The 144,179-nt window shown below is 38.6% G+C and overlaps 3 protein-coding genes across 4 annotated transcripts; all 3 read left to right on the top strand.

Moving 5' to 3' along the window:
• Positions 1–19,693: 19,693 nt before the first annotated feature.
• On the top strand, positions 19,694–21,916 carry LOC123287411 (disintegrin and metalloproteinase domain-containing protein 20-like). Its single transcript, XM_044774888.2, has one exon. It carries the CDS (start codon positions 19,694–19,696, stop codon positions 21,914–21,916), a length of 2,223 nt encoding a protein of 740 aa, XP_044630823.2.
• Positions 21,917–68,011: 46,095 nt separating this feature from the next.
• On the top strand, positions 68,012–110,553 carry SYNJ2BP (synaptojanin 2 binding protein). The gene is made up of 4 exons (XM_014867203.3): positions 68,012–68,209; positions 91,396–91,532; positions 101,919–102,014; positions 104,058–110,553. Exons 1-4 carry the CDS (start codon positions 68,146–68,148, stop codon positions 104,196–104,198), a joined length of 438 nt encoding a protein of 145 aa, XP_014722689.1. The 5' UTR covers positions 68,012–68,145; the 3' UTR covers positions 104,199–110,553.
• A 9,856-nt stretch (positions 110,554–120,409) lies between these two features.
• COX16 (cytochrome c oxidase assembly factor COX16) lies at positions 120,410–142,573 on the top strand. 2 transcript variants are annotated; one of them, XM_014867204.3, is made up of 4 exons: positions 120,410–120,684; positions 124,145–124,216; positions 140,430–140,492; positions 142,188–142,573. In XM_014867204.3, the coding sequence occupies exons 1-4, from the start codon at positions 120,613–120,615 to the stop codon at positions 142,302–142,304; spliced, it is 324 nt and encodes a 107-aa protein (XP_014722690.1). In that variant the 5' UTR covers positions 120,410–120,612; the 3' UTR covers positions 142,305–142,573. The 2 variants fall into 2 exon arrangements, with proteins under 2 accessions (XP_014722690.1, XP_014722691.1); XM_014867205.3 differs by having other exon boundaries at positions 120,605–120,860.
• The last annotated feature ends 1,606 nt before the right edge of the window (positions 142,574–144,179 follow it).

The raw sequence follows: 144,179 nt of genomic DNA, 5'->3' as shown, positions 1-144,179 counted from the left end.
CTCTTGGGTTTATCTGGTAATGGAAAGAGAGGAAGAAATGAATTCTTGTTAAAGTGTAAGCAAATTGTTGTTTGTTTAATAAACTCTCCTGACCCTGTTCCTACTGTGCTTCCTGGCTAAGCTTGTCTGCTCTAACTCTTCACCTTAGTTTGGCAGTATGGGTATCCTCTTGGAGGATTTGCTTTGAATACCAGAATATAATCTCCATGAAGGCAGGGTTCCTTTTATCTGTTTTGCTCACTGTTGTATTCCAACACCTAGAACAGTGCCTAAAGCACAATAAATATCTGATTGAAGTAATTAATTTGAATAGATTACTAATTGCATAAAATTAATTAGGAAAAGTAAAAATAAGACTTTGGTCCTCTTTTTGAAACTGCTGCAGCTCTTGCTCAAAATTGAACTTTGAATATTTAAAATATGTGTATTGTAATGCTCCCTTTGGTACTTGCCCTTCACCAGTGTCTTTGTCCCCAGTTTGTCTTCTCCTCAGTCTATTCTCAGCGTTTGGGGTAATCCTGTCTCTTGTAAACACATATCTAATCAGATATCCCCTATATATTTTCCCAATAACTTCTGAATGCCACTCTTTGTACGCTGTGTCAAATGACCTTTTTGATATCATTTTCCATTATGCTTTGCACACTTTGCATCCTCTGGCTATTTTCTGTTTTGAATATACTTGACTGTGTCTTGTCTCTGTACATCTGTACATGCAATTCCCATCCCCCAAATGCTATTTACCACCTTCCCTCACCCCCTTGCCCTAGAAAACTCCAATTTTTTTCTCTCAATGAAGATTAAACATCAAATCTTTGGAAAGGCATTTCCTTGTGAAATGTTAGGTGTTCCACTTGTGTGCTCCTGTCACTTTGTGGTCATCCCTTTGATGCACTCTAGGAATAGATGAAGAGAGAGGTGAACAATGTACCAGCCAGGGATAGAAAGAAGAAAGGCCATCTAGTGGAGCCAATGAAACATGGAAGCATGAACCAAGACAATCTGATTAAACTTGGTTTTAAAAGACAAATCAGAGAAAGAGTCACATGTTTTAAGTATACACGTCCATATGGAGACAAAAGGCAACTGCTCCAAGTTATTCTCTTTTGAATATGCTTTTTGTAAAAAGAAAAAACAAGTTAAATTTGACTATAGTCAAATTTATCAATCAATTCTTCATATTTACTGGGTTTTATATTTTTCTTTGAGATTACTTTGAGAGAATCCTTTTTATTTTCTGGGATTGTGTTGGCTTAAATCTGGATTTATTTTGCTGTAAGGAATGAAATGGGAATCCAACCATGTTTTTTCAAATGGCTAGCCAGTTGTCCCAATACTCTTTATTGAATAAGCCATTGTTCGCTGCTTTACTGGTAAATTCAGATTTTGTATTATATTTTAAAGCTAACTTGTTAGAGTCACATTATTTTACTTGTAAATTTTTACAAGAAGCTGTACTTTTTGCAATATTTCTGATTGTAGGAAAAGCTGCATTGTTATTTTATGTTGGTTGAGTTAATTAGGGCTGGATCAGTCAAATACAGTAGTCCTCCCCTTGTCCGAGGGTGTACGTTCCAAGACCCCCAGTGGTACATTCCAAGACCCCCATCCTGAAACCCTGGACAGCACAGAACCCTATAGACTACATTTTTTTCTATACATACATATCCATGATAAAGTTTAATTTATAAATTCGGCATAGTGATATCGACCCTGATATCAGTTTCCCCACATTAAACCCAGCATATATGAGGTTAAAACCAAAACGCTCATTCCCTGCTTACTCTCTGGCTTCCTGGCTCCAGAATCCACTCTCCTCCATGGAGAAAGACACCATCAAGGACAAGCACCTGGATCATCTCCTCCCCGCAAAGAGATACAGGTTGGTGGGAAAGCTGCTGACCAGCAAGGTCACGGGCTCCCTCCTCTCTGCGAGTGTCTCAAGACCAAAGACAGGCTGGTGGGAAAGCTCCAACCAGCAAGCCCATATGCTCCCCCTCCTCTACCTAAAACCCCAAATAAAAACCCTTCCTTTTAGCTTTTTGGGAAATTTGGGATTTCAGTGTTAGCTGCCCTCTCTCCTTGCTCAGTGCTGTGCAAAAATAAAATTCCTACTTTCTTCCACCACACCCAGTGTCAGAGGTTGGCTTGCTGTGCAACGGGTGAGCAAACTCACTTCAGGTTCGGTAACAATTTGGCGACGCAGACGGGACAATGTCCTAGGTGGACGTCTCACCTGTGGCACACTGGCCTCTGGCTAAAGGCCTCTCTTGGAAGCTGTCCTGCAGGTGCCTGAGCCCCTTGTCTCAGGGACAGCCCCAAGCGACTGGCTGCTAACCAGACGTCGTTGGCCCACAGCACTTTTGCGTTGGTGGTGGAAGAAACTAGGTTTAGGACTTAGGAAGACGTCTCTTGTAAGTAGCTGGTAGTTTTTGTTTTTGTCTTTGTGTTAACCTTTTCCAACAGGAAAGGCTGAAAATAATGGGTACCTTGGCAGCCCTCTGGGCTCCATTTGTTTTGAAGTCACCGCGATGCCCTGGCCAAATTTTGGTAAGTCCCCCAGGTGTGCACAACCAAGGTCTCTTGTCCTTGCTCATTTGGGAAGATTTGCATAGCGGATCTTCATTTGTTGGGCGCACACCGAGTGTTGGACATGGACTAAGCTGGGACTAGAAGCACTTTGGTTTTCGGTTTTGGTCTTTGTTTTGGCTTCTGTTTGTGGCCGAGGATTTTTGGGAATGCGCACTTGTTTGGTATTTGTTGTTGTCTGTCTGTTTATCTGTCCTTTTAAAAGTGTTAACATGGGAGGTGCTGCATTTATTCCACCTAAGAGCCCCTTGGGAAAAACTTTGGCTGATGGTCAACCTATAGCTATAAGGCAATGTCTAAAGAGGGATGCTTTTCTTTTGTAACACCACGTGGCCACAATATTCTTTAGACTCTGGAGAGACAAAAATGGCCAAACGATGGATCCTCAAGTTGGGAAACTTTTTAGAGAGCTCTTATGGTAAACAACTATTTTATTGGTACCTATGGAAAGACCAAATTAAGAGGAAACTACAATGACTAGTCTTAAGAACTTAATCAAACTTGGGGTCTCAGCTTCTCGTAGTCTTACAGATGCTAATAAAAATGTTAAGTTAACAAAGAGAAATCAGAAAGGGAAGAGTCACAGGACTCATCCCAATGGGATGAATGGATCAGATATAAATGAAGTTAAAACAAAGGTTGTAACAAAACACTGCTTAAGGTTGGATGGGCTAAAGGGACCCCCCCATTTGCTCCCCAACATTAAAGGACATCAGACAAATCTGTTCTATTTACCCCAGTTGGAAAAATTTAAAAGGTCAGGAGGCAAAAATCAGAGTGAGAAACCTGACCAACAATTGTTTGGGGCCACAGTTAGGCTACTAAGATTAATAAGACTATAAAGATTAAAGTATTTAAGCTAATAATATATGAAGAGGTTATGTCAACATTGCCTGGATGTTTTCTTTGGGAATAAATGTTATGTCTAACTGGGAATGCTTCCGCTGAACAATATTGTAATACCAAAACTTATTAATAAAATTCTAATGTAAAGTATAATTAAAAGTATAAGCATTAGTAAAACTAAGATAAAGTTTTGTAAAAATTGATATATTTAAACAGGCGAATTTCAGTTCACCCAAACTGATGTATGCAATTGGAAAAGCCAGCGCAAAAACTGGGAGCCTGTTTTAATCTTTTGAGGCTTCTAAATAAAATTAGAAATGCTTTACTGCCTCTTTAAGAGAAAATAATTAAATAATTAAACATGCCAGCAGCCAACCCAAATCCGCCTCTTTTGTCTACTCTCCTGCTGAGCTTCCCAGCAAGGTGAGCTTTGCTTCAACTGCCCCAAAATTCCTGATCTAAAATTGAACAAGTGAAAATAAGTAAACTTCTGAGATAATTTGGAATTGTAATGGCCATTCTGAAAACCTGTTTCAGAAGAGGATTCAAAATCTCTCATAATGGAATGCAGTCTTTAATGAATATGCAAAAACTTCTAAGAGACAAAGTTATTTAACATGATACAAAATGATCTTTGATGAATGAAAGCCTGTTTAAGTTTACTGTTTTCATTTCAAATGAACATGTCCTCAAAGTTATCAGCATTGGCTATAATGCAGACATACAGCCTGGGTTTACTGTTCAAATGAGTTCATGTCATGTCTGTTACAAAATTTATCAGCAAAACTTGTAACTCAGTATAATAGCTAATTTTATTTAATGTCTCATGGAGTTTTTGTAGACGATCTAAATATGATTGTTAAGAACAGGTAAACTAAATAAATGTAAAAAAATAAAAGTTTTTGGAAAAACTTTTTAACAATAATTATATGTATAATAATTATATTATAATATACATACTTAAAACAGCTGAGGATGGTAGTTAACTGCTGTAATGTCACATGAAGTTTTTAAGAGTAATTATTAAAACTGGGTAAGAGTTTTAAGTACAATAATTATGTTTTATAGTCTGCATACTTAAAAAACAGCTTCCAAAATCTTTTTGGAAACAAATTTTATAGCTTTACTAAGTTAAATTAAATAATAACAGTTTATTGGGTATCTAGATCATTTCCACATAAGATAAAATATTAAAAAAATTAAAGGTTAAATACTAAGCATATATTTATCTGCCTCTGGTTTCTTATATCAAATAGACTGAAAAGTGCTTAGGTTTACTGATAAACAGGTTTTATATATGCTGAGAAATTTTCTATGAGAAAACATATATTTCTAAAAGGTCTATATACAGGGAAAGTAAAATATATGTTTTCAGTAAAAAGATATAAAGAATGGAAATATTTTTGTTTCTTGAGTTGAGAAAGATAAATTTGTCCTAAAGTGCTGGACAAATTCTGAATGTAAAAAAGTAACCAAAGGTTTGTAAAAATAAAGCCCTAAAGAGATTCATGTATGGTCAAGTTGGCCAGGATTAAAGTAAATCCAATTAAGTAAATAAAGTTATATGTCAAAAGTAACCAGGTACAAAATTAAAACTTGGTTTCCTCTTTCTTAAAAGGTTAATTTTCCTAAATTTTTAATCTGCTCTTGATAAAAAAATTAGAAAAAGGCTTTTTTTTTTACTATTTTAACTCTGTTTCCCTTGACTATTTCTGTTGTCGCTTTGAATAGATACCTGAGCATGGTTTTGCAGCGAGCTTTGTTTCCTATCTGAACAAATGTTTTAAAACTTTTAATATTTTTGACAAGCTTCCCCCCACACACAAATATTCAAGTCTTAAATAAAAGCTTTCTTTTGACCTGGAAGAGGAGGGAGAGTTTCTCTGGGGATTTTCAGAGGGCCCCTGGGACTTCTCGGAGAAATTTGCTCTCTTCCTATAAGAAAAGAATGCTAAACTAATAGGGCTTATTTTTCATGTTAAATTACATGAGAAGCATTGTCAAATAAGTAATGATAAACTTTCTTAAATGGTATTATATAAATGAGTATTATTGATATAAATATTTTAAAAATTATCTGATCTGTTCTGATTGTCAGCTATAATCCTGGTTATTATCTCAAAATGTTACATATCACAGACATGGTCAAATGTCTTTGTCAGTTACCATTTTTAAATGTTTTGTTATTTATAAACAGTGGCTGTTTCACTTTGATGTTTTTAAAAATATGTTTCATCTTCAGAGAAATTCATGCAAATGACTCTGACACTCTAAAATACAGGTTTTGAATAAGCGTTCAGATTGTAAAACTAAACTAGGTAAAAATTACAGAACTCCAACAGAGAAACTGATGACCTCACAAACTGCTGACAGAAGATTAAGATCAAGAACCAGTTACACAGGACAGAATAAACTGATAGGGATGATTACAATTTTTTATGACTTTTTCATTGAGATATTGCTGATTTTTGATGTTTTGCTTTTTTTTGGAGTTAAGAAAATTTTTTCTCTATTCTCTTAAAGAACTATGACTTACAGCAATTCATAAACAAAATCGAAGCATTTGTCTTTTCCTCCCTATCTGAGCCCTCCAAAACGGAAAAACCCCTGATGAGTAAGTATTCTTCTTCTCATGGCAATATAATTGTTTGCATAAGTTCCATAAGAATCTGTTCTTTTAACAGGACACAATTGGAAAGACTGGTTATATTACCAAGGCTTTGACTGGAACATCATATTTAAAAAAACATACGGGCTTGGATATATAACAAGACAGCTTTTGAGGAATGAAGGTTGACATTCTGGACTAAAACCACTTGGAAATATTGGCCTGGTACTGTGCTTATGGATTCTGTAACCTGGTAAGGTTGAGCAAAGAATGTCGCTCCCTCTGGCAGGTACAAGGAACCTCAGTATTTTGGGGAACCTCACGAAGAGAGGAATTCACCCAAATCTGTAGGTACTGCAGACAGAATCTGATAACAGGTCCTTTGCTTGGCTTTCCTCGAGAGGCCTTTAAAGTTCAACCTGAGATTCCTTATAAGGTTCCAGCAAAGCAGATTTAAAAGAGCCTATATGATCAGTGATTATTCTTGCTGTACTTATGTAAATAATTATGCCAAATTTATTAAAACTAGACATTGTACAAACCAATTAGTCTTAATTTGGCTATGTCTAGTGAAGTTGAGAGTGATTTTAGGGAGGAAGATTATGTTTCAATAGAAACTGTAATACACGTTTATAGATATTGGATTTCAGTTTTTTCAATTCTCTTTGAAATTTTTGTTTTACTTCTGCTAACTGGACTGGATCTTGAATTCTTCTAGTCTCCTGAAATATCTGGCTAAAAATCTCCAAACTAACATTTTCAGGGTTTTTTTTCCCCATTATTTTCATATAGAGTCATTGAAAACTAAATCTGCCCTTTTTCCTAAAGCCTTACAAACTGAAGCTGGAGGACCTAATATAAACTTAAGAGAGATTCATGTCTACTGCTGTGTAAGCCACTCAAAAAGCTACCTGAATGCCCAATGACACCATCAGAGACATTTCAAACTGCAAAAGATGCTTCGACCCTGACTTCTAGGAATCTTGATTGGCTGCCCCCTGGGCTCAGAAACTGGTTTGTAATTTGCTCCAACCATTAACCTTGTTTTCCTCTTTTTGTTTCTCTAGAAAAACTTCTTATTAAATACCTGGTTACTAACTTACATGATACAGGCCCACCTTCAGGAGCCCACCAGCATCACTGCCTTATTAAAAGACTGGTTCAATGAGATGAAATGACCTATGCCCCATTTCAGCAGGAATTAGCTAGATCGATCACTGCCCCAAATCCCTCAAGATTGAGGGATGGACATAAAATAGGGAGGAGTTGATATCGACCCTGATATCAGTTTTCCCACATTAAACCCAGCATATATGAGGTTAAAACCAAAATATTCATTCCCTGCTTACTCTCTGGCTTCCTGGCTCCAGAATCCACTATCCTCCATGGAAACAGACACCATCAAGGACAAGCACCTGGATCATCTCCTCCCCGCAAAGAGATACAGGTTGGTGGGAAAGCTGCTGACCAGCAAGGTCACGGGCTCCCTCCTCTCTGCGAGTGTCTCAAGGCCAAAGACAGACTGGTGGGAAAGTTCCAACCAGCAAGCCCATATGCCCCCCCCCACCTAAAACCCCAAATAAAAACCCTTCTTTTTAGCTTTTTGAGGAGTTTGGGATTGCAGCATTAGCTGCCCTCTCTCCTTGCTCAGTGCTGTGCAAAAATAAAATTCCTACTTTCGTCCACCACACCCAGTGTCAGACATTGGCTTGCTGTGCAATGGGTGAGTGAACTCACTTCAGGTTTGGTAACAAAAGTAAGAGATTAACAACAATAACTAATAATAAAATAGAACAATTATAACAATACACTATAATAAAAGTTACTGTAGATCTTAGCAACCTCAGCATATGATTTTTTTCTTTTCTTATTGAGGACTTTTACCTTTTCACTGAAAGAAAGCACTTTATGGTTTCTCTTTGGTATAACCGAATTGCCAGCATCATTACTCTTGCGCTTTGGGGCCATTATTAAGTAAAGTAAGGATTACTTGAGCACAAGCACCGTGATTACCGCAACAGTTGCTCAGATAATGAAGAGTGCTACTAACGCGCGGGTAGCATATACAACATGGATACACCAGACAAAGGGACGATTCACGTCCCAGGCGGGACAGAGCAGGGAGGTGTGAGATTTCACCACGCTAATCAGAATGGCATGCAATTTAAAACTTATGAATTGCTTATTTCTGGAATTTTCCATTTAACATTTTCTGGATGGGAGTTGACCATGGTCAACTGAAACCATGGTAAGTGAAAAAACAGATAAGCGGAGACTACTGTATATCAAGATTAGGAGATAGAACTAACTTCCTTATACGAAACATAGAGTCTTACCTACTGTTTTAATTTGGGCTCCTCAAAAAGCAGACACTGAGACCAGGATTTAGGTGGAGTTAGTTTTTTGGAAAGTACAAAAAAGAGTATATTAATGAGGAAGTCTCCATTGTGGGCTACTGGGGTCATCCCCTGTGGACTCTCTAAGAAGTCATGTGAAACACGCCTCAGAATATTTCTCCTTGGTACAGGAGAAAGTTGCCAGGAAGAGAAGTGAGATACAACACTTGAAGCAGAAATCTGTCAGAGCACGGAAATTGTCTACTGCAGCTGCCAGTGAACTCAGGTGGGACAAGGGGATGGAGGGTGGGCCATCAGCATCTACTGTACCCAGTTTCCCTAGAAAACAGAGCTTGAGGCAAAGATTAAATGCAAAGGTACCTTCTGCATACTGGTCACAATTCCTATAGACACTAATGGCTTTCTACTTCATAGGAGTGTGCTTGGCTCATTCATGGAGCAGGCTGGCAGCAAGAAGAAGTTACTACATCTGGAAACAACTCTTAAACAATGAGAGATGTTTTGTGAATAAACCTCACAGCTTCCACAATCCTCATGGGACAATTCAGAGGTGTCTGACAGTGTGTCTCAGAGAGTCCACAATAGAACTGTGTCCTGGTTGTTGCTCACATGGTCACACAGCCATTAATGTATGCTTGATTTGCTTTTACCCCTTTCTTGTCACAGTTTTCCACTCCTTCGCCGTGCACTCACATCTTGGGATTACATCCCAAATAAACTGCTCAGACTCAAATCCTTGTCTCAGGGTGTGTGTCTGACAGTTGGTAACAGAAGTGTTCCTTAAAAGGCAGATCCATGGGATGTGAGATTTTAGAACTGGATCAGTCACTTGTTCAATGGCAACTAGGACTCCCAGTTACAGACAGAGAATTTGTGACAACTGGTGTGCTGCAACATCACCAACTAAGACTCTCACTTGTGGTATGTTAGGATGAGGTATAGATGGAAGTGGCGCCCTGGCTTATACAATAGCTCTAGTGTTTGAATTAGAGATATGAGAATTATGAAGTTAGTTAACTGCTGAAGAAGCCGTGAAGAGAGAAAATGACAGACTCAGGTCAAATAACTTGGGCATGGTGTGAAAGTCATAAGACATCCATGACAAGGTTTCAAAAGAATCTCATCTCACAGACTGTGCTGCAAATAAGACAAGATTTGTCATAAATGTGAAGAATTATAAAGATACTGAATTTAGAGCTCTGGTATGTTTCCTGTGTAAAAATCAGAGGTTCATTAGGGAAGAAGTATTATCCTGAGATTCTGCATGAGGACATTTGAGTGGATGCATTTGAAAACTTGAATCCTGAGATTCTCATGGACACTCTGGGCCAGCAGAACTCACTTGTTACCCCTTGTTAGAAGAGAGCAGCCTCTCATTGTCTGGTGACCATGCTTCATGAAAGATTATGCTTATCTTCCTGAAGATCTGTTCTTAATTTCCCCACATTGCATCTAGACCAATAACTAGGCTCAGTCTTCAAAATGGCCCAAAGGGGGATAATGCTGACCTTAGTATGAGAGGAACTGGATCATTGATCAAGAAAGCTTTGGAAGCTAATATGTGCCATCAGGAGCCAGGAGAATAGATATAGGAATAGATTCTGAGGCTACCAGGTTAGGGGAAATAGAATATATGATTATACAGGGAAAAGCCTTTTAATAAGGTGGTGGTCAGGATTTAACATTCTTTCAAAAATGCCCAGTGCTTATCCTACGATGCTGCTGGAATTATTGCATCTTTGAGGCTTGGAAATGTTGATAGACGACAATAATTGAGGTGGAAATGTTAGCACCACTTTGACAGAGAAGTGAATTAGGGGGTGAGAATATACAGGGAAGGCATGTTAGAATGGATTTATTAGAAAAGATCAGACAAACCACCGCTGACCCTGTTTCTCTGGAGATCCTAGAGGACACCGTCTTTACTCAAGCCGTAAGAAGTGCACTAGTCAGAGCAAAGCAGACATCACTGGAGCCTCAATGGTGGCTGTGTTTGTAGGCCAGGGTTGATGGCAGGACATGGTGCTTTAGAACCGGGCTCCCTAGTATCAGCAAAAGTGATAATATTCCAGAACAGTAGAAAAAAGTTGGTCCTTGACTGTTACAAACAAAGTTGGCATAATTACCATAATGGACAATAAGACTGGAATGGCAAACACTGGGCCCTGATCTAAGTGTATTTGCAGCCATGTCTCATAGAGTTGGGTCCTCCTAGGGATGAGATAGGTGAGCAGGCAATTAGGGCATTTATTAACTTAAACAAGCAAAAGCTGGTCACCCATTGACTGATGCCAACTTCTGCGGTGGGTATCTCTTATCCATTTCAGACCTGAGACAGCTCAATCACTGACCTATTGCCAATTGAAGGAGAGACCAGATATGTTTCAGGAAGTACCCTGCAATGTCATCACAAATATATACGATAAATATTCCCCTGCATAGAGATCTCATGAAGATGGCGGCTTAGGCAGACTCTGAACTCACCTCCTCCCACAAACACAACGAGGTTACAACTATTATTGGAAAATTACCCTGGAGAGAAAACTGAAAACTGGATATAAAGAACCCCCACAAGGGACAGTACTGACTGAGGCAGAAATTCCTTCTGGAGAGAAAGAAAGCAACCTTGAAGAGCTGCACGGCTTCACAGCCAGCCAGGCAGGAGCCACCCTAACATATGCAGACTTCTCTGGGGAAGTGGGGAGCCTAGAGGGAACATCTTACCACTATAACCATCCTTGATACTCAGCACAACTGAGACGACTGTCCTACTATCTGGCTTCATGGGCTAGTAACTGCAACAGGGGAATACCCCCAGAAAAGCTATCGGGCAAAAGCCAAAAACGCAGCTCTTAAAGGGCCCAAACACGAATTCACCCATCTCAGAGAACAACGTAAAATCACCAAAAAGAAAGCTGCACAGTCCTTTGGTGAAAAGAGACTCACCTGGTAGGCTCTAGGTGCATCTCAAGAAAGGTGAGGCCTCTCTAGAGACTGAGACATTGGTGGTGGCCATTGGTGTGACCTAGTACAGGCATGCTGACACAGACCCTGGCAGACGCCATTGAAGTTGTTCCCATGGCCTGTTAGCCCAGGGGTCTGCCACACCCACTAGAGTGCAGATTTAATCCACTTCATCCAGAGCAGACAGCTGGCCCTAGGGACTAGCTCCGCCCAACAGCAAGCCCTCAGGCTACTTGTTAGCCCGCATAGATGGGTGCCTTGATTCTCTACAAGCAGGTGAGTGTGTCCACCTCTGTGGGGCAGGGCCTGTGTGAGGACGAGGTGAACTTGGAATGTGTTGGTGGAGAGGTGGGGGCCTCTGCAGTGGGGCAACTAGGTATGTTCTAGGGAGTCAGGACGTGTGCATGGACCAGGGCTATGTTGACAGTGTGTGTGGACCTGTGGGAGTGGGGCTTATTGGTGGCAGAAGACCTGTGCTTCACAAACAGCCACAAAGAGGATTGGTCCCACCTTCCAAAGCCTGAAACAACTGGGTGCTCCTGTACCTGGGGCCAGCCTCACTGAGCTGCAATCCTAAGAGAGCTGACAACAGCTTTGCCAGTCTGAGGCCTAGAGCAACTGTAAGCCCCTGAGCCTAGCAACCAGCCTTAGGGTACCTCCTCAATTAACAGGAAAACTGCAACAGGAGTGTGCAATTAGACCTTGTAGCCAATGGTGTTGGGGCTCCCCAAATCTGATTTGCAGACAGCCAGCCAGCCAGGGAAGGAAAGACTAGGCTCCCTGGGTACTTGAAGTAACAGCAACCCTGCCACAGCATAACGACACAAGTAGCCTACAGAGGGGTCACTCCTGGATCATTTTTCTGGTGAGGAGAGGCAAGCACACTGCTGGGTCTCCAAAGGCATGTCTTACGCAAGACCACTTTTCCAAGATCAGGAGACATAGCCGACTCACCTAATACATAGATTTAAGCACAGAGAAAGAGGTAAAATGAGAAGGCCAAGGAATAGATTCCAAGCAAGGGAACAGGGCAAAACCCCAGACAAATAACTAAATGAAACAGAAATAAGCAATCTACCAGACAAAGAGTTCAAACAGAAACTCATATGGAAGCTCACTGATATTGGGATGAGACTGGAGGAACACAGTGAGAACATCAACAAAGTATTGGAAAATGTAAAACAGAGCCAATCAGAATTGAAGAATACAATACTGTAAATGAAAAATTCACTAGAGGGACTCAATAGCAGAGTAGAGGGTACAGAAGTACAGAGCAGTGGGCTGGAAGAAAGACTAGAGGAAATCACCAAGCTGAACAGATAAAAGAAAAGAGAACTAAACAGAATGAGAACAGTCTAAGGGAACTCTACGACAATATCAAGCACACTAACATTCATATCATAGGTGTCCCAGATGGAGAAGAGAGAGATATAAAGGGGCAGAGGATCAATTTAAAGAAATACCAGCTGAAAACTTTCCTCACCTAAGGAAGGAAACAGACATCCAAGTACAGGAAGCACAGAAAGCATCAAACAAGATGAACACCAAGATGCCCACACCAAGACACATTACAATTAAAATGTCCAAAATTAAAGGGAGAGTCCTAAATGCAGAAAGAGAAAAGCAACAAGTGACCTACAGAGGAAAGCCCATAAGGCTATCAGCAGACTTCTTGGCTGAAACCCTACAGGCTAGAAGAGAGTGGCATGACATATTTAAGGTGTTGAAAGGAAAAAACCTACAGCCAAGAATACTTGATCCAGCAAGATCCAGCAAGGTTATCATTCAGAATGGAAGAAGAGATAAGGAGCTTCCTGGACAAGCCAAAATTAAAGGAGTTTATCACCGAGAACCCAGTTCTACAACAAATGTTGAAGGGGATTATTTAAGTGGGAAAGAGAAGGCCACAAATAGGGATAAGAAAATTATCAAACCAAAAAAACACAACCAGGCCCTAAAATCACTAGTAAGGGCAAAAATACAGTAAAGGTAGCAGATCAACCACCTAGGAAGATAATATGAAGGTCAAAGACAAAAGTACTAAAATTACTTATTTCAATGAAAAGATAGCAATGGATAGACACACACACAGGAAGCAAGAGATTAGATAGGATTTCAAAAACATAAAATGTGGGAGGAGGAGAGTAAAGGAGTTGAGCTTTTGGAAAGAGGTTATGCTAAAGAGACTATCAATTCAATAGAGATTGCTATGAACATAGAATATTATATAGGAACCTCATGGTAATCACAAACCAGAAACCTATAATAAGTAAAAAAACAAGTAACAGGAAAGAAGTCAAACGTATTACTAAAGAAACCCATCAAACCACAAGGGAAGAGAGCAAGAGAAGAAGAAAGGAACAGAGAAGAACAACTAAAACACCCAGGAAAAAAAGTAACAAAATGGCAATAAATAAATATTTATCAATAGCTACTTTAAATGTCAATGGACTAAATGCTCCAATAAAAAGACATAGGGTGGCCAATTGGATTAAAAAAAACAAGACCCATGTATATGCTGCATACAAGAGACACAGTTCAGACCTAAAGACACTTACAAACTGAAAGTGAAAGGATGGAAAAAGATACTCTATGAAAACGGCAAAGAAAAGAAAGTTGGGGTAACAATACTTAGACAAAATAGACTTGAAAACAAAAAGTATAACAAGAGACAATGAAGGGCACTACATACTGATAAAGGGAACAATCCAACAAGAGGATATAACACTTGTAAACGTCTATGCACCCAACATAGGATCACCTAAATATATAAAGCAATTATTAACAGACATACAGGGAGAAATACACAGGACCACAAAAACTGTAGGGGACTTTAACACTCCACTTGCACCAATTGGATAGACCATCCAAACAGAAGATCTATAAATTGGCCTTAAATGACACATTAGACCCCATGAACTTCATAGATATATAGAGAACATTCCATCCAAAAACCACAGAATACACATTCTTTTCAAATGGACATGGAACATTTTCCAAGATTGATCACATATTAGGCCACAAAACAAGTCTCAATAAATTTAAGAAGATCCAAACAATACCAAACATCTTTTCTGAATACAATGGTCTGAAACTAGAAATCAACAGCAGGAAGAAAATCAAAAAAGCCAGAAAGTGTGGAAATTAAACAAAATGCTACTGGACAACAATTGGGTCAATGAATAAATCAAAGGAGAAATCAAAAAATACCTGGAGACAAATGAAAATAAAAATATGGCATGCCAAAATCTGAAGGATACAGCCAAAGTGGTTCTAAGAGGGAAATCTATAGCAATTCAAGCCTACCTCAACAAACAAGGAAAATCCCAAATAAACAATCGAACAGTGCATCTAAAGGAACTGGAAAAAGAAGAACAAACAAAGCCCCAAATCAGCAGAAGGAAGGAAATAATAAAAATCAAAGCAGATATGAACGAAATAGACACTAAAAAAATAGAAAAATGCAATGCAACCAAGAGTTTGTTCTTTCAAAAGCTAAACAAAATTGACAAATCTTTAGCTAGACTCACCAAGAAAAAAGAGAGAATGCTCAAATAAATAAAATCAGAAATGAAAGAGGAGAAATTACAATGGACACCTCAGAAATACAAAAGATTATAAGAGAATACTATGAAAAGGTATATGACAACAAATTGGATAATCTAGAAGAAATGGATAAATTCTTAGAGACATACAACCTTCCAAAACTGGACCAAGAAGAAGTAGAAATGTGAATAGACCGATCACCAGCAAGGAGATCAAAACAGTAATCAAAAACTGTCCAAAAAGTAAAAGTCCAGGACCAGATGGCTTCCCTGGTGAATTCTACCAAATCTTCAAAGAAGACTTAATACTTACCCTTCTCAAACTTTCAAAAACTTGAAGAGGAGAGGAGGCTTCCTAACTCATTCTACAAAGCCAACGTTATCCTAATACCACAACCAGACAAGGACAACACAAAAAAAGAAAATTACAGGACAATATCACTGATGAACACTGATGCAAAAATCCTCAACAGAATACTAGCAAACTGGGGCTGGCCTGGTGGCACAGCAGTTAAGTTTTCATGTTCTGCTTCTCTGTGGCCCAGGTTTTGCCGGTTCGGATCCCGGGTGTGGACATGGCACTGCTTGGCACGCCATGCTGTGGTAGGCGTCCCACATATAAAGTGGAGGAAGATGGGAACATATGTTATCTCAGGGCCAGGCTTCCTCAGCAAAAAGGAGGAAGACTGGCAGTAGTTAGCTCAGGGCCAATCTTCCTCAAAAAAAAAAAAAACTAGCAAATTGAATACAACAATACATTAAAAAGATCATACATCATGATCAAGTGCGTTTTATTCCAGGGATGCAGGGATGGGTCAACAACCACAAATCAATCAACGAAATACACCACATTAACAAAGTGAAGAAAAAAAATCACATGATCATCTCAATAGATGCAGAGAAAACATTTGACAAGATACCGCATCTGTTTATGATTTAAAACTTCTTAATAAAATGGGTATAGAACGAAAGTACATCAACATAATAAAGGCCGTATATGACAAACCCACAGCCTACATCATACTCAATGGAGAAAAACTGAAAGTTATTTCTCTAAGAACAGTAACCAGACAAAGATACCCACTCTCACCACTCTTATTTACCATGGTATTGGGAGCCATAGCCAGAGCAATCAGGCAAGAAAAAGAAATAAAATGGATTCAAATTGGAAAAGAAGAAGTGAAAGTGTAATTATTTGCAGATGACATGACTTTATCTATATAAAAGCCTAAAAATTCCACAAAAAAACTGTTAGAAATAATAAACAAATACAGTAGAGTTGCAGGGTACAAAATCAACATACAACAATCAGTTGCACTTCTTCACATTAACAATGAAATAGCAGAAAAAAAGTTAAGAATACAATCCTATTTACAATAGCAACAAAAAGAATAAAATACCTAGGAATAAAGTTAACCAAGGAAGTAAAAGACATGTACACTGAAAACTACAAAACACTGTTGGAAGAAATCAAAGAAAACACAAAGAAATGGAAAGATATTCCATGCTAATGGACTGGAAGAAATAATGTAGTTTAAATGTCCATACATCCTAAAGCAATCTACAGATTCATTTCAATCCCTATCAAAATCCCAATGACATTTTTCACAGAAATAGGACAAGGAATCATATACATAAAATTTGTGTGGAATAACAAAAGACCCAAATATCCAAAGCAACCCTGAGAAAGAAGAACAAACCTGGAAGTATCACACTCCCTGACTTCAAAACATACTACAAAGATATAGTAATCAAACAGCACAGTCCTGGCACAAAAACAGACACACAGATCAATGGAACAGAAGTGAGAGCCCAGAAATAAATTACACATCCATGGACGGCTAATTTTCTGACAAAGGAGCCTAAAGCACATGATGGAGAAAGGAAACACTCTTCAGTAAATGGTGTTGGGAAAACTGGACGGCCACATGCAAAAGAATGAAACTGGATCATTATCCTGCACCGTGCACAAAAATTAACTCAAAATGGATTAAAGATGCAAATGTATGACCTGAAACCATAAAACCCCTAGAAGCAAACAGAGTCAGTGTACTCTTTGACATTGGTCTTAGCACTGTCTTTTTGAATACCGTGTCTCCTCAGGCAAGGGAAACAAAAGAAAAAATAAAGAGATGGGAATGTGTCAAACTAAAAGGCTTCTGCACAGCAAAGGAAACCATCAACAAAAGACAAACCTAACAATTGAGAGAAGATATTTGCAAATCATTGATCTAATAAAGGGTTAGTATCCAAAATATATAAAGAACTCATACAACTGAGCAACAACAACAACAAAAAACAAAATGCCCAATTAAAAATGGGAAGAGGATATGAACAGGCATTTTTCCAGAGAAGATATACGGATGGCCAACAGACACATGAAAAGATGTCCAACATCACTAATTACTAGGGAAATGCCAATCAAAACCACAATGAGATATCACCTCATTCCTCTCAGAATGCCGATTATTACAAAGACAAGAAATGACAAGTGTTGGAGAGGATGTGGAGAAAAGGGAACCCTCATACACTGCTGTAAACTGGTGGAGCCTCTAAGGAAAATAGTATAGTGATTCCTCAAAAGATTAAGAATAGAACTACTATATGATCCAGCTCTTCCACTTCTGGGTATTTATCCAAAGAACACAAAAAAACTAATGCTAAAGGATATTTGCACCCCTATGTTCATTGCAGCATTATTCACAATAGTCAAGACTTGGAAACAGCCTAAGTGCCGATCAACAGATGAACGGATAAAGAAGATGTGGCCTCTCTCTATATATATTTATATACAATGGAATACTACTCACTTATTAAAAACAATGAAATCTTGGTATTTGCGACAACATGGATGGACCTTGAGCGTATTAAGGTAAGCGAAATAAGTCAGATTGAGAAAGTCAAGTACCATATGATTTCACTCCTAAGTGGCAAATAAAGACAACAGCAACAAACCAACACATAGATATAGGAACTAGATCCGTGGTTACCAGAGGGGAAGCAGGGAGGGAGGAGGGTGAAAGAGGAGATAGGGCAGATGTGTATGGTGACAGATGGAAATTAGTCTTTGAGTGGTGAACATGATTGAGTCTAGACAGAAATTAAAATATAATCAAGTACACCTGAAACTTATATAATGTTACAAACCAATGTTACCTCAATAAAAAATTACTAAATTAAAATATTTTTTAAAAAGAGAAGAGGGGCCTGCCCGATCGCGCAGCGGTTAAGCGCGCACGTTTGGCTTCAGCAGCCTGCAGTTCGCCGGTTGGGATCCCGCGTACGGACATGACACCACTTGGCAAGCCATGCCGTGGCAGGAGTCCCACATATAAAGTAGAGGAAGATGGGCCCGGATGTTAGCTCAGGGCCAGCCTACCTCAGCAAAAAGAGGATTGGCAGCAGTTAGCTCAAGGCTAATCTTCCTCAGGAAAAAATAAAAACTAAAAATGAATAAAAATAAAAAGAGAAGAAATAACAACTGTTGAAGAGGGTATTATGCTAAGTGAAATAAGTCACATGGAGGAAGACAAATACTGTGTGGTTTCATTCATATGTGGAATATGAAAATAACAAAATAAATGAACAAACAAAACAAAAACAAAAACAAACATAGATACAGAAAACAGATTGGTGATTACCAAAGAAGAAGGGGATGGGAGGAAGGTGAAATGGGTAAAGGGGGTCAATTGTACGGTGACGAATGGAAACTAGATTTTGGTGCTGAGCATGCCGTAGTGTGTACAGAAGTCAAATTATAATGTTGTACACGTGAAACTTATATAATGTTATAACCCAATGTTGGCTCAACAAAAACAAAAAAGATACAGAAGTTTCCCATCACTCCAGAAAGTTCCCTCTATTCCTCCATTCCCCCACGTCAGGAACTACTGATATGAATTCTATTCCCAGGAATTAGTTTGGAGTATAATGGACCTTCATACAAATTAAATCATATCTTCGTTTCTGTGCTTTACATCCACGTTCTTACATGTGTCAGAAATTTGTTCAGATTTACTGAGTTTCATTCCACTGGATGAATGTACCAGTTTATTTATCCATTCACGTACTGATTGCTGTTGGTTTGTTTCAGGTTGTGGAATAAATTCATGAATGACGCTGCTATGAACATTCATATACAAGTGTTTGTGCGTAGTTTCCTAGGCCTAGAATTGCTGGGACATATGGTAGGTATAAGTTTCCCTTTATAAGAAACTACTATTATGCACTCTAATTTGTCTTCTCATGACCTCTGTTTACTCTTTCTTTCCATCAACCACCCCCTACAGCATTCAAGTTTTACCATTTATGAATCTAAGTCTCTCCTCAAAATTCTTATAAAGAGAAGCTTTAACTCTCCTCTCCATTCTCTATTTTAGTTAAATGTTGATCCCTTATCTTATTAAGGTGTGAGGGGGAAAAAGTCATTAGTGTCTTAAAATTGCAACAAACCCACTTATTCTTCCCCTGTGACTTCTCCAAGAGTCCGTGGCACTTTTGAGCCCAGGTATACACCCTACTTCTCCTAATTCCTCCCATTTTCTTTCCTTCTCTAAGTCCCCTGAGCTAGGATCCCCAGATGCCTGAGCACAGCCTCCCCTAATAAACACACATTGTTATGTCATAGCTCCCCCCTCCCTCCTCAACCTCCCCAGGGTGCCAAGCCTTCAGCCTGTCTCTGCTCTCCTCATGACTACACTGCTAGAGAAGTTGCTGTTTCAGGAATAGTCTTGCCTGCCTCCCACCTGACTGCACTGTTTTTTGAGTCACAGGCTCCCTCACTCATGGGGCCTTCCTGGGCCCAGGCCCACAAGACGGGCGATCTCTGGCTGCCTCTGCTCTGGCTGTTCCTGTCCCCGGTCTGCTGCTCCCATGCCCGATCAGGATGGCGCTTCACTTCCTCTGAAGTTGTGATCCCCAGGAAGGTCTCCCATAGGGTAAGTGGAGCTGAGATACAAGGCCAGCTTTCCTACAAGATTCACTTCAGGGGCCAAAGACATGTGGTTCACCTGAAAGTCAAGAAGAGCTTGCTGCCCAGACATTTTCCTGTTATCACCGATGACGACCAAGGTGCCATGCAGGAGGACTACCCTTATGTCCCCCGGGACTGTTACTACTACAGCTACCTGGAAGGGGTTCCTGGGTCTATGGGCACCCTGGACACCTGCTATGGGGGTCTCCATGGCATGCTGCAGGTGGATGACTTCACTTATGAGATCAAACCACTGGAGTCTTCTTCCAAATTTGAGCATGTGATTTCTCTGCTTGTGTCAGAAGAAAGATCAGAGGTGGAAAGGTGTACGATTGAGGAGGAAGATAAAGATCACGCATATGAAGAGGCAACACTTGCTGAAACTCCTAGAGCAGCCCCTGTGTATTTGTGGTGGCCACATAGGAAATACTTAAAACTTCACTACACGGTTACTAACTCAATATATGTTCTGGATAGAAACCAGACACGTATAGTAGAGAATGTAGTGCTTATAAACAACATATTGGATACCATTTTCAACCAAGCTCATTACCATGTTCACGTACGTGCTATATGCATATGGAATGAATCAGATAAGGTGAACTTATATAATTTGCCAACTGCTTGGTCAGCTTTAGATCGTTTTGGGCTGTGGAAATGGTATGGATGGTTTCCCTCACTTCCTCATGATAGTTCATTGATTCTTACAGCACGGAAAATCAATCAGGTCTCACATTATGCTTTCCAAAATGGAATATGCAACCCCAATTGGGGAGTAGCATACGCATTTGTAGGAAATTATCACATATTTTTAGCTTCATCTATTGCAGCGCATTCACTATGTCATTTATTTGGTGTTAATCATGACACAGCTGGTTGTCATTGTTTTCGGAGAGCCAGCTGTGTCATGTCTGCTGAGCCTGGTCTTCTAGATATGATGAGCAATTGTACATATGGCAGAATGCATGATCGGGCTTCTATGTGGGATCCTTGTGGGAGTGTTCGAAATAACCCATACACAAATTTTCCGTATGTAGCTCCTCGTTGTGGTGACAAGATCATAAATATGGATGAAGAATGTGACTGTGGCTCCCTTAAAGCTTGTAGTGACGATAAATGTTGTGAGACCCATTGTGCCCTCAGCACCGGCAGTGTTTGTAGTATAGGACCTTGTTGCCTTGGCTGTAGGTATGCTCAGCCTGGAAAGGTTTGCAGAGACACGCTTGGTATTTGTGATCTACCAGAATACTGTAACGGGAAAACACATGTTTGTCCAGATGACCTTTATATCCAGGATGGAACCCCATGTTCACCATTAGCTGTTTGTGTGAGTGGAAACTGTACTGACCGTGATATGCAGTGTCAAGCCCTTTTTGGCCACCAAATAAAAGATGCTGCAGCGATATGCTATGAAAAATTGAATCTAATTGGTGACCGATTTGGAAACTGTGGGGTGAGGGTGACACGAGGAGGAGGAAAACCTGTGACATGTGAAGGTGATGACGTTTTTTGTGGGATGCTACACTGTAGTGCAGTTGGCCAGATTCCTGGTGGAGGTGACCATACTACATTTCGTCATATACTAGCAGATAATGAAAAATGCTTTGGATACGATGCACACGATGGGACAGAACTGCCAGAATTTGGGCTTGTAGTGGATGGTGCAACATGTGGGCCAGGAAGATATTGTTTAAATCAGAACTGTACTTTTTATCAAGACATTGATTTTGACTGTGATATCCAGACATGCAATTTCAAAGGGGTGTGCAACAACAGGAGACAATGCCACTGTATGGACGGTTGGAAACCACCATCATGCGAGGAGAGAGGACCAGGTGGTAGCCTAGACAGTGGCCCTCCACCTGACAAAACACTACGTCTTCAAACCAAAATAATATTTTCTCTCAACAAGGGAATATTTCTACTGCTTATACGTTTCATTCTTTTTGGGATTGCAATTCTTGGTGGTGTCTGTTCAAAATTAGAAGGAACTCTAGAAAAGAGAATGGAGGAAGAAAGTGTTGAAGAAGGCTAACAGCCTCAATCCAAGTACATACTAACTGGAATGCACAAAATGGCAAAACTCACATTGGCCCTTGATGGAAGAAATGGTCAATAATCACTCTGATAATCACATAATCCTATAACTATTCTGAGGTTGTCATCTTGAAATAAAATGACTTGGCAGGTAAAAATGGATCTGTGTGTTTAAATCCACTTAACATTTCATGTCTGGTCATGGTATTACTATTCCTGTAGATAATGGAGGGAACTCTTGGATTCACCAACAAGAGGATCTGTGTTTATTTAAAACGTGGATTCTAATGTTTTATAGGCATGCCTGTAGCGAATCTTCTTTGTATTGGTATGCACTTGTTTAACAGTTCATTGGACTTTTTCCCAATGGGTTATGTACTAGATTTTTGTGATTTGTTCATTTTTTTCCTCGTGTTAAATAAGCATAAGAAGAAACCTTGACAGATCCAGTAGGAAGATACAAAACTTTGGTGTCACAGGCACGTGAATGTCAACAGTAGTTCAACCACCTGGTAAGTATGTGATCTTGACCAAAGTATTAGGCTTTCAGAGATTCAAAGTTACATGTTACATTGACAGACGAAATGTACTTTTCCAGAGTTTTGTGATCATCAGTGGAAAGAAACTAAGAAGAGCCCAGAACATCTTAGGCACTTAATACATGCTAATGCTATCATGCTCATTATTGTCCTGGGTTGTGCTACACCTGGGGTATTCCAAATATACTGCCTTGGCATTGTATCTTGCAAAACCATCACATGAGGAGCCATTGATCACTGATATATCACTTCTTAAGGCCTCTAGTTATTAATGTCGTAGTATTCACAGTCAAAATCTCAGGAATTGTCTAAGCACGGCTGTATATAAAGTACAGGATGGAACTTACTGGTAGATGGACAGAGAGAAAAATTTAGGTAGAAACAGGACACGACCGTTTCAAAAAGAGTGCAGTAGAACAGGGTCTGATAGACGATAAGTGTTACATTCATGCTGTTTAAATGCCTCAGGTCTTAGATCAAATCTCTTTCTGAAAATATGGAGTCCAATATTTCAGATGAGGGTAGCTACCAAAGGGGAGGGGAGAGACGCATGAGTAGAGGATCAATAGGATGGCCACTCTACGATGTTGTAATTTGTCCATCTCGTACAGAGCTCTCTTGACCAGCATTTCTTGTCCAGGTGGCTTATCTGGTAGAGTGATCTGGATCTTCATCTGTGAAGAACCTGAGTCCCCATTTGCTATGCCCTTGTCAAACATGCGTTGCTGCATTTGCACTTGGCACCGGTATCTACTCACAAGGAGGTTGAATAACCATTTACTAACTGATCCAAATAACCATTTACTAACTGGTTATTTCTTGCTGGTCCAAAGGCAGTGTTGAAACTAGAGTGTGTCTTCTGGGAGGGGAGTCATTTTGTTTTGATTTGAGTAGTCCATTCGTCAAAGTATGATAACTGTGGACCCTGTAACCCTTTTTCTCTCTTTATTTCCATTTTCCCAATATGTGCTCATATTCTTATTGATCTGTTTTGCATTTGTGAAGGATCTTTTGTTTCCCTCAAGCTGTTTAATTTTGGGTACCATAAATTTGAGCATGGGCAGTTTTTCTCTTTCGTTATCCTGTTACCTCCAAAATGGCAAACTCAGTGTTTTAACCTGAGGATGGATGTGGTCTGCTAGTCTATTTAGTGTTTCTAAATAGCATTTGATATCTCAGGTTATAGGCCATAATTTTTAGAAAGGTGGCTGTGTCATGTCAAGGACTAATATGAGTTTTCCTTAAAAGTGCTTTCTAACTGGTGCTAGACATTTGAGACAGATTCACTACACTCTAGTCAACAAGGTTGGATGCTTCAGAAATGCAGAATCACTCAGGGTTAGCCTTCAAAAGACTTTTTTCCCTATTTCTAGAGCTTTGTCATATCAAGAAGGGATGAATTTCCAGGACCACGATAAGAGGGAGCTGGAGAAGGTGAGGAAGAAGAGCAAGAGGGGCTGATAGGAAGATAGGGATCAGGGTAGGAGGGAGGTGAGAATGGAGTGGAGTTAGGAGAGACCAGAACAGGGGTAGACAGAAGGGACAAGGACTTTGGGAGGGGAAGAAGGTGGAAGTTGTTTAAAAGAGGCCTGAAAAGATTAGAATCTGTTCAAAGTATTTCTTTCCTTGGCTTCTTTGTAGCAACTGATGTAAGCTGCCCATGGTGTGACAACTATGCTAATACGCTCTCTTCTAAGATACCACAATACACAAGTTTGACAATGCCCACGAAATCAAAGGCCACTGCAGCCCAAGATTGTACTTACTGAAATCATGCCACGTTGAGAGGAAATTAATAGCAGTAGGACCTTGTGGCAGACCATATATCTAGAGCAAATCTGGCCAGGGGTTTGGGTAGACCAGGAGTTTCCTCTAGTGAAAGAATTCTGAGCTAGAAGGAGGGACCTGCTCTACCTTAGGAAAAATGCCCAATTCTCTGCTCATCCAAAGAACTCCAAAAAACTGAAGGAGAAATACTGACAGCAGTCTGACAAGAGGTTGACCTACAAAACAATGACAGCCTGCAACCTCCATGCTATGAAAAATGCAGAGAACAGGAGGAGGACTTACCTCCCCAGCCAAGGGAATTAGGGTTCTTTGATATATGCTGGTCTTGACCCAAACAGGCAGTGTTGGGGGTTTGTCCAACCTCTCTCAGGCAATGGCACCAAAGTATACAAACAAAAACAAAAACAAAGATTTATGTGACTCAAGTAGAGGTTAAAGGCTTCATTCAGTTGTGGTGGATCAGGGAATACCCGAAAACCAGGTGAATACACAACTGAAACAGAGTCAAGGTTTTTATAAGATAGGAAGAATTTGAATAACCGTCCTGTATTTTAACCTTAGGGCCAGTTCACCTTTTGCCAAAACTTGTAGCTTGGGGTTGGTCCTGTTTTCATGCCCCTCATTGGGAGTTCCTATAACCAATAGAACAGTATTTCTCAGAACTGTTTTTGCAAGCCTCGTGGTATTTTGAGATAGTCGTTGGGTGTGGGAGGTATAAAGACAAAAATGGAAATGGGCAGAGCAGAAGATAAGGGGAAACACGAGACTGTATATATCGTTTGTTTGAAAACTTTTGCACCTTTATCCTCAAGGAGTCTGAGACTTTCTTGGTCAAGATTGCTGCACAAGTCCATTCACAGTTACCATTGCCCAAGGGAGTTCCACGTGGCTCCCAAATGAAACACCTAGGTTCCATATATCACCCTCCATGCTCCTACTGAGGCTTAGCAGCCTTACCTCCCCTTTCTACTCAGGGTCAATTACTGCGTCCAAAATAGCGACTTCTCTTCTCCACTGGCTGGTCCTTGAACACAAGATATCTGAAGTGCCTTGACGGCAGCTGTAGCTTGCAGTTCTGTGGGACTCATGCTGTGTTCCTGGCAAAAGTGCACTCCCTGTGGACCAAGACCTACAACGCTGGAGAACACACAGTTGCAGGGAGGGCAAGCAGAAAAACCACCAGTGGATCATTAAGAGTGATGGTAAGTAGGGCCACCCAACTTCTGCTCCTTGGTTCCTGGTCCCATATGTTCTTTGTAATGGATAAACAGTACTGTGCAGCAGTCTTTGATTTAAAATACACACTGTTCCATGAAGGATGGCACTCTATCCTTCTGGAGTATTGTTTCTGAGCTGGCATTTTTTTGTGTCTTCAGTAGGCTGTTGCAGCACAGTGTGAGGGTAGTTGTTACTGAATATTTGATATGTGATGCAAACAATGGATTCCATTGGGATAGACCCATCCCTGTACCTCATTCACTGAAGAATTAGTTATCGGTTCATATGCTAAGTCATGTGGGATTCCATGGTTAAACATCATGTGCTTCATAAGTAAGCCCCCAAGAGTGGTGCTGGCTGTGTCTACACAGGCAGAAAAGGCAATTTGTCACAACTAGAATAGGTATCTATTCTTATGAGGACTAATTGCTGATCCTTCCAGGACGGAAGGGGCCTGATGTAGTCAACTCCCCACCAATTAGCTGCTAGGTTTCCTTGGGGAAGAGTGACTTGGCAGCTTTGGTCTTTGTTGTTGGCAAGTTGGCTATTTGGAGACAGCAGTACTTCACTTGACTCCTTGGCAAGTGGGAGTCCATGCTATTGAGCCCAGTGTAGCCGCTACCTCTGCCACCATGGCCACTCTGTTCATGTGCCCATTGGGCCAGTTCCAGGGTGGTCAGTGCTGAAGTTTGTCTAAGGTTGACTGGCCAAGCCATTTTCCCTGCTTGGTTTTCCAGGGCATCTTTCAGGGTGCATGCTTCTTCGTAGGCATGAACCTGTGCTACAAAAACCTTCACACTTGCTGACTACTGCTCTATCTGAAGCCATGTATCTCTACCCTACACCACCTTTTCTCTGACTCTCTAGTCCTTCTTATTCCAGGCCCCTGACCAGTTGGTAAGAACCTTAGCTGCCTGAGGTGGTTTCATTTGAGGCCCACCTTGGGCCACTTACCCTTCCACATAGGGTAGATGAACATGCGCACTAGCCATAACTCTGCCAAATACAATGATTTTGTTCACTTTACTGTCTTTAGTCATCTCTGAAGAGGAATGTTGTGTGGCCATCTTCCATGTTGGGTTTGAACCCACATACCACGCCTACCCTTCCATGTACCAATTTCAGGCGTTTTAGTCCTCCTTCAGCTGGCTTAACAAAACCCCCACGTGGGCATATATGCAAGCTGAGTGCAGTGTGCTCGTGAAACCATCGCAAATGATATGGTGATTCCAACTACCTGTTCATACAGCTTTACACAAGTCTTCTCCTCTTGTATGTGCTTCACATTAGATGTTCTCTTTGGATCTTACCATGAATTGCTGCCAGATCCGTCTCACTTTATGGCTTCAAAGAACCAAAAGGACCTAGTTTATACTGTATGATTCAAGGCACATGCTCATTTGGAGCCTCACAGTCAAAAAGCCATGTTGCCCAGAGCCCCAGAACACACCAAGAGCTGTTTCTCGATGGGCAGATGGCATGACCTTGTTTCAAACCCCCAGGGCTTGGACTGTGGTTCTCCTTCTGGGACTTCCCGCAAGCTCCACACTGCATCTTTTCCCATCACCAGTAACCCCCACAGGGTCAGAGAGCTCAGGTGTGCCAGACTTTACAGCCCAAATGATGGCTTCTGCTTGCTCCACGGTCTAGGTCTACAGCAAGGCCCTTTCTTGCCTGGGTCCCACTCAAGGATGACCGACTTCATTATCATCCAGTATGTGGGCCAACATAGTATTCATAGGTGTGAAATATTTGCTTCAACTACCCAAAGAGGAATATGTCGGGCACCACCTTCCTTGTGGTAGGAAATACAAGATGAAACAATTTGCCTTTACTCCGAGGGTAGGTCCCAACATGACCTTAACCCACTGTACCCCTAAATACTCTATAATGTGATGTGTCCCTGAATCTTTGTAGGGTTTATCTCCCACTCTCGGAGTGTATGTCTCTTAGTAAGACCACAAATAAACCAACTCATGTTTGCCATGTCCCATTAGCATGATACCGTTGATATCATGAATCAGTACGATGTTTTCTGGAAGTTAGGACCGTCTAGATCTATTCAGATAATATTATGCCAGAGGCAGGAGAGTAAATGTAACCCTAGGAACAAAGCTATAAATATGATTGTCCACGCCTTATGGATGCTAACCTTTTTTTAATCACTTTTGGATCAAGCTAGAAATTAACACATTTACCAGATCAATTGCTGCATGCCATGTACCTGAGGCCATATTAATTTGCTCTAGCAATGATAGCACATCTTTCCCAGCAGTGGCAATTAGAGATTCTACGTGGGAGAGCTTGTGGTTGCCTACAATCATTCATTAGGATCCATACGGTTTCTGCAGGGGCCAGATTGGTGATTTAAATGGAGATCTGACAGGGACAATCACTGCTGCATCTTGTAGTCTCTAATGCTGGCACGATGTCCACCTTCCCACCCAGAACACAGTGTTGCCTTTGATTGACTACACTGGCCGGGGGTAGAGGGACATTGAAGAAGCTTCCACTGGTTGTGTGATGAGGATAGCTCTTATTCCACATGCAAGGACTCTATAGGGATGTTATTCTAACTGCCAAAGATATCAATCCCAATTACATACCTGGGACTTGGAAAAGGGACCACTGTGTTGGACTGCAGACCACTGAACCCACTGTAAACTGAACATCAGCTAGGACTCCACTTCTTGCCCACTGTCCATAACTTCCCACTATAACAGGGTCCATGATGATGCTTTGGAGCCCTGAGTATCAATGTCAATGCAGACACTGTCCAATAATCCTCTCGACGCCAGGTATCTCTCTTTCCCCTGCATAGAGACTCCCAAGGAAATGGTTGTAGGTTCCTTGGGGAAAGGACTCGGAGAATCATTACATTATATATTTCTCATGATGTTGATGTTCTTCCTCCTAGGAACCCAGTGATCTCTTTAGTCAAGAGACACTGTATCTGAACATCGACTTCACTCCGATAACTGAACAGGGATCGTAGCGTTTTATTGGCGCCACCCTTTCCAACCTCCTACTCCTCCATTTTTGCCTTATTCTGATTGTAGATATTAAGCAACACTCTCCTTGGCTACTTGTCTATTTGCCACTAGAGATATGTTGCACCTTTACCACCTCAAAAGTCCCTACAGGTAAATCCCTTTAGCTGCCTCTCCAACCTGCACAATTTTTATGTTAACTGTGGTCCCCTAGTTTCAAGTGCAGCCACCTGGCCTCTGTTACTTCAAGAGACCTCATTATCCCCATAGCCGTTAACAAACACTGATCTGTGACAACCTGTCCTATTACTGAACTGGCCTACAGAGGAGAGACACAACTGAACCCCTCAGAGATGATGATGCCCCTTACACCAGCACATTTTTTTTATTGAGTTATTGATAGGTTACAATCTTGTGAAATTTCAGTTGTACATTAATGTTTCTCAGTCATGTTGTAGGTGCACCACTTCACCCTTTGTGCCCACCCCCCACCCCACCTTTCCCCTGGTATCCACTAAACTGTTCTTAGTCCATAATTTTAAATTCCTCATATGAGTGGAGTCATACACAGATTATCCTTCTCTCGCTGGCTTATTTCACTTAACATAATTCTCTCAAGGTCCATCCATGTTATTGCAAATGGAATGATTTTGTTCTGTTTTGCAGCTGAGTAGTATTCCATTGTATATATGTACCACATCTTCTTTATCCATTCGTCTGTTGCTGGACACTTAGGTTGCTTCCATGTCTTGGCTATTGTAAACAGTGCTGCAATAAACATTGGGGTGCATAGGACTTTTGGGATTGCTGACTTCAAGCTCTTTGGATAAATACCCAGTAGTGGGATGGCTGGATCGTATGGTAGTTCTATTTTTAATTTTTTGAGGAATCTCCATACTGTTTTCCATAGTAGCTTCACCAGTTTGCATTCCCACCAGCAGTGTATGAGGGTTCCTTTTTCTCCGCAACCTCTCCAACATTTGTTGCTATTAGTTTTAGATATTTTTGTCATTCTGATGGGCTTAAGGTGATATCTTAGTGTAGTTTTGATTTGCATTTCCCTGATGATCAGCGATGATGAGCATCTTTTCATGTGCCTATTGGCCATCAGTATATCTTCTTTGGAGAAATGTCTGTTCATGTCTCCAGCCCATTTTTTGATTGGGTTGTTTGATGTTTTGTTGTTGAGTTGTGAGAGTTCTTTATATATTATGGATATTAAGCCTTTGTCAGATATATGACTTGCAAATATTTTTTTCCCAGTTAGTGGGTTGTTTTTTTGTTTCAATCCTGTTTTCATTTGCCTTGAAGAAGCTCTTTAATCTGATGGAGTCCCATTTGTTTATTCTTTCTATTGTTTCCCTTCTCTGAGAAGGCATGGTGTCCAAAAAGATCCTTTTAATACTGATGCCAAAGAGTGTACTGCCTACGTTTTCTTCCAGAAGCCGTATGGTTTCAGGTCTCACCTTTAGGTCTTTGATCCATTTTGAGTTTATTTTGGTGAATGGTGAAAAAGAATGGTCAATTTTCATTCTTTTACATGTGGCTTTCCAGTTTTCCCAGCACCATTTGTTGAAAAGACTTTCTTTTCTCCATTGTATGCCCTCAGCTCCTTTGTCAAAGATAAGCTGTCCATAGATGTGTGGTTTTATTTCTGGGCTTTCAATTCGGTTCCATTGATCTGTGCACCTGTTTTTGTACCAGTACCATGCTGTTTTGATTACTGTAGCTTTGTAGTATGTTTTGAAGTCAGGGGTTGTGATGCCTCCCGTTTTGTTCTTTTTTCTCAGGATTGCTTTAGAAATTCGGGGTCTTTTGTTGCCCCATATGAATTTTAGGATTCTTTGTTCTAATTCTGTAAAGAATGTCATTGGGATTCTGATTGGGATGGCATTGAATCTGTAGATTGCTTTAGGTAGAACAGACATTTTAACTATGTTTATTCTTCCAATCCACGTACATGGAATGTCTTTCCATCTCCTTATGTCGTCATCCAATTCTCTCAGAAAGGCCTTGTAATTTTCATTATATAGGTCCTTCACTTCCTTAGTTAAATTTACCCCAAGGTATTTTATTCTTTTTGTTGCGATTGTGAATGGTATTGTATTCTTGAGTTCTTTTTCTGTTGGTTCATTACTGGAGTATAGAAATGCTACTGATTTATGCAAATTGATTTTATACCCTGCAACTTTGCTGTAGTTGTTGATTACTTCTAACCGTTTTCCAATGGATTCTTTGGGGTTTTCTATATATAAGATGATGTCGTCTGCAAACAACGAGAGTTTCACTTCTTCCCTCCCTATTTGGATTCCTTTTATTCCTTTTTCTTGCCTGATTGCTCTGGCCAGGACCTCCAGTACTATGTTAAATAAGAATGGTGATAGAGGGCTCCTTGTCTCATTCCTGTTTTCAGGGGGATGGGGTTCAGTTTTTGCCCATTGAGTATGATGTTGGCTATGGGTTTGTCTTATATGGCCTTTATTATGTTGAGGTAGTTTCCTTCTATGCCCATTTTGTTCAGAGTTTTTATCATAAATGGCTGTTGGATCTTGTCAAATGCCTTCTCTGCATCTATTGAGATGATCATGTGGTTTTTATTCCTCAGTTTGTTGATGTGGTGTATCACGTTGATTGATTTGCGGATGTTGAACCATCCCTGATACACCAGCGCATTTTTAAAAATTTTTATTGCGGTATGGCTGATATTATACTAGCTCCAGGTGTATAACATGATGATTCAATATTTGTATATATTGCATGTGATCACCACTGTAAGTCTAGTTAACATCTGTTACCATACATAGTTATAAAAATTCTTTTTCTTGTGATGAAAATTTTTAATATCTACTGTCTTAGCAACTATCAAATATACAACACAGTATCATTAACTATAGTCACCATGCTGTATATTACATCCCTATGGCTTATTTATTTTATAATTGGAAATTTGTACCTTTTGACCCTCTTCACCATTTTGCCCACCCCTCACCTCCCACCTCTGGCAACCAACAATCTGTTCTCTATATCAAGGCCAGGGCATTCTTGATGGTTCCACAGCCTCACATGATATATGCAGTACAGCATGCCTACTTCTCCTGGCCTTGTTCTACCAACTCCCATGGAAAATTAAGCATTTCCACTGTGCCCAGGATGGGCTACTGCTCTCTCCCTGCTTCTAAGTGTCACCCTAGCAATGAGTATGCCCCATCTCCTAGGGTGGTGCCCTTGCCAGGATGGTTCTTGCAGCTACTTCAGTGTGTAATCTCATTCCTCTCATATCAGGGCATATATGTCTTCAGCCAGGTTATGCTCACACAGCAGCCCAGATATGAGGTAGGGCAGCCAGGAAGAACAGCAGGGACAGTTCCTCATGGGAAACAAGCTGTGAGCATTCATATGGATCTGCAAAGCCAATATCTTCAGGGGCATCTACCCAGATGTCACCATCTCATGCTTAAAGGTCCTGGGTTTTCCCAGGATAACAGACTTGCTCTGGATGACCCTGTAAAAGTCTCTGGCACTCTTGGACTCCACCTAATCCTGTGACTGCTCCTCAGCTATGATTTCACATCCACCCAGGAGTTTCGGGCCCTTTGGTAAGCAACCAGAGAAGCCTTCTGGAATTCACTTATAGCCTTTGCCTTTGAGTAAACTAGGGTAGTTACCCTAGTTCTCATGACCTTTTACAGCAATACAACTTAGCGATAATCACACAACTCTGCCAAGCACATAGACATTGCTGCTTCCATATCTTTCAAACGTGTAAATCATTGCACGTGAAATAAAGTTCCCTCCACCAGGACCTTTTCCTGGGTCACCACTGGTAAATGCTTCAGCAGTGGGCTACCACTTTTTGATAGGGATAATCTTTTTCTCACGTTCCTCTTAGGATAGAGTCCTCCCTGCCAGCGGAGTGTTGATTGAGCAGCTCCCAAACCCCATCCTGCTGTTTTGTCAGGCCACTCACAGCACCACTTGCATCATTTCATGTCCTTCGAGAAGCAGATGGCAAGACAGAATTATACATAAAGGAGGTTTATTGAGGGAAACATCTATAAGGATAAAGGGAGAGAAGAGAAGAAAGAGAGAGCCTTCAGGCCACGATGCATTTCCTGTGAAAGGAAGGGAAAAGAGAACTGCACAGAAGAGCCTCAGCCACAGAGTAGGTCTGAATCAGGTTCATCTAGGCCAGTGGGGAGCCCTTGAGCCAGAGGGACTCACAATTTCCTATGTTGGGCAGCAATGGCCTTATTCAAGTCTTACCATGCCCATACATTGGTTCAAGAGAAACATGGCCTGGAGCGAATGTCTCCATAGATTCAAAGGAGCCTATTGGTCTGCGATGCTCCCTGCAGTGGATTCTGCCAAAGGGTGACCTGAGCAGGGCACCTCTGTGGCCCACAGAACAAGCAATTGCCATAATCAATAAGGTTTTTGTCAGGGGCCACACAAGAATCTTAAATGGAAATATAAGATGGACCACTATTCTTAAGTCCTTGAGGTAAACATTATCTCTGCAAGTGCCTTACTTACATAGTCCTCCTGTGTTGGGAGAGGAGGCAGCTTAAAGAGCTTCCACTCGGCCTTGGCTGCTATAGAGACCCTTACTCTTTATGCCAGGGAACCCATGGGATCATTCTGCCAGCCGCTGAGAATATCCATAAATTTTTTGGTGAAGTACAAGGAAAATGACAGCAGGCACGTCTGTCAACACTTTGCATAGGATATGAAAGGACTTGTGCCAGCAATCTGTTTGTTACCTTACCTCCATATGCCCCCACACTAATGGAGGATAAATGGTAGCATTTTGTTTCCCTTGTTATCAATGTCAGCTCAGACCCTGTGTCTGACAACACTGGTAAAATCTGAACATCTCCCTTTCTCCAAGATCTGAGCATCATTTGAGCAAGGGGTTAGGGAATGGACTCTATAAACGCATTTACTGTTGCCTTCAGAATCTTCCTTTGAGAGGATCCTGCTTCCACTCCAATAAATGAGTCTGGGTCTGAGAACTGGCTCAGGTCTGGCCATTGGGTGAGGGACTACGATTTTCCATTATGGGTACTAACATCATCTTTTAGATCTTTTTGCGAGCGTAAGTTATGCTATACCCTCACGGACTCCCCATCTATCTCTATCATAGGAATATCATGTTCTACTAGACATCATCATAGACCCCTCTGGGTCAAAGTTCACAGGGTTGACATTCCAACCTTCCTTAATGTTACATGAATTACACTTTGCCTTGCTTGGTTAAATGTTGCCACCTGGCCCCTGCCATTCTGGAATCCTGTCATCTTCAATGAGCCTAAGGGGCCCAGTTCCATAGCAGCATCAACCTAGGTCTACAGAAGATAACCACTACTGACCTTCTCATGGGTGCCAGTGCCCCTTTCACCAGTGCATTCCTTGCACATGTAGTGAAGAGATGCCTCTGAGCCCTTCCAGGCAACATGTCCAGCTGGTGGATTTTCTAGTCTTACATGTTAAATTCATTCTAGCATGCCCACCTCTCTGAGCATTAGGCCTGATTTTCATCACACTCTGCCTTTCAGTTTCAGGAGAAGAGTACCTCTTTAAATGGAACCTTTCTGGGTTTTATAAGGTACTCCAACTTGAGAGCTGGCTGATCTGAACATTCAGGGATTCTATAGAAATTTAAAACTGCCATACAATTTCACAATTATAGTTACCATTGCTCCAGGACTTTCAAGAACTAGAGCTCTTACCTAAGCCATTGCATCTCCTTGTTTTACAAGATTTAAATTTCTATCTATAGTATAATATTTCTCATTAAAAGTGCTCCTAATCTTTCATAATTGATGTTGCTATTGTAAATGGGAATTTCTCTTCCATTGAACCTTGTAAATAGTAATAGTTTATATATGTGAAAGCCATATGTTTTAGAGTTGTTTTCTCTTGTGTTTAATAACTGAATTCATTGCTGTTTGAGTTTACTTTTAATCATCAATTTAATCATTAATTCACCTGGGGTTTCCATGTATATTTTGACATCAATTGTCAATAAGACAATTTTTATTTCTCACTTCCTAGTTCTTCTGCTGTTCACTATATTATCTTGCCTGATTGCTTTGGAAAATAGTTTTTAAATGTTAAGTCATGTTGGAGATAATGAGCATCTAAGTCCTTTTCCTGTCTTTAGTGGGAATACCTCCCCTGTTTCCTCCACTGTTTCCACCTTCAGTAACATACTGACTTTAGAGCTAAGAAAATATTGACTTTATTGTATTAAGAAGGCATTAACCAATCGCAATTATGTGGAGGGATTTCACTTCTAAATCAGGAATGGGTACTGAATCTTGTCAAAAACATTTCCAATGTTCCTGAGAGTAATCATATTTTTTTTATTTTTAGACATTTTAATGTATTGAATTTTACTGTTTCTCATAATCATGGGGGTTGGTGAGCCGAGGAGTCGAAAGAAACATTTCTTGGACTCTCAAGGTCTGGCAGTAGTGCTCTTTCATTTAGAGAATAGTGTGGAATAGCATGGGGACAGGACCCATGGGCAATCAGAGCTGCTGCTGTATGGGGACAGGACCCATGGGCAGTCAGAGCTGCTGCCATAGGGACAGGACCCATGGGCAGTCAGAGCTGCTGCTGCAAACATGGGTTGAGGGTAGGGCTAAATTTAAGGCATAGGTATGTGAGTTATCTCTTTACAAGACCAAGGAAAGAATATGTTAAAAAGTCATTAAAATGGTATCAGTGCAGGTGGGGTCTGGTTATTGGTTGGTCCTATAACTTTAGATAAGAATCACACTGGATTAAGTCAGGATGTCCTATGCTTCCTGGAGGATGTTGGTGGTGGGGGAGTCAGCTACGTGAGGTTACCAGACAAGCGCAATAAACAAGACTTAAGTCCTTGCCGTCCCCATTAAGAGTTTCTAGAGATAAGGCCATCCCCACTTCCTCCTGGTGCAGAGAGGGAGACACCCCCACAGATGGAGACTTCCTTCACAAATGCAAATGTCTCTAATCAAAGGGCAAGCAAATTCCACTCCTCAGAGCCTCCTTCCCATCCGCAGTTTTTAAAAGTAACTAGCCTAAAATAATCCTCATCAATAATATCTATCCATCTTTACATATTCAGAATGAAAACTATTTGATCATTCTGTATTATATTTTGATAAGAAATTGGTTTCTGATTTTTCACTTTATATGATTTTTGCATCACTATTCATAGATTGGACTATATTTCATTTTGTGAAAATTTCAGCAGGTTTAGCTACCAATGTTATATTAACTGTTATTTCCTCAAATAAATTGATGTATAATGTACATAAAATAAAAAAGAGATTTCAGTATATAGTTCTGTCAGTTTTGAAAAAAGTGTATATCCATATAATAACCAATCCAGCTGAGATAAAGAATATGTCCATCACCCCAGAAAATTCTCATACTTATTTTCAAGCAATCTCCCCATCCCTGATCCACATAACCACTGATCTGATTTCTTTCATAAAAGATTGGTTTAGCTGTTCTAGAAGTTCATATAAAAGTAGTCATACCATACCATATGTAATCATGATGTCTGGTTTCTTGCATACAACATAATGCTGTGAGATTCATCCATGTTGTTGTGTGTCTCCACATTTGTTCATTGTTATTGCTGTATAATATTCCATTTTATGGATATACAACATTTTGTTTAGCATTCCACTTGTTAATGAACATTGGAGTTGATTCCACTTTTTGTCTATTCTGAACAAAGCTGTAATGAACATTCTCGCACAAGATGTATTTGGATGTAAGTTCCAAGGAGAGGAACTGCTGAGTCATAGGGTAGGTACAAGTTTAACTTTAAAAAACTACCAAACTCTTTATAAAGTGGTTGTACCATACTACAGTCCACCAGAAGGGTGCATGAGTTTCAGTTGCTCTACAGCCTCACCCAAACCAACTAATCTTAGGCATGCTAAGGGATGGGAAGCAATATCTCAATCTGGTTGCAATGTCCATTTCCCTGATAACTAATGATATTATGCATCCTTATTATGTTTACTGAACAGCTCTATATTTCCCTTTATGAAGTGACAGTTCAAGTCTTTTTGCCCATTCTTGTGTTGGGCTATTTGTCTTAGTGTTACTGAATTGTGAGAGCTCTTCATATATTTCGGATACATATTTCTTTGCTCTTATGTGTATTGCAAATATTTTCTCCAAATTTGTGGCTTGTCTATCCATTTTGTGAATGAAATCTTCTGAAGAGCTGACATTTTTCATTTTGATGAATCTCAACTTATCATTTTATCATTAATGTCTATTACATCCTAAGAAATCTTTGCCTATCCAAAGTTAGCAAGAATATTTGCTTTATTAAAATTCCTAGAAATGTAAGCCTTTTAGCCTTTATCTTTAGTTGTAAGATCCTCCCAAGTTAATTTTTGTGTATGGTAGGTGTAAGAGTCCAGGTTAACTTTTTTCACATAAACATCCAGTTTTCCCACCACTGTGTGTGAGAGACTGTGCTTTCCTCATTAAACTATCTTGGTGCCTGTGTTAGTTTTCCATTGGTCCTGTAAAAATTACCACATATTTAGAGGCTTAAAATAATGGAAATTTATTATCTTACAGTTCGGTAGGGCTGTATTCCTGTATGGAGGCACCAGGGGGCATTTGTTTCCTTGCCTTATTCAGCTTCTAGAGACAATCCACATTCTTTGGTGCGTGGCCCCCTTCCTCCATCATCAAAGCCAGCAGCACAGCATCTCTCTGACCATTCCTTTGAAGTCAGCCTCTGACTACAGCCTAGAATAGTTCTCCTCTTCTAAGAACTCAAGTGTTTAGATTGGGCTTACCTGCATAATCCAGGCTAATCACCCCATCTCAAGGCCCCTAACCTTAATCATATCTGCAAAGTCCCTTTTGCCATGAAAGATTACATAGTCACATGATCAGGAAATTAGGACACTAACATCCTTGTGGTTTGGGGAGCATTATTCTGCTTGCTTTTTCAAAAATAAATTGATTTTTTTTGATTCTTTAAAATATGTTTTTCCAATTGTGAAAGAAATACATGCAAATTGAAAACTTTTTTGAAAAAGAAAACATAGAAATATGTAAAGACTCGCATAAACCCCCCTAAAACTCTTAAGATAATGCTGTTAAGACTTTTGTGCATTTTCTTCTAGCGTACAGCCTTAAATTTTGTGTTTTTTTTCATATAAAGTTATGTAATGAACATTTTCCCATAATTCTTGAGGGCAACAACTGTGTTTATCATTTTTCAAAAAATTATTTTATTGAGGTCACAGTTTATAATATTGTGTACATTTCAGATGTACATCATTACATTTCAGCTTCTGTTTAGACTGCATCGTGTTCACCACCAAATGTCTAGTTGCCATTCATCACTATACGTACATACCTCTTCACCCCTTCTGCCCTCCCTCTACCCCCTTGCCCTCTGGTAACCACTAATCTGTTCTCCTTATCTATGTGTTTCTTTGTTTATTTATCTTCCACATATGAGTGAAACCATGGTACTCGTCTTTCTTTGTCTGACTTATTTCACTTCACATAATAGCCTCAAGGTCCATCCATGTTGTTGCGAATGGCATGATTTCATCTTTTTATGGCTGAGTAGTATTCCATTATATGTATATACCACATCTTCTTTATCCATTCATCAATTGATGGGCACTTAAGTTGCTTCCAAGCCTTGGCTATTGTGAATAATGCTGTAATGAACATAAGGGCGCATATATCTTTTTGAATTAGTGTTTTCATGTTCTTTGGATAATACCCAGAAGTGGAATAGCTGGATCATATGGTATTTCTACTTTTAGTTTTTTGAAAAATCGCCATACTGTTTTTCATAGTGGCTGTACTAGTTTACATTCCCACCAGCAGCATATGAGGGTTCCTTTTTCTCCACATCCTCCCCAACATTTGTTATTTCTTGTCTTTTTGATAATAGCCATTCTGATACTTGTGAGGTAATATCTCACTGTAGCTTTGACTTGCGTTTCCCTAATAATTAGTGATGTTGAACATCTTTTCATGTGCCTGTTGGCCATCTGTATATCTTCTTTGGAAAAATGTTTGTTCATATCTTCTGTCCGTTTTTTGATCACGTTGTTCGTTCTTTTGTTGCTGAGTAGTATGAGTTATTTATATATTTTGGAAATTAATCCCTTATTGGATATATGATTTGCAAATATTTTTCAATGTTGTTCAGAAGGCTTTTAGTTTGATGTAGTGCCATTTGTTTATTTTTGCTTTGGTTTCCCTTGCCTGAGGAGACACTGTATTCGAAAAGATACTGCTAAGACCAATGTCAAAGACCATACTGCCTAAGTTTTCTTCCAAGGGTTTTATGGTTTCAGGTCATACATTCAAGTCTTTTATTCTTTTTGAGTTAATTTTTGTGCATGGTGCAAGATAATAGTCTACTTTCATACTTTTGCATGTGACTGCCCAGTTTTCCCAACACCATTTACTGAAGAGACTTTCCTTTCTCCGTTGTATGTTCTTGGCTCCTTTGTCAAAAGTTAGCTGTCCATAGATGTCTGCATTTATGTCTGGTCTTTAAATTCTGTTCCACTGATCTGTGTGTCTGTTTTTGTCCCAGTATTATGTGGTTTTGATTACTATAGCTTTGTAGTATATTTTGAAATCAGAGTGTGATACCTCCAGGTTTGTTCTTTTTTCTCAGGATTGCTTTGGCTATTCAGGGTCTTTTGTTGTTCCATATAAATTAGGATTTTTTTGTTCTATTTCCATGAAAAATGTTATTGGGATTCTGATTGGAATTGCATTGAGTCTATAGGTTGTTTGGGTAATAAGGTCATTTTAACTATGTTTACTCTTCCAATCCATGAGCCTGGAATATCTTCCCATTTCTTTACGTCTTCTTCAATTTCTTTTAATAACGTCTTACAGTTTTCATTGTATAGATCTTTCACTTCCTTGGTTAAAATTATTCCTATGTATTTTATTCTTTTTTTGTGATTGTAAATGGGATTGTATTCTTGATTTCTCTGTCTGCTAGTTTGTTTTAAGTGTATAGAAATGCAACAGATTTTTGTATGTTGATTTTCTACCCTGCAACTCTACTGTATTTGTTTATTATTTCTAATAGTTGTTTTGTGGATTCTTTGGGTTTTCTATCTATAGAATCATGTCATCTGCAAATAGGACAGTTTTACTTCTTCCTTCCCAATTTGGATGCTTTTTATTTCTTTTTCTTGCCTAATTGCTCTGGCTTGGATTTCCAATACTATGTTAAACAAGTGTGACAAGAGTAGGCATCCTTGTCTTGTTCTTTTTCTTAGAGGAATAGCTTTCAGTTTCACCACTGAGTACGATGTTAGCTGTGGGCTTTTCGTAAATGGTCTTTTTTATCTTGAGGTACTTTTCTTTTATACCCATTTTATTCAGAGTTTTTATCACAAACGTATGTTGGATCTCATCAAATGTTTCCTCTGCATCTATTGAGATGATTATGTGATTTTTATTCTTCACTTTGTTAATGTTCTGTATCACATTGACTGAAGTTGAAGCATCCCTGCAAGCCTGGAATAAATCCCACTTGATTGTGGTGTGTGATCCTTTTAATGTATTGTTGTATTCAATTTGCTAGTATTTTGTTGGAGATTTTTGCATCTATGTTCATCAGTGATATTGGCCTATAATTTTCCTTTTTTGTGTTGTCCTTGTCTGGTTTGGGGATCAGGGTAATGCTGGCCGTGTAGAATGAGTTAGGAAGTGTCCCCTCCTCTTCAATTTTTTGGAAGAGTTTGAGAAGGATCAGCAGTAAGTCTTTGAATGTTTGCTGGAATTCACTGGGGAAGCTGTCTGGTCCTGGGAGGTCCTTTGTTTTATGGGAGGTTTTTGATTATTGTTTTGATCTTCTTCCTAGTGATCGGTCTACAGATTCTCTATTTCTTCTTGATTCAGTTTTGGAAGGTGATATGATTCTAAGAATCTATCCATTTCTTCTAGATTGTCCAATTTTTTGGCATACAGGTTTTCATGGTATTCTCTTATAATCCTTTGTATTTCTGTAGTGTCCACTGTAATTTCTCCTCTTTAATTTCAGATTTTATTTATTTGCGCCTTCTCTCTTTTTTTCTTGGTGAGTATAGACAAAGATTTGTCAATTTTGTTTATCTTTTTAAGGAACTGACTCTTAGTTTCACTGATTTTTTCCTTTTTTTTAGCCTCTGTTTCATTTATTTCTCCTCTGATTTTTATTATTTCCTCCCTTCTACTGATTTGGGGCTTTGTTTGTTCTTCTCTAGTTCCTTTGGGTGGATTGCTAGATTATTTATTTGAAATTTTTCTTGTTTCTTGAGGTAGGTCTATATTGCTCTACATGTCCCTTCTTAGTACTGCTTTTGCTGCAACCCATAAGTTTTGGTATGTTGTATTTTCATTTTCATCTTTCTCCGGGCATTTTTTTCAATTTCTCTTTTGATTTCTTCATTGATCCAATAGTTGTTCTGTAGCATGTTGTTTAGTTTCCACATATTTGTGACTTTTGCCACTTTCTTCTTGTAGTTGATTTCTAGTTTCATACCATTGTGGTCAGAAAAGATGCTTGATATAATTTCAATCTTCTTAAATTTACTGAGATTTTTTTTGTTTCCCAAGATATCATCTGTCTTTGATAATGTTCCATGTGCACTTGAGGAGAATGAGTATTCCACTGTTTTTGGATGAAATGTTCTATATATATCTATTAAGTCTATCTGGTCTAGTGTTTCACTTAAAACCACTGTTTCCTAGCTGACTTTCTGTCTGGATGATCTACCCATTGATGTAAGTGGAGTGTTAAAGTCCCCTACTATTATTTTGTTATTTTGTTACTGTCAACTTCTCAATAGAGGTCCGTTAATAGTTGCTTTATATACTTCAGTGCTCCTATGTTAGGTTCGTATATATTAATAAGTGCTATGTCTTCTTGATGGGATGTCTCTTTTATCATTATATAACATCCATCTTTTTCTCTTGGTATCTTTTTTGACTTGAAGTCTGTTTTTTCTGATATAAGTATGGCTATACCCACTTTCTTTTGGTTGCCATTTGCTTGGAGTTTCATCTTCCATCCCTTCACTCCGAGCCTATGTTTGTCTTTATAGCTGAGATGGACCTCTTGGAGGCAGCATATTTTTAGGTCTTGTTTTTCAGTCCATCCCACAACTCTGTGTTTTTGATTGGTGAATTCAATCCATTTACATTTAGAGCAATTATTGATATATGAGGGCTTTATAAAGTCTCATATATCACATAAATACTGCCATTTTACTTTTGTTTTCTCATTGTTCTCTCTATTTCCATTGTTTCTTTTTCCTTTCATTCATTTCTGCCATTTGTTTGTTGGTTTTCTGTGATGTTTTTCTCAGTTTTCTCTTTATTTATGGTTTGTGACTCTGCCCTGATTTTTTATTTTGTAGTTACTGTGACGTTTGTATAAAAGATCTCATAGATGAGATAGTCCATTTTCTGCTGATAGAAATCTTATCTCCATTAGCCTATGCAGTTTCTGTCCTATTCTTCTTCCCCTTCTTTGTTTTTGTTGTCACAAATCATCTTTTTATTGTGCTGTGCTTTTGTGATTGATGTGGCTTTAGTTATTTTTTATGCTTTCTTTCCTTTTAGCCTTTATGTTATAATTAATTGTTTACTGATCTAGTCTGATAAAGAGTTCCAATTTTCAGATTCCATCTGTCTGCCTGTCCCCTTGCCAGAAGCTTTGTAAACCTTTGCCTTTTTGTTTCATGCATGAGGGTTCCTTTCAACATTTCTTGTAAGGCAGGTCTAGTGATGATGAACTCCCTCAGCTTTTGTTTGTCTGGGAAAGCTTTTATTTTTTCTTCATATCTGAAGCATAACTTTGCTACATAGAGTAGTCTTGGCTGATAGTTTTTGTCTTTCAGTATTTTGAATATATCATTCCACTCTCCCCTAGCCTGTAGAGTTTCTGCTGAAAAATCCACTGATAGTTTGATGGGTGTTCCTTTGTAAGTCATTTTCTTCTCACTGGCTGCCCTTAATATTCTTTCCTTGTCATTGATTTTTGACAGTTTTAATATAATATGCCAGAAGAAGGTCTTTTTGTGTTGAGATAATTAGGAATTCTATTATCTTCATGTACTTGTATATCCAGTTCCTTCCCCAGGTTTGGGAAGTTCTCAGTTATTATTTCTTCGAATAAGCTGTTTGCTCTTTTCTCCTTCTCTTCTCTTTCTGGGATACCTATTATCCTTATGTTGCTTTTTCTAATTGAGTTTGATATTTCTTGTAGAATATCTTCATTTTTTAAAAAATCTTAGTTCTCTCTCCTCCTCCACCTGAATCTTTTCTAGATTTCTATCTTCGAGCTTGCTAATTCTCTCTTCCATATTGTCAGCACTACTTTCAATGCTTTCTATTTTATTTTTCATCTCATTAATTGTGTTCTTCCTCTCCAGAATTTCTGTTTGGTGTTTTTTTAGAGTTTCAATCTTTCTGATAAAGTACTCCTTCTGTTCATTAATTTTACTCCTTAGCCCATTGAACTGTCTGTCTGAGTTTTCTTGTAATTCAATGAGTTTCTTCATGACAGCTATTTTGAATTCTCTGTCAATTAGATAACAATCTTCTGAGACTTCAAGTTTGGATTTTGGAGAGTTGTCATTTTCTTTCTGTTCTGCCATGTTATTGTATTTCTTCATGGTACTTGATGAGTTGATCTTCTGCTGGCACATTTGTGGTAGTAAACACCTTTCTTATCTGGGTAGGGCTTTGGTTACTTTGGTTCAGAGCTGCTTCTGGTTGTATTTGAGAGCCTGTACTTTCCACCATCCACTGCATCTGCTAGAGGCATTGTCACTGCCCTCCTTGTGCTGTTTGTGCCTCTGAGGTTGCTGGTTCTTTGCTGCTTATGATGTTGCTGTAGTCTCAAGTATCACTATTAAGGTCACCAGGCTGTGAGCACTTCTACTGCTTCCAGAATTGCCTGGGTCTTATGTTCTTCCACTGGCTCTCCATGGGCTCTCCACAGGCTCGGGTGCTGCTGCCCCATATCCCCCCTCACTGATGTTCCTGGGTTGCCTGGGGGTGCTGGCAGCAGGTGACAGAGATGCTTGTTTTATGGGTGCTGCTGTTGCTGCCAAGGGCCTGAGGTCTTATATGGAGCCTCTGATGCTGGTAGAGGCAGTGTCAGTGGTGCCACCACTGGGGGCCGGGTTAGGGGTTCTGATTTGGTTTCTGTGGCCTCAGGTCACAGGTGCCACCCACCTCTCCTGGGGGGTGAGGCAGGAGTTAAGCTGAAAGTGAATGTCATTGCTGTTCCTGCAGGCTTCAGTCCCTGGCACACACTGGTTTGCTTGCAAACCTCAGGTCAGGGCATCCCTCTCCAGCCAGGAAAATCCACATTTTGGAAAGTGTTCCTACTGCTGAAAAGACTGGCACCAAGCTGAGGGAGGGAGGTGGCTGAGTCACCAGCTCCACTGTGTCCTGAAGCCTCAGGACATGTGCACCACCTGCCACTGCTGGGGGGGCAGAGGCCAAGCTGTGAGTGAGTTTCATTGCTGCTGTGCAGCCTCTGGTCCCTGGCACACACTGCCAATGTGAGGGTCCCTGTTTTGGATTACTGCTGTAGGGGAAGGTGTAGAGGGCTATTCCTTTAGCTCCATTGCCTCCCAGATGTCCAGTCCACTCACCTTCAGGTGTATAGATGCAAGGATCTCTCTAGCATTCTGGAACTCCATGCAGGGAGTCCTTTGTTGATCAATGGATGTTCAACTGGCTGTAACTTAGAGGGGAGAGACAAAGGGAACTCACTCCATCATGATGCTGACATCGCTCCTCTTCAATTTTGTATATTCGTTTATCACTGGATGCTATTTTTTTCAGTTACCTATTTGACCATTCTTATGACAATATACATTATGTTGATTACTGTAACTTCATAATAACTCTTGATATCAGCAATATGTATGCGAGGGATTACTGTGAGCATCTTTGCAAACAATCTACCACAGTGATAATGTAAAGATACTGTTTATTGCATTTAGTTTTCCAAATGTTAATTGTGAGGATGTGGAGATGCAATAGAGTTTCTATATTATACTCACAACTTGGGCAAAATTTACTTATCAATTCAATAAATTCTGCATAAATATCTTAGGGTTTCCTAAATAAACAATCACGTTGTCAGTGAACAGCAACAAAAACAGCAGTTTTACATCTTCTTTCCAAACTCAACATTATGTTTATTTATTTTTCTTGTCATCCTATATTAGCAATTGTTCCAGTAAAATGTTCAATAGATGTGGTCAAAGATGGTACCCTTTATTTTTCCCAATCTTAGAGAGGAAGCATTCAATACATCTCCATTCACTATGAAAATAGCTGTTTATTTGCTTACTTTTGGTGTATGCTGTAGGGGAGAAAGACATTTCCTCTTCCCAAATGGGGGTTCGTCTGGCCGGAGAATGAATTAAATTCACATGAGACAGACTAGCAAGAGAAAATTAAACAAAGCTTTAATGAGGAACCATGGCCCAGGGCCTTTCTTCCCGAAGGAAGAAAGGGCACCGAAGAAGTGGGGTGCACGTAGTGGTTATATACCCCCAAACAGGGTGTTTCACATGTGATTGAAATGTCCCTCCCACAATAGTCACAAGATTGCCCTGTCGGCGCAGTGCTTGATGGACACAGCAGGTAGTGGTCTGCTATCTCGGTGGGCATAGCAGGAGGCAAGTCTATGTCCGGAGTTGGGCGGTCACAGGTGAGCGCAGCAGCAATCGGTTCCTAGCCTAAGGAAAGATGCTTAATCCTTAAGGAATGCCAACATTGGGAGGGGGAAGGAAGTCAGTTACAGGAGGTTACCAGACTAGCACAATAAAATGCAGATTTTAAGTCCTTGCCTTTGGTATTGATTAAGAGTTTTTAGAGAGAAGGTCATCTCCTTTCTTCTTCCTGGTACAGAGAGGGAGGCACCTTTTACAGATAGATTTACCTTAGAAATGTAAACGTGTCCTAACAAAGGGCAAGTTCCATTCCTCAGAGCCTCCTTCCCTGTCCCAGTTTATCAAAAGCAATCAGCCTCAAATAATCCTGATGCCAAAGAGACATATCTTGGGGTGGCCAATTCCAGGTCCCCACAATGCTCTTCATCAAATTGAGAAAGCACTCTTCTAGAGTTTGTCAAGTCCTTTTTAAACCATGAATGGTGCTAAAATTTATCAAACACTTTTAATGCATTTAAAAATTTCATATGACTTTTTCATGTATCTTTTCACAGAATACTTAGAATTAACATTGTATCACTGCATGCCAATATGCTTTATTTTAACCACTCCCAGCATTTGTGTGATTGTGACCTTATATTTTACTTCTTCATATTTTGTGAACACTGCAATATGTTATTAATATTTCTTGGAATAATTCAATGTTTTCAAAGAATATTAAAACACAAAATAGTCCTGTATATTTACCCTTGTGATACACTATTTATTCCTAGTATCATTTCACTTGTTGCTGAAAAAATTCTTTTAGCATATCTTGTAGTATAAGTTTTAAAGTAACAAATTCTTAGCATTTGTTTATATGAAAATCTGTTTATATCCTATTTTATCCTCAGTTTTATTGAGGTATAACATAGAATAAAATTCACTCATTTACAATATACAGTTCAATGAATTTGGACAATCTGTGCAATCACCACCGCAATCAAGACAGAATATTTTCTTCACCATGAGAAGCCTGTAGTGCCCCATTGCAGTCAATGCTCCCATCCACTGATGCAGAAAAGCAATTACCTGCTTCTAGTCACTATAGATTAGTTTTACCTGTTCTAGAGTTTCATATAAATGGAATCCTACAAATTTATCATTTTGTGCCTGACTTCTTTCAGTTGGTATACAAACTTTCAGATTCATCCATGTTATTGCAAACATCCGTGGTTTATTCACTTTTTTCAGGGTTTTCTCTAGAAATCTTCATTGTCCTCATCAGAACTCAATAAAAGAAGGGAATAGCTGTCTTCATAAGCTCAGAACTAGAGGCAGAAAGTTGAAAAGTCAAAACTTAAATTTATTTTATTTTTAGAAACCAAGCTCTACTAATCCTGATAATTTTATGCACTTTAGCAACTTTTATCCTTAGGAAAAAATCCTAGAATTGTAATAAGAAGTGCATTTTAAGGCTTTTGATCTGCGTTGCTAGGTCAATATTGTAGAGGAGGAAGAAATTTTCCTCTATCCTTCTAGGTTCTTCTGACTGGTCTAAAAATTAAATTGACATGAGATAGAATAACAGGAGAAAATCAAACAAAATTTAATAACATGCACACATGGGAGAAACCCAGGAAAACTGAATAACTCACCAAAATGGCTGAAGCCACCACCTTAAATATCACCTTCAGCTAAAGACAAAAGAGGATGTTGGGGGTAGTGGTTTGGGACTTCAAAGAGAGGAAGGCAATTCATGTGGAGATAGAAAAGCAAATGTTTGGTAAACAAATGTTTTCGAAGCTTTGTAGAGACAATGGGACGTGGAAAGAACTCTAATCAAATTGGCCTTGCTAGATTCCTCCCTGTCTGCCACACTACATAGTTTATTTTATACTACAGCTATGTATGGTGAAAGTTCCTTCCTGGAATAGGACTTCTAACTTAAATTCTTTTAGTCAGCTGGGGGGAAGATCAAAGTTTCTTCCTGAGTGTTTTGTTCTTAAAATAATCAATTCAAAGAGACAGGTGGTAAATTCTGTTCCCCTACAATATATATAGCCAAGTCATATTTCTTGGGTGGTATATGACAGGATTGTGTTCCCAACACCCTTACCTATACTGGGGACTCTTCTAAACCTTTGCAAATTTAATAGGTGAAACAGACCTCATCATTTTAAATCACGTTAAAAATTATGAATGAAGATGAACAATTATCTTATGAATATTTCTCATCTATGTTTCTTCTTAAGCAAATTTCTTGTTCATGTCCTTTCTCTATTATTCTATAAGATCATTTGTCTTTTCTCCTGATTTGTTGGAACCTTTCATATAAGTGACTCCTTTGGTGTTTAAGTTGATTTATATCGCTTGTTATGAAAATGGCCCATTTACTTTAAAGAGCTATTGTGTTTGCAATAGAAGAGAATTAAACAGAAAAGTATTTGGTTTTAACATAACAGCACTAGTAAGACTTTTGGTTTAAAAAAACTGTAAAGTAAACAAGAATTTATTTCTCTTGGGGAACTTTTCCCTTTAGTTTCCATCTCTTAAGTTTACTAGGATTTGCGTTCTTTAATTGGAACTACTGCTTTGCTGTGGCCACGGCAACACATCTTAGCTGCCATGAGCAGCACACACCTTGACAAAATATTTTTTTAGCAAATGGCTTTTAGATAGAATTCATTATCCAATGTGTTCATGGAGAATCTAGAAGAATTAATGTGTGGCAGACCCATAGTTGTATAATAATAATAGTAATACAAATAGAGAAATTAATAGTTACTTCTATTGATCACTTACTGTATTCCAGCCACAATGTTAAATGCTTTATGTTATTTCATTTTATCTTCACTGTAATACTAGGTCACAGATGTTATTATCCTTATTTCATACACAAAGAAACTGAGACCAAAGAGCTAGGCAGCTTGCCCTGGGCTGCATAGTTGCTAAGTAGTGGAGCTGGACCTTGTCCCTGATGCTGTGCTGTCTGAGTCTTACAGGCTTATTACAGAATGCCATTGAGGTATACACTTACTTCAACAGTGGCAGCATGTGTGGTAAATTATCTTGATTGTCAAAGCTCGAGTCAGTAATACTAAACTAAGACAAGATGAGGATCAATGGGCCACAGCAAGTCTTCTTCTTATAAAAGTCAGAGATGCTTTATTGGATTCAAAGAGCCAAAAACATAGCTGCCCCAATATATTATACCTTACAGATCTCTTGATGACCATAGAATTGGAATAGGGTCTCTAATGAGGAAAAGATGGAGTTGTAAGGCTTCTTACACACTAGGACAGATTGACCACTTTCTGCCCCCACCCCAGGGTTTTGAGGTATAATTGACAAATAAAATTGTGTGTGTGTGTGTGTGTATATGTATATATATATATAAAAGCATATATATGAAGTGTATAACATGGTGATCTGATATATGTATACATTGTGAAATGATTACCACAATCAACTTATTAACACATCCATCACCTCACATGGTTTTACTTTTCGTGTGTGAGTGTGTGTATGGTAATAATGCTTAAGATTTACTCTGTTAGCAAATTTCAAGTATACAATACAGTATTACTAACTATAGTCATCATTTTGTGCAATATATCCCCAGAATTTATTAGTATTATAACTGAAAGTTTGTATCGTTTGACCAACATCTCTCCATTTAGCTACCCTTCAGCCTATGGCAACCACCACTCTACTCTCAGTTTCTGTGAATTTGACTTTTTAAAAAAAAATTCTACATGTGAGTGAGAGAGTGAAATCATATAATATTTGACTTTTTCTGGCTTATTTCACTTAGCACAATGTCCTCCAGGTTCACCCATGGGTTGTCACAAGTTGCAAGACTTCCTTCCTTTTTATGGCTGAATTTTATATATATATATATATATATATAAATAATGTGACATATATAATTATGTGAGATACATATATCATATTTTATCTATTCATCCATTGATGGACACTTAGGTTGTTTCCAGATCTTGGTTATTGTAAATAATTCTACAGTACCATGGGGATGCAGATATCTCTTTGAGATACTGATTCCATTTCTTCCAAATATATTTCCAGAAGAGGGATTATAGGATCATATGGTAGTTTTATTTTAATTTTTTGAGGAACATACATACTGTTTCCCATAACATATGAACCAATTTACATTTCTACCAACAGAGCACAAGGATCCTCTTTTCTCTACATTCACACCAACACTTGTTATCGCTTGTCTTTTTGTTAATCGCTGTCCTAACAGGTGTGAGGTGATTACCTCATTGTGGTTTTGTTTTGCATTTCTCTGACGATCAGTGATATTGAGCACCCTTTCACATACACATTGGCCATTTGTATGACATATTTGGGGAAAAAATGTCTATTCAGATCCTTTGCATATTTTTTAATCAGATTTTTTTTTTCTATTGAGTTGTATGAGTTCCTTATATATTTTCAATATTAACCCCTTATCAGATACATAGTTTGCAAATTTTTTTTTCATTCTATAGAGTACCTTTCCATTTTGTTCATTCTTCCTTTTGCTGTGCAGATCTTTTTTGGTTTAACATAGACCCACTTGTCTATTTTTGTTTTTGTTGCCTATGCTTTTGGTGTCAGATTCAACAAATCATTGCCCAGACCAATGTCAACAAGATTTTCCTCTATATATTCTTCTAGGAGTTTTATGGTTTCAAACATTACATTTATGTCTTTAATCCATTTCAAGTAAATTTTTGTGTATGGTGTAAGATAAGGGTCCGATTTCATTCTTTTGCATGTAATTACCTGGTTTTTCCAACACCATTTATTGAAGAGACTAACCTTTCCCCACTGTGTTTTTTCTTGGCACCTTTGTGAAAGACTACTTGCCTGTATGTACATGAATTTATTTCTGGTGTTTCTAGTCTGTTCTATTGGTCTATGTGTCTGTTTTTATGTTAGCATCATACTGTTTTGACTACTAGAGTTTGTAATACAGTTCGAAATGTGGAAGTGTGATGCTGCCAGCTTTGTTCTTTATCAAGGTTGCTTTGACTATTCAGGGTTGTTTGTGATTCCACACAAATTTTATGATTGTGTATTCTGTTTCTGTGAAGAACACCATTGGAATTTTGATAGGGATTACATTGAATCTGTAGATCACTTTGGGTAGTATGGACATTTTAACAATATTAATTTTTCCCATCCATAAATATGGGATATTTTTGCATTTGCTTGTGTCTTTTTCAATTTCTTTCATCAATGTCTTATAGTTTTCAGTGTAGAGATCTTTCATCTGTTTGGTTAAATTTATTCCTAAGTATTTGATTGTTTTTGAAGCTATTGTAAATGGGATTATTTTCTTAATTTGTCTCTCAGAAAGCTCATGTTAGTGTATAGAAATGTTACCAAACCTGAAGTGAGTTTGCTCACCCGTTGTGCAGCAAGCCAATCTCTGACACCAGGGGTAATGGAAGAAAGTAGGGATTTTATTTTTTGCACAGTGCTGAGCAAGGAGAGAGGGCAGCTAATGCTGAAATCCCAAACTCCCCAAAAAGCTAAAAGGAAGGGTTTTTATTGGGAGTTTTAGGTAGGGGAGTGGGTGCATATGGCCTTGCTGGTCAGAGCTTTCTCACCAGCCTGTCTTTGGCCTTGAGACACTTACAGAGAGGAGGGAGCCTGTGACCTTGCTGGTCAGCAGCTTTCCCACCAGCCTGTATCTCTTTGCGGGGAGGAGGTGATCGGGGTGCTTGTCCCTGACGGTGTCTGTCTCCATGGAGGATAATGGATTCTGGATCCAAGAAGCCAGAGAGTAAGCAGGGAATGAATGTTTTGGTTTTAACCCCATATATGCTGGGTTTAATGTGGGAAAACTGATATCAGGGTAGATATCAGAAATGCAGTTGATTTGGTGTATAGAAACATATGTTGATTTTGTATCCTGCAACTTTACTGAATTTGTTTATTGGTTCTAACATTTTTTTGGTGTAGTCTTTAGCGTTTTCTCTATACAAGTTCATGTCATCTGCAAGCAGAGACAATTTTACTTTGTCCTTTCCAATTTGGATGCTTTTTATTTTTTTCTTGCCTAATTGCTTTGGCTACAACCTCCAATACTATTTTGAACAGAAGTGGCAAGAATGGGCATCCTTGTCTGGTGCCTGATCTTAGAGGGAAAGTATTAGCCTTTTACCATTGAGTGTGATGTTAGTTGTGGGCTTGTCATATATGGCCTTTATTATGTTGAGGTAAATTCCTTCTATACCTAATTTTTTTAGAGTTTTGTTTAATCACAAAAGGATGTTGAATCTTGCAAGTGCCTTTTGTGATCTATCAAGATGATCATATGATTTTTATCCTTTGTTCTGTTAATATGGTGTATAGCATAAGTATTGCTAGTTTCCTTTCATACAAACAAAATAGAGATTGAAAAACAATAGAGAAAATCAATGAAACCAAAAGTTGGATCTTCAAAAGGATCAACAAAATTAAATTAAAGATAAATCTTTAGCTATATGAATTTAAAAAAAGAGAGAAGACTCAAATTGCTAAAACCAGATAAGAATATCGGGACATTACTATTGATTCTACAGAAATAAAAAGGAGTATAAAAGTGTACTATGAACAATTCTACATCAACAAATTGGGTAACCTAGGTGAAGTGGACACATTCCTAGAAACACAAAACCTAATAAGACTAAGTCATTAAGAAATAGAACATCTGAATAGATCTATAACTAGTAAGGAAATTGACTTAGTAATCAAAAATCTCCTGACAAAGAAAAGCCCTAGATCTGATAGCTTCACACATGAATTCTACTAAACATTTAAAGTACAACTAATACCAATACTTCTTAAACTTTTCCAAAAAATTAAAGTGGAAGGAACACTTCTTAACTCATTGTATAAGGCCAGCACTGCCTGATAACAAAGCCAGACAAAGGCTAGAAGGCTACTTAAAAAAGAAAACTATAGACTTATATCCTTATGAACATACATGCAAAAATCCCCAACAAAATACTAGCAAACTGAATTCAGTAGCATATTAAAAGGATTATACACCATAACCAAGTGAGATTTATTCCTGGAATGGACAAATGGTTCAATATATGAAAATCGATCAATGTAATACTCCACATTAGAAGAATGAAGGGAGAAAACCACATGATCATTTCAATTGATGCAGAAAAAGCATTTGACAAAATTCAAAACCTTTCCAGAAATACACACAACAAATTAGGAATAGAAAGAAACTATCTCAATATAATAAAAGTCATGTATGAAAAACCCACAGCAAACATAAAACTCAATGCTGAAAGACTAAAAGCTTTCCTTTAAGATCAGGAGTGAGACAAGGATGCCTTCTTTTACCACTTCTATTCAACATAGTACTGGAAGTTCTAACCAGAGCAATTTGGCAAAAAAAAAAGAAAGAAAGAAAGAAAGAAAAGAAAAGAAAAAGAAAGAAATTAAAAGCATCCAAAATAGAAAAGAAGTTAATTTGTTTTTTTTTTTTGCAGATGATAAGATCTTATATATAGAAAACCCTACAGATCTTACAAAATAACTATTAGAACTAATAAATGAATTCAGCAAATTAGAAGGATACAAAGTCAACACACAAAAATTAGTTGCATTTCTATACACTAACAATGAACAAACTGAAAAGGAAATTACAAAACAAGTCCATTTACAGAAGCATTAAAAAAATAAAATATTTAGGAATTAACTTAACCAAGGAAATAAAAGTCATGTACAATGAAAACTACAAAACATAGCTGAAAGAAATAAGAAGACATACATAAATGGAAAGGCATTCCGTACATGGATTCGATGACTTAATATTGTTAAAATGTCAATACTGGGGATGGGCTGGTTGCCTAGTGGTTAAGTTCAGTGTGTTCCACTTTTGCGGCCCAGGTTCAGTTCCTTAGTGCAGACCTTCACCACTTGGCAGCAGCCATGCTGTGGAGGTGACCTATGTACAAAATAAAGGAAGATTGTCAATAGATGTTAGCTCAGGGCAAATCTTCCTCAACCAAAAGAAGAAGATTGGTAACAAATCTTAGCTCAGGGCAAATCTTCCTCAGGAAAAAAAAAAAAGTCAATACTACCTGAAGTGACCTACAGAATCAATGCAATCTCTGTCTAAATCCAATGATGTTTTAGGCAGAAATTGAAAAACCCATCCCAACAAAGAATGAATAGACAAATAAGATGTGGTAATACACACACACACACAAACAAAATGGAATGGAATACTACTCAGCTATAAACATGAACGGACCTCGAGGGTATTATGTTAAGTGAAACAAATCAAATGTAGAAAGACAATTACTATACGATTTCACTCATATGTGGAAAATAAACAAACAAACACATAGAAACAGAGAACAGATTGGTAGTCACCAGAGGGGAAGTGGGCAGGGAGAGGGCAAAAACAGGTAAAGGGGCACATATGTATGGTGACGGATGGCAACTAGACTTTCGGTGGTGAACACAATGCAGTCTATACAGATGGTGAAATATAATGATGTACACCTGAAATTTATATAATGTTATAAATCAATGTTACCTCAATAAAAACAAAAGAAAAACCCATACTAAAATTCATATGATATCTCAAGAGACCCCAAATAGTCAAAAAATCTTGAAAAAGAAGAACAAAACTGGAGGACTCACACTTCCTGATTTCAAAACTTGCTACAAAGCTAAGGTAATCAAAACACTGCAGTATTGGCAGGAAGACAGATATCAAGATTAATGGAATAGAATAGAAAGCCAAGAAATAAACTCTCACGTACATGGTCAATTGATTTTCGACAAGGGTGCCAAGGCCATTAAATCAGGAAAGGACAGTATCTTCCACAAATGGTACTGGGAAAACTGAATATCCACAGGCAAAAGAACGAAGTTGGACGCTTCCCTAATATCACATATAAAAAATAACTCAATAGAATTTTCAGTAAAGTTAAGGGGAATGGTAATCAAATTGTGGTCAGAACCACAATATGGGACTGCAGACTCAGTAGTTAGTTAAATTTTAGATGTTTGGGAGAGCTTCCCCAGGGCATTCTCCTTCCTTCATGAGGAAGGTCCCAGTGACAGTTCTGAAAGACAAAGTTTCTTGCGTCCCTCTCTCCTCCATACCTCCCAGGGTCTAAGGCATTCCTTCCTTCAGTTCTATGGTTGTTCCTCTCCTTCTACTGCTACGAAATTGGTATTTGTCATCCCTGTAGGCAAAAATTCACCTTTGAAAAATCTTTTTTAAATCTCCTACTCAGACCTACACCTTCCTTCTGGAGCAGCCAAGAAAAAGAGGTACCAGGGCATTTTTATAAAATTTAACATGAATTAAGCTTAAATCCTCTAAGCCTCCTTCTATTCAGGCTGCCACCCAGAGGATGTACTGCCAGGGTGGTACACCTGGGGAATGAAAGATGCATCATGCCTACAAAGGGTCATGGCAGAATCCAGAATTTTCAAAATAGTGCTATAAACCCTTCCACCCCTTTTGTCCTGATCATTATCTAGGAAGGAATGATGACTTGGGGATGATGATGAGGGAATGATTCCTTTCTAGAGATAGCTTCATTAAGTGACTAAATCACCTTACTGAATTATGTGAGCCAGGAGGAGATAAGGGAGGTAGAAGCAGAAATATTCTTCAATCAATTTTGGGGGAAGCTGTTCCAACACTCGATAATACCAGATGTCTGTGGATCATAGAGAAGGTGGAAGGTTTGCTGAATACCTTGACTGTCAGCCCATTGTTGAGTGGCTTTAGTGATAAAATGTGTGTTTTGTGTAGGTCTCAGCCTATCAAAAATGATGCTATTGACTAGGAATGCCTGGGGGCACTCATCTGGGCCTGTGCTACTCCTAGTGAGCCCCCACAGACATTTCCCCCACCAGAGCCAATGTTGTGGCTGGACTGGCCCTTGTGGTTCTTATAATGATTGCAAGACCCACTTAAGCAACCATCAGGAAACTTTGAAAAAAATCAGGTTTATTACTCACAAGTCCTAGATGGGTACACAGCACACCTGGGCCACATGGCAAGGTTGGGGGAGGGTGTGGACCTGGAGTTCTGCCTTTACTGGGGTCAAGGGTGGGGTGCCTAGGGTTTTGCAGGTTTACTCCTTAGTGGTGAATTTAAAACATAAGAGCAGGCATTAAAGTGCAGGAAGGGAAAAGTAGGTTCACTCAAGCTGTCAGTTATCTAGGTTACCCAGGGCTTTCTAAAAGGGGAACTTCATGGGGGAGTGGCCTGGCTATATACTTGTATGGCTAGCAGTATGTTTATTGAGATGGTATCTTTGTTTTTTATTTTGTTTTGTGTTTTTTTTTTTTTGAGGAAGATTAGCCCTGAGCTAACTGCTGCCAATCCTCCTCTTTTTGCTGAGGAAGACTGACCCTGAGCTAACATCCATACCCATCTTCCTCCATTTTACATGTGGGAAACCTACCACAGCATGGTGTGCCAAGTGGTGCCATGTCCGCACCCAGGATCCAAACAGGTGAACCCTGGGCCGCTGAAGCAGAATGTGCGAACTTAACCACTGCGCCACCGGGCCGGCCCCAGAGATGGTATCTTTGAAATGGATGCCTCAGCAATCAAAAGCTCAACTTCAGGCACTTACAAATTATAATCAGAAAAGCCTATTGTCAGGCACTTACACTACAATGTGCACCATTGTCAGGCTGCAAGTGGTTCAGAAAGCCGAAAACATAACACAGATTAGTTTCAAAGGTCACAACTGTGTGGCTGAGGTCTGTTGATCAGTCTGGAACAGCAATACTGTAACTTCAAAAAGTGTCAACAGTGGTAAGGCACCACTGGTAGCCCCAAGAAGGGATTGTGGTAGATCAGAATTTGCCACCCCAAAATATGTCTCTTTGGCTTGATTTTTTTTTTCCTGAGGAAGATTAGCCCTGAGCTAACATCTGTGCCACTCTACCTCTACTTTATGTGTGGGTCACCACCACAGTGTGGCAGATGAGTGGTGTAGGTCCATGCCTGGGCTCTGAACCCACGAACCTGGGCCACCAAAGTGGAACGCGCTGAACTTAACCACTACACCATGGGTTTGGCCACTGGCTTTTTCATTTTTAAGAACAAAAGACCCAGAAAAAAACTTTGACCTTTCCCCTAAGTGCCCAAAAGAATTCAAGATAGAAGGCCTCTTCCAAGAAGGAACTAATATCTTAAGATACCTATAGTATAATATAAACTAGGTGTGATAGTGTGATAGCAAGGCCAATTTGATCAAAGTCCTCCCCACATCACATTATCTTTGCAAGGTATAGCAGACATTTGTTTACCAAACATTTGCTTTTCTATCTCCATGTGAATTGCCTTCCTTCCCTTTAATTCCAAAACCACTGCCCCCAACATCTGCCTTTGTCTTTAGCTGAAGATGGTATTTAAGGTGGTGGCTTCAGTCATTTTGATGAGTTGCTTAGTTTACCTGGGTTTCTCCCAGGTATACATGTTATTAAACTTTGTTTGAGTTTCTCCCAATGTTCTGTCTCACGTCAGTTTAATTCTTAGACCAGCCAGAAGGAACTAGAGAGTAGAGGAATGGTTCTTCCTCCCCTACAGGATCAAAGTTCTAATGTGGTCAATCTGCCAGGAGCAGGTGGGGGCAGCACTCACGCACCATGGGCTCTCTTATTGTGAAACAAACAGGTCAACTTTTAGCAAGAATCACAAGTCTGGCAGGCAGTGGTAGCCTCTGCATCAGAAACAGAGTCTTCTACTTTCTGCCTAGTATAGTAGAAATTGATGTGTCATATGCTTGTAACTCCTGAAAAATAAGTTTGTGCCCAGTATATGATGGTAGATGTTTGGCCATATATAGTATGATGATGGGTCTAGGCAGCAATGACAGCAACCTAGGTAGTACAAGCTCCGTAATTAGTTTGATTACCTAGGATCTCAGCAGAGAACAGGTCTTTAGCAGAGATATCTACATGAGTGACCCAGATGGTTCAATCTCCACAACTTGCTTCCAGAGTTTTGGGCCCCAAAAGGGTGTCATTAATGTGCCAGTCTGTAGTATTCTAAGTGACAGACCAAGCAGGTAGGTCATTGGCAACGGGCAAAAATGAGTAAAAGTACAATAAGGTAAATCAAGGAGAGTATTGGCCAGAGTTATGAGAACAGCCTTGACTTCTGCAGAGTGATAATTTCTGCTTTTGGTTCTGCATAGTTAGTACTGAGGCTGAATAGCCACAGCAGCCTAGTGGATACCAGCTTAGAGGAACCATCAGTGAACCAGACCCAGGCATTTAGGAAACCTCTGCAATTGAGAGCATCCCTGAGGCAGTGGTTTTGCTGCAGGCAGGTGATAGGAGGATAAAATTTCACCCAAAGGGAGAGTAGTCATTTTTTCATGTAATGCTAAGATGCTGCTGAGGTCAGGCTGGTTATATTCTTGAATATACCACCTACATTTGACAAGAGAGAGTGAGGTTTATTGGGCCATTCCCTCTTATTATCTGCTTAGTTCAAGTTTTCCCATTCCAAAGTGGGAATATCATAAGAATTATAAGATCTTCATGGGTCAGCCATTCAGTCTAGCCAAGAGCCAGCAGAAAACTAATAGCTGCTTTTCAAAAGGGGTATACCTGGTAGCCACATTGGAGAGCTAATGAATCTGAAACCTCAAGTGAGAGGGCCTCTGAATAGAAGCTGCCTCCCTTTGCCAGAGGCTTCAATTGTAATATCATCTAGTCATAAAGACTGGTAACTCAAAAGGTTCATGGTTGTGGGGCTTCAAAGGTAGAGAGTAGGCAACAACTTGCTGGGCAGTTTCCAACATAGCCTGCTAGTTTGGATCTTGTCTTGGTCCATTTGGGTTGCAATAACAAAATATCATAGATTGGGTAGCTTATAAACCACAGAAATTCTCATAGTTCTGACAGCTGGGAAGTCTAAGAGCAAGGCATCAGCAGATTCGGTGTCTGGTGAGAGCCTACTTCCTAGTTAATAGCCACTGCCTTCTTGCTGTGTCATCACATGGTGAAGGTCGCTAGGGATATCTCTAGAACCTCTTTTATTAGGCACAAATCTCAGTCGTGAAGGCTCTACCCTCATGACTTAAGCACATTTTAAAGACCCCATCTTTTAATACCATCATCATTGGGGGTTAGGATTTCAACATACGAATTTGGAGAAACACAAGCATTCAAGCTACAGCAGGTCTTACTCAAAGGATGTTGATTTCAGATTAGCCAGTATAAAGAACCAAGTAGGATGCCCAAATGAGGCATGCACTCTCTTCAATATTCAAAGAGTTCAAAAGGTGCTGAATTTAATTTTTTGTGGTTGGGGGTCAAAGAAGCAGCAGTTTTTCTTTGTCTGCCAGAAGGATTGACTTTTGTAAATTCTCCCACAGAACCCTAAATAACTTTGCTTAGTGAGAAGGCCCCTGGATTTTGTCAGGGTTTATCAGCCAGCCCTGCTGGTGTAGGCGTGATAAAATCTGAGTGAGAGCCATGAGAATGTGGCTTCTGACACGCTAACTAACAAGACATCATCTATATAGGGAAATCTTTGGGCATTAGAGGACAGAGACACTTACACTAAATCCTGACTCACTCTGCTTATGGGTCAATGAAATTAACATCTAAAGTTTTTGGCCTACCCAATCTCTAAATCTTCATTGTAGACATCATTTATTTCTGCTTTGAGGATGTCACAACTCAGTTTAGCTACAGCCACAGTGCATTTTAGCTGTGGCTGCAGAGCTTTCTGCCTCCATTGTCATAATGACATCCCTTCCCCATCCCACTTTGGAGGAGAATGAGCAACAATCAAAGAAGCATTTGATTGACTTGTTTTAATCCTAACTCTCGCTGTCCATCCTCTAAGCATTTATTAAAAGTAGGACAGAGGGAAACTCTTACTTCCTTCTTGTCCATCACTTGGGCAAGAGCATTCACTCCTGGATCCTAGGGAGTCCTGTTGTATCCTCTAATCTGGCTTGTGGGGGCCTTTGTTCTTTCTATTCCAGAAAGCCATGTGTCTGTCAGCATCCCATCTTTGTCACCAAAAACTGTCAAGAAATGTGATAGGTCTGAGATTTTACCTACATGCAAGCTAACAAGTTGGCCTGCCACAGTTTTATGGATGCTGGCAGAAGATAATGAGATACTTAGTTCAGAGACAAACAACTTTGTTACTCACAACACAGCAAGGAACATGAGTGTCATGCTCTCATCAACTTAATTTACTTCAAAATCTCATGGGGGCAATGCAAAGGGGTCCTAGGGATACTGCACACATAGTGATTTTACATTGCAGCTGAGGAACTCTGAGCTTTGGGAAACTAAACCTTTTATGGTAGGCTACTAGCAAACCTGCCCAATTTTTGCCCTGGGGGAAGACATTATCTTTATTATATTGGACAGTAAACAAACCTGCCCTCTTCTCTGGAGAGTGAAATTTTATCTTCCAAGTCTGTCCACTATATAAACATCCTTGAAATGATAGTCTGGAATAATATCTGTCAGCACCTCTGCATACAAGATGTACAGAAATTGAAGAGATCCACGGAGAATTGTCCACCAACAGACAAAGATTTAGAAACATAAATATAGATAAACGTATTACCTAGTTCAGTCTTCTGAGAGGGATTAGAAGCAATTATACCACAGTAGCAATGAGCACACTTAATCCTCAGATCTTGTTTTATAAATATCATTATCTGCTCAAAGAAAGCACGGATCCTTGGGAGCAACTGATAATTCCAGAACCGGGGTAGGTAAAATACAAGATGAGTCTAAAACATTTTGTGTGAAAAAGTAATGAAATGCTCAAAGAATGAAGGAGATATGTTGAAAGGACACAGAGGCCAGCTTAAAGGTGCTCCCAAGGGTCAAATCCAAGACAATTTAGCATTAAAATACATAAATAAGAGTAATGGATTATAAACCATTTAATTATATAGAAATCCATGAGTCCACACTGATATAATAAATAAATGAAATAATGGAAAGGGGGAAGCCATTTCTTATAGTAGAATGCCAAACAGTACATGTAGATGGAATTATGGTAGAAAATCATCATTTGACAATATTTATTGTAATAACTGTTTCAGTGGATGATAATCAATGAATGCTGAAATTAGTGGGTGAAAATTTGATGAAGAAAAGAGTAATTACATAGTCTTAAAGTAATTCTCCATAAGCTTCCTATTAATTATAAAGAGAAACTTAGTCACTTGTTCAGTGGAGCCATCTGTTGGACAACACTGCAAGAGTTCAAAGTTAACATAACCAGCAATAGGACCAACATCTTGTTCCTACTGATTAATATGGACTGAGATGAACATAACATCACTGTGGTAGTACTGCTTTCAAAAATAAAGCAGTACATTAACTAAAATTGATGGGTTTTCTGCAAAACAACTGTTCTGCATTCTTGTCATGAAAAGACAATGAAAGACTAAAGAACCGGTTCAGGTTAAAGGAAATTTAAAAGACACGGCAATTGAATGAAATGTATGATTCTTGATTAGAACTCAGGCGGGGAAAAAAGATATAAAGGGCATTTAGGGAAAAGATCAATATGTCTGTGAATTAGACAACAGTATTGTATTAATATTAAAAATTCTGATTTTGATAACTATACTGTACTTATGTATAACACCTTTTCATGTATTTATGTGTCCCCATCTATCTATCTATCTCCCTCCATTACTCCTTCTCTTCCTTTCTTTCTTCCTACTATCTTCTTTCTTTCTATTAATGTACATTAATACATACATATGTATATATATGCATATATATATATACACACACACATACACACACATACCAAGAAAGCAAGAGTAAGAGTGAGAGAGAGAGAGGATAAAGTGAAGGGGATACATTATAAGAAACTGGAGAAGCAGGTAAAAGGTCTATGGAAGTTCTGTGTAATCTTGCAACTTCTCTGTAAGAGCTAATTCAAACCTATGTGGAAAAAGGAAAACACTCCAATAGAATAACGGGAAAAGAGCAAGACTTTTCAGAGAAACCAAAAAGGATAACAAATAAAAAGAGCCAATAAATATATTAAAATAATCTCAACAAGATGCATAAGTGCAAAAATTCAAATTAAAATAAAATATTATTTCCCAACTATCATTTTAGTAAGGATATACGGGTGTGATGATAATTCCAGTATGGAAAAAAGACATTCTCATATAATGTTGGTAGAAGGATGATTGGTGCAAGCTCTTTGAAGTAAAATTTGGCAATATTTTTCCCAAAATTAATACATACCTACACCTTTGACCCAGAAGGTCCACTCCTAGAAATTTTATTCTCCTGAGATTCTCACACTGATTCTGAATTTTCACTTAGAATTGTTTGTTGTGGGAATAAAACTTAAAACAATCAAAAGACCCATCAATGGAAATTAAAAGTTTATGAAACTTCCATAATATGAACTATACTACTACAGATCAAAGTAGATAGCCTAAATATAATGTTAAACAAATCAAGCTGCAGATAGTTATAGTGCAGGAAGTAATACTCTTACGCTTCCCACCCTGTATCCATCTTGATCCACAGGAAACTCCAATTGTCTCAACTCCACGACCACCTCTTAATTAACATAATAGTGAATCTGAAGAGTTAGGGTTTGACCCTTTCAGAACCAACTTTATGGGCCAACACATTGAAAGCCAAGACTCCCTGGCTATTCTCTAGTCTTCTTTCGCCATCCTCCCAGAGGTAGATTATAGTCCTTATCATGAAGCAATAGGATCAGTCATACCTCTCCAGGAAAACCTGCAGGATACTAAAATCTAGATTTTGGGCAAGAGATACCAAGCTTATCTTCAGCCTCATATGTAAGCCATATTTTCTGACACAGTTGTAGGAGGAGCACTAATGTTGGCGGTTTGGGGGTACTTGCTCAAATTAATAAAATTGGTACCAATTTGTGACTCATCTAATGATCATTTCACGTCTCCTCTGCTGGAAAGAATACAGAGAGAAAGAGTGTGCTAGTATGACTTGGGTCTCCTACCACTTATAATGTGACACAGAAAAAAATAGTGTATTTGGGTTTGTGTATGTGTTTGTGTATATTTTGCTAATTATTCACTTGTATCACAGTAGTAGGCCTACCCTTCTCTGCTGCTTTTTAATACTAGTACTGGGACTCTGCAAACTACATTTCCCAGATTCCCTTGATAGCTGCCTTCTGGATAGATTCTGCCAACTGGAGATATTAGCATGAGTTCAGAAGTTGGGAAAAGGGATTTCCTTCTTGTTTGTAGTTTCTGTTGGCATTTCTCTCTAGCAGCAAAACACAGTCTGGCTCCAACTTCCACCTTGTTTTGGTGATCCCATCACCAGCAGTGCTGTCCCACCTTAAAACTACCATCACTAGCTAGCTGTGAGCGCTGGGTGGGCAATTCCCTGTATTGATTAAATCCATGTAGTTTGAAATATTAGTATGGCTTTTGTGTTCATGACTAGACTGTGAATTTTGTACTAAGAATTTCTAGACACTTCAATAAAAAATATTTAACAATAGTTACCCTTGGGGAGTGGGACTGATAAAGAAGGGGGAAAAGGAAACTTTTACTTTCCATTTTAGTCCTTCTGAATTCTGTTTTATATTTACTATAAACTGTTTTACTCCTACCATAAATTTTGCTATGCTGTCCATGATTTAGTTCATAATAATTCAGCATATAGACTTAGCTGCCTTAATCAGAAGTATCAACTCCAGGGATGACTGGCTAGGACTGAACAGAAAACCTGTACTCCAGAAATGATTACTACTTGTCTTTTAGCTTTCTTTACCCTAATCAACACCAGAGGTTTTATTAATGAGCTTAGTGAATTTTAGAAACAGGTTTTCATTGTTCTACTGAGTGAGGAATAATTAGAAGATCTTTTGAACTTTTGCCAAACTCAAAGTCAAAAAATTAATATCTCATTATTTTTTTATGGGGCCAGCCCCATGGCATAGTGGTTAAGTTTACCTGGCTCTGCTTCACTGGCCTGGGGTTCACAGGTTCAGATCCTAGGCAAGGACATACACTACTCATCAGCCATGCTGTGGCAGCATCCTACATACAAAATAGAGGAAGACTGGCACAGATGTTAGCTCAGGGCTAATCTTCCTCAAGCAAAAAAAAGAGGATTGGCAACAGATGTTAAGTCAGGGTGAATCTTCCTCACCAAAAAAAAAAAAAAAGATAGATATCTCATTATTTTAATTGGTGAGTCTGAGTATCTTTTCATATGGTTCTTGGCTATTTTTTTTATTTTTAACAGTGCGTAGAAAAACTTTTTATAACTGAATAAATGTCCCTGTGTTGTATTATTACCAGAATAAAACCAAGCAAACACGCAAAAAAAAAGTCATAAACTACTATATACAATAGAGTTCTACTTTTTTGTCAAAAGAAATATAAAGAGATATACATATATATATTGATATAGATACATAGACACATTTATATTTGTACCAAGACCTTGGGCTAAATATTTGCAACTCTGATCTCATCATTTTCTTTCTCCAAGTTCTCTTACTGCACATAAAGCAACTAACCAACCCCACATTTCATAAATGTTTTATTTTGACTAAAATGTTCTATGGCAGCAGATATTTGACTCCAGGTCACCACTGGTGATAAATTAAGTAACTGTTTTGCCGCTGAATGCTATGGAGAACCAACTGCACATTCCCACCTTAGATTCTATTTCTCTGGAACAAGCCTTGGTACCAATAACTATATCATTCAGCACTCAATCAGGGTTGCAGAATCACTATCAGTGTTTTAGGATAAGGGGTCCATATAAAGAAATTAGACCTGGGCTGGCCCAGTGGTGCAGAGCTTAAGTTCACACGTTCCGCTTCGGTGGCCTGGGATTCCCCGGTTCGGATCCCAGGTGCGGAAGTGGCACTGCTTGTCAAGTCAAGCTGTGGTAGGTGTCCCACATATAAAGTAGAGGAAGATGGGCACGGATGTTAGCTCAGGGCCAGTCTTCCTCAGCAAAAAGGAGGATTGGTGGCAGATGTTAGCTCGGGGTTAATCTTCCTCAAAAAAAAAAAAAAAGAAAGAAAGAAATTAGAACTTAAACAATTGTGGAGAAAGTGGGGAAGTGAAGGTCCAGAAGGGGGTCCTGGTGAATCAGAGAAGGGATCATCAACCAACCAATCTGAGAAGCCACGCACATCCAGCTTCCGAAGTAGGAATATAAAGGGAAGTTGTTGCCTGTGTTCCTCTGTGTGTCTCCAGTCAAGTTTCTGGTGATAGGCCTGGGGCCACTCGATCATCTGGGACAGGAAGAAGAGTTGTCGATGGAACAGAGGAAAACAAGGACAAGCTAGAAGCCACAAGTCACCTCTGCATCTGTCCATCATCATACATAACTGCAAAAGACCTTCAAAAACTACTACTCCACTTCTGCCTTCCAAATCAAGCACACATTTTTCTTTCAGCAAAATCTAATTAGAGCCATACAGGGAGAAGGATTCTGGGAAACTTAGTTTCTAGCGTAATCAAGTTCAGCCAGATTTAGCACAGCACAATTCATGACATTACCACCACCATTACTGTAATTATCACTACTATTTTTCTAATTTCACCTGCTCTATGAGCAGTGAATTTGAAATTCAGAAATGGTTATTAACGTAGTTGGTCCGAATCTACATGCTCATTTCTGAACGCTGAATTATTATAGCAAGCTACCAGGAGTCCTAATTGTATCAGAGTCTCTGGGACTCGGGGAGGGAGACGTACTGGAAAGAACATCAACACTTAAGCCCTAAATTCAGATTCTGACAATGCTTCTTTCTAGTCATGCACTCTTAGGCAAGTCAAAGTCTTCCCTGATCCTCAGCTTCCTTATATATAAAATAGACTCAGTAGTACTTACTCTAAAAGTTACTGTGAAGATTAAATCAAATAATATAGTGAAACAAATCCACTTCACCCCACCACTAGTTAAATGATAAAGTGGACTTCAAGATTGACACTAGAATTAAATTTAACAAACCAAGAGATGATAAAGGCTGCTCTATAATTGGGGAGTGGGCATGAGGGGAGAGCTGGTTTAGAAGGAATAACTGAGAGGGGATCTTGTAGTCTGCTCAGAGATAACAGTTAATAGCTACCTGAGAAATTGATCCTGTCACTCAAATATCCTCTGGTCCAATTCCAGGACACTTAAGTTATTTACTTATTCAACAAATATTTAGTGAATAATCACTACGGATGCATCATTGTACAGGGGATATAAATAGGAAAGACACAGGGGCTGGCCCGGTGGCACAGCAGTTAAGTTCGTACATTCTGCTTCAGTGGCCTGGGGTTCACTGGTTTGGATCCTGGGTGCAGACATGGCACCGCTTTGCAAGCCCATGCTGTGGCAGGCATCCGACATATAAAGTAGAGGAAGATGGGCACGGATGTTAGCTCAGGGCCAGTCTTCCTTAGCAAAAAGGGGAGGATTGGCAGCAGATGTTAGCTCAGGGCTAATCTTCCTCAAAATAAATAAATAAAAATAAATAAATAAAATAAATAGGAAAGACACAATTCCTTCATCTAAAATCTAAGGAAAGTGGACAGATAAAATGTATAGCTTAATACAATGTGATAGAGGCACATTAGAAATCTGAGGTACCCAGATAGAAGGCAACTAAACTAGTCTTGCCTGGGGAGGCAGAAATTGTCAGGGAAGTCTGCCTGGAAGAGATAACCTCTTTACTAAGATGTAACGATAAACTGAAATTATCCAAGAAGAAAGGCTAGAAGAATAATCAGGGTACAGGGAATAAATAGAATATGCAAAGGCAAAGAATTTTAACCACTATGCCAAATGTGAGAAACTGCTTATAATTGAGTATGGCTTGATATGAACTTAGATTCTATTGAGAAGGAGAGTGAAGATAAATAAGTAAACATATAGATGAACAAGATAATTTGAGATGTAGTGATAAATTCTACAGTAAAGAAGAAAGGCCTAATGTTCAGTATTTAGTGGTTAGGAATGCCTCACTAAGGAGACAACATTTTACTTGAGATGTGAACAAGAAGTCAGGCATGTGAAGGTCTGGTAGCAGATGACCCAGTAATGCTTTGGCTGAAAGCAAGAACATGTAGAGAGTAGACCAGTGTGGCTGCAAAATTGGGGGGGGTGGGGGTGGAGGGGGGAGAATGGGGGAGGGTTGCAGAGGATTGGGATGGTAGGAAGAGGGAGAGACTGTGGTAGTAGATGAGCTAAAGAGCTAAAAAGGGACCAGATCATATAGGCCCTATAGGCATCATTAAGACTTTGGCTTTTCTTGTGAAATGGATAGCTATTGAAGGGTTTTGAGCAGGGACATAACATAATCCAATTTACACTTTTATAGCAAGAAAATGTTAGAAAGAAACATAAAGGTCAGGAAAGCCAGATCATGAATTACTGTGTGCCCTACTAAGAAATTTGGCTTTTACCTGGAGGCTAAGAGAAGACACTGATGGATTTTAAACAGGAGAGTAATAGCATAAAATTTGGATTCTAGAAAAGATAACCTGGGAACATGCGGAGGATGAATTTAAGGTGTATGAGACTATAGTCAAAGAAACCATTTAAGAGGTTCCTAAAACAATGCAGATAAGATTTCAAGGATATTAACTAAAGAAATTAATTTAAAAACAGAGAGGAAGAAATAGTTTCGATACTTAAGCACTAGGACTTACTGATTGATTGACGGAGGGAAGGCGGAAGGAAGGAAATTAGAGAGAGAGAGAGTCTGGGCTATCTCCCTGGTTTTGTGCTTAAGTTGCTGGGTGTATAGAGACATGATTCACCTAAACAGAGAATAAAGTAATAGGAACAGATATTTTTTCTGAACGTCTTAACTGTAGGGACTATGAGACTAGTCAAAAGTTTCTTAGACAAATTTATCTCAAGCGCATGTCAAATTTTATTAACTTCTTAACAAACAATTCAGTTAGGTGACTAAAAAAAGAAAAGTGGACCAATTCAGAGACATTATGAAGGATTATATAGGAGAGAAACAGAATATTTACGTAGGCAGCTAACCATTTTTTTTAAATAAAAAAGATTGAAGATTCATTTCATAAGGTCATAAAAAGATCATGTCCATATCAATTGTTACAAAAGAAGTCTGTGGAAGGATGACTTAAGACGTCAGGCAGGCAAACTCTCTCCAAAAGGAAAAAATAGCACATTTAAGAAGCTATGATAATACATCTGGGTCTGATATTGGAATAACAAGGTTACAACCCAGGAAAATTTTTTGTAAGGTCCTGGGAGCCAACTCTTCGAAACGTAAATAACCAAGGAAGTTAGTGCCCCATCTCCCTGTCACCACAGGAGTTACCCTAGGTGCCTTGCTCCAAGCCTCAAGCACGCGCTTGTTGTGGAGATGGACAGGTTTTACTTTCCCTTGAGATAAGGCAATTAACTAACACAGATGGCCACACCCAGGGTGACCTACCAAAGCAAACGGTGTTAAGTCCTCTTACACAAGAACATGCATGTAACCGATGTTATCTGCCCGGCTGTGTAAAAAGGTGAGATTTCTGTATCTTTGCAATCTCATTAGCGGATTGCCTGTGACGCCCATCCCACTCTGGTTTAATGCTTACTGAATAATACAATTCTCTTTTTTTTTTCCTTTTCTACATTTGTGGAGATTTTCTGAGAGGGCAGATTTTATTTTCAATTTTTCCTCTACAATATCATTTATCTCTCTTACCTTTACTATCCCCCACCCCCAACCCCTCCCCCAATGGTAAATTAGAATGGTAACTTCCTGCTAGCTCATCTCACACGTTGCTTTGAGGAGCAAGTAAGATAAAGCAGCACGTCGGCGTCCAGAACCACAACTCCCAGCATTCCTGGCGCGTCCAGCGCTCCCGACTTCCTCTTCCGGTCCGGGGTCTGCTGAAACCGAAAGTGTTGTGCGTTGGGCGCCCGCGCGGAGGTTGGTTCACCTCTACCTGTGTGAGTCGTAGTTGACCCTGGGAAGCAGACAAGCTGTAAAACATGAACGGAAGGGTGGATTATTTGGTCACCGAGGAAGAGATAAATCTTACCCGAGGACCCTCAGGTATGTGCGGAACAGGTCACCTCTGGGAGTAGGGTACTGGAGGGTGTAATTGCAGAGCAGACGCTTCTGGTGCTGAGCCAGATTCTTTTGGACTCCGAGCAGGCAGGCCGCAATCTCGTGGTTTCCTGCAACGCTTGTGAGCACGTAGAAGGATATATTGGCATCCATCGTTAGCCAGACACGGATCATCGGAGGGATCCACCTCGTTTTGCAGTCGATCACCACATGTATTTGTAGTTAGGAAGGGTTTCTTTGTGCTACTGTTACTAGAAAATCCTGGACAAAAGCCTGCTTTTTACCTAGAGTACCGTGAACACCCCACCCCTCCTTCCACTGCCTGCTCTATCCGTGTTCCTGTGAGAGACTTTAGTAAAAGTGGGGGCATAAGTGGTGTGAACTGTAAACGCATAGGGAGCATGAATGGTGTGAACTGTAAATGCATAGCCGTTTTCTTGCTGCTGTACCCACCTTCCTTCCTTTCATTTCTGGGAAGTTCATTTAGCGTGTCAACTAGAATGTTAAAGCAGAAAGAGAACTTAGAGATCTATTACAGGAGTTCCCCAATCTGGGTCTGCCTAAAAATTACCCGGGGTTTTTTGGTTTTGCTTTTAAAAAGTTAGTTCCTAGGTCCCATCTCTAGGAATTTGGATTCAATGCAGGGTTTTTGTTTGGTTTGTTTGTTTATTTCTTTTTTAAGCAAGTGCATCCCGTGATCCTGATACCGCCAAATCCTCACTTACCCCTCGGTCCTCTTCCCCACTAACGCTTTTCTGTCGACTGGGGTCTTTAACATTGCTGCATGCTGCCTGCTTTGGATTTTGTCGCCTTTTCTTTACAGCTGTCTAGTGTATCGATGAAGACCTTTAGCTTTGGGATTATGTAGGTCCGAGCCTGGTACCTAATCTCTCACTAGTTCTTTGATATTTATTGGCTGACTGACTTTACTGATGTTAGCCTTAGTTTCTCATCGTAAAATGTGCATGATGATAGAATACATTTCATAGAATCCTGAGAATGAAATGAATGAACCTATGTAAAACATTTAGAACATTGCCTGATATGGTAAGTACTCTGTATGTGTTTGCTGCTTTGTTGTTACTGTAAATAGCTGAATGGCTAGATTAACATGGTAAATCCTGCTAAATATTGTTATTCCAAGAGTCTCCAATAAGTCATCAAGTACTGTGAGCTCTCTACTCTGTAAGCCTTCCATTCCTTTCTGTTCCCATCACCACTGCCTAGAACAGTCCGTCGTCTTTTCTCATCTGGAATTTTGCAATAGCTTGACCACCGCTCATGGATTATTCTTCATAAAATATGGCTTTCAGAATCATCTATACTTTTTGTCTTCTTTCGTGTTATAAAACACTGGAAGCCAACTTTATTTATGAGACTATAATTCATTGCTAATCTGCATGGTTTAGTGTCACGCTCCATATAAGCTCCTAAACTTTTGTCAAAAGCTCATTCAGTATGCCCAAGTCTCTTCGATTCTCTCTTCCTATTTTATGTAGATTTTTCCTTCTCTCACTCTTAATATTTATTGAATTTTGAGGCTAACGTGGAAAATTATTGTTAAAGCAAAATCTGTTTTTCTGTACTTTTCATTCCTGAGTACTTGTTCTTCTCAGGGGCAATTAAAACAATGGTAGTTCCTTTCCTGATGCCCGGCAAGTATTTAAAGGCATCTAATTGTTCTTCTCATCTTGTCTCTTCCTTCTATAGCTTTAATCTCGCTAGTTATTACATTAACTCTCTTGTGATATGGTTTGAGGTTTGATTCTTGTCCCCTTGCTTAAGAATTTAATGTACTTTGACATTGTCCTTTTGCTGCAGCACCTGTAGTGTTTCCAGGATCTCCTGACAGAGCAGAGCAGAACTCTGATATTATCTTGCGCATTCTAGTCACTAAATACATTTAAAGTTCAGTATAATATCACTTCAGCTTTTTGAGTATTTGCATAATCTGTTGCTTAATGTTTGGCTCACCATTCACTAAAATTTCTGATGTTGTTGATCTTGCGGACGTGAAGTTCCTAGTGTTCTCATTTTTCTGAATCACTGGAGTTAGGACAAACTTCAAGGGACTGATGAAGAAGAATAATTATACCTAACTATTATGTTTCCCCCAAAAGTGGTTTAATTTCTGTGTTGTATGTGCATTTATTCCACATGAATGGATTTATTCACCAAGTGGCTTCTTTAATTTTCCTAAGCATTTTCCTGTCTTACTCATATAAGTTGATAAACTTAGAGTTTAGGAGAGTAGAACACAAATTTAGGATTGAACTTGGGTAAAAACAGTCATTAGAACTTTGGTTGGTTCAGTTAACAAGAAAAGGGTTCAAGTTTCTGTTTGTCACCTCCCAGAGCTAATGCCCTGATATGTGGGACTCCTAAGAAGTCACAGGGTCTAATTCAGCTTTTCTTCAGTGTGTCATCATGAAGATACACAGGTAAGAAGCGGTTATCACCACTAGAAACTTCCAATAATTTTGGTCGTCCCATAGAGATCTTTCTTTCTATAGAAGAAACATGAAAAGCTTCCAGTTCTAAGTATGTATTTCTGTTTGTAGTCAGCATTGTCACTCTTTGTCTGTATACAGCTTCCTATGCAGGGACTTGCTAGTTTAATCAGGTAACCGCAAGAATGCATATACTTTTACTTTTTTGTGCCAGTGTTCTGTCAGAGGCAAGAGTCTTAGATATTTCCAGTTTGGGGGCCCGTTTTGCAAGGCAAATGAGCCTATTCTCTCTCATCTTGCTTACTGCAAGGGAAAAAATAAAATCTTGGGGAAATTATGACAATGAAGTGAGTATCTGGGGAGGCAGAAACAGACTTGGCATGTAGCTTGGCATCTCTCTTATGCCTACTTCCTCAACTGTGTAAGGAGAGGCTTAGGCTGGATGACTTTGGAGGTTTCTTCCACTTCCAAGAGTTCATGATTCTTTGGCCCGTTCTTTGTGTTATTTTATCATTCCTGCCATTTTGGACTGAAAGTGGGTGGTCTGAAGAATCATCAGAGGCAGTGGTCACAATCTCAAATGCCTTTAGGAGTTTGAAGAGTTCACCTTTTATCCTTTATGGGACAGTATTTATCTCTTTTCTTTCTGTGGGAGTCCAGCTTGATTGCAGTCTCTAAGCCTCCCACTTTTTCCTGTATCACATTGAGAGTTCTTGATTTTGGAAAGACTCAATTACTCTAAGAAGTATGACAAGAATCTAATCTAGCTTTTTTTCACTCTTAACCTGTAGAGATTGTCCAAAAAGACAACCCCAGTACACATTGGGTATTAGGATTAGGATTCCTTCTTCAGGACTGAGGCCTCAATGGGGTTCAGGAAGTTGCTCCTGGTATACTGTCTAAAAAGGGAAAAGAATCTGTGTTTTTCTACTTTCTTTAAAGCAGTTGCAGAGGATAATGGGTTGGTACAATGTTTTAATAGTGAGTAATTAAGGAAGTATTATCTTTCTGGCACTGTGCTAGTTACTTTGTATACTACCTCCCGGTATGGTAGCCATGTCTAAGGAGTTGACTGCCAAGCTTTCACCTGACCTTTATTTTGTTATATCATGGCTTATTCCCAGAAGGATTTGAGACATCTTAAATGATTAAGACAATCTACAATGGAAAGTTTTTGATTTTTTACCTTTAACAACTTATTTTCTTTAACCCTAAAGATCCAAAATATTTCAGTATGTAATCAATTTCAGCAAGTAATCACTATCAAAAAAAAAAATTTTTTTTTTGACTTCTTGTTATGCCGTTTTATTTTTGGTTTTTTTGATCATTCCCCCCCCCACAAATTATTATTTTTTTATTGAGGCTATGATAGTTTACAACATTGTCAAATTTCAGTTGTACATTATCATTTGTCAGTCACCGTATAGGTGCATCTCTTCACCCTTTGTGCCCACCCCCTGACCCCCCTTCTCCCTGGTAACCACTAAATAGTTCTCTTTGTCCATCTGTTTGTTTATTTTCCACGTATGAGTGAAATCATAAAGTGTTTGTCTTTCTCTATCTGGTTTATTTCACTTAACATAATACCCTCAAGGTCCATCCATGTTGTTGTGAATGGGACAATTTTGTCATTTTTTATGGCTTAGAAGTATTCCATTGTATATATATACTGTATCTCCTTTATCCAGTCATCAGTCAGTGGGCACTTGGGTTGCTTCCACATCTTGGCTATTCTGAATAATGCTGCAGTGAACATAGGGGTGCATAAGTCACTCTGTCTGGATTGTTGATTTCAGGTTCTTTGGCTAGACACCCAGTAGTGGGATAGCTGGGTCATATGGTATTTCTGTTTTTAGTCTTTTGAGAAATCTCCATACTGTTTTCCATAGTGGCTGCATCAGTTTGCATTCCACAATGGAAAGTTTTTACAGTTTGCTGTTGGTAGAGCTAAGGGCATATCAAAGTGAGAATCTAAAAACAAGAAACACCATTAAGTCCAAGCCTTTAAGCCTCTACAGACCTGTCATGTGATTTGCATTTAACCCTGAGACTGTTGCTAACAGTTTTCTGATCTGTTCCATCATGTACTAAATAGATCTGACATTAAAGTGCTGTATCCTTGCCCTCTTTTCTCTTGATAAATGAAGCCTAGCCCTCATGGAATCTCTGTTCTAATGGAGACATGACATTCACATGTAAAAAGTTAAATCAGTGCAAAGGTGTAGATGGTTAAGGTCTAGGATGAGCATGTATGTAGTGGGAGGGCAAAGAAAGTGTGGAGGAGAGTGTGTTAATCTGACCCTCTGCTGGGAAAGTTCAAAGACTGGAGGCATGATAAGGGCCAGACTGATCAATTACAAGAAGGTGGAACTTATGTTGGTCTTATGGACAGGCTTTAGGCTAATACTAGGAACAGGGACAGGTATGACCTAAGCAGTAATAGAGAAAAGAAAAATAAAGCATATTCTGAGGTCAGTGAGTAAACCAGCCTGGATAAAGGAAGCGTCATTTAGGAGAGTTAAGGGAGATGAGGTTGCTGAGGTAGGTAGAGACTGGGTTATGAAAAGTTCTCAATGCCAGTGTGGAAACTTAGCCTTTCTCTAAGGTTCCCTCTTGATTCCTTCCACTTCCTATGCGTTGGTTAAGACTCAATTCAAGAGTCACCTCCTCCAGGTGACTTACCTAGGCTTCCTTACCTAGGCTAGATGCCCCCTTATTATAAATATCATACTCCACTTACTGAGTGCCTGTCATGATTTCTCAAACTAAGCACTTTATGTCATCTATTCCCAAGCAGGAACAGATGAAATGGTTATTGTACATTTTTCAAATGAGAAAACCTTGACTCTTACGTCACACAACTCTTGTAAGTGGCAGAGTTAAGAATTGGATCCAACTTTGTGTGACTTAAAAATTGAGGTTCTGAACCATCATACAAAGTTTTTTTCCTCCTTGTGCTCCCACAGGGCTCTCTGCGTGCCCTAGCTTACTGTTTTTTTCTACGTTTGGTTCCTTACTTGTGTCTCTTCCTCTCTCTACTTCACTCTGAGCTCTTCTGATTCAAAGGATATGTGTTTCATCTCGTTTCCTGGTGCATGACACAAAGTGGTCAGTACAAGTTGATGAAATGACTTAGGCAGGCTGATGAATATCAGAAAAATATGATAGAATGTTAAGAGAACTAGTACCATGGTCTGTTTCAGCTTTCAAAAAGTGATTAACAAGGTTCTCCACTAAATACAATTTAAGAGAGAAGGAATGAATTTGGACATAATGTGTTATAATGGGTAGGAAACTGACTAAGATACAAGAAACAAGGAGATGGAATAGATGGAAAACCACATAGAGCGAGAAGAATATATGGTACCAGTCTCTGAAGATTGCTTCAAGGATCTGTCTTAAAGATTTTTTTCAAGACAGTTCTTAATAACTGTAAAGTAAAATGTCTAGGAATTACTTTGGAGAAGTAGAAAGGCAAGTTGATAGATGCTCAACTGTAGAAACATTTTGTAAAGCCATTTGACTAGGCAGCCAAGTAGCCAGTGACTGTATTTGAATAAATATGAAATTATTTATTGAGGAGAAAATCTATACTTAGATGATAGAATCAAAAGAAACTCTTGGTTTCAGGAGACTCAGAAACAAAGGGAAACTGTTTGTAGAAATATCATTTAGTGTTTACTGTGTGCCTACACTATGATTAGGAATCATGGATACTAGAATAAAGAATAAGAAATGATCCCTATTTTTAAGAATTTTGCAGTTCAGTAGGAGGATAATTATGAAAGGCATGTGCTAAAGTACCCTCAAGATGTACAATAACCAAAGAGCTATGGACCATCATAAGATATGTTCTGTTGCTTGTGAAGTCAGACTCAATGGACCATTTCAGATAAAAGACCCAGTGATTAAGAGCCAGAATGTCTGAGTTCCTAGCTGTGTGACCTTGGGCAAGTTACCTCACTTGTAGGCCTCAATTTCCTTAGCTATAAAGTGAGAGTATTAATAGGACCTACTCATAGAGTTGTTGTGAGAATTAAATGCATTTGTTTTTTGTTTGTTTTGCAAATAATTTTATGGTGTTGACTCTGTACCAGGTACTGTTCTAAGCAATTTACCAAAAGATAACTTATTTAGGGGCCGGCCTAGTGGTGCAGTGGTTAAGTTTGCACGTTCTGCTTCGGTGGCCTGTGGTTTGCTGGTTTGGATCCCAGGTGTGGACCTACCCACCACTTGTCAAGCCATGCTGTGGCAGGCATCCCGCATATAAAGTAGAGGAAGATGGGCATAGATGTTAGCTCAGGGCCAGTCTTCCTCAGCAAAAAAGAGGAGGATTGGCGGGGGATGTTAGCTCGGGGCTAATCTTCCTCAAAAAAAAAAGATGACTTATTTAATTCATTTAAAGTGCTTAAATGGTGCCTGTTATTACTGCTGCTATGCAGAGAATAGCTTTAGTGGGGCAAGGGTTGAGTCATCTAAGAAAAGCAGGGTAACCTGTGTCATGGGAATTTTAAGGATGTTGGGTTTCCTCTTTTATATTTTCCTTCTTTTCTTTTGTGCCTTCTTTTTCGAGTTATGAAAAAGCCTCCCTAGAGGCTCACAGAGACATTTTTAACCTTACTAGATTTCCCCAGGCCTAGAGATATTAGGAATTTCTGGCTTAGGTGTTATTTCCAAAGGCATTAATAGTCACTTGACACCAACTGAATTCTGTATATGTACTAGGTACTATATGGGCACAGGAGACATAAAACAAATAAAAGCCCTATCTGTGCATGGATGTTTATAGCAGCTTTATTCATAATTGAACTAATTATTGCAGTGGGATAAAGAGGTAATTAAACAAGTCATTTCAGTGAAGTATGTTTCCAGGCAAAGGGAGGAAGACATCAAAGGCATGGAGATATGGAACAGCTGTGTGTGGAAGGGTGAAAAGCAGGGAGGTAGGACTTATTAAATTTTTTAAATTAAGACTATTTATTTAGAGCAGTTTTAGTTTCACAGCAAAATTGAGAGGAAGGGACAGAGATTTCCCATATGCACCTCATCCCCACATATGCATAGCCTTCCCCGTTATCACCATCCCCTACCAGAGTGGTGCATTTGTTACAGTTGATGAACCTACACATTGAATCACCCAAAGTCCATAGTTTACATTAGTTCACTCTTGGTGTTGTACATTCTATGGGAATGGACAAATGTATAATGACATGTATCTACCATTATGGTATCATACAGAGTATTTTCACTACCCTAGGTTCTCTGTGCTCTGCCTAAACATCCCTCCCTATCCGCCAACCCTAGTAACTACTGAGCTTTTTACTGTCTCCATAGTTTTGCCTTTTCCAGAATGTCATATAGTTGGAATCATATAGTACGTAGCCTTTCCAGATTGCCTTCTTTCACTTAGTAATGTGCATTTAAGATTCCTCCACATCCTTTCATAGCTTGATAGATCCTTTCTTTTTAGTACTGAATAATATTCCATTCTCTGGACATACTACAGTTTATTTATTCATTGACCTACTGAAGGACATCTTGGCCACTACTGTGTTTTGGCAGTTATGGATAAAGCTGCTATAAATAGGTGTGCACAGATTTTTGTGTGGACTTAAATTTTCAATTCCTTTGGGTAATTAGCAAGGAATGTGATTGCCAGATCATATGGTAAGAGCATGTTTAGTTTTGTAAGGAAATGCCAAACTGTGTTCCAACATGGCTGTACCGTTTTGCATTCCCACCAGCAATGACTGAGAGTTCCTGTTGCTCCACAGCCTCGTCAGTGTTTGGTGTTGTCAGTGTTCTAGATCTAATAGGTTTGTGGTGGTGTCCCATTGTTCTTTTAATTTGCAGTTCCCTGATGACATATGACATGGAGCATCTTTTCATGTGCTTATTTGATATCTGCTTTGGTGAAGGCGATTATTAAATTTTGTTGTTACTCTATAGTGCAAAGTAGGGAGTGTCCAAAATGGCTAGATAGGTAGATTATGGGGATTTTAAGTTTAAACTTTGTCTTCTAGGTCAGCATTTTCTAGTTTTTTGTTTGTTTGTTTGTTTTACTCTAAACTCCCAGTCACATTAACTTTTAATCTTTTTTTAAAAAAAGATTGACACCTGAGCTAACAACTGTTGCCAATCTTTTTTTTTCCTTCTTCTCCTCCCCAAAGTCCCCCAGTACATAGTTGTATATTCTAATTGTGCCTCTGGTTGTGCTTTGTGGGATGCCACCTCAGCGTGGCCTGATGAGCAGTGCCGTGTCCGCACCAGGATCTGAACTGGCAAAACCCTGGGCCGCCAAAGTGGAGTGTGCGAACTTAACCGCTGAGCCATGGGGCTGGCCCCAACATTTAGTCTTGAGTCTATGCTTAGGATTAAAAGAATTGTTTTATCATATTTGCATAGAAAAGGTACTTTGTAAGAAGTAGGGTAACCAAATTTTCTTGCCTAATTACCACCAAATAATTGGTGCTTCAAGTAACTTTCTTTTTTTTGGCTAATCATAAAAGTCAATTATAGATGCTTAGAATGCTTGCATTTTTGCACTTAAGAATTGCCAAGTTTGTTTTTTAATCAACTTTATTGTGGTATGATTGACATCCAATAAAGTGCATCCATTTTAAGTAAAGTTCTAAGAAGTTGACAAATATACATTTCTGTAATTATGATTTATCACTTCAGAAAATTCTCTCTGTATAGGCCTACAGTCAACCCTACGCTCCAGGCGACCACTGATCTTATTTCTAACACTGTAGATTAGTTTTCCCTGTTATAGAATGTCATAGAAATGGAGTCATATAGTATGTATTAGGCTTCTTTCACTCATCTGTGCTTTTCTTTTTTGTCTCTGAGTAGTGTTTCATTGTATAAATATACCACAGTGTGATAATCCATTCACCTATTAATGGATATTTGGATTTTTTCTAGGTTTTGACTATTATAAATAAAGCTGCTATGAGTATTCATATACAGGTCTTTGTGTGGACATGTTTATGTTTATCTTGGTTAAATACCTAATAACTAGGAGTGGGTTTTATGCTAAGTTTTATGATAAATGTATGTTTAGGTTTAAAAGAAACTGCCAAACTGTTTTCCGAAGTATTTATTCCAGTTTACACTTCTACCGTAATGTAGGACAGTCCCAGTTGTTTCACTTTCTTGCCAATGTTTGATGTTGTCATTCTTTTTTATTTTAGCCATTTTGGGGTTGTAGAGTGGAACTGTGGTTTTTATTTGCATTTCCCTGGTAACTAATGATGAGCATATTTTTATGTGTTTATTGGCCATTCGTATATATTCTGAAGTATCTGTTCATGTAATTTGCCCATTTTTTCTGGGTTGTTTTCTTATTATTGGATTCTAAGAGTTCTTTATATATTCTGGACAGAAGTCCTTTTTCATGTATATGTGTTGCAGATATTTTCTTCTGGTCTGGCTTGCCTTTCCTTTTTGAGGGGTAGGGTGCGTGTTTTGAAGAGTAGAAGGCTTTAAGTTTTATGAAGACCACTTTGTCAGTTTTTTTTCTTTTATGGTTGGTGCTGTTTGGTCATGAAGTCTTAACTACCCCAAGGGAAAGAAGATTTTCTTCTGTTTTCTAATAGAAACTTAATATATTTGCTTTTATGTTTAGTTCTATGATCCATTTCAAACTAATAGATGTTTTGAGTATTGAAGTTCAATTTTATCTCTATCTCATATAGATATCTAGTCCAAACACTGTTTGTTGAAAACGTTATCCTTTCCCCATTGGAATACATTATTACCTATATCAAACATCAGTTGGTTGTTTATATGTGAACCCATTATTGATCTCTGTTTGGCTCTGTTGGCCTGTCTTTCTCTATACAAATACCACGGTGTTGATAAATGTAGCTTTGTAATAAACCTTGAAATAAAGTAGTGTGAGTCTTCCAATTTTGTTCTTTTTTGAAATATTTTAACTATTCTAGAATAGAACTTTAAGAATGTAAATTCCCATGTAATTTTAAAATCAGCTTGTCAATTCCTGCAAACACATCTGCTGGGATTACCTTGAAACTATCCGTGTCAATTTAGAGAGAATTACTGTCTTAAAAATACTAAGGCTTCCAGTCCATGACATGGTATAGCTTCATTTATGTAGTTTTTAATTGAATTCTCCCAGTTATGTCATATAGTTTTTAGTATAGAGGTCTTCAACATTGTTCAGGAAATTTGTTCCTTAGTGCTTATGGTTCATTGATTTAAATGGTATTTTTTTTCTACTTTTTTTTTTTTTGAGGATGATTAGCTCTGAGCTAACATTTGCCACCAATCTTCCTCTTTTTGCTGAGGAAGATTGGCCCTGAGCTCACATCTGTGCCCATCTTCCTATATTTTATATCAGGCCTCCCACAGCATAGCTTGATAAGCAGTGCATGTGTCTGCACCTGGGTTCCAAACCGGTGAACCCTGGGCTGCTGAAGAATAGCATGCGAACTTAACCGCTGTTTGACTGGGCCAGCTCCTAAATAGTATTATTTTAAAATTTCATTTTACAATTGATTTTTGGATATTGACTTTGTATCCTGTAACCTTGATAATTTCAGTTATTGATTTTAGTAGTTTGTGTATTTTTTGTTTTTAGACTCATTCACATTACCTATATAGACCATCAGGTTACCTTTGAACAGAGATAATTTTCTTTCTTTCTAATCTTTGTCTTTTATTTCTTTTTCTTTTTGACCTGACTAGGACCTCCAGTACAATACTGAATAGTAGTGGAGAGAGTAGACATCCTTTCCTTATACCTAGTTTTAGGGGTGTTATCTGTTTGTAGATCCTTTAATCAGACTGACAGAATTTTTATCATGAAAAGGTATTGAATTTTGCCACCTGCCTTTTCTGCATGTACTGAGATAATCATACAATTTTTTCCTTATTTTATTAATTGCTGAATTTGTTCATTTTACTGACCAATGTTAAAACAACCTTACATTCCTTAGAGAAACCCCATATTCATCCTTTTTATATATTGCTGGATTCAATTAGCTAATAATTTCTTGAGGATTTTTGAGCCTGTGTTCTTGAGGAATATTTTGTTGTACTTTATTTTTCATATTTTGGTATGAAGATTATAGTGTCCTCATAAAATGGGTTGAGAAACATTTTGTGAAATTACTGAACTGTATTGTGGAATTTTTTGCATAAGGTTAGAATTATTTCTTCCTTAAATGTTTCCCACAATATGCCAGTGAAACAATCTAGGCCCAAAGTTGTCTCTATGGGAACGTTTTTGATTGTGAATTCAATATCTTTAATACACTTGGAGATATTTTTAATAGAAATGGGGATATTCAGATATCCTGTTTCTTCTTGAGTCAATTTTGATAACTTCTGATGTTTTGAAAGAATTTTTTTGTTTTCATTCATTTTCATTCTGAAATACCATAATTATTCATAATATTCTCATTTTAATATCTTTAGGATGTGCAGTGATGATCCATTTTGTATTCTGATATTGGTAATTTGTAAATTCTGCTTTTCTGGATTAGTGTTGCTATCAATTTGCCAACTTTATTAATCCTTTCAAAGAGCCATCTTTGGGCTCTGTTAAACTTTCTTCTATTTTATTGATTCTGCTGTTATTGTACGATTTTTCTTCCTTCTACCTCCTTTAAGTTTAATTTACTCTTCTTTTTCTAGCTTCTTAAGATAGAAATTTGTATCATTGATATTATACTTTTTTATTCCTTTTCTGTTGTGAGCATTTAAAGCTACAAATTTCCCTCTAAACATTGCTTTGGCTGCATTCATACAGTTTTTAATATGTTGTGATTTCATTGTCATTCAACTAAAATGTTTTCTATTTTCCCTTATAATTTCCTCTTTAACTCATGGGTTGTTTTCCAAACATTTAGCGATTTTTTACATATCTTATTGTTATGGACTGAATGTTTGTGTCCCCCCCCCCCCCCCAATTTCGAATTTTGAAGCCCTAACACCTAACGTGACTATATTTGGAAATAGGGCCTTTATGGAAGTAATTAAGGTTAAATGAAGTTGTAAGGGTGGGGCCCTGATCCTATAGAATTAGTGTCCTTATAGAAAGAGAGCCAGAGATCTCTCTCTGTCTCTGCACATACACAAAGAAGTCATATAAACACACAGATCGTCACCACCTACAAATCAAGAGAAGAGGCCTCAAAATGAAATCTATCCTGTTGGTACCTGGATCTTGGACTTGCCAAGCCTCCAGAAGAGAATTTCTCTTGATTAAGCCACACAGTCTGTGGTATTGTGTTATGGCAACCCGAGAAGACTGATACAATTATTTTTCTGATTTCTAATTCACTTTATCTTTTGAAACTTACTGAATTTATTTTATAATCCAGCCTACGGTCAATCTTTGTGAACATTACCTGTGCAATAGAAAAGAATGTTTATTCTACAGTTGTTGAGTGTGGTGTTCTGTGAAGGTAAATTAGGTCAAGCTGGTTCTTAGTGTTGTTCAAGTTCTATATTTTTACTGATTTTTCTCTTGTCTTGTCAGTAATTCTATCATTTACGGAAAGAGAAGTGCTGAAATCTATAACTATTATTTTTGATTTGCCTTTTTCTCATTTTGATTTTTCTTCATTGGTATTTAAGTTCTGTTATTGGATGCATTTATATTTAGTGTTTTAATGTTGATGAATTGACTCCTTTTTTGTTAGGAAATGTCTCTTTTCATCCCTTGTAATATTCCTTATTCTGAAGTCTACTTTTTATGATAGTAATAAAGCCAATCCAGCTGCTTAGTATATCTATGTCCATCTTTTTAATTTTACCTTGTTTTTACCCATGTATTTATGGTTTCTGGTTGTATTTATTTCTTCATATAGATCCAAGTTTCCATTCAATATTATTTTTCTTTTGCCTGAAGAGTTTCCTTTAGCATTTATCATAGTGTAGATCTGCTTGCAACAAATTCTCCCATCTTTTGTTGTACTGAAAAAGTGTTTATTTTGCTTTACTTTTTGAAGGATATATTCACTGGATATAGAATTCTAAGTTGACTTGTATTTTTCTTTTAGCATTTTAAAGATGACATTTCATTGACTTGTGGCTTGCATACTTTCTGAAGAGAAGGCTATTGTTCTTATCTTTATTCCTTTGTACATAATGTGTCTTTTTTTCCTCTGACTACCTTTAAGATTTTCTCTTTGTACTTGATTTTGAGCAATGTGATTATGATATGCCTTGCTGTTTTTTCTTTTGTGTTTATCCTTATTGGAGTTTGTTGAACTTCTTGGGTCTGTTTGTTTATATTTTTCATCAAATTTGAGCCACTCATTTCTTCCACTATTTTTTGTTTCCCTTTTTCCTCTCCTTTTTGAACTCCAGTTACATATATATTAAACCACATGTGACTGTGGTTTCTCTACCATGTCTTCAGGTTCACTGATCTTTTCTCTTGTGGTATCAAATTGGCTATTAATCACATCTAGTGTATTTTTCCTTTCAGATATTTTAGTTTTCAAACCTATAAGTTTCATTTTAAAAAAAAATCTTACATTTTCACACATAGATCAATGGAACAAAATAGAGAGCCCAGAAGTAAACCCACACAAATATGGTTAATTAATTTATGACGAGCTCAGATTATACAACGAGGAAAGCTTAGTCTCTTCAATAAGTGGTGTGGGGAAACTTGACAACCACCTGCAAAAAAATGAAACTGGACCACTGTTTACAACGTACACAAAAATCAACTCAAAATGGGTTAAAGACTTGAAAAACGTCTTCCATTTTCTCATTATGTTTGACTTCCTTTAATTATTTCTGCATAGTTATAATAGACTTTTATACATCGTTGCCTGCTAGTTTCATCCTCTGTTATTTCTGGTTCTGTTTCTATTGATCAATTTTTCTTTTCATTATGAGTCATGTTTCCTTCTTTAGCATGTTAGTAATTTTTAATTAGATTCTAGATGTTGTGAATATTTCATTGTTGAGTGTCTGCATTTTGTTTTCTTACATTAACATTGTTAATGTTAGATTATTGAACTTTATTTTGGCAGGCAGTTAAGTAACTTGCAGGTCAGTTTGACCTCTTTAAGGCCTCTTTGTAAACTTTTCTATGGTGGTTCTAAAGTAGCATTCACTTCAGGGATAGTTCAGCCCTACAATGAAGTATATTCTAAGTGAGTTTCCACTGAATTTCCAAGTGAATCACTGAGGAGTTCCACTCTGTCTGGTCAGAACTTGAAGGTCTCCCTGCCTTGTATGAGCTCTTAAGAGTTATTCAGCATACAACTTCTTAGTTTTTGTTTGTCCAGCCTTGTGGAGTTTCACTCAACATATGCATGGCCTAGTACCCGGTAAAGACTTATGCAGACATTTGGAGGTCTTTTTTCTTTTTCTTCTAAAGATTGGCACCTGGGCTAACAACTGTTGCCAATCTTCCTTTTTTTTTTTTTTTAAGGCTTGGCACCTGGGCTAACAGCTGTTGCCAATCTTTTTTTTTTTTTTTTTTTCCTGCTTTATCTCCCCAAACCACCCGGTACACAGTTGTATATCTTAGTTCCAGGTCCTTCTGGTGGTGGGATGTGGGATGGTGCCTCAACGTGGCCTGACGAGCGGTGCCATGTCCGCGCCCAGGATCCGAACCCTGGGCCACCGCAGCAGAGTGCGCTAATTTAACCACTTGGCTACGGAGCCGGCCCCTGGAGGTCTTTTTTTTCTAACTCCCTCCTTTCCAGAAATTTGCCCTGCAGCTTTCAGCAACTTCACCCTCCCCAACCACTGATCTCTATTTTATCTCCTCGGTGAAGCTGCTAGGTTCTGCTTAGGTCCCGCTCCCTGTGGTCATGATCCAGAAATTGCCTCCACACAGAAAGCTAGGGTGATCATAGAGCTACATTGTTTTAACTTAGCAGCATATTGAGAGGATTATATCCCATGATAAAGTAGGATTTATTCCAAGAATACGAAGATGGTTAAATATAAGAAAATCAATCAGTGTAATACAATACATTAATAAAGTGAAGGAAAAAACCCACATGATCATCTCAACAGATACAGAAAAAGCATTTGAGGAAATTCAATACCTTCCCATGGTAAAAACACTCAACAAACTAGGAATAGATGGAAACCACCTCAACATGATAAAGGCCATATATGAAGAATTCACAGCTAACATCATACTCAGTGATGTAAGAATGAAAGCTTTTCTTCCAAGATCAGGAACTAATCAAGGGTGCCTGCTTTCACCACTTCTATGCAACATGATATTAGAAGTTCTAGCCAGAACAGTTAAGCAAGAAAGAAATAAAAAGTGTACAAATTGGAAAGGAAAAAGTAAAATTGTCTCTATTCACAGATTATATGATCTTATGTGTAGAAAACTAAAGATTCCACACAAAAATCTGTTAGAATTATAACAAATTAAGCAACGTTTCAGGATACAAAATCAATTAAATTTCTATATATTAACAGTGTACAATCTGAAAAGGAAATTAAGCAAACAACTCCATTTACAATAGCATCAAAAAGAATAAAATACTTAGAAAGAAATTTAACCAAGGAGGCAATAACTTGTACATTGAAAACTACGAAATTTGGCTGAAGGAAATTAAAGACATGAATAAGTGGGACTACAACCCACATTCATGGATTGGAAGATTTAATATTGTTAAGCAATCTACAGACTCAACGTAATCTCTATCAAAATCTCATCAGCCTTTTTGCAGTAAGAGAAAACCTCATCCTAAAATTCATATGAAATCTCAAAGGACTCCCTAATAGTCAGAGAAATCTTGAAAAGAAGGAAGGAAATTGGGGACTCACAACTTACTGGTTTCAAAACTTTCTAAAGGCTACAGTATTCAAACAGTGTAGTACTGACATAAGGATGGATATATAGAGCAATGGAATAGAATAGAGATCCCAGAAATAAACCCTCTCATATATGGTCAAATCACTTTTGAAAGGGTGCCAAGACTATTCAGTAGGGGGAAAGACAGTCTTTTGAACAAATGGTGTTGGGAAAACTAGATATCCACATGCGTAAGAATGAAGTTGGGTCCTTGCCCTACACAATATACAGAAATTAACTAACAATGCATCAAACACCTAAATGTAAGAGCTAAAACTATAAAACTCTTAGAAAAAAAGATAGGGAAAAAAATGTTATGACATCAGGTTTGGTGATGATTTCTTGGATATGACACCAATTGCACAGGCAATAAAAGAAAAAAATAAATTGAGTTTTACCAAAGATAAAATTTGTGCATCAAAAGACACTATAAAGAGAGTTAAAGATAACCCATAGAATGGGAGAAGATATTAGCAAGTCATATGTCTGATAATGGATTAATATCCAGAATATGTAAAGGACCCTTCAAGTCAACAAAAACCAAAACAAAAAATTCAAAAATAAGCAAAGGACTTGAATAGACATTTCTCCAAAGAAGATATGCAAATGGCCAATAAGCTCATGAAAAGGTGTTCAACATCACTAGCCTTAGGGAATTGCAGATCAAAACCACAGTGAGATACCACTTCACATCCCTTAGAATATTATCCAAAAAATCCGAAAAGTGAAAAAAATGAAAATAACAAAGTTGCTGAGGATATAGGGAAGTTGGAACCACGGGCATTGATTGTTAGAATGTAAAATGGTGTAGCTGCTGTGGAAAACAGTTGGACAGTTCTTCAGATTGTTAAACAGAATTACTGTGTGATCCAGCAATTCATTTCCTAGATATGTGCCTGAAAGAATTGAAAGCAGAGACTCAAACAGATACTTGTATACCAATGTTTATAGCAGCATTATTCACAATAGCCAAAATGTGGAAAAAAGCAAATGTCCAGATGACTAGATAAACAAAATCTGGTATATACATACAAGGGAATAGTATTCAGCCCTTAAAAGGGATGAAATTCTGATAACATGTTATGACATGGATGAACCTGGGAGACATTATACTAAGTGGGATAAGCAAGACACAAAAGAATAAATATTCTATTGTTCCATTTATATAAGGTATATAGAATAGGCAAACTAAGAGACAGAAAGTATAATAGAGGTTACCATGGCCTCGGGGGAGGGAGGAGTTATTGTTTATTGGATGTAGAATTTTTGTTTGGTATGATCAAAAAGTTCCGGAGGTGCTGGCCCGGTGGCGCAGTGGTTAAGTTCGCACGTTCCGCTTCAGGGGCCCGGGGTTTGCCAGTTCGGATCCCCAGTACGGACATGGCACTGCTTGGCAAGCCATGGTGTGGTAGGCGTCCACATATAAAGTAGAGGAAGATGGGCATGGATGTTAGCTCAGGGCCAGTCTTCCTCAGCAAAAAGAGGAGGATTGGCAGCAGATGTTAGCTCAGGGCTAATCTTCCTCAAAAAGTTCTGGAATGGATAGCTGTGATGGTTGCACAACATTGTGAATGTACTTAATGCCACTGAATTGTACACTGCAACGTGGTTAAAATGTTAAATTTTATTACATATATTTTACCACTAAATGAACAAACAGTGAGTTATGTGTGTAATAGAGTTTGATTTGATGTTATGTATATTTTACCACAAAATAATTAAGTAAATAGTGGGTTCTGTGTCTAATAGAGTTTGATTGATGTCCTGGGAAAATTAGTGAGATTGTCTTGGGATAGAAAAAGCCTGCAGGTAGATAGGGGGAAAATAAGGTGTTTGTCAGGCTGTTATTCATAACTCATCAAGTGGCTATCATCATTGGTGTTAATGGACCATTTTGTTTCATTTTAATTCTATCCAGCATTATTTCCAGACTAACAGGTTGTTTAACACTGGTCTTTTACTTTATAACCTTTAGATTTTATAAACAAGAATCTGAATGGCCTGAAAGTAAGCAGTAGTGACCCTGATTAAGGCAACAGAACTTCAGAATGACCAGTTCTTCCTCTGGAATATATTACCCTTGGGGACTGTCCTACCATCATTGTCCCAACGTTGCTTATTCAGAGCCAGCCCAAAGACAAGTTGACTTCCAAGAGAGCCAGCAGTGCTTAGCAAACTTCTTTTCTAAAACAGTTGTTCATATTTTCTACAAAGATACAGTATAGCAAAATGGTTTAAAACTCACACTTTGAAATCAAACATCCTTAGTGGGCCTGGGCCCGTGGCCAAGTGGTTAAGTTCACCCACTCCACTTCGGCGGCCAAGGGTTTCACTGGTTCAGATCCTGGGGGCGGACATGGCACCGCTCATCAGGCCATGCTGAGAAGTCATCCCACATTGCACAACCAGAGGGATCTACAACTAGAATATACAATTGTGTACTGGGGGGCTTCAGGGAGAAGAAGAAGAAGAAGAAGATTGGCAACAGATGTTAGCTCAGGTGCCCATCTTTAAAAAAAAAAGAAAAATCCTTAGTGTCTTGGCTTTGGGAAGAGCTTGCTGAGTGACCTTTTGTAAAGTTGCTTAATCTCTTCATGCTTTACCTTTTAAATTCATCATAATATATAAGTAATAATCACTTCATGTGTTTATTGAGAAAATTAGATGTATATAAATACATTTATGTGTGTGTAATGTATGTAAAGTGTATAGCGTGGTGCCAGGTACGTATTAAATGCTCAATAGATATTAGTTGTTGCTGCTGCTGTTGCTGCTCTTATTCGTAAACGAGCTCAAGGTCCTGACCTGCAGACGGGAAGAGTCCGCAAGAAGGCATTTCTTGTTTAATTTTCCAAGGTTCTTATACTAGGCACACTTTCTTTCTCTCTCAGTCCTATGGTGGTATCATTCTAATGTCATCTTTACTTTTTTGTGTTTCGACTTCTCTTCTAAATTAGAGACCAAGAAACGCATTTTAATCTTGCCACATTTTTAAAATCTGTTGATACATTATAACCAGAGTTCACTAAGCAATACTTCTTCGTTCATTCGCTTTTTTAAAAAGTCTATTAAATCCCAGTTTTTTTCTTTCTCCCTCTCCTCTCAGCCCCTTTTGGACTGTAGATGCCAGGAACTGAATTAATTTAATTATGTCTCAGCTCCATAACACATTGTCATCATCAGTGCATGCAAGGTCCCTCTCTGGTTTTATTTTTACCCTTCATCCCTAAACCTCATCCTGTATCCTTCCTTCATAGGTACCCACTCTAATGTGTCTTTATATGTCCATAATGTGCATGCATTTTTGTAAATAGGTAATATGTTTTGTGTGCGTGGGTTTTTAATTTATAAGAAGATATTATGCTATTAATATCATTACATTTTAAAACTCTGTTAACTTTATATATGATTATTCAGTGCTTCTAAATTTTAACTATATTTTAGTTATCTATTCCCCAAAGGATGGACACCTAAATTACCATCAGCACCAAACATGCTCTAATTAGCATATTCTTACATTACCCTTTGTAGATAGGATGATCACATTAGTCCAAACTGAAGTGCTTTTGAAATTGAAGGGGACTATTTTAATAATACTGGGACAAGAAGTGTATATCAAGACTCCCAGACAAACCAGGACATGTGGTCCACCCTATCTATGGAAGATTTTCCTAGGACACGGCCAATAACCAGCAGATGTGCACTGGGATGACCCTTCCCTTTCTGATTATTTCCAGGTGACATCTGTTGGAATTGCTTGGTTCATGTGCTAGACTGATTGTTGCATCTTTTAAATACCACCTTTGCTAGACACTACTCATGAAGGGTATGTCTGGGTCACAGGTTATAGACATACTTAGTTTCAATAAGTTTTCGTTTTGATCCAGCCTTGTCGAATTAATAGGTGGATGGACCTTTTAATTTCCCTGTCTTCCTATATTTCAGGACTTTTCACATTTATACTATATATTTGGTCATCCTTTATCCATCAAACTATGTGGTTTGGGGCTGTAGCAGACTAGTTTATTGACAGCTACTCTTAATGCGTCTACTCAATATAGCAACCACTATGTACTTTATAAAGGATTTTTTCAGATTTTGTGTTATATCAGGCCAGTCTGGTGGTACGGCAGTTAAGTTCGCATGTTCTGCTTCAGTGGCCCAGGGTTTGCCGGTTCAGATCCCAGGTGTGGACCTACGCACTGCTTGTCAAGCCATGCTGTGGTGGGCATCCCACATATAAAGTAGAGGAAAATGGGCATGGATGTTAGCTCAGGGCTAATCTTCCTCAAAAAAATTTTAAAAAAAAATTTTTTTAATGATTTTGTGTTATTGGACCCTAACAATTACCTTTTGAGGTAGAGGGGGCAAAATTTGTGATCTTTATGTTACAGAAAAGGAAGCTGAGGGTCAGAGATACACTGACTTGTTTTAGTCCACATATCTGCGAAGTTATGGTGTTGAATTTGTGACCCGGTCTTCCGGCTTTCATTCGCTTATGCAAAAGCTAAAAGGGGCAGGGAAAAGGATAAACTTCTGTTTGTGGTTAAAGCAGGGACTATCCAATTTAGCTTTATGTCTTCCTCAGAACATAACACACAGTGCCTGGCACATACTAAATGATCAATAGTTTTTAATGATCAGATGACTGGGAATTAGGTAGGTATCCGCAGGGCCCAGGTTTGAATTGGTGATACTGCTACGTGGGGCTTTGGTGACTCCTGTTTATTGCAGCAGTGCTTCGAATTATAGGTAAGTTCAGTTCTGTAAATGTTCTGGCTGAAGAAAGGGACTTCCCGTTGGTCCCGGAGTTCTCGTGTTAAGTGGTGTGGGTCCTTTACAACTGAAATGTTTATAATAGGTTATAAACATGCCTATGGAATGTGATTTCTGTGGGGGAGTAGACTGTAATTGTTTGTTAATAGAAAATGTTGGTAAGATTTCTTCCACTCTCCTTTTCTAGACGCTGATCTGTAGCTTTAAATAACCAGTAACAAAGTTCCTCCTCGCTCTCAATATATTGCATTCAGCTGCGTATAACATGCTTCCTATTCCCAAGATCGCCAGAGGCAGCTGTAGTGTTTGGTGAGGGTGTTGGATTTCATTGAAAGATTTTCTCCAAATTGTTCCAGTATTGAGAGAGGCTGATTAGCCTCAGCCTCCTTGCTCAAACCTGTCGCAGTTTTGAAGTCATTTCAAAGCCTTCCATAATTAGGCTCCACCCACCTTTCCATCTTATCTCAAATAATTACCCACCTTCGCCTTTCTAATACCTTCCACCGCTATGATACAAATTAAAAGTGTTCTAGGAGAAACCATTTAGTGACTTAGATTTTTCATACCCTACCCTTCAAGGAATTTGAAATAGCCATCTTCCAGAAGTAGTTTTCTAAATCCTGCATTTCATTCTCCAGCTATAGATACTCTGTGCATAAGATATGCTATTTAAATTAGATGTTTCCTGCTGCTTCTCTCTTTGGTCATGTGTTTCCTTAAGTCACAGATTGGTTTGCTAGTGCTTATGTTAATGCTGTGAGCTTTACATGTAAGCTCTCATCCCACCAATAGGGAGAACTTGTTAGAAAGTCCACCTGTGTCTCTTTAAGCATCTGTTTTCTGTCGAAACCAATAGTAGGCTAGTGATTATGGCTCTTCCAATTGTGCCACTGGATTTTTGATTTTTTAATCGTTTCTAAACTCTCTCTTTTCTCTTTGTACCTTGGCTTTGAATTCTGCAGTACCTGACATAAAGAAAACCTTCGGGAAGTTCCTTTTCTTCTTTTCTTTTTAATGCGTAGGTAAAATCTCTTTATAACAAAGGTTTTTTTATAGTGAAATTCTTCCCCCAACTTAGTGGTTGGTCCATGGAAATGGTACTTGTCAAAGTGACAGTCAGGTTTTTTTCTTTTTTTAATTTTATTTCATTGTGGTAAGAACACTTAAATGAGATCTACTCTCCTAACAGATTAAGTATAAAACACTAGTATTATCTGTAGGCACAGTGTCATACGTCAGATCTCCAGAAGTTATTCATCTTGCATAACTGAAATTTTACACCTGTTTAAAATAGCGAAGAACAGAACAGTGTTTGCTAGAGGGAGGGGGAAATGGGGAGTTGCTAATCAATGGGTAGTCAGTTTTCTACAGTGAATAAAACTTGGCAATCACTGCACCCAAGTATGTGGTTGTTTGCACTTGAGGTAGAAAAGGAAAGAAGAGTGAATTTGGTGATTTAGTCCTATCATGAAGCACTAGTTACCTTTCTAGTTCACCAGTTTCCTGCCAACACCTACACTACTGCCCCCTCAACTCAAAATAGAAACAATTAATGAAACTCCCAAGACCATTTCTTCCCAAACACCACCATACACAAACTCTCTCAAAGGTTGGAAGAAGAGAAGTATGGAGGACGGTTTGGTTAGGTATCTCTCTCCCACTAAATTAAGCACAGTTCATTTGCTAATTAGTTAAAAGTAGTTTCTTCTCATGAACACAGCTAACCCTGTTACATTAGTAGCAGGAAAGTCAAGAACTGGATCCTATGAATGCCACCAGCAGAATCAAAATCAAATGTGAGCAGAAGCACATCTTACAAGAATCACCATTATTCTTTCACTGAGTTCAGTGTAGATCCTTCTTTTTATATTCAACAAACCGTGTTGATCACTTTGTTTGTACTTTTAGTCCTGCCTGGTCTGAGTGGACAACTCTGAGTACTCTTGACCTTTGTTGGTGATACTAGTCGCTGACCTTGTTCGTGACTATACACTAGCTATGTCACAGTCTGACTTGCCAGCCTTCCCTCCCTGCTAGGCCTTTCCTCTCTCTTTATCCTCCTCTTCTCTAACTCCTTTTCTTTCTTCTTCACCCCTATCTCCTTCACAACTCCTCCATGATTTTCTCAGGGCTGGGCTTCAACATCGTCGGTGGGACAGATCAGCAGTATGTCTCCAACGACAGTGGCATCTACGTCAGCCGCATCAAAGAGAATGGGGCTGCGGCCCTGGATGGGCGGCTCCAGGAGGGTGATAAGATCCTCTCGGTGAGAACCGGCTTCGGCCTCCTTCACTGTCCCTGGCTCCCTAGACCCTATTCCCACCCTCTAACCCTTCCTTGGGACGATTCCTGCCTGCCTTGTTGGCTCTGAAAATGTCCAGATTATAGCATTCAGTGGGAGGGACCTTGATCAGTCATCTTCAGCCCTACCAAAGAGCGTGGAGGACATTTTCTCGCTTGACAGACTAGACAAATTAAGTGCAGAATGTGAAATTACTTAGCCAAGGTCCAAACACATGGAACAGGGAGGGTGAGGGACTGATCTGGGGGAAGGGAACTTAAAACCCACGCTTTCTGTCGTTCTTCCATTTACTTTATCACCTCCCTTTTGTTAATTAAAACACTAATGTGTGTCTTCCTCCAAAAGAGACAGAAAAGTAGGGTAGCAATTAAGTGTCCTCCTGAGACTCACAGCCCTTTTTCATCCGTTGTTAATGTGAAAAATTGGAATGCAGTCTGATTTGGATATCTGTCCACCGTGCTCCCATTTCTCTTTGCTAATTTCTCTAATAAGAGACTTAATACATGATAACCATTAATTGTATTATTTTTGGAAGTTCATCAAGGGCAAGGACCAGATCTTTTTTTAATGTTTTACATCCTAGCACAGTGCCCAATATATATCTAACAAGTGAACAAGTTAGGAAATTCAGGCAAACTTAGAAAGGTTGGCTGATCCAGAATATAAATATAGTATCATGGATGGTAATATCCTATTTTAGTCCTTTTTACTGGTTTGCCTCTTTTCAGTCCATTAAGCTTCTCCTAGACGTGGTATATTAATCTGTGAGACAGAGAGAGTGATAATCTACCTTTTATCTCAAAAGGATATTGAGAAGTTTAGAAGCAGATTATTTCCTACAGCTGCCAGGAGAAAGACATTCTAAAAACACATCACCTTGAGTGTTAGAGTAAGGAAAACCTGAGAGTGAGTTAAAGTTATGGCATGTCGTTAGAAACTGTGCAGCTTATATTTTGGCACATACCACATTCTCTCTAGAACACTGGGCCCTGGGCTCCATGGGTAAAGAGGGACTTGAAAAGTATAGGGGTTTAGAAGAGAGCCTGTTATTTAGAAAGCTTTGGTTAAAGGTAGGTTATTGAAACATGAGAATGGTTAGAAGTTTTTGAGTCCTATATATGCCACACAATATGCTAAGAACTTTAAACTTACTGTTGTAGTAACCCTATGAGGTGGGTACAATTATTATGCCTATTTCACAGCTGAGGAACCTGAGGCTTAGTGAGGTCAAGCAGCTTGCCCAAGGTCACACAACTAGTAAGTGGCAGAAGACTAAAACTTTGGGGTCTGTCTGAATTTGGAGCCTCTACTCTTAAACCAGTATACTGTACTGCCTCCCAAAAGGTAAATGAGGAGCTAGGATTAGGTATCCTAAACAGAAAGTTGTATGATGAATTAATACTGGATTTTGTGTATGGTCTTATGTAGAAACTGAAATTAATCTTTCCATAAAGGATAGAATTAGACAGGGAAAAAACTTGAATGTGAGAGAATTTATTAGACATAAGCTGAGATGAAGAGCCTTTCTTATGTGGGCCGTTGCGTTATAGAGAAAAGAAATTCTTGGAAGGCCACTCAAGTTTTTAAAAAGGGTATTGTAGGAGATAAATGTCAATGAAGAGAAAAGTCGATGTCTAAAAAACTCAGCTCACTTGACTTTAAAATTTATAGCAAAGAGGATTTTACTTTATCAAAATAGAAGAAATAGTACAAAGATCTATCTAAGATATTAAACATTACAAATATATAAGACATGTTACAAAGAAGATTCAAGTTTATGTTGTGGCCAATTAAGAAGACATGTGAAAGAAGAGAGGGGGAAGTAAAAGCAAAAATATAAGACAGATATAGAAAGAAAGGGGACAGAGAAAGAGAAAAAGATGGCACATATACAAGAGGAAAAGGTCAGTTTATCCTCTCCGTTCTATCCAGGGCTATATTTTTTGACTCCAGTTTCCCTTGCAAGTGTTTACTCCACAATTATTCTTTCTAGATCCCATTCCTTGAGAAACATCACCTCTGTTGCCTGACTCACCATCCTATTCCTTCTCTATCCTTAAGTGAATTTGTTAGGCATAACCATTTAACAGTTACAGCTATAATTCTTTAGCTCACTTCATCCCTTTGATGTACTTACGTACTCATTTATTATTGGCTTTGACATCTCTGTAAAATTATACCAAATTATTTATTAGCCTATATTCCCATTTATTCTTTATGGGCTTTCCTGTCTTCCTCACATGAGTTATTTTTCCGTGTTGTAAAGTATGCCCCAATTCTTTCATTTAAGTTTTGTTAGATAATCAGACTAAGAATATGTCCCTTCTTTAGTACATATCCATTTTGGATAACTAATAGAAATATCATTAAGTGATCTAAATTTCCTGTCAGTTATTATTCACTATTAATTTAATCTTTCCGTTTCTCCCTAAATAATGCCCATGTTTTGTCTTAATTGCAAGTTCTAAGATTAAATAACTGCATGACTTATCATGCAATTTACCTTTCTCATCAAAAGTGAAATTTAATTTTTTGTGATCATTGTGGATGGTTTAAACAAAAAAGAAAAAAGAACAGAAATTTCTTTCATTAGTGAATGTAAATGATTTTTAAGGCCCTGTTGCATTTGACAAAGAACCATTAAACAAAAACAGATATTACCTATAGAAGAACAGGCCTGAAATTGAGCTGAGGGCTGGAGATTTCTCACCCAAAGTTCATTTTGTGTGTATGATTGTGAGGATGGTTTGATATTTGTATAGGTTACCAGGGAAGCTGGGGAAATTTTATTTTTGTGAGGGAAATATAAACTGTCTAGGTTTCTCATTTCCCCTGTGTGTCTACCTAAATGAAGGGAGGTGGATAGTCAAGAATAGTCAACCCTCAGTGAACTCCACAATTTTATGAAGCTCAGGATGATACAGCTGATTATTATACTGCACAGATGAATGTTCCATTTTGACCAAACCTCTTATATAACAAAATGGCACAGATTGGGTCATTAGTCAGCTGCATGTCATGTTCTCTTCAAATACGGTTCTTAATTTGATGAATAAAAGAGTTGAGTAGTCATCAGCATTTATCAACTATTGTACTTGATGGCCTGCAGAGCGCTGTGCCAGGGACTGTGGAAAATTAAAAGAAAATGAAAGACTAGTCTCTGCCCTTAGCTTAGAAATCAATGAGAATGACCCACCAGAAGCCCTCATCCAGTCAGCTGCAGAGGCGTTGAAATATACAGAATACAAAGTGCCTCTATGGAAGAGTCTTTGTCTTCTCGTCTCTGTGTCCCCAGCACCTAGGCCTGTGGCTGGCACAGAGTAAGCATCTAATAAGTTAATTGCTCTGTGAATGAATTATAGTGTAACAGACTTTTTTTTGTTTGGGCTTGATTAGTTGGAACTAGATAATCTATTTTTTTCTTCCTTCAACTGATGAAAAAAGGGGACCCCCCCCCAACTTTGTGGTTCATTTCAGGTTCTTGATAAAAAATTAAAATATCCAAAGTATAATCTGAGGTCAGTGTTTATTAAATTGAGCCTATTCTTTCTCCACATCATTTACAGCTACATTTGTGTCATCCTATAGTTAGAGCTCCTGTAACTGTAACATGAGCCTGAGATAATGTTAGATTATCCTGAGGCAATTCAAAATTATTAATCATCGGAGAAAACTAATTTTAACTCAGTGTACTCATTTCCTAAGGCAGGAGATAGGAAACTCATTTTTAAAGACTGCTAACAATTATAGTTAAAGCAAAAAATTATATATTTCCCTATCAGTTAACTAGAATACCACCATCCTAATTCTTGAATATTTGGTCAGCAAAATTTTCAAGCACGTTGCAAATTTTCCATATCTCAGGTTCAGAAAAACTTACTATGACTTGAGTTACAGAAGCTGAAGTAGCAAGTTTAGTTAGCAGTGTTCTATGGTTTCGCAGTTGAGTAGCTGTTGGTACTAAAGTTGGGGTCCAGGGATCATCTGTTATCACCTGGGAGCTTCTTAGAAATGTAGAGTCTCAGGAATCCTCCCAGACCTATGGAGTCAAAGTTTACATTGTAACAAGATCCCTGGGTGAGTCTGTGAATAAAGTTGAGAAGCACTGCTGTAGGCAAGTGTTTTCCAAACCTTTTAAATTATGACCTGTAATAGGAAATACACACATACGCACATATAATTGAAGCAGAGTTTAACAAAATAATACCTATCTCTTCTATATGTGATGCAGTCTGGTATGTTGTCTTTTCTTCTAATTTTGCTTTTTTAAAAATTAAATACTGGTCTTGACCCACTGGATTGACTTCAACTTCCTCTTTAATGGGTCAGCAGACCCATATTTGAAAAACCACTACTCCAGCAAATGGAAAAATACTGATGAAATCCATGGATGCATAGAGTATGTATTAAATAGGGTAAGTAGGCTGGGTGTGGAGACCAGTAAGAGGACCATTTCAGGCAGTTTAGGTTAAAGATAACTCAAACTTCAGAATTACCTGGAGGGCTTATTAAAGCACAGATTGCCACAATGGGCTCTAATAATTTGCATTTTTAACAAGTTCCAGGTTGATGCTAATACTGCTGGTCCTGGGACCACACTTTGAGAACCTCGGGTCTATAATATTAGTAAGGATAGTCATAAAGAGAGTGGATTCCACATATATTTGGAGTTAAAAAAACAGAGCTTGTTGGTTAGTCAGTGTCAACTGGAATCTATAGAAATGCGTGGAGGAGGTAAATATTGGAAAACAAATTCTGCTTTGGAATAGAGATGACATTGTCAAGAGAGAAAGAATCACAATTTACTTTATGGGACTGGTTTACATTGGGCAAAGGATGAGAAAGGGTTCTTTAAAAAAGAAATTCCTGGGCCAGTCCTGGTGGCCTAGTGGTTAAGTTCAACGTGCTCCACTGCAGCAGCCTGGGTTTGGTTCCCAGGTGTGGACCTATACCACTCATCTATCACTGGCCATGCTGTGAAGGTGGCTCACCTACAAAATAGAGGAAGATTGGCAGCGTATGTTAGCTCAGGGCAAATCTCCCTCAGCAAAAAAATAAATAAAAATAAAAAAAGAAATTCCCTTTGCAGTTCTGAAAGGCCTCCAGTTTGGGGTTTTATTTTTTAAAAAGCAATGAAAATAACTGTCCTCTTATACTAAGATAGCTTTAGGCTTAACTGAGAGGGTTGTAAGGCAGAACTGGCATAATTAGCCTGTGCCCTGTATAGCACCTGATGTCACCAGTGTTTTCTTCCCTGTTAGCAGAAGGAGTCTCAGGTGAGGACCAAGATTACGCACTGAGTCATCAGGATGGAAGCTGCCGTTAGAGTCCATGCCTGGGGCCAGCCCGGTGGCACGGTGGTTAAGTGTTTAAGCAGTTAAGGTTCTGCTTCAGCGGCCCCGGGTTTGCTGGTTCGGATCCCGGGTGCGGACATGGCACCTCTTGTCAAGCCATGCTATGGATAGGCGTCCCACATATAAAGTAGAGGAAGATGGGCATGGATGTTAGCTCAGGGCTAATGTCAGTCAGGCTTTGTAGAGTTATAGCCTTTGCAGGGTGCACTCTACAACCAAACCTCAGGAAATCATGTGACATTTATTACACTCAAGTGTTGTTCAAAGCACTATCCAGGTATGATAGGGGTTATAGTGATGGGTTGAGATAAAGCCTCTCCAGGTTATTTATAGTAGCCTGTAAAGTGATAATCATATAAGGCAAAGTTCAGTTTGAGCTTTAAGAGAGTAATGTAGTGTGGAGATTCTAGGAAGGAAATCAGTCACATCTAATGGAGTTATCTAGAAAGGCTTTGTCAATGAAGTGACACTTAACTAAATTCCTTTCTTAATTTGATGTTACTTCAATATATACAAATGAATAAAAATATTAATATATACACACCTTATGTTTTTTTATACAACTGTAAAATTTTAAAGTGTATATAATGTATAGGTACAAATGAAACTGCAAAACCAATACAGATTCAATTTGCAACATTACTGTGATGGATAATGATATGTGCTGAAATAAATTCCTTGCTTACAATGTAAATTTCTATAGTGTTTTAAAGTAGAGGCTTTGGGGCTGGGCTGCTTGTATTTGAATCCTGGTTTTGCTATTTCCATTCTACGTGCCCATGGACAAGTTGGCATGGCCTCCCTAGTTTTATCACCTATAAAACAAAGGTTCTTAACTTATAGGGCTCCTTTGAAGACTTAAATAAGTTAGTGCATGTAAAATGAATTAGATAGCTCCAGACATAATATGCAATGATTTCTGTCAATTATTACTGACACTATGGGAAAGATTATTTTGAACTCAGTATTCCTGCCATTGAGTGTCATGTAGTGACTCACTTCTTCCACTTGCATTCATATTACTATGAAACTTGGCTCTGATATTGAGCTATGACATTTTTCGCATTCATTGACATAACTGCATCACGAACTTACTTGTTTATCTCTAAGAGAAAATACCTATTTCTTTACAATGATAAATAGAGTTATCACGTGGGCTAGATTAGTCAAGTGAGCATTCACACTACAATCAGCAATCTCACACCTATTCTCTCTCCTGAGGAATTACCTAGAACATGGGTTCATTGAGAATTTATTGTGATGGTTCTAGAAATCCTAAAGTTCTTTCCCTGTGGCATATCTACCCAAAAAACCAAGGCATAATCAGAAGGAGGCTTGGTAGCATGAAATCAAAGTCCATCAATTAAAAACCCTGTATTCATTTCTGCATTATAGGTAGCAGGACTGATCCTATTTAATATCAATCTTGGAAGATAAATAGAGTTTTTTTAAAAGGGAAGGGTATTCGGATGGTGGATATAGCTTGAGCACAGTTATGAACGTAAGAATATATGTTTTATGTCCCAGAGTCAGTGAGTTCTGTGATTTAGCTAGACCATAGGATATATCAAAGGGCGTAACGAGAGATTCAACTGGGAAGGTAAGTTGGAGCCAATTCCTAGAGGATTTTGCCTACCAGAATGAGAAAACAAGCATGCACTTTCTTCCCCTGCTTCCAGTTTTGTTTCTGTTTTTGAGTGGTAAAGTGAGATAAACAGAATTGCACTTTAGGGAGATTGATCTGGAGACTTAGTATTTGAATAGGTTAGAATGAGGGAGGACCTAGAGGAAAGTAGATCAGAGAGAAGGTGATCACAGTAGTTCATCTAAAAGTATCCACAGCTTAGAGAAAAATAGCATATGAGGAATGTCATTATGTTGGACTACAGGATTTGGCAATATATTGTATATGAAGATTGACAGAGTGGAGAGAGTTTTAAAATATTCTCAAAATTTTTGTCTGAAGGAATGGAGTGACAATAAGAGGGAAGTTGGGATAGTCTGCTTTTGTGGGAAGTAATAAAGAGGCTTTGGAGATGTTGAATTGGGGTCTAGCCAGAATATCCAAGTACAGGCACTTGGCAGGAAGTTGACAAATCCAGAAGTAGAAGTAGGGATAAAAATTTGGGAGTTGTCTTGCAGATTACAGTTGAATTTGTGAAAGATCACCATAGGAGAGAAGATATGAGGACAAAAGACTACCGACATGAAGGAATATTTATCTACCTTAAGAAGGAAGGAAGGGAAGAGGAATCTGAAAAAGAACAGTTCAAGAAGTAAGGGAGCTAAGTGTTCACAAGCTAAGACAGGAGAGAACTGCAAAAGGGAGGAGGTGGTCTGAAGACTGAAAAAGAGCTCTGGGACTTGGTGATTGGAAGTCACTGCTGACCTGCAGGACAGCATGTTCTTCCCTCCTACCTCATTTATTCTGGGATTACAATGGAATAAAGAGTGAATGGATGCTGAGGAAGTGGAGGTAGTGCATACAAACAGTTCTTTCAACAAGTTTTACAATGAAGAAAAGAGGAGAGAAGATGGGAGGAGGATGATAGTGGGTTCCAAGAAATATTTGTATTGTTTACTTTTTGTTAGTGTTGTCAAGTTGATCTGACTCCTAGTGACCCTGTGTACAGGAAAGCAGAACGCTGCCTGATCTTTTTGCACCATCCAGCACTATATCAGACAGTGTTCTGCTACTATTCATAGGGTTTTCGTGGCCAGATTTTTCAGAAGTGAGCAGCCTGGTCCTTCTTCCTAGTCTGTTAGTCTGGAAGCTCCACTGAAACCTGTCCACCATGGGTGACCCTGCTGGTATTTGGAATACTGGTGGCATAGCTTTCAGCATCACAGCAGCACGCAGCTACCACAGTATGATAACCAACAGATGGGTTGTGTGGTTCCCTGAGCAGGACACCAACTCAGGCCGTGATGTTGGGAGCACCAAATCTTAACCACTAGACTACCAGGGCTAGCTGTTTTCTTTATGGATGAGGATAATTTTAGTTGAGAAGGAATGGAGAGGGATATAATTAAGGAATCAAGAAGAGTAAATGACTGCTTATTATGTAAGGAGGCTAGAAGGTATATGATCAAGAGCACTAGTGGATGGTTTAGCCTCAATAGAGGAAATAAATCTAATTCAGAAATAAGGAGAAAGCAGCAGTGAGAGGATATCAAGAAACTTTGAGAGGAAAGGAAAGAAATTGGAGAGAGTGCCTGTGAGAAGTTCTTAATATTCTCAAGAAAGATAAGGCAAAGGAATGCTAAGAGGAGAGATGGGATTGGAGTTGGGGTTTGATGATAGGATGTGGAACAGCTACCACTGAGTATTACTGAGTTCACCAGATGAGTAGAAGGGTTGTGAGGATATAGCTGGAGTCAGCTAGCATGGATTTGTGGTGGAGAGTGTGACTGTGTGTCTTTCTCCAGGAATATTAAACTCAGTGATGACAAGGAAAGTAAATGCAGTGTGTTGCCCAGGACTGGAAAGATGACAGAAGACCATGGGGACACGGGATTCTAATAGTTTACCAAGTGGTTTGTTGAAATAACAACAGGAACTCCTAGATGGGTAAGGATGCAAGTCAAGTCTAAAAAGGTTAAAAGCTTTGATGAGGATAAAGAGGAAATTCAGTAGAGGAATAAGAAGTGTGAAGGAAGTAGAAATGGTAGCCAGTTTTTTAAAGAGTTTTGAGATACTAGAGCTGAAGCATGCCTACTGTTGAAGTCCAAGGCTTCTGCCAATTGGTGACTAAAGTAGACTAGATCTGGAAACTATTCATTTGGGAAGGTTGACATACTGTAAGGCCAAAGTATTGTTAGATTGATTCACCAAGGATATTGGCAGGAGATAGAGTGGAGGGATGACTATGAACCTCTTAGAGAAGGGAGACTGTGACAAGGAAGATGAGAGGGTTGAATATATCAACGGCTTGAGCTTCAGCTGAGTGGAGAGTAGTTGGTGAGTCAAGATGGAGGAATAATAGTGCAGAAGGAAGAGTAAAAGGAAAAGGTACTTTCATCTTCCTTCCGGTATTTAAAAACCCTAACCCTAGCTCCTACACCTACTATGACTTTGGATAAATTACCTAACCTTGCTAAGCTTCAGTTTCTTCATCTGTGAAAACATGGTAAAAATAGTATCTACCTCATAGGATTATTATGAGAATTAAATTAGATAATGTATGTAAAGCATTTAGCACAGAACCTACCAAATAAATATATTAGATGTTCTTGCTGCTGTTGCTGTTGTGTGAAAGATATGTAGATCTTGCATAAAGTGGGCTATGCTGTGTCAGTATAAGCTAGATATCACTTCTGGTCAGTGTCACTTCTGACACTGAAAAGTATTAATACTGGAAGTCTGTCACATCTCTTACCTCTAAGTGGTAGGACTGACCTACACTAAAACATTTTTTAAGAGTTTATATCATCACAGAAATATGGTTTAGTAAATTTGAGGAGGATAGGAGTATCCATGGAATCAAGCGAAATCATTCACAATAGAGCAAGATCAATAGAATGGGCTAGATTTGCACCACATTGGAATAAATTGTGGGAGAGTTTCATAGTGTTATATTTCTAGAGTTGAAGCTGGCAATGCCAGGGGTTAGGAGTATGAAGGATGGAGTGGTAACCTGGAAGACTGCGTTAACTCTAGGGACGCAGGCTTCTGATCGTGGAAGACATAGAAGTCCAGTAACAGAATCCAAAGTGTCAAAACGAGACAGACAGTAGAGCTAGGAGGAAGAGGAGACTACCTTTTTTCCTTTTTTGACTTAGGAGCTCTTCAAATGGCCCATGGAACCTCAGTTCTAGGAAGATATAGCTTTGAAAATGAAAAAAGTTATTCTGAGTTCTAAGTCACTTTACCCATTCTCCTAGCCCTTGGTGTCAGAGTTTGTTTTCTAACTGTTTGGTCACATGAAAGTAAATCTTTGACTTATGAGAGTTCGCGTTCCCCCTCTCTTACTCCTTTTCCCTGCTGTTTTGACAGGTGAATGGCCAAGACTTAAAGAACCTGCTGCACCAGGATGCTGTAGACCTCTTCCGTAACGCCGGCTATGCCGTGTCCCTCAGGGTGCAGCACAGGGTAGGTAGTATTTGCAGCCAGCAGCCTGGCACCAAGCTTTTGTGCCATTCTGGTGAATAAACCCTGTGGTGTCACCTTCAGGAGTGTGTTTGCCTTTCTTTCTTTCACTCTCACTCTGCCGAAGGGCTTGTCTGGCACAGGCAGGCGTCTTCTGGGACTACTTCTTGTTATTGAAGGAAATTCGTAACAGTACACCTGCAACCCAGCCCCTAGCTTCAAGGTAATGTGCCTTGAAGATAAAGCTCAAGAACAAAATTAAAATACACGGGGAAAAAAATATAACCAGAATCGATTTTAATTTTTAGTAGATAAGGAAACATATGTCTGCCCTTGAGCATTTTTATTTATAAAACTGTAAGTACATGTGGGTTTTCTGATACCCGCTGTGTACTTTTCCCTGTCACTGCCGTGAAACCCTTTTTCATCACCTTGCTGACCCTCTTGACCAAGGCTCAGGTCCCCAAAGGGGAGCTCCAGGAAAAGGGAAATTGAATTCAGAATTCAGTGAAGTTGATACCTATCCCTGCGTCCACCTCTTAGTTCCTGGGCTTTTATAATTTGGATAATGGGAAGAGAAGCCTGGATAGACATAATTCCTCCCACAGCACCAAGGACTTCAGAGTACATATACAACACAGGTTCAATGTGCTTTTAAAGTTACTCCCTCTTAAATTGATGCTGTCTTTGCCTCACTCAGCTCCTGAGTGAGGCTTCAGAGGCTGAAAAAGAGTTGAACAGGAGATAGTAAAAAAGTAGAGAGAGCAAGTCATGAAGATCTCTGAGAAAACAGCTGGGGTTGCAAGCAGAATCTGGGTTTAGAGGGATTAGAAAATAGGTCAATGGGAGACACTCTCGGTCATCAACTGCTTCTCCCCTGGCTCTTCTCTGTTTCTAAAACATGGGAGAATTTACGCAATAGATAAAGGCACGTAAATATAGGCATACACTTCAGCTGTGATTAGAGTTCTTTTTGAAGGCATGTGGGGAATGATTTCTGAAGTTCACTCTTTAGGAAACATCCATAAATAGCTCCTAATAAAACAGATTCTTGTGGTCAGGGAGATTTTTCAGGCCTAGCCCTACAAACCATGTCTTCTATTGAGCACGCCCACTCAGGACATCTCATCAGGAAATGAATGAAAGATGTAGAGGTGAGAGAGAGGATAGAAAAGTAGTTTGTGGAGTCTTGCCTTTCAGATTGAGGGGTCAGAGTTTCCTGGATTGTAATGAGGTTAAATCTAACTGAAACAAAATGGTGCCATAATTGTTGCAAGTTAGCTATAAAAAGTTAATATTAAGAAAGGCCACCTTTAAAAAAATGGCTGAAATGAAGAAAGACCATCAGCCTCAAAAAGGAATGCTTAGACAATGGAAAATTATAACCACTAGGATATGATTTCTTTTTACTTATTTAACTCTGAGTCTTTTACCTCTGTTCCATATAGTTTTCACCTTTATGTGTGTCTAGTATTACAGATTAGGGGATGAAGAACTCAACCCCATCTTAGGATGGAGTGGGTGCCTTTTGAGAATTGGCAAGTATTTCCAAATAATGGCATTGTACCTGTGGTAACATTGCTCAGATCTGCTCTTATTGCACTCTGATGACTGGTAATCTTTCTAAGTAAACATTGCTAGGAAGATAGACACCTCCCACCCCTGCCTGATAATTTCCAGGTTCCCTATTGGATCAGTAGGCTTCATCTCATATCTTCATTTTCCTGATGATAGAATACACATGTAGCTTGGTGGAGGCAGTACAGAAACAGAGGTTATCTGACTTACCCTCAGTGGTCCCTTTAGGTCAGAAGCACAGCAAGATTAAATGCCTCCCCATCAGACTTATTTGTTTCCAAAGAATCGGTGACACTGATGTATCAACTCAGGACAAACAGAGGGGATTCCTTCTGCTAGATAGTGCTTGGGGTCTACAGCTTTGGGTGGCCTAGAGACTATAGACCCAGGTAATATGTCAACCTGGACATTTCAGTTGTGGTAAACACATATTGGTCACTAGAGTTAACATGTGTCTTTCCCTTCTAGTTACAGGTGCAGAATGGGCCTATAGGACATCGAGGTGAAGGGGAGCCAGGTGGTATTCCCATAGCTATGGTGCTGTTGCCAGTGTTTGCCCTCACCATGGTAGCAGCCTGGGCCTTCATGAGATATCGGCAGCAACTTTGAAAAGCTTGCTTTCTTCCAGTGCTCGCGATGAAGATACATTTCTATTTCTCTCATCCTGTTCCCCTGCCATTCTCCCAACCTTTTCCCTCTCTCTGCATAGCCAACACATGACTTAAAGAGACTGCTACCCAACCAGAACCTTGCTGTTCGACATCTCCCAAGTCCTCGTATTCTGATGAGAGAGTAAAGGCATTGTTTGAAGGAAAGCTAAAGAAAAGACTTGCTTAGAACAAATGAGGAGTTGTATATTTTACTAGGACCACCCACAGAAGTTCAGCTACAACCCAAAGAGGGAAAGGTCCAGTCTTTCCATCACCACGGTTGATACCTTTTTCCTTAGTTGGCATGCCTCAAAGGCCAGCGGTGTGACAGAAGAGAAAAAGAAGATTTTTCTTTTTAATGATCTTCCTTGGGAAGTTTTTGTGGCCTTTATTTAATTTCTAACTACATACTTGGGTGCCTATATCAAACAAAGGATAATAAGAAGAACATTTTTACTTTTTTAAAAAAGGAAATATATGTATACACACACACACACATACATATGCACATATGATAGTATCATAGTGATGCCTTATGGAGAATTAAAGAGGTGGAAAGCTACTCTGTGGTTTCTAGGTTTCTGATGTAAGGGGTGAACTTAGTTGAAGAATTTGATATATAGTGGGAATGAGAGAGTGAGCCTTAAAAGATAATACCCAATCTGAGTCATCAAAAAAGAAAAGAAAACTGGAGCAACTAACTAAAAATCTTAGAACAATATTTCTTCTCATAATAGCTATGGTGAAGTTGAGGTTGGTTTTTAGTGCCGTCGAGTCACTTCCGACTCCTAGTGACCCTGTGTACGCAGAGCAGAGCCCTGCCCGGTCTTTTTGCTCCATCCTCTCACCTGATGCTCTTATGAGACAATGCTCTGCTGCTATTCATATGGTTTTCATGGCCAGTTTTTTTGGAAGCGAGTGGCCAGGTCCTTCTTCCTAGTCTGTCTTACTCTGGAAGCTCCACTGAAACCTGTCCACCATGGGTGACTCTGCTGGTATTTGAAATACTGGTGGCATAGCTTTCAGCATCACAGCAACATGCATCCACTACAGCCTGACAGCCGACAGATGGGTGGTGAGGTTCCCTGACCTGAAAACAAGCTTGGGCTGTAGTGGTGAGAGTGCTACCTCTTAACCACTAGATCACCAGGGCTGAAGGTGAGGTAAAAATGCCATAATCCAGCTTTGCACAAGTCCGTCTGTTCAAAAAACTTTGAGATGTAAAGATAAATCTTACCAATCTCTGAACTACCTTTTGGTACCTCATAGTCCTGTTAAAGGATCAGCTGGAATGATTGTGGTCAGAGCTGTGGTGGTGGGGCCAAACCAATTCAGTGAAAAAACACTGAAAGGAAAAAAGATAGTGCCTCCAAAGTGTCACCTGACCCTCTCTGGCTGTCTACCAGTCTTTCTGGTTTCTAGTAACAGGCAAAATCTGGGAGAAGGAACTGCTCCCTGGCAGGATGGGCATGAAATCAGTTCTCCTTAACTGATTCTGTTAAGTTTGAAAGGGTTTGGATTGCTAGTTTTTTGAAAGGCTCTGAACAGTGGTTATGGCTTTTAATGAATAAACCATTTTGCAGGGAAAGGGAAGAAAAAGAGTTATGTTTGTCTTAGGGAGTAGGAAAGTTCGGTAAATATTTCATGGAGAAACCTTGAGAGAAGGTTATGGATGAATGGATGCTAGGGAATAGCAGGAATACTAATGAGGTGGGAACCATCCTGTTAATGTGGTATTGAAAGTTCGTTCTAAAACACTAAGGAGAGCTGAAGCAAGGCTAATTTTCTGACTTTAAGAAAATCGTTTCCTTCCTCCAAATGTACTGGCCAGACTGTAGGCCTTATATAATCTTGACAGCAAGAGCGTGAGGACTTTCCCTCAGGCAGCTAGTTGTGTCCACTTTTTAGCATGCGTGATCTAGTGAGTATTTTACAAATGTCGATTGGACATCAGCTTGTTAAGACACTTTTACAAAGAAGTAAAATACGTAGGCTCCATCCTAAAGGGCTTTTTGGTTCCAGTTGGGAAGGGAATACTTATACATGTAAAAGTGGAATTAGCTGCATAGGCAGGCCAGCATAAGTTGGTGCTGAGTTTATATTGCAGACAGCAAAAGGGAATGCTGAGACACTTGAGGAAGTTCCATGGAGGAAGGGGACAAGTTAAGGACCCTTGAGGAGCTTACAGTCTAGTTAAAAGAATTCATGAACAGATAAGTTAAAAGTATATCACCAGGTTAAGAAACAATTGAAAGCCATAATAAAAGAAATGGTACCTTTCAGAATACAGTGTGACAACAAAGATGTGCAGGCAACCATTGCATTTTTTTAGTAATTTAGGAAAAGAAAGCTGTCACAAAATGGCATCAGACAAGAGTGGAAAGGGAAGGCTTTTAAAAATAACAATCCCAGAAAGACCTACCTCTGGGTCAACTATTGGTATAGGGAGAAACTTGCTTTAAACAATCCTGATGTGGCTTATGCCTTTAGACCTGAACTGTTGTGTCTTTGAGACTCGTTAGCTAACTGCACTGGTAGGTTCCACAGAGAAACACTGACAGTATTCCAGTTATCACCTCAACCAGCCCCACTGTGGAGGCACAACCTCCAGTGCCCTCTCTCTATCTGGAGGCGTGTGCAGCAGCTTCTGCAGTGGGCCTGCTTACCTCCCACGATTCATCTCAGGGTTTGGACATTAACTCCTGAGAGGACCTTGAGACACAAAATGAAGCAAATGGCAAGCAAGGAGGAAAGCTATTTAGTTTTTATTTGTTGGTTTATGTAAATAAGAAGAACACCTATCCTATCCCATTGTTGGTAGAAGTTTTGCTTTGGTTGATAATAGGGATTCTGATGCACTTTAATAATTTAGATTTTCTCTGGAATTAAAGAGCATTTAGAGATCAATATATTAAAGTTTTAGGCAGGTATGCTATTCTTATTTCTGATTCTCTAGAAAACTAAATTATCATAGATCAGGTATCGGAGTCTATTGTAGGTCATTAGAAAAATTCATGCTCTTTATAGGTTGTATCTAATATTCTTACCACCTAAATTACTACATTCAAAGTTCTAAAAACTGAATGAAAGTGTTTTAAAGACCATCTACATAAAACACTTCTATGTTTATCATCCTATATTATACGTGTGATTCTAATAAGATATTGTTTGCTTCAGTTGTCTCTCTTCATTTCCTGCCAAGTTTTAATCTGTGCTGTTGATTTAGCTTAATTAATCACACGGTTTAGCCATTTGTGATGGAAAAAGGAAATTAATGTTGTTACTGCATTCTGTGCCAGGCACTATACTAAACCCTGATTGGTACACTATTTGTTCATGCCTCGCAACTCTGATATCTAAATATTGTTATAAAGACACTGAAGAAAAGAGAATAAATTACTTTCCTAAGATCACATAGGTGGTAATAATAGGATCAGGGTTTAAACTCAGGATTTCAGATGCCTCCATCAGTGAGATTTCCTCACCGGCAGTGGTTCTCAAAGTGAGGTCTGGACAAAAGCATCAGCATTTCCTGGGAACTTGTTAGAAAAGCAAAAGCTTGGGCTTCACCGCAGACCACTGAACCAGAAACTGAGTAGGGCATCCAGCAATCCGTTTTAATAATCCCCCCAGGTGACTGGTTCACGCTAAAGTTTGAGAATCACTGCTTCGTGCCAATACAGATCTTCCTCGACTTAACAGTGGGATTACATCCCGATAAACCCATCGTAAATTGAAAATATAAGTTGAAAATGCATTTAATACACGTAGCCTACCAAACATCATAGCTTAGCTTAGCCTAATTTACACATGCTCAGAACACTTGTATAGCCTATGGTTGGGCAAAATCATCTAACGCAAAGCCTATTTTATAGTAAAGTGTTGAATGTCTCATGTAATTTATGGTACACTATACTGAAAGTGAAAAACAATGGTTGTACAGGCACAGAATGGTCCTCGATGTGTCGCTTGTTTACCCTCGTGATTGCATGGCTGACGGGGAGCTGCAGCTCCCTGCTGCTGCCCAGCATCACGGGAGTACTGTACTGCATATCACTAGCCCAGGAAAAGATCAAAATTTGAAGTACAGTTTCTATTGAACGTATCACTTTTGCACCATCGTAAAATCGAAAAATTGTGAGTCAAACCATCATCGTAAGTCGGGGACCGGATGTAATTGTCCCCTCCTCAGGTTAGAATCACCTGGAGAGCTTATAAAAATTCCAATGTCCAGGCTGCACCTAGACCAATTAAGTAGACTAGGGATCAAACTGAGACAGCAGTAAAATAAAGTTCATCAGGTGATTCCAGTGTGCAGTGTCAGTAGAAAACGCTCTATGGCATTTAAACCTGGACACTGTTTAAATTATTAAATTACATACAGGCATTGCTCCTGCCAAAAATGAGAATTTCACTTGGGCCTTTTTAGACCCCAGCTCTCTCTGAGCTTCTGCCCCAAGTACAGATGTGGAGTAAGAGGTGCAGCACTCTTTGGCTTCTGATTTGCTAAGGACTGATCAACCTCCAGCCAAACGTGTTAGTGAATGTGTCAGTTTGTGCATCTGTTAAATTAGAACCAAATCATAGAATATTGGAGCTAAAAGGGAACCAGAAAGATTTCTAGGATGAATCTGTCTTAGGGATGATAAAATCAAGGCTCAGAGAGGTGAGCTAACTTAACCCAGATCAGAGACTTAGTATGTGGCAGAGGTGCCCTTTCTGTCTCATATTTATGTTTTGAATGTATCCACTACGTGAACATACATAAAACTACCCTTTTTATCTCAGTCGCCTTCCATCTTTTCTCTTCGGGCCTTGGATAAAGAGCAGGAGAACAGATTGACAACTGAAGCATGTTGCAAGCATCATACAAAATTGGGAGATTCCACAGAATAATCTGAGAAAGACCCAATATCAGATTCAATCAGATGAGTTCTTCTGAGACTAATTCCAACAGTTCTAAACTAGAGAAATATGTTTTTTGATATTGGGCATTGTAAGCAATTTTTAAAATACATTTAAAGAAATGAAACAACATAAGGAACATTAGTGTGTCAAGTATGTGGGCAAGTGGACTTCATGTAATTTCATGTGGGGCCGATGTTCTGTTCTAGTCAATTTCAGTTGAAATTCCTCTTTAGACAGATGAGGGTTTTCTCCATTCAACAAGTGAGTGCCTACTATATGCTGGATGCTGCAGATAGAGAAATAAAATATAGTCACTCTAAGCTGAAACAGCTCATCTGAAAGTGCAGGAGTGTTTGTTGCTGATCTTGAAAAGTATTTTTCTATCACCTAGGAGTAGAAGACTGAGTTACAAAGCTCTCTACCTCTCACCTGTAATAGATTTAGAGTTGGTTACTATCCTGGGGTAAACCCCTTTTGCTGTTTCTCTTATCTGTAAACTTTCTGAGACCAGCACTCACATCCACAAGGGCAATTTTGATCAAAAGGAAGACAGTATTTTAAGGAATTCTGTTCTGATCGGAACCAGGTTCTTAACTGCCATAGATTTGCCTGATGTTGATATTTTTATATAGACTACAAAGCACTTGATCCACTTACCTGGTGCACTTGATACTGTAATAGCCTATATTACAGTAAAGCATTGCTGTGTCTAAGGAATCAAGTAATAGCAAACACTAGGTCCTGTTTCTAAACGTTTTCCTTACTGTTCATGTTCTCTTTCTTTTTGCAGGGGGAGAGGGATGGGGAGAGAGCTGAAATGTGTTTTCAAATGCAAGTCGATCAGTAACTAACGAGTCATTTGCAAAAGAACTTTGTATTTACTGTAATCATTAAATTTATTGACCAATCACAGGAAAATGGGATGATCCTTCTTCCTGGTTTGCAGATTTGCAAATGGAATCACAGAATCAAATCCCATTTTATTTCTGTATCTGCAATGCTGATTTGAATATGAGTTTCTTATTACTGGATATATGTGCATTTTACCCCCAGGCCATGTTGATTCTTATAAGATTATTTTCCTTATGAACCTTATTTTATTTTGTTTCCTTTGTACTTTGATCCTAATGTCACATTGCATGCCTGGATCTAAACAGCAATCAGTTTCTCAGATCGAATAGATGCCCTATTGAACCTTGGAAAACACATGGACGTAAAACCATATGATCTAGGGAATATCACTACAGATCAAATACATTAATGAGCCCGTCAAAATAGACAACCTCCCCTAAGCTTTGCTCTTTGATACTAGGTATTGCAAATGAAATAACGGTGTATCTAACTTTGCCTAGCCCAGTATTGGCATTCAATAAAAACTTGTTGCATTTGTCAATGAATCTTTACAATCTTTTCTCTTCCACCTTATTTTGGAGACTGTTGAATAAATATCTCATTTTTCTGCCAACTTCTTAGAGTAGAACCTCTGACAGAAGAATGAAAAGAGGAAAGAAAGAAATCGAAATGATCAGTTTGAGGCTTAGCTTTGACATAGGAGAGAAGGATGTACTATCATGTACTGCTCATACTGATAATAAGTGGCTAACAATTATTGAGCTCTTATCAATACTTCACCTACTGTTCTAAGCATGTGTTTAAGCCTCACAACAACTAAAATAATTGCTGTTATCCCCATTTTACAGATGAGATAAGTGAGGCATGGAGAGATTACACAGCTAGTAAGTGCCGGAGCTCAGATTTAAATCCAGAACCTGCATACATAACCATGACACTATACTGTCTCTACTCTCCATGATACCGGGCGCTACGTTGGGCCATCCTTTTCCATGTAACTAATAACACATTCTCACAACTGCAAGACAGTATCAATAGTCCCTTTTTTATAGATAAGGTAACTCAAGGCTTAAAGAAGTTAACTTGCTCAAGATACATAGTGCTAGACCTGGGAATTTACTTCAGGATAATGAGGAGTCCACTCCCCCCCCATTCCAGAAAATTGAAGTTTGTGATACTAAATTTGGTTCAGCCATGCTATCCCAGCCTGCCATTATGGATAAAAGGTGATTGCACGAGATTAAATGTCCTACAACAATAGCAGGAGGAGTACTATTCTGTATCTATATACAAAGTTTGAAAGCAATTGCCAACATTTACTATCTTACTCGCATCCCCTCCTTTCCCTAAAGCCTTACAAGCTATGGAGAAGGCAGGGATGATTTGTGCCAAAGGATGGAAAAGGACTTGTCAGAACTGAATGTTGACCTTTAGCCTAAGTTACTTTGCATATAGCTGATTTTGATATAAAAAGAAAAGGCTGTGTTGCGGTAAAATATTTACAAGACAGTAGGCCCTGCCAGGCCATAGTCTGAGGACCACTGACAACAACTATTACAGGTTGAGGTGGACTTTTAAGAGTAAGAATGAGAGGAGAAAGCTCCCAAACGTTGATCCCTTTGAGTCCCAGATTGAACAGCATTGACACATTTCCTAGGAGTGGCTTTTTGAAAAATCTCTTATCCTCCAAAAAAAGAAAAGCCAGGGAAAGTCCAATATAATTTCACTTGGTGTAATTTTGGAAATGAGTTGAAGAGTGACCATTGTCAGACTTGATTGAGCACCCATCATGGCCAGGAGACCATCCAAATTTCAATAATTCACATAAAAATACTAGCAATATTAAGTACTCATCAGGCACTTTATAGAAGTTATTTAATGCTTAAATAATCTTATTAGATTGAAGTTTTTCCCCCATTTTAAAGATGGAAAAATAGAACTTCAGAAATGTGAAGTTACTGTCCCTAGTTAGTATCATTAGGTTTTAACGGTCAAGATTTGAAGCCAGAACCAGAACTTTTTCTGTGCTCCTTATACCACACCACATTGCCCTTGCCTTTTGAGTTTAAGGAAAAAATTATGTAGAAGAAAAACTTATTCATGGAAAAATTATTTGCTAATAGTCACAAAAAATAATGTCTCTTCAGGTACAAAAGGGAATAAGAAAGAATTCGTTTTCTACCTGTTTTAAATATTGTGTACTAATAGAATACTTGAGGTATAATAAGGCCAAAAGATCAGGAGACAACTGGCATTGAAAAGAGTTTGGGGGCCTGCCCGGTGGCGCAGCGGTTAAGTGCGTACGTTCCACTTCGGTGGCCCAGGGTTTGCCGATTTGGATCCTGGGTGCGGACATGGCACCGCTTGGCAAGCCATATTGTGGTAGGCGTCTCACATATAAAGTGGAGGAAGATGGGCATGGATGTTAGCTCAGGGCCGGCCTTATTCAGCAAAAGAAAAAAAAAAAAGATTGGCAGAAGACGTTAACTCAGGGCTAATCTTCCTCAAAAAAAAAGATGGTTTGTTACAGTTCCCAAGTGAAGGGGACACACCATGTCATGGGGGCCACACAGGGACGCACTGGTGTTGGTCACAAGGCAGAGAAAGGGAGGAACTGTGGGAAAGAACCATTTTTGTGGTTTCTGGGGGAAGGAACAGGCAAGGCCAGGTATGCAGGGTTAGGATTGGTTAGTTTGAATAATTTCAGTGGTTTCTGTGGCACCACGGTGTCCCTAGTTGTCTAGTACCTGGCCTTGGGGTGATTGGGGCATGCAGATAATGACCCTCCGTGGGAGAGCTCAATAACAGAGGTAGGTAGAGTGCGGGCTTTGGGTTGGTTGGTTTGTATTTGAAAAGTACTCTCATGAGAGAATTGTCTACTATTCTAGAAATTGGCTACCTCTGGGAGGAGCAGTCCCTCTAGGGTCAGCAAGATCCCAGATGTCAAAGCCTGAAAGTGCGGAAGCTAAAAGACAGTGAACACACTACCACTGCTACTATAGTGGGTGTCTATCCCTCTAATCTCTGCCTTTACTCCCAAACCTACAGAAAGGATGGATATCCAAAGGTAATCTGAACTATCTAGAAAACAGCCAAGAACGAGGAAGGAGGCAAAGCAACAACAGCAAAATGTTAAAATCCCCGAGCAACCAAAACAAACAGCACCAAAGCCATGCACAAAGAGTCCTAAATTTTATTGTATATACCTTTCGAACAAGTTTGTTAGCTGTTTTCCTAACCCACAATCAATTACTGGTTAAAGTAACGGCGAGCTCTGCTGCATGCTAGCGTCTGGCAATATGCACCTGCCAGGCCCCAAGCAGTTATCGGGAAGCGATTCTTCCATATCACAGCTTTCATCCGCCTTCGACCACACTGGACTTGCATTTCAAACTTTGTACATGAGGTCAATGGTTAGTTAGAAACCACTCTATAAAGTCTTAAGCCGCAGCAACTCTTGTCTCCAGCCACATCAAATGACCCTGGGTACCCAGTAGTTCTTGGGCCTGTTAACTTCAGTGACATGTTGCTGTAAGCATTTTTATTCTGTCTCCCACTGACTATTCCCAACCTCTCACGTGGTTCCTTGAATCTTAGTCCAGACCACCGTCCAATTTACTTGAACTACTGCATTAGCTTCCTACCTGCCGTCTTCACTATCCACCGAGTCCCCCTCCAGTTTGCTTTCCATAGACTAGAGATCCTGGTAAAACGTAGATTTGATCATGTCTCTCTGCTTCGAAATCCTTTAGAAATTTCCCGTTGGCCTTAGAATTCAGTCTAAAATACTTAGCATAGCTTATAAAGCACTGCATGATCTAGTTACTGCCTACTTTTCCAAACATTTCACTCCACACTCCATCCTTTCTGATCCCTCTCCTCCCTGGCTATTCAGTTGCTCAAAAATCCCAGAATCTTCACCTCAGGGTCTCCCTACAAATCGTAAAGTTTGTATATTTTCTACCCCATTGATTTCCTGGCTAAATTCTCAGCTTAATGTCATTTCCTTAGAAACCTTCTCTACTTTCAAGCTTGTCTGGTCCTAAGAGACCTTGGTTCCCTAGATACACTCTCCACACCCTGTCCTGGTCACAATGCACTTCAGGTACCTTCCTTCTCCCCATAGCCAATCTGCCTCTTTGCAGAAACCTCCAGAAATTAACCTTTTAACATCTAGCTGCTTCATCCATCAGTCCATCCTAATACCAACTGCTCATTCATTTATGCTTGTTTTCAAATTTGCGTTTTTTCTCATTATTGCTCTAGTCTCCAATCCTTCCCCTTGGGATTCTAAATTTTCCCTGGGCATCAACTCTGGGCTTCAGAGAAAGTGATAATTTTCTGTTTGAGGGACACCCAACATGTATACACAGTGAAGAGCTTTGCACCCACAGAGGACATGAAGGACAGGCCATAAGAATTCAAATGCTTCCAGAAACCTTCAAACGACTGTCAAAGAAAGTTGACAGCTCTGTGATCACAGTCAGGGGGAAAGGGCTCTTGAATCCATGAAATGGTAAATTCCTTTAAGGTACAGTAAAAAGTGCTTATGTAGTAATCTCCAAGAAGATCTTAATAGAGGAGGAATAAAATTTTGCACAGGGGTGGGGGTATAGGAAACAAGTGTATTTTAATCTGGCTCAGGTTGGGGAGGGGGTGCTGGTGTACAAATATAAGGAAATTTAACAGCATCATTTAAACGACGGGTCATTTAATGCTCGTCTCGGCTAGAACAAAGTAAATGACAGACTGCTGAGATAGGGGAAGTATAAAAAGCTTTTCTACATTTAAGCATTATTTTACAGAGTCAGGAAATTTATTTTAGACTTTAAATAAATCTGGATTTCTGTGGATGTTCTAAGTAGAGGTTCATCCTTTTAGATAATGAGTACAAGATCATGAAGAATCTTTCCAAGGAAACTTGTGCTGTGATAGATGTTGAGCAATAAGTAAAATGTATTTTATTCCCGATGTTGTTAAACTTTGCCCAATCTATTTACCCTGTCATTTGCTAAAAGGACCAGTTTTTCGCTGGACTTTTGAAAGATAGTTATGGTTTGGCTCAGTTAAGATGAATGTTTCCTCCTATGTCACAGTCAAGGGCCTGGTCCTTCTTCCTGGTAAATTTCCAGTTTCCTTAGTAATTGGTATGTTCAACTTTTAAATAGTCATTCATGTTTTTATCACAAAACCATCAATTTCTCTAGCTGTTCAATGTATTGTAATAGAACAGAACTTGAAATTCTCATGTAATCCTTTTTACTTTCTTATTTATCTATGTTTTTATTTTCTGTCTCATTCCTAACAGATTTAGAACGTTTTTCCTTAATCTACTGATTGATTCTAATAACCAAATTTTGGTTTTATAATAATCCATTCTTCTGGTTTTGTTTGTCTATTTTCCATTTCTTTTATTTTAGCTTTTATTTTGACTAATTCTCTCTTTATACCTTCTTTTGTTTTTTTTTCTTTCTTAGTTGAATATTTTCTGTCATCTGAATTCATAGGACTTCATATGAAGTTTTTTTATTAATTGCCATACAACTTATAATTTCTATTTTGATAGCATTCTTGATTTGGAGGTTATTCAAAATAGTGTTAAATAACAGTATTGTAGTAGATCCTAAAAGTTCTCATCACAAGGAAAACAAAATTTGCAACTATGTGAGGTGATGGATGTCAACTAAATTTATTGTGGCAACCATTTCATAATATATACATACATAAAATCATTTTGTTGCACACACTAATCTTATATAATATGTCAATTATATCAATAAAACTGGGGAAAAAATTAAAATTTTTTAATTTTTCAAATGTGGTTAATTTAAGTAACCACTTCATTTAAGTAAAAAGTGGCCAATCTACTTACTTCACTCAAGTCTCAATTTACTTCATTTAAGTAAAATTTAAGTAAAAAGTGGTTAATTTAAGTAATCACTTCAAAATCGAGTAACAAGTGGTTACTTTAGGAAGCAGACTCACTTTTGAGGTGCCAAGTTCCAGTTTTATTGGATGTCCGTTCTGTTTTTACTTATAGGAAACTTTATATGTACGATGATATTTGACCTTTTTTAACCACCGGTGGACAACAGACAGTACTCAAACACTTCAAACATACATAGGTACAGGCCATTTTTTAATGGTCTCCTTTTCAAAAAGTTCATCTTGAGATAAAAGTACATTTTACTTGCTCTGGATTCAAACATATGTCTTTACATTTTTAAATATAACTTTTTCTGCAAAGTTTCTTCTTTTTAACATAAATGTCAATAGATAAAATCCTGTTTCACCTTTGACATATCGCAAAAGCACACATCCACCTACCCAAGAAGGAAGCCCTTCTTAATTTTAATTGACAATGTTTAGAAAGCTTTCAGATGGGCGTTAGTCCCGTGGCAATTGGAAGGTTAAAGTTTTCCTGATTTGCTCTACCTGATAAAATTTGTGGTCATCTAGGTAATAGTGCACTTTGAGACAATGCGGTTAGCTTGGGATTCTTTTAGGTTTCATTAATTTGTACAGAAGAGTTACCTTTGCTTCTCTACAAAGTGTTACACAGCAGGCTTTGGTTTGGTTTAGGAATCACTAAGGAGGATTCTTCACTGCATAGCATGATACGGGAAGCTCTTGCCACCCTTCCAGTTGTCATTTCATTTGTTTTTCCAGAAATTATGGATTGTGGTTTAGGGCTACGAAGGAAGTCATGAAGGACAGAAATATGTTAAACATGGTCCCATTCATTCCACAGCTAATACTCCATAAAAAGCAATTCAACAAATACAGAATAATTCTAAAACTACAATGTTAATGATCACTTTCATAAGAAAAATGTGCGTCCAAGGAGAAACAGTTGGTCATCTAACTGAATAAGGTTAAGGACTTAATTTTAACTGGTTTCAATTTGGACTGAACTGGAAACAGAGTAGCCAACTCTTAGCCACTCTAGTTCTAGCCATAGGAATTAGACAGACTGCAGGGAAGGACCCCCCACCACCACCAAAAAAAAAAAGGGAAAAAGAAATCTTTGTGGTATGTTGACTTTGAGGTGTTAGAAAACCATTTAGGCTACTGGAAATGTACCAGAAGTCATTCACACTATGATACAATTTGAAGCCATGGTGAAAGTTGAGTATTCCCAGGGAAAAAGGATAGAGCAGTAGTTCTTACAGTGTAGTCCCCAGGCCAGCAGCAGCAGCAGCATCTGGAAGCTTGTTAGGAAAGTCAACATTCAGGTTCTATCCCAGACCCCTGAATCAGAAACTTTGGGAACTGGGCCCAGAAACCTGTGTTTTAATAAGCTATTCAAGGGGTTCTGTGCACACTACAGTTTAAAAGTCACTGGGACAGAAAAAAAATGGAAGAGGGCTAAGGAGTCCAGTTAAAGGTCTACAAGGCTGAAGAAGACAAAAAGAAGTCTCAGAGTTGGAGAGGATCCATGGAAGCCAAACATCCATGGAAGCCACAGGAGGAGGGAATTTCAAGAAGGAGATAGGCAATATTGTCAAATGCCACAGGAAGTTTAATTCCATTTGGGGCATTTGTACTACTCCACAAAGTGACCTTGTGCAAGCCTCTTAACCTTTCTGAGTCGCAATTTTCTCACCTGTAAGATGAGTCTGGAATCATGCTCTTCCAAACTTTATAAGGTTTTTGAGTGAATCAAATTAGATATTAGATGTCAATTATGAAACCAAAGATTCGTGAACTAGCTAATCCTTCCATACCATAACCATCAAATTTGGCCATAGTTCTAAAACCTAAACTCAATACTAAAGCTCTCAAGATTGGTGATTTTGGTGACAACTCTCCCATATACTTGGATGAGTTAAGTGCTATGTAGAGCAGATACTGGAGGATAATATAACTTGCTCAGATATTAAGAAGGTACAGGGGCCAGCCTGGTGGTGGAGCAGTTAAGCTCACACCTTCCGATTTGACAGCCTGGGGTTCGCCAGTTTGGATCCCGGCTGTGGACATGGCACCGCTTGGCAAGCCATGCTGTGGTAGGCATCCCACATATAAACTAGAGGAAGACGAGCACCAATGTTAGCTCAGAGCCAGTCTTCCTCAGCAAAAAGAGGAGGATTGGCGGCAGATGTTAGCTCAGGGATAATCTTCCTCAAAAAAAAAAAAAAAAAAAGATACAAGTCCTTAGGGGCTGGCATGGGTGGTGGGGATGCCTTGCTCCTTGAACATACATTTTTATATCCTCCCACTTGGAAGTGTGATAGTTAAGACGGCTTACTCAACATTCTGACTACTTAGTAACACTGGAAAACACAAAAATGAGATCTGACTCATATTTCTGAGAAGGCAACAGAGCCCATGCTGATGAGCTATTCTGTGTTTTTTGTGAGAATTATAAAAATGATGACAAATATCACTCTGATTTAACAGATAAGCTGAGGTATACAGTAGTGATGTTTAAGGTGAGCGCTAAGCAACGACAACAGAGTTTACCACCTATATAATATTATTTGATAGGTGCTTAAATTCCTCACTGCTCCAAATTTTGTGCCCTTACAATCTTCCAGCATCCTTGTAATTCCTACTATTTAGTCTAGGGCCATCCTCAAGTTTCTCCATAAATGCTTATTTGAATGACTGAACAAATGAGAGACTGAAGACCTATATTCACTTAAATTGAGTATATGCTTTATCTGAAAAGGTAACAGATTATTAGCTATAGCATTACCTAGAATATATATATATACGCACACACACATATATATGATTTAATCCATTATTAACTATTAGCTGAGTGTAGGGCTTTATTGGAGTCGAATTCAGTAGGGTGATGTCTTACGTGGTGAAAAGGTAGGAAAAGGTGTGGGCTTTTATAACAGTGCCCTTGGCATCTCCCATCTGAAAGAAAGTAGGAGAAATAATACACTTAAGTAATCTGGCTGCTGTATAAGTTCTGAAATATCAAAAGAAAGTGAATGAGGAAGAGGCAATGCCATATACAAATTTTGCATACTTCACAATGCATTCTGTAATAAACCCTGTGCTCCTTCTCTGCATAGAGTTGAATTAAACAGACAGACAACAAAAAGCGTAAATCAAACAATCCAAAATAAAGCACAAAGGAATCACAACTTTAAAGGAGACCCCATTTATAAACCATAGCAACCATGTTTATAAGCCCATCCCTCCAATTCTAAATTCTGCATACTACAACTGCTGAGGAGGGAATAATTTAATTACCTGTGGAGTAAGGGAGGCTTCAAGAACCTGGTGTCTGTGAAGGTGCATTTTGAAGATGTGGATGTTCATGGAATACTCAAGAAATAATTATCTCCTCCAGGATGGAGTATGGTGTGAATGAAGAACAGTGGCAGAAAAGGCAGACCAAAGTCATATTACACGGGGCCTTAAATTCTTTGCTTAAGAAAATTGAAGTTATTACTGTAGGCAAAAGGAGGGAGAATCTCATTTATGCTTCGTAAATAACTTTCAGCAGTGTGGAAGATAGACTTGAGAATCACAATGAGAATTTTTTGTTTGTTTTTCGTATTTGACCCGGTGTGTACCTATAGATTTGGGTGTTATTGGAGCAGCCTACAGGTAGATCTGGAGTTTCTCCTCTGGAGACTACCTAGGGACAACTTTCATAAGATGATAAGGGATTAAACCAGGAACGTTTCAGTGGCCATAGAGGGCAGGGACAGATGGAAAGATTTCAGGGCTATCATGGGAAATGTTACTCCACCTCACCTGCACTCTGTACTACGTCATCTCAAATAGTACCTAACAGGCGAGGCTTCCCGTGACTCACCACGGCAAATGGCACATGTGGGGGCTGTTTCCTAAGCTGTCACAGTGCTCAAGACACGTTTATTTGTGTGCCCGTTAGATTGCCAGCTTCTTTAAAGCAGGGATATTTCTTCATCTCTGTGTTCCTCGAGCCTTCTAATGACCCGCGAAAAGATGTGCTGGATGGTTGCTGAATGAGTGGAAAATAGACATTCATAAATGACTGGAGATTATTATTTCACAGTAAAAGAATTAGCATTAAAGGTTCAGTGATAGCAAGACAGTACGCCGATTACCAGTCAACTGAACATTTTGTGACCACTTATTTCTAAAAATCTTTCTTTTTTAAGATTTTATTTTTCATTTTTCTCCCCAAGGCCCCCAGTACATAGCTGTGCATTTTTAGTTGTGGGTCCTTCCACTTGTGGCATGTGGAATGCCGCCTCAGCATGGCTTGACCAGCAGTGCCATGTCCGCGCCCAGGATTTGAACGAGCGAAACCTTGGGCCACTGAAGCAGAGCGCAGGAACTTAACCACTCAGCCACGGGACCAGCCCGTAAAAATCTTTATTAAGCTGGTAAACTCCCCATCCCACAAATAGCCATAAAGGCGAGAGTACTAGCTCCAAAGTAACTTTTTTTTGTCCTTAGCTGATTTTATCCAGCGGCAATGTGAGAAGGAGTGTTCTAAGAAGACGCTGGTCAAGACCCCGAACTTGGGAGGTACTGGTTTCCATATCAATTGACGGTGACTACAAACACGACTTAAGTCCCTAAGTCCCAACGGCTAGGTGGCGTGCCGGAACCAAACCGCGGATACTCGAATTTCCGGGCGGACGTGGGCGGAGGTTACGATGGATCGATTGCTTTCGCCTGGCGGAGGCCTATCAGGAGAGAACCATGCACGAAGAGGTCAAGAAAGGGAGGTGAGTCTCGGACGTCCTTGCCTGGCCTAGAGTTTGAGCCGCTGAGGTCGGGGAGGCCGCGCTGGGCGCGTTTGGCGGCTTGTCCGAGCGGGTCGGAGAGTTCACTCATGTTTCCACACGCGGTGATGCGCGCCCTGCGCAAGAACAAGACCCTTCGCTACGGAGTCCCCATGTTGGTGAGTGCGGCGAGGAAAAGCGTGGAGGCGGGGTTCCGGAAGGGGTGGGACCTCTGGTCCGGCTGGAGCCAAACTGCGGGGACTTTGTAATACCCGCGGCTGGGACCAGCAGCCTGGGCTGCAAGGGGCTGGTGGTAGGTTGAGGACTTTTAGGCAGTCCTTCTAGTCTTCTCCCCGCCGCGGTAGTGGAATCTCGAGTTCCCCTCTTTCCTTCCCTTGTAGTTATTAGGGTGTGCTTCACAGAGCCATGTCAGAACCAGATTTTCACCCACGTTTGGACGATTACTAAACTCACATTTTTTCCCCCGCTACAGCTTGACGATATGCTGGATCATTGAGACTAGATGTATTTACCTAATTTAACTGTACGGTCTCGGGCATCTCTGTATTTCAGGTTCCTAATTTGTGATCTGGCTTAATTTTTCCAGAGTGCTGTTATGAGTTGAATAAAACCTGGTGAATTGAATATTTAGCACGGCCCCTGCGTAGCAGCCCTTTAAAGGTCGCTGAATTACAGTGGATGTTTTTAAAGCACATTGAAGATAGTTTTGGTGTTGATGTATTTGAGCCCAATCCCACACTGAGTTCCCTGAAGATCCCATTCGTCATGAAGATTCAGGTTGAGGTTGACATAAAACCAACCAGAGTTTTTTATTCAGTTCTCATTATCTCAGTGTGGTTGATCGAATCACTGGCTACGTGACTGAACTCAGTCTATAGCACTGCTCTCCTCCCTGGACATCTGGAGGTCAGGTTGATGTCACATGGCTCAGGGCCCCAACCGTCTAGTCACATGATTGGTCGTTCCAGCATGGCCAGCCTCTATCCTAACTATTTAGGGGCCTACCATGAGTCACCTCGTTAGTGTAAATTCAGGTGTGGTCCCAAGGGTTCATCATGAATAACAAAGATAGTCCTCTCACTCAGGAAATTCCAAGTTAGTAGCTCCCTCCCAGGAACCTGGGACAAAGACTAGACAAATTCTTTATTATTTATAGTAACATATGGGTACTGTGGTTTCAGTAGTCCAGGAGAGGGATGATGGTGACCTGGCCTAGAGTGTTAGAAGAGCATATAGTCAGAAATTGTCAGATTCAAGAAATATTTTGAAAGTAGAGGTGACGGAACTCAGGGATGGATTAGATGTGAGATATGAATGAGAGGAACTAATGATGACTACAAAGAAGTTGGCTTGAGTAACTGAATAAAAGTAGTTGACATTTACTGGCACGTTGAAAGATTGGTTAGGGGCAGGTTGAGGCAGAAAGAGTGTTGGGGTAAAAATCAAGAAGGGTTTTTAAAAAATTAATTTGTGTATACTTGTTAGAGTTTCAAGTGGAGACGTCAAATAGAAAGGCAGGTCTTCAGTTCAGTGGGCTATTTTCCATTGAAAATGTACATTTGAAGGTTGTTAGGTTATAGAGGCTATTTAAATCCACAGAACTGGATAACGTCAACCAGGGACTCAGTGTTGGTTGTAAATAGGTAGAACAGGTTTGAAGACTGAGCCTTTTGGGATGGTCCAACATATTGAGGTTGCGAAGGTGAGGAAGAATTAATATAAGGAGACTGAGAAGGAATTAGGAAACCCAGGGGTGTGTCTTTTCATTGAAATTAAGGGACAAAAGTTATTTTACTTACACAAAGAATTCTTACATATTGACATTGCAGGCATTAGCTGCTTATATATAACAGATGTTTTTCCTGATTTGTTGTCTTTTGATTTCATGTTGTTTGTATTTCATTTATTTGTCAGAATAGACATTTTAAATTTTTATGAGGTCAGATTTATTGGTTTTTGAAATGCATAGCCTCAAGGTTTTGTTAGTATGCCAACTTCAAAATTATAAAATTTTATATTGTGCAATGTCTTATATCTTTTTATATTTCTTTAATTGGTAATAATATGTTGATATAAAAAAGAAGGTAGGGGAAACAATAAGTGTTGGAGAGGATTTGGAGTGAAGGGAACCCCCGTACACTGCTGGTGGGAGTGCAAACTGGTGCAGCCACTATGGAAAACAGGATGGAATTTCCTAAGAAAATTAAGAATAAATCTACCATATGATCCAGCTATTCCACTGCTGGGTATTTATTGAAAGACCTTGAAAACACAAATGTGTAAAGGTACATGCACCCCTATGTTTATTGCAGCATTATCAATAGTCAAGACTTGTAAGCAACCTAGGTGCCCAGCAAGGGACAAATAGGTAAAGAAGATGTGGTATATATACACAATGGAATACTACTCAGCCATAACAAATGATGAAATCTGGCCATTTCTGACAACATGGATGGACCTTGAGGGTATTGTGCTAAGTGAAATAAGTCGGAGAAAGTCAAACACCATATGATCTCACTCATAAGTAGAAGATAAAAACAAGGACAAACAAACACATAGCACCAGAGATTGGATTAGTGGTCACCAGAGGGGAGGTGGGGAGGGAGAAGGGCGGGCAAAAGGGGTGATTAGGCACTGGTGTGGGGATGGATTATTATTAGTCTTTGGGTGGTGAACATGATGTAAGCTACACAGAATTCGAAATATATTACGAGATACAGCTGAAAGTTATATAATGTTATAATCCAATGTTATTGCAATAAAAAAAGAAAAAAAATGAAAGTGGGGAGCAAACTTTATTTTTTTCCAAATTGCTAGACTTTTGCAGCTTTAGGATGAGGGATGAAAGCCCATTAGAGTATTTGAGGAGATGATAAAGCAGCAATGACAATTTAAAGGATCTTTTAAGGTTTACTGCATGTTGAGAAGTGTGGCATATTTCATGAGATTTTTTTATCACTTGGTAAGAAGATGGAAAAAAACGCTCTACAATTGGCTTATTTTGCAAAACCATAAAATTGAAAGAATTCCAGTCTTGAACAAACAAGGCCAGAATTTTATTGCTGGCTTTGCCCAGTGTAATCAGGGGCAAGTCATTTAGTTACCTGTGCTTCTATTTCCTCATCTGCTAAATGTTTTTTTTGGTTTTTTTCTTAGATCATAAGTCTTTTGTAAGGATCAACTAATGAAATGCTTATGATAATGTTATTTAAACCATAAGGTCAAGTAAAAGTACTGATTTTGGTATTTGATAATGTGCTCAAGTGTTTCCCCGTGACAGTATGAACTACATCTACTCTAACGGATGGATGGTAACTCACCAGGGAGGATGATCTGTAGGATTTTGTATAATCTGTCACTGGTGGCATTTAGATGAGTAATCTGTAGATAGACTGAATTCTGCCCTTCTATTTTGTTTAATTGTTTCCTTTCCTTGTTTCAGTTGCTGATTGTTGGAGGTTCCTTTGGTCTTCGTGAGTTTTCACAAATCCGTTATGATGCTGTGAAGATTAAAGTAAGAACTGTAACTGGAGTTTGACATGTGTCTGTGTATACATGTGTGCTGGCTGAGGGGCCGTGAATACTCAGTACACTAAGCAGTCTGAGTTTTGTCTTGCTGTTCACAACTGATAGATGATCTTTGGGTTCTTCTTTAAAATAACATTAATGATCTGTAAGTGAATCATGAAACAAGAATTTAGTAATCTTTCTCCTTATTCACTAGAAAATTTGCAGTACTGTTAGTTTTCTCCAACAAAATATGGTCTGGTGTAGTTGTTTTTAGGATTTAGAAGGGACTAAAGAACATGGGACAAAAATTTCACTCCATTTTATTACTCCAATTATACATTAGCTATTTCATATTAATACCAGTAATTTTATTATAAGTTATATTGATATGTATCTTTAGTAACTAAGACTAAAAGAAAGGAAAATTCCTTTTTATTATGAATACTGATACCTTTTTATAGGTGTTGTTTTTATAGGTATGCCTTTGGGTTAGACTGTACTAGTTCCTTATGTATATGTTATTGTCTTTATTTTACAGGTGAGGAAACTGAGGCTCAGACAGTTTAAGTAACTTGCCTAAGATCATGTGGTTATTTAGGGGTAGGGCTAGGATTCCCACTCTCTCCCACAATTACTGTCAAATTCTCGTCAAGTGTTACATAAGAAGTCTGGTTAATTCATTCAGAAGGGTATAATTTTTGTTTGTGGCATACATCTGATATTTGAAGTTTTTTGCATTATATATATGTATGTATATATATATATATATATATATATATATATTTCATTAGCAGACCTCAGTAATATTGGTGGGAAAGTAAAGACTGTTAAAGGCCTATTCAATTTTCTCAGTTACTTTACAGTTTAGGAGAAGCACTAACTCCATCTCCATGGCAGGCATTAGAGTAAATATTACATTTTAAATGAATATATAGTTGCATGAGGGAATAGAGCAGTTATCAACTGTGTTAAGAAGTTTCTGTTAGCATTCCAATTATTAAGGAATTTTTCTCTTTCCCTTTAAGGTGAAAATTATAAATCTGACTTTTGAAAGTGAGATAACATGTACATATTTGAAAAATAATTGGATATTTGTCATGTGTTAGAGCCTACATATAAAGTTTAAAGAAACTGGTTCTTACAAAGCTTATAGCATAATCGAGGCTGGAAGACATCTAATATAAAAATGTTCTCAAACATATAATATAATGGTGCCCAGTAAAATGCTGTATTAGAATTTTGCATAAAACATTTCTAGAACTTCCAAGACAGAGGCATACAGTTTAGACTTGGGAAAGGGGTATCAGAGAAGGTTTGTTTGAGGTATCAAGTTTTGAATTAAGGTGAGTAAGAAAGAGTAAGAGTTAGCTAAATGGTGGAAATGATTAATATTCTGTAACGTAGAGGGAGTATTAGGCATATGGTTGGATTTTCATTTTGGAAATATCTCTGGCAACGGAGTACAGGATAGGTGGGGATTGGAGGAGCAACAGGATGGAAGAGATTGCTTCAATTGGAGATGAAGAGACCTGTTAGGATGCTTTGGCAGTAGTATAGATGAACAATGTTGGAACCTGAAATAAAACATTTTCAATGAAGATAGAAATGAATGGGTTCCAGGAAAACTTTAGCAGCAAACTGATAATATTTGATGACTAATGTGATGATTATAATATAAAAATATGAATAAATCTTGGATGGCTTGAAGTTTTGGTTTTGAGAACTAGATAAATGGTGGTGCTGACCACTCAGTTAAGGAGAAAGATTGAGGAAGATTGTGATAACGGGAGAGGCCTACAAGATGGAGTCAAAGTAAAGAGAACGGAGTTAACTAAAGTTGAGAGAGTAATGTTCATTGAAGTTGAGAGGGCAAGGTCAGTTGAAGTCAAGAGAACGAAGTTGAGAGCATGAGGTTGGTCAAGGTCTATGGAAGGAGGCTGAGAGGACAAAGTTGAGGTGAGAAGGATCAGAGGACAAGACTTACTGAGATTGAGAGGTCAAGGTTGGTTGATGTTGAGAAGTCCAACTCAGGTGAGGTCAAGAGTCAGTACTTGGATAAGGTTGAGTTCAAACAAGGTAGAGAGGATGAGGTGGACTAAATTTGAGAGGAATTGAGAGCATTTCTGTTGAGTTGACAGGGGTTTACCAGGGTTGAAAGGTGAGAGTAAGGGTGTCAAGAGGGCAAGATTGCTGAGGTCAAGGAGAGTCAAGACTGGGATTGAGAGGACAAATACTGTTGAAAAGGACCAAGAGAGGATAAATTCAAGTGAGAACTTTTGAGAAGGGTGGAGAAAGACGGTATTGATTCAGAGTGACCAGATGTCTTAGTCTGCCTGGAACTGTCCTAATTTTAGGACTAGAAGTCTGGTATCCCCAGACACAAAAATTCCTGCTTTTCAGTCATGGAAAGGAAAGTACAGAACTCAGGAGGTGGGCTAAAAAGAATAAGCTGAAACCAGCAGCTTTCAATTCTAGTGTGAAATAGATGTGACATAGTTTATCCGCCTTCCTTAGTGGCTGTTGCTCTTTTTCTCCTGTTCCTAATGCTAACGACCCTGGATCCACAATAATAGATCATCCATTGTTGGATCACTGCAATTAAGTGTGCAATTAAGTGCATTGTAATCTCGGGCATTAACAGTCTTTCCTTTTTTATTTGCTTGTCGGTTGTGCTTTGTAAGGAAAATTGTGCTAGTTTAATTTTTAACATTGTAAATATCATGACCATGTTTTCTAAGATTCGGATAATGAAAGTGAAAACAATTACAATATTAATGCCAGTATGATCCAGACATCACTGAAAAAGAAAGCTAAGTGACTGTGTTATTATTTTTTTTTTTTTGAGCAAGATTAGCCCTGAACTAACTGCTCCCAATCCTCCTCTTTTTGCTGAAGAAGACTGGCCCTGAGCTAACATCCATGCCCATCTTCCTCTGCTTTATATGTGGGACGCCTACCACAGCACGGCTTGACAAGCGGTGCATAGGTCCGCACCCGGGATCCGAACCAGCGAACCCCGGGCCACCGAAGCAGAACGTGCACACTTAGCTGCTGCACCACTGGGCTGGCCCCATGACTGTGTTATTTTAATGACAGATGGAAAGACACATACAACTGGATTAGGGAGTTAAGTAACCCAAACAGAGCATACTGCAAAATATGCAGAAAAGAACTTGAGATTGGGCATGGTGGAGACAGGGATGTGAAAATACATGAAGGAAGACCAAATCTCACAGGTCCAGGATGAAACAGGCAAGTGCTTGTAAATCAATCAAAAGTTTACTGATCTCCCCCAAAAGACGCCAATACTCAGTCGAAAATAGAGCTGCTGAGTTGCCTTGTGCACAGCATGCTAATGAGAACATGCATTATCATACTATTCCCTTAATTGGTCTATGAAACTGAGTAAAGTTAGATTTTTCTGATTCAGAGGTTAGTACTAAATCCTGTGGGCAAACAGAAGAGGAAATTTTGGTACCAGATGCGTTGACCTCTTACAATATAGAGCTGCTTGTGTTAAATCTTACCAAAGACCATGCTTTCTAAGTAGTCAAGTGATAAATTGAATCATGGCAACAAAAAATGTTCACATTAGTTCTTACGTACTCTGAGTTGAAAATGGAGTTTCAAATTGTCTTCTGATTTCTGTGAAGATTTTAATGAAACCACAGAAAACATAAAACAAAAAATTGTTGATATCTTGTGAAATGTTGCTTTTGCCCAGTTTTCTGTCTGCTTCCTTTATAGGACTCCAATCCAGATGTACGTTAGACTCTTTATGTCCAACATTTCTATTATGCTTTTTTTCTCCTGTTTTTAAAATTGTACATTTTCTATTGTCCTAACTTCTAGTCACTAAACCTGTCGTTTGCTGTGTCCAATCTCTTATTAAAGTCATCCTTTGATTTTGTGATTTCAGTTACAATATTTTTTAGTCTTGAGATGTATGTTTAATTCTTAACTATATATTCTAGTACTCTGGAGAGATCTCCCATAAAGTCATATTTTTATTTATTTTTTCCATTAATGTTTTGAATTTATATGAGTTATAGTTACTTTAAAGTCGTGTCTCCAACGTAAAGATCAACTATAGATCTGCTTTTATTGTCTAATTATTTTTCTCTTTGGTTTTTGGTTATATGGTTCTGACTTTGAACATGCCTTGTAAATTTTCTTATTAAATATTGGATGTTGTTTGTAAACAACTATAGAGGTTCAAGATGGTATTGTTTTCCTCCAGAAAGGCTTTATCCTTTTATCTGCTAGGCAGATAGAATAGGGGGCTGACCTCTTAATCCTCTCCAGGAGTGAGCCAGATCTGGTTAGGCATCTCTGCTTCTTCCTGATCCCTGGGGCCTGACCCTAGGTGGCTTTCTGCTGAGACTCCAGGAAATTCAGCTTCACTTTTCAGAGATTTCCAACCTTGCTGTATACTCTTGCCTTATGCAGTTTCAGAATTTAGGAACTATCCTCGGGGGTATCCATGTTGGATATTTAAGACCCTTGATCTGTCTTTTTGTCACTATAGCCTTGTGTGATGGTTTCTCTAACTCCCAGGAGCAGCTCTCTACCTGGTTTCAAGCCTGACTCTCATCCTGTAGCTGTTTGAGGTTTAGCAAGTATACCCAGGGCAAAAGTGGGCTTTCAGCTCTCAGTTCTCTGGCCCCCTTCCTCTTAAGCCCCAAGAGACTGCAGGGAATGGTTTGTTGTTGTTGTTGGTTTCGATTTTGCAAATTGCTTTGACATCATTAGACATCTTTCTAGTCCTATTTTGTACAGAAAATGAAGGCACAGGAAGATGGTTTATCAAAATGTTATACAGTAGAGTGGCATCTTTGGTAGGGGTTTGGTTTAATGTTTGCCAGTATGACAGAAATTGTACAGTTGCATACTATCAAAAATTAGTGCTGAAAATCCCTTTAAAATCACCCAAAGTACAGACATACGATCTGTCAATAATACAACCAGTTTATTCCCCCACTGGCATTAGGTCTTTTGCCATGTTCTCAGTTGAAACCATATGAAGGAGTTGACTTGTATTGTAGGTTTTATTCCCTTTACATACATTCAGTGATTAATATAGTAATTCATTATTTTATTTCTTTAAGTTGTTTTCTTGTGGAATATAGCACAGAAATCAAGGAGTGCATTCAACGTACTTAAACAGTTTAATTATTATAAACTGAACGCTGAAGTAACCACTATCCATGTCAGGAAATAGAAAATTATTAGCACTCCAGAAACCTGCTCCCTTCTCCATGCCCTCCTCCTGCCCCAGGGGTAGACGTTACCATGCTTTTTATAGTAATTACTTCATGGCTTTTACCATTTCGGACTACGTCCCAAAGCAGTAAGGTTAATTTTTTTTGCTTTGAATTTTGTGTCAGTGGAATCATATATATTCTTTTGTCTGACCTTTTTTTGAGATATAATCGATGTGTAACATATTGTTTCAGGTGTACAACATAATGATTTGATATTTGTATATATGGCAAAATGGGCACCATGATAAGTCTAGTTAACATTCATCACCGTACATAGTTAAAAAAAAGTTTTTTCTTGTGATGAGAACTTTTAAGATTTTCTCTTAGTAACTTTGAAATATTCATTACAGTATTATTAACTATAGTCACCATACTGTACATTACCTCCTCATGACTTATTTATTTTATGACTGGAAGTTTGTACCTTTTGACCCCCTTCACCTGTTTCACCACCCCCACCCCCCAGCATCTGGCAACCACCTATCTGTTCTCTGTATCTATGAGCTCAGTTTTTTTTCTTTTTTTTTTAGATTCCACATATAAAGTGAGATCATACAGTATTTGTCTTTCTTTCTCTGACTTGTTTCACTTAGCATAATGCCCTCCAAGTCCATCCATGTTGTCACAAATGGGAGGATTTCTTTTTTTATGGCTGAATAATATTCCACTGTATACATTTACTACATTTTCTTTATCCACTCATCTGTCAGTTGACACTTAGGTTGTTTCCACATCTTGGCTATTGTAAATGATGCTGCAGTGGACATTGGGCGGCATATATCTTTTTGAGTTACTGTTTTTGTTTTCTTCAGATAAATATCTAGAAGTAGAATTGCTGGATCATATGGTAGTTCTATTTTAATTTTTTGAAGTACCTCCATGGTGGCTGTACCAATTTACATTCCCACCAACAGTACATAAGGGTTCCCTTTTCTCCACATTCTTGCCAACACTTGTTATTTCTTGTCTTTTGGATTATAGCCATTCTAACAGGTGTGAGGTGACGTATCATTGTGGTTTTGATTTGCATTTCCCTGATGATTAGTGATGTTGAGCATCTTTTTCGTGTAGCTGTTGGCCATCTTTATGTCTTCTTTGGGAAAATGTCTATTCAGATCTCCTGCCCATTTTTTTATTGGATTTTTTCTTTTTTTTTTGCTATTGAGTTGTATGAGTTCTGTATATATTTTGGATATTAACCCCTTATCAAATATATGACTTGTAATTATTTTCCCCCGTTCAGTATGTTGCCTTATCATTTGGTTGATTGACTTTTTTTCAATATTATGTGTGTGAAATTCAGCTGTATTTTGGCTTTAAATTCAGAGGTCAGCAAGCTTTTACTGTAAAGAGCCAAATAGTAACTGTTTTAGGCTTTGTGAGCCATAGACTCTTTTACAGCTATTCAACTCTGATATTGTAGCATAAAAGCAGCTGTGGACAAACATAAACAAATGAGCATGGCTGTGTTCAAATGAAACTTTATTTACAAAAATGTGTTAAAATAGATTTGGTCCATGGGCCGTACTTGCTGACCCCATGATTTTTTCAGTGCTGTATTGTATTCCACTAAATATACGATAATTTATTGATTGATTTTACTGTTGATAGACATTTGGGTTGATCAAAAGTAAATTTGAAGATCTAATTGGCTTTATCAAATGACTTGTGAATCGGGCAGCATCTCATCCAGCAATTAGAGGGGTTGTACATCATGGAAGGTTTTTATAGGAAGAAGAGTTGGTCACGGGAACTATTAGCAAAAGAAAGAAAGGATTATTTTTAAGCCAGGACATGTTCTTTTTTGCCAGAAGGGACAGGCAAGGGTTTTATCATGTAGATTGCCTCTTCTTTCTCTGAGGGGTGGAGAGGACCTGTAGTGACAGATTGTTTCATTGGTGCTGATTGGGAAATTCCAGACTGATTGATTAAGATTTACATTTCTGGGAGAAGTTGACACTGCAATTGTTAGGTCTTAAACCTAGGTTTGGTATCTGGACTTTAGCATGAGTGACAATGTTTTGGGCTTGTGGTTCTCTCTTTAATAGAACATTTCTTATATATTTCTCTTGTAGCACATGTACAAAAAAGGAATTGCTAGGTTGTAGGGTATACGTGTCATACTTCACCTTTATTTGATAATTTCCAAACTGTTTTTCAGAGTGATTGAATCAGTTGTAGGGGAGGAAAAATAGTGTTCCCTTTACCCTTCTAGGTTCTTGGGTGAGAACTCCCTGTAATAAAAAGTTAACAAGAGAAAAACAAACAGAAGTTTAATAACATGTATACCTCCTGTATACATGGAAGATACCCAGGAAAACTAAACAAAACTCTCCCCAAAATGGCCTAAGCCATCACCTTAAATACCATCTTCAGCTCAAGACAAAAGAAGGATGTTAGGGGTGAGGGTAGGGGAGCCAGTTACGGGACATTACCAGGAAAAGCACAGTAAATAGGGTAAGGTTGTTATGCAGATTTAAGTGGATGCCTTCTCCCTTGATAAGAGTTTCTTGTGTTTTAGAGCCATCCTTCTCTTCCTGGTACAGAGCAGAAGACACCCTTACAAATAGAGGTTTCCTTTATGAACATAAACGTCCCTTACAAAAGGGACAGAGCTTCTGTGTCTGCTGTTTCTTAAACAACCAGGTCAAAGTAATCCTTATGCTTTCAAAAGGGCATATTTTGGGGTGTCATATTCTGCTTCCTTTCACAATCTACACTGCTACCAACAGTTTTTTGTTCCCAAGATTCCAAATACTTGCCAATACTGTAACCACAGGCCCACTAGAACCATACAAACTGACCCCATCTCTTATCAACAGAGTGATTAAGAGTTATTTTTCAGAAAATTTGCAAAGTCACATAGCCAGAGCATGCACAGAATAGGAAATCTTGCACTGAAATGACACCAGTACTAAAGGTTCTCGCCACTGTGGAACCAAAGGACTGGGACATAACTGGAACTTGAAAGTCAGACTCTCATCAGAGGTGAGGGGTCCATTGTCTAGGAAGATCTGGTGTTAAAGCCCCTTCCACATCTTACCATAAATGTTTAAAACCTTACCATAAATGTCTAAAGCCCTCCAATCAAAACCGCCTGCCAGCTTTTCCACAGGCAGCCTGTTCTCGCTAATCGCTTAAATTTCATCCTGAATCCTGAGTCAGGGAGACATCTGAGAACTTTTGCCTTCTGTCTCCTTGCAGGTCGACTTTGCAGTAAAGCCTCTTCTTTTCTCAAAAGCTGATGCCATAATAATTGGGGTTTTTTAAATGCACATTGGGCAGAGAACCCCACTTGTGCAGTAACAATGCTTGGTATTGTAGGGTTTTGGGGTTTTTTTAAAGCTATTTTGGTGGGTGTGTTATAAATTGTTACCTACTTATGTCATGAATTTTGATGCGGTCTCAGTGAGTCGAGGAGTCGAAAGAAAGATTTCTTGGACTGTCAAGGTCTGGCAGTAGTGCTCTTTTATTCAGAGAATAGCATGGGGACAGGACCCATGGGCAGTGAAGAGCTGCAGGCATGGGGACAGGACCCATGGGCAGTAAGAGCTGCAAACATGGGTTGAGGGTAGGGCTAAATTTAAGGCATAGGTATGTGAGTTATCTCTTTACAAGACAAAGGAAAGATTATGTAGAAAAAAGTCATTAAAATGGTATCAGTGTAGGTGGGGTCTGCTTATTGGGTGGTCCTATAACTTTAGATAAGAATCAGATTGGATCAGGTGCTTCCCAGAGGATGATATAGATTGGTATGTAGGACAAGTCACCTTGAGCTTCTCTACCTGGGGCAGCCTTGATCCTCATCAAATTTGAATTTTTCTTGATGATTGATGAGGTTGATCACTTTTCATATGTCTATTGGCCATTTATATTTCCTTTTTTGTGTATCTTCTATTGCAATGTTTCAGGTCTTCATTGCTTTTTTTTTTCCACTGGGTTGGTGGTCTTTTTCTTATTGTTTTGTAAGATTTCTTTATACATGCCAGGTTATAAACCTTTTGGTCTTCACTCTTAGTGATATGTTTTGATAAACAAATTTTCTTGAGTTTAATGTAGTCTATTTTATTTCTTTTTTACTTTATGGTTACTTTTTCTTTTGGTCTTTTTAATAAAAATTTTTCCTACTCCAAAATATAATTATTTTTCTGTATTATTGCTAAAAACTTTGTTTTTGCCTTTTATATTTGGGTCTGCATTCCATCTGGAGTTGATTTCTTTGTGTACCATGTGAGGAATTATGATATTGTTATTTATAAGAAATATGTACATTGTTGTTGTCCCCCTTTCTGGCAGGGAGATCCTAAAACCCTTGAAATTTCCTAAATGATGAGAGCAATCAAGATGTATTTTGTTATGTTAATGAGGTGACTTTTGGAACCCGCCCTGGGTAACCTAAAGATGGGAGCTGGTTGCCCAGGCAGTCAACCCTGTGATCAAAGGATTGGAACTTTCAGTCCTACCCCCCTAGGCTCCAGGGAGGGAAGTGGGCCTGGAGGTCAAAGCAATTTCCAATGACAATGATGTAATCAATCATTCCTATATATTGAAGCCTCCATAAAAACCCGAAAGGTTAGGGTTCAGACAGCTTACTGGTTGGTGAACACGTGGAGGTACTGGGGGAGTGGCCTGCTCAGAAAAGGCATGCAAGCTCCAAGCCTGTTCCCCATACCTTGCCCTATACCTGTCTTCCCTCTGCTGTCCCTGGGTTATATCCTTTTATAATAAACTTGTAATCCAGTGAGTAAAATGTTTCTCTGAGTTCTGTGGATGGCTGTAGCAAATTAATTGAACCAGGTGTTACCACCCACGGTGTGGGGGAGTCATCTGCCTGCCACAAGACATGCCAATAGTCAAAAGGCAAGGTGGTAGGAGAGAAAGGGTTTTATTACAGCTCACTAGCAAGGGGGAAGATGGCCAACTAATGTCTGAAAGAACCATCTTACAGAACAAAGACTACAGGCCCGTTATATAGGGGGCTGGTCTCCAGGTATGGACAGATATCTGGTCTTAGTTCCTGATAGTCTTTTGTTTTACTGGATGTCCATCAGAGACCGGAGCAATGCCCTATACCCTGATCTTTCAGTTGTCATTGATGATGACTATCAGCACAGACTCTCTTCCCGGGGGTCATCACATCCTAAGGAACTCAAAAGAACAAAGTTATCAACTTATAGCAGTTAGGAGGGGCCATAAAATCTACAGAGCATGTCTGGGTTAGTTAATCAGAGGTCATTCAAAGTTATAATATAGTTTCTTTTCTACAATGTGGCTTCCCTCATGTGAACGTTGTGTTGAACCAGTATCACAAGAGGAGGGCATTGGAACCTCTAATCTATATCCAGTCAGTCAGAAGCACAGGTGACAACCGCTACTTGCATTTGCTGTCTGAAGTTGGGGGAGGGGGAAGTCTTGTAGGACTGAGCCCTTAACCTGTAGGATCTGACACTATCTCCAGGTAGGTAGTGTCAGAATTGAGTTGATTGTTTGGTGGTGTGAAAAAAACACACACATTGAATGAACGTTTTCCCTAATGTATGTAACAAGTTGTCCAAACACCATTTACTGACGATAACATCTTTTTCTTCCTGCTCTTCTGTGCCTATTTTGTCATAAGTCTGTTTCAGACCTCTGTTCTGTTGCATTAGTTTATTTGTGGATTGCATTGTGGTTTTCAAATTAACTTTGCATTCCTGGAATGAACTCAGTTGATCATGGTATACTGTGTTTTTGGTACGTTGCTGGCTTCTTTTTATAGTGTTTTCTTTAGGAATTCTGCATTAGTGAAATTGGCCTATTATTTTCTCTTTCTGTCTTTTCAAGTTTTGATATCAAGGTTATTATGCTCGCCACATAACTAGAAGATTTTTTGTTGCATTGATGTTATTTCTTCCTTAGTAGAATCCATTGGTAAAGCCATCTGAACCTGGAGTTTCCTTTGTGTGAGGTTTTTAATTATAGATTCAACTCTTTATAGGTTATAATAGTATTCAAATTGTTTATTCTTCCTCTTTTAGTGTTGGAAAGTTGTATTTTTCTATGAATTTGTCCATGTTGTCTAAAATTTCAAATTTATTGGCATAAAGTTATTCATATTATCCCAATATCTGTTTGTTGCACATAGAATTTATGTTGATACCCTTTTCATTTTGAATGCTCTTTTTTGTAACTTCTCTTTCTTCTGTGTCAGTTTCACCTGAGATTCATCAACAGCTTTTGGCTTTGTTGATTCTTTTGTTACACACTTGTTTTACCTTTAATTAATTTTTGTTCTTTATTTGCTTTTTCCTTTGGGTTACTTTTTTTTAAGTTTATGAGGGTAGGTTCTTAGCTCATTCACTTTCCATCTTCTTTTGTAATATATGCTTCTAAGCTCATGAATTTAATTTTAAGCATGATCATAGCTGTGTCACACAGTTTTAATATGTAGTATGTTAATAATTACTCAGTTTTATAAAAATTTTCATTTACCCATGAGCTATTTAGAAATGTTTTTGCTTAGTTTATAAACATACAAGATTTCATAGTTATTTTTTATTGATTTCTAACTTAAGTGCATTGTAATCAAATATTTTCAATAAGTTCTTTTGTGTGTGTGTATGTGTGTGAGGAAGACTGGCCCTGAGTTAACATCTGTTGCCAATCTTGCTCTTTTTGCTTGAGGAAGGTTGTCGCTGAGCTAACGTGTGCCAATCTTCCTTTGTTTTATGTGGGATGCCGCCACAGCATGGTTTGACGAGCGCTGCTAGGTCCACAGGTGGGATCTGAACCTGCGAACCCAGGGCCGCTGAAGCGGAGTGCGTGACTTAACCACTAGACCACTGGGCAGACCCTTGAGTTCATTTTTTTTGTATTTGTTGAGACTTGCTTTATGACCTAACACATGATCAGTTTGTATAAATGATGTGTGCTTGAAAAAAATGTATATTTTGCAGTTGTTGGGTACCTAATAAAAACTTAGCCATTTGGTCAAGTTTGTTATTTGTGTTTTTTCAGATTTTCTGTATTGTTAATTTTTTAAATCTGTTCCGTTACTGAGAAAATTGTGTTAACATCTCTCATTGTGACTCTTTGTTTCACCATGATATTAAATGGTCGTATAATTTCAGAATTATTGCATCTTTCTGGTGAATTGAATTTTTCTTCTAATGAAGCTTTGCTTGCCAATAATGCTCTTTCCCCTTAAAGCCTATTTTGTTGCATATTAATATGGCTTCACCAGCTTTCTTTTTAATCTCACCCTTTCTGTAAACTTAAGTTTTACATGTATCTCTTATAAATAGAATAATGCTTTTAATAGTCTCATCTTTAGTTGGATCATTCAATGTAATTTTTTTGTATATTTGAGTTTAAATATGCCTTCTTTTTATGTGTTATTTGTTGCAATCGTTTCTTTTTGTCTTTTTTTTTCCTCCTTTGGATTACTAATACTTTATTATTATGTTGTTGTTCTGTTAGTTTGGAAGCTATACTTTATTCTTCCAGTAGAGGTTACACTAGAGATTATTATGGTCTGTAGTTTTTGGGTTTTTTTCCTTCTACTGTCTTGGTCTTGTGGGGGGGCAGAATATGCTACCCCAAAATGTGCCACTTTGGCGTGTGTATTGTTTTGAGGTAAAGGCAGTTAAGACCTAGCAGGCTCAGGAAAAGCTTTTTACCTCTCTTTTAACTGCCTAAAAGAGTTTAGATAGGAGGCTTGTACCAGGAAGAGAGTTATTACCAGACATGACTTTTTGTATCAGAAACAGTTATCTGCATGGCAGGGCAAACACTTGTTTACCAAACATTTGCTCTTCTCATCATCCTGTGAATTGTCTTCCTCCCTTTTGGAACCTGAGAGCTGTACCCACTTTTTCCTTAGCTCGGGATGGTATATAAGCCTCAGTTGCCTTACTGCCTGTGAGTCTCATGGCTTTGTGGAGCTCCCATACATACATAATTAAATTTGTTTTTCTCCTGTTAATCTGTCTTATGTCAATTAGGCCAACCAATGAACCTAGAAAGGAAGAAGGGAAAGTTTTTCCTCCCCAACAGTCTGGTTTTGGTATCAGGATAATGCTGGCTTCATAACATGAATTGGGAAGTGTTCCCTCCTTTTTTATTTTCTGGAAAAGATTGTGTACAATTGGTATTACTACTTCTTTAAATATTTTAGGGAATTTGTCAGTGAAACCATCAAAGCCTCAAGTTTTCTTTTCAAATGTTTTAAACTATAAGTTCAGTTTTTTAAATAGATAACACTATTCTAGTTAGGTATTTCTTTCTTTTACATTTTCTAATTCGTTTTTACTTGAGTAAAGAAACCCTATTGATATTGTTTGTGGATTTATGCACTTTGATTTTTGTGTGTTGATTTTGCCACTTTGTTGAATTCTCTTAACTGTGATTGTAGTAAATATTCTTTTTTTTTTTTTTTGAGGAAGATTAGCCCTGAGCTAACTACTGCCAATCCTCCTCTCTTTGCTGAGGAAGACTGGCCCTGAGCTAACATTCATGCCTATCTTCCTCCACTTTATACGTGGGACGCCTCCCACAGCATGGCGTGCCAAGCGGTGCCATGTCCGCACCCGGGATCTGAACCAGCGAACCCTGGGCTGCCGAGAAGCAGAACGTGTGAACTTAACCGCTGCTCCACCAGGCCGGCCCCAGTAAATGTTCTTAATAGAGAAACTTTAGAAATATTCTCATTAAACCTAGGAAGAAGAAAAGAATATCTATAATTGTAACTACTTTTCAGTACTATTTTGGATATCATAGCCTATGTAATCAAACAGCAAAAAGAAATAAATGGTATGAAGTTTAGAAAGAAAGAGATGAAAATGTCATTTTTATGTGCAGATGAAATGTTGTATACCAAGAAATTTGTCTACCCAAGAAGATTAAAACTACTAGAATGAAAAACTTCAACAAAAACAGTGTGGCTCTTCACTTCTAAATACTTCATAATTTTCACTTTGATTTCCTCTTTAACACATTAATGTATTTTAAAACCTTTTAGCTTTCATGTGTATGGATTCTTACTGCAAATATCTTTTTGCTGTTGATTTTTAAGTGTTATCAATTGTAGTCAGTGAATGTGGTATGTATGTCAATATTTTCTACATGTGAATTTGCCTAGTTTTCCTTTCTGCCCTAGAACAAGTTTAATTTTTATAAATATCTTGTATGTATTTGATGAGAAATGGCAATCTAAATTTGCTGGGTGTTTGCCTTGAATTCTGTTTTGTCCATTATGAATATTGCTATGTATTGAGCCCCCTGGCCCCACTAGTTTTTTATTGGTATATCATTTTTGTAACCCTTCCAACCTTGTGCTTTCATTTTTTTCTTTTAGTGCATTTCTTGTAAGTAGTGTATAGCTGGATTTCTAAAAATTTGAGTCAGAAAATTTCTGTTACTTAATAGATTACTTCAACATTTACTGGGATTATTGATATGGTTGTATGTATTTCTACCTCTCAAAACAGTGATTGAGAAAAAATCAAGTAGAAACCAAGAAAGAAAAGAGAAAATATGAAAGTAAAATTGAGGTTCAAAGTAATCATCTCTCTATATCAACATTGAAGATGTAGCATCATCTTATTGTAGCATTTGAAGTTGCTTATGAGTAGTCTTTTTTTTCTAATTCTCATCCCTTTGTTAGTAGGCTATCTTTTCATTCTTTTTGAGATTTTCTTTTTATTTTTAATATTCTAAAGTTTTACTGTTACTTGATTAAGAATGGGCTCTTTTTTTGTTGTGGTGGTGGTTATTTATTTGTTTATTTTTGAGGAAGGTTAGCCCTGAGCTAACATCCACTGCCAATCATCCTCTTTTTGCTGAGGAAGATTGGCCCTGAGCTAACATCTGTATGCATCTTCCTCTATTTTATATGTGGGACACCTGCCACAGCATGGCTTGATAAGCAGTGCTTAGGTCTGCACCCAGCATCCGAACTTGTGAACCCCTGGCCATCGAAGCGGAGTGTGTGAACTTAACTGCTATGCCACTGGGCCAGCCCCTGTTGTGGTTATTCTTTATTTTGTTCTTTCTGTCTGAGAACTCATGTCCTCTCTATATATTGTATACTTAATTACTAATTATTTAATTATTGCCCTTCTTCCATTCTCCTTATTCTCTAATTCTAAAAGCCCTAACAGACATATATTAGAACTTTTGGATCTAGCTTTCATAATTTACCTTTTCTTTCATTTATCCCAATGCTTTCTGCATCATTCTAATGGAATCCTTAGGTTGTATTTCTAGTGTACTAATTTGGTCTTAAGCTATATTCAGTCACTATTCTGCTATTCCATTTATTTTAATTTGGGTTTTGTTGTTACTTATTAATTTCAGAAATCACTTTCTTCTTTCCTAAAGCCTTTGCCACACATAGGTAACAGGGCATCAGCTCCTGTTTACCATTGGGGAATCTTGTCTAGTTCTTTTTAGATACTTCTTTGTTTCTGGTATATGGAAGGTGTTCTTTTTTGTTTTCAAGGGCAGCATTATATTTATTAGTATTTTTATATCATTTCTATGTATAATAACATAATTTAGGATGGTGGTTGATAGCATGGACTCTGAAAGCTGGGAGCCAAGGTTCAAAGCCAAGTTCTGCCTTTTTGAGAAGTTAACTCAAACCCCCTGTGTCCCATTATCCTTACTTGTGATCATCATAATAATACTTACCTCATAGGTTTTTGTGAGGATTAAGAGATAATATATGTCAAAACGCCTGGCACATAACAAGTGCTCCCTATCAATTGATAAGTAAATCTTAGCTGCAGTTACTTGTGGTGGTTGGTGGTGGTGGTACGTTAGTTATCATTATGCGATTGGATGGATAGTGGAGATTTTGCCATCTTTTTGTAATCCACCATACCATCCCAGCCATCCCTTATGTAACTTTTTAAATTGAAAATTGAATCTAACTGACTTAAATAACTTTTGGCTCCTCTTTCTTTTCTACAGATTGATCCTGAATTAGAAAAAAAACTGAAAATGAATAAAATATCGTTGGAATCAGAGTATGAGGTACAATATGTTAATATAGTCTCTCTTTTGTAACAATCTTCCATGGCAGTGACTGGTTCTGTCTGCCTAAAGGTAAATTTAAGTTATTACCAGTGCAGAAAGAAGTTATTTCCCTTGAACATATGGTATTGGGACAACTATGTAGTCATTTGAAAAGAAAATAAAGATGGATATGTATTTTATATACTACAAATGAATAAATCCTAGATGGATCAAGAATTTAAAAATAAAAAACAAAATGCTAAAAGTACTAGGAGAAAAGAATGGAGATTCTTTCTTGTGGTCTTAAGTCAGAAAAGCCTGTTTAATACAAAACCTAGAAGCTTTTTTTTTTAAGATTTTTTAAAAAGATTTTATTTTTCCTTTTTCTCCCCAAAGCCCCCCGGTACATAGCTGTATATATATTTTTTCAGTTGTGGGTCCTTCTAGTTGTGGCATGTGGGATGCCGCCTCAGCGTGGCTTGATGAGCAGTGCCGTGGCCGTGCCCAGGATCTGAACCAGTGAAACCCTGGGCCACCAAAGCAGAGTGTACCAACTTAACCACTTGGCCATGGGGCCGGCCCCAATACAACACCTAGAAGCTTTAAAAGTAAAGGTTGATGAGTTCATACATAAAAATTCAAAAGTGCAGTCTAAAAAAAAAATGTATATAAAGTCACTAGTTAAATGAGAAATCCTAAAAATATTGTTTATCTTATCATGATGAATTAATTTATTTAAATATGAAGAGCATCTATAAACCAAGATGGAAAATTTAACTCAGTTGGTCAGTAGGAACATGGGCAAAGCATGTAAAGAATTCAGAGAAAAGGAAATAAATATCATTCTTAAACATAGGAAGAAATGCTTAACTTATACTAGGAATGTCAGTTAAAATTATAGTAAGGTGACGTTTTTCACGTATCTGATTAGCAAAAATCGAAGAGTTTAATGGCACATTGTATTATAGGATGTGGTGAAGGGAGGATGTTCCATCTCTTATAGTTCACTTTTTGTATGAAAATGCATGAAAGTTACTGTGGGAGTGGTGACAGAGGGTGAAGAAACGTTTGTGTTCTTGCCTTTTGTCCTGCGTTCTGTTGTGCTTGAGAGACACTTCACACTAACTGAAGGTAGATGATGCAAACTGGAATTGAAGCTGGTTTTTATTGCCCAGAAGGGCTTTGCTTGTGGCAGCTATGGGGAGTCTACTCGTACTGAAGCCCAAGCTCATTTCTCAGGTGCAGGACAAATCATCTTGTTCTCTTTTCTTCCTTCTGGCAGACTTGAGGATCACCACGTTTGTTCTTTTCTTCTCATTTCCTACCATCACCCATGCTAATCTCTGCTGGTCATTATTATGCTAGATCAGCCTTAGAAGTTGGACTTTTGTTTTCCCAGTTTCTTCCCTTTCTTTGTGTTCTCAAAAATAAAGCTTGTGGACTCTTTTTCTGTTTTAATACTTTTATTCTTAAGGGGGAAAAGATAGGCATTAACATCAATAGCCTGCAAGGAAAATTCTAAATCCTAAGAAATATGAACATTTATTCAATTATTATGCTTGATATGCAATTGATTTATTTGCTAATATTACAATTGAGCGCCTGTTGGATCTTTCCACTCAGTTATTTATTCATTCAGTGATGTCCTAATCAAAGTGACCGGGCTCCTACACTAATATATGTATATATACTTTAATTTTTATGGCTCTATAGAAAATAAAGGACTCTGCTTTTGATGACTGGAAGAATATTCGAGGACCCAGGCCTTGGGAAGATCCTGACTTCCTCCAAGGACGAAATCCAGAAATCCTTAAGACTAAGACAACTTGACTATGCTGATCCTTTTTTTCTTTTTTTTAACAAAAGTGTTCTCAACTGGAATTCCCATTACATGCTCCTATCATGTAAGGATGGGAAGTAAAATGGGAAGAAAATTTCAGACCTGCAGAAGCCTGGATGTGAGTAATTTGATGTCAGATGATCTTGATAAAAAGTCAAGTACTGGTTTTTATATGTCCCAACTTTTCCATTTGCAAATGAAAATAATGATGTTGACTACATATACTTTATACTGCTGAATAAAAACGTGAATACTGCTACTTAGAGAGTATTGTTTATTCCACTCCCAACTACCCTCCCATTTTCTTTTCCACCAGCTACCAGAGCAACATTTTGATACTTCAGTCTGATTCCTAATGAGAATAGCAGGTATGGAACCAAAGTTCTCACAGGAACATCAAGCAGAGATTTTATGTCAAACCTAGTAGGAAAGTAATATTGATCACAGTCTGATAAGAGTCTTGGTTTTATTTATAATACTTCAATGGTATGCTAATCAATTTCCAAAGCATCACCTGATAATTTTAGTGATATCATTAAAATGTGTTAAGGAAATTATATTATTGTTCCTGAGTAAAGCAAAAAATCATGTAGTACATATTATATGTAGATATGGCAAAAGTATTGAGGTAATCCACAGATGACTGCAGTTTGCTAAACACTGATTTAAGCTATGCTTTATGCCTTAACATAATTTGCATGCAAATAGTGTAGTTTTTTTTGTTTGTTTGTTTTTTTTTACTTGGGGTTTGCTATGATCTAAACACTAGGCAAAAGGGTAGAATTGAGGGAAGTTAATTTTTTTTCAACTCATGTTTTTCTCTTCACCCCCGTCTTGGGCAGCCTTGTCTTCCTACCTTCTGATATTTTCATGCTGAGAACCAGATGCCTAAAGTCTCAATTGAAATACACCTCCATAATTGCAAAAAATTATAAATCCACCTCACCTCTTCCCTAATTAAAAATCTCTATTTTCGGTGGGTTAGTTTTAGCAAAAAGGAAAGCAAGCTGATTATCTAGTGCTGATAATTTGTGATAGAGATGATTCATTAGTTACCTGAGGGACCAATTGGATTTCATAGGCAAACAAAAAAGAGAACCTCTACCTAAACCTCATTCCTTGTACTAAAAGTAACAGAAGGATGAGATTTAAATGTAAAACATAAAACCTTCAGAAGAAAATGGCGGAAAGTCTTCAGGACCTATTGTATAGTTCTTGATAAATAGTTTTTGCCAAAAAATTCATAAAAGAAAAACTTGACAAAAAATTAGACCTTGTCAAAATTAAAAGCTTTGGCTCTCCAAAGATACTTTTAAAAGGATGTAAAGGCAATCTTAAGACTGAGAGAAAATATTTGTAAACTACCTATCTGGCGACAGATTCATATCTAGAATATGTAAAGGACTCCAAAAACTCAATAGTAAAAAAGCAAACAATCCAATTAGAAAATAGACAAAAGAATACAGAGACATTGCACTGAAGAGGATATATGGATGGCAAATAAGCACATGAAAAGAATATTTGACATCACTAGCCATTAGGGAAATACAAATTTAGACCACATTGAGAAATCACTACATACCTGTTAGAACAGCTAATATAAAAAGTAGTGACAATACCAAATGCTGGTGAAGATGTGGAGCAACTGGTTCTGTCATCCAATGCTGGTATAATACAAAATGGTACAACCAGTCTGGAAAACTGGCAGTTTCTTAAAAAGCAGCACAGGGGACTTAGAGTTTCCTGTCCAACATGTAGGAACCTTGGAAGTCATAGCTTCCATCCTAACACAAAGAAAAAAGCTGAAAAACTTAAAATCAACTGTTTGATCTATGAGAGAATTGAGGTCACAGGACAAATCACCA

This window comes from Equus asinus, chromosome 7 (assembly GCF_041296235.1).
Source record: "Equus asinus isolate D_3611 breed Donkey chromosome 7, EquAss-T2T_v2, whole genome shotgun sequence".
In the NCBI taxonomy this organism is placed as follows: Eukaryota; Metazoa; Chordata; class Mammalia; order Perissodactyla; family Equidae; genus Equus; species Equus asinus.
This window is presented reverse-complemented; position numbering and strand designations above follow the sequence as displayed.

What these genes read in the sequence shown, in the direction of transcription:
- SYNJ2BP (XM_014867203.3), top strand. Translation starts at nt 68,146, where the DNA reads ATGAACGGAAGGGTGGATTATTTGGTCACCGAGGAAGAGATAAATCTT. An exon ending in AGGGTGATAAGATCCTCTCG is followed by an intron (nt 91,533 to 101,918) that starts GTGAGAACCGGC and finishes CTGTTTTGACAG; the next exon opens with GTGAATGGCCAAGACTTAAA. An exon ending in CCCTCAGGGTGCAGCACAGG is followed by an intron (nt 102,015 to 104,057) that starts GTAGGTAGTATT and finishes TTTCCCTTCTAG; the next exon opens with TTACAGGTGCAGAATGGGCC.
- LOC123287411 (XM_044774888.2), top strand. Translation starts at nt 19,694, where the DNA reads ATGGGGCCTTCCTGGGCCCAGGCCCACAAGACGGGCGATCTCTGGCTG.
- COX16 (XM_014867204.3), top strand. Translation starts at nt 120,613, where the DNA reads ATGGATCGATTGCTTTCGCCTGGCGGAGGCCTATCAGGAGAGAACCAT. An exon ending in GAAGAGGTCAAGAAAGGGAG is followed by an intron (nt 120,685 to 124,144) that starts GTGAGTCTCGGA and finishes TCCTTGTTTCAG; the next exon opens with TTGCTGATTGTTGGAGGTTC. An exon ending in ATGATGCTGTGAAGATTAAA is followed by an intron (nt 124,217 to 140,429) that starts GTAAGAACTGTA and finishes TCTTTTCTACAG; the next exon opens with ATTGATCCTGAATTAGAAAA.